The sequence below is a fragment of the Apodemus sylvaticus genome, chromosome 8 (genome assembly GCF_947179515.1).
Source record: "Apodemus sylvaticus chromosome 8, mApoSyl1.1, whole genome shotgun sequence".
Taxonomy (NCBI): Eukaryota; Metazoa; Chordata; class Mammalia; order Rodentia; family Muridae; genus Apodemus; species Apodemus sylvaticus.
Genome location: NC_067479.1, coordinates 97,216,858 through 97,345,240, shown reverse-complemented (window position 1 = coordinate 97,345,240; position 128,383 = coordinate 97,216,858). Strand labels below are relative to the sequence as shown.

Sequence of the window (128,383 nt, the reverse complement as noted above, 5' to 3'; positions counted from 1 at the left end):
ATGCACGCACAGGCATGCATATACACATATATTTTTTCTATAACCAAGACGAAACCTTGAACTTAAAGTAAAGCCCCTGCCTCAGCAGCTCAAATTCTGGGATTTTAAACTTCGAGATACTTTTTCATTAGCTGTCCAAAAATGAATTAAACAAATTTAAAGTGGATGTCTCAATACAAACATTTTAAAAAGACATTATTAAAAATTACTTACAATTTGAAATAAGGCAAAAAGACAGATGGAATGTTCTTTTAGTGTCTTGTGATAACAAACTACTCCAACAACTATTTATGTGGGAAAATTATAACCTGCTTAGATGTTTACTACTAAGCCTTCTAGATTTATTGAACTTGTATAGTAACCTGTACATTTTTGTTTGGTGGTGATACAAATACTTTCTGATAGAAAATAAAGCACCAAAGACCAGAATTTACTTCTGTGGCTATCATTAACCAGTGTTAAGTGTAACTCACACCTACTCTAACCTTAGTTCAAAATTCCAATTAAGAATCCAGATCTTCAAACTTTCTCAGAATGACCTTTGTCATCCTTCTGGTTCCTTCAGGAATTAATAAGCTTAATAAGATCTTAGATGTGATTTCAAATTTTATGAGTTACATTTTTAATTTCTTGGAAAATCTGCTTTTAAACAGAAGAAAGAAGATATCTTTATATAAAGAAGGAAACTAACAGATGGCCTTCCAGCTGATAGTGAGGTAAAGGACTCACGTGTGGAGCACTGAGAAGCACTCCTGGAGGCAGAGCTGAGATGCCGATCTTTGTGCTCAGAACCTCTGATAACGTCCTTCCAACAACATAGTTAAAAATATGTTCAACAGCTCTTTTTAATTAAAGCCAAAATTAATTTCCCTTGGAATTCTGTCTGTTAAGTTTTAAATATTCCTTGGTAAGTAAAGACCTAATTTTTTATTTAACATCAGGGTCTACCTCATACCTGACAGCCCACCAAATAAATGTGTGGAAAAACTCAAATTCAATGATTTGTTCTCCTTACACAAATTAGATTGCTCTAGTTCATGAATAAGTAGGGTAAAATATTTATTAGTTTATACCCAATAGTCAGCAGCTCCAAACTACAAAAGTAAAAAATGCATTCAATGTTTTATGCCTTTCAAAATTAGTTTCTAGCATGGCTAGGAAGTTTTTAAAATAAAATTTTTGTTTCTTTTTCTATATAAAGATAAACAATATTGAATGTGACAATTAAGTTACCATTGATCATTTCATTCAAAAAAGCACACCCACTGAGATGCTTTTGCCAAACTCCAGTGCAGTGAGTCAGAGACAATCCTAGAGAAAAACAAAAGGGAGACTGGATGAATAGACAAAAATTCATACTGAGTTGATGGAACATTTAGTTCTATGTTGAGCTGCAGGACGGGAATAGAACAAGGTCATACAACTCATCACTGTGGAGATCAGGCTGTGCCCTATTCCTACTGTATAAAACAGTCCTTTTTCAGGCTGTGGTATCCCCTGGGAGATTTCATTTTACAAGCAGCTTTGACTTCATGCAGCTAAGTTCATCGAAAGTATTGCACCCTTGAGGGGGAGCTAGAAGGTAAGCTATTTCCAACAGAGGTTACTACAGTCATTTCTGCCGGCTACTGTGTGTGTCTGATTTGAAAGAGTTATTTAGTTTTTTCTCTCCGCCAGGCTTCCAGGCCTCTGCTGACTCAGGCTGCGCAGGCTGCACCTGAGGGGATACTGCTTGCCCATCTTGCTGCTGCTTCTCTTTGCTAGTTGCTATTCTTGTACTTTTGCTTCCCACACGCTTCATAAGCTCACTCATTCAAAACCCCAAATATGGTTATCATAAATCACCCTCCAGACCAAATACAAACGAGGTCTCTCTCTTAGGAGAGATGTGATAATGCAGAAAATTAAAGAATTAGCCCTGCTCAGTCGAGGTGCTAAGACCAACTCTTCAGAATGGATTTTAGCCCGGGTAAAAGATGCTGCATTTACTACTTAGAGTGGCATGCTCAGCACACTGCCCTGGCGTTACTTCCAGGGCTAATGCTGCTTGAAATACTTGTTAAAGTGCTGAAGGGCCCTACTCTCAGAAGCCTACACTAGCCAGGAAAGCAGAGGAAAGAAGCCTCGCGAACTGAAACTGATGAACTCTAGAGCTCTACAGTCACCTGAAGATATGCTCGTCTTCAAAAATAATATTTATTTCCTATACAGATATTCCCAATACAAGTTTTTAAAGCTGTACTATTTGATATGACTCGTGTCTTAAGAACTGTTTTTGCTTTAGTTGGGGTTCTTTTAAAAATAAACGATGTCTCATCTACTTACAAAAGCAGCCAGGGCTAGGGATCAGCTTGGGAGTCAGGGTGCCTGCCCAGCCTGCATAAAGCACTGAGTTCAATCCCTAACACCACATAAGCCAGATGTGTGATGATGGTACACACCTGTATCCTCAGTATTTAGGAAGCTAGAAATAGTATGATTAGAACTTCAAGGTCATCCTATGGCTACATTGTAAGTTGAAGACCCATCTGGATGTAGAAAATCCTGTCACAAACAAACAAAACAGCCAATATTCCCAGTGACAGTAATTCCCCACTGGTAGTCTGCATTCATCGTGTTACTGAGTACTCTGCAGTGTGGGTATGTATGTGCTGAGGGTTACCAGGGAAGCACAGAGAAAGGGCTGACATATCTTCTAAGCATCAACATGTTTGTCTTATACTACGAAGAAAAAAAATGTAAGGAGAGAGAAAACAATTCAGATTAGAAAGGAATTAAGAACATCACATTTATTCACAAGACCAAGATTTTTGTATGTGCTTATATTTCAATAAGGTGATTTTAGTGCAATAAAAATATAATATACTTCTATAAAACTGAGGTCAAATAAGAACAAGCACATAAAAACAACTGTAAGTTACTAATGAAACAGTTTAGAGTCATGACCCAATTACAGATATGAAAGCAAACTGTTATCCTTCTGTGTCATTATGAAGTTTGTTGAGAAGTACTGTGACCATCCTTTTCAACAGCGAACAATGTAAGATTCCAAAAGCATTAGAATCCTAAGTCAGCAATGCTTAGTAAGTTGTCTCAGGAACTAACAGTTGTGAGCCAGACTCTGAGTCCTTTCTGACTAAAAGTTGTCACTCAAAACATCTTTTTGTTGCTCTCCTGTTTTTTTGGTTTGAGGAAGGGAAGGATTAGGGGGCCCTGATTACACAATTCTTAAACTCACGGAGCTCTTCTGCCTCCCAAGTGCTAGGACTCAAAGCATGAGCCACCACACCCGGCCCTTATTGAAATTTGTAACTGATGTTGTTGCCTTAATAGTCCTTTTAAAGCAACTCCACAATCTTGACTCCTCCCAACCTTCGGAACCTCAGGGCCATCTGCCCCGCGCTCTTTTTTAGAAGTACGCCTCTAATTGCATGAGTGCTTTATTTTAAAATACACAGTTCTTTACCTCCAACCACAAATAACTTCTGATTCACAGGGTAGAGATGAACCACTATACCTGAGATTGTGCCAGCCTCACAAACAAACACACAGAACTTACAAGCACAAACAAAAGTTGACACTGTAAACATGAAACTCAACTCTTAGAAAAATATCTGCTTGAGAAACGGAGGGAATGGCTAATCAATATCTGGCCTAGCTTGAGACCCATGCCATGAGAGAGATTTCATCCCCGACAATTAATGATAGTCTGCTATATTTGCACCCAGGTACCTAGCATAACTGTCATCGGAGAGTTGAGTTCCCTCAACAACTGATGGAAACAGATGCACAGACCCACAGCCAAACATTAGGTAGAGCTTGGGGAATCCTATGGAAGAGGGGGAGAAAGGCTTGAGGGAGCCAGAGAGGTCAAGGACACCACAAGAAAACCTATAGAATCAACTAACCAGGCCCATGGCCCACAGGGACTTGAACCATCTAACAGAGCATGCATGGGACTGACCCAGGCCTTCGGTGTATATGTAGCAGTTGTGCAGCTTCATGTGGGATTTCTATCAGCAGGAGCAGGGGCTATCTCTGACTCTGTTGCCTGCCTTTGGATTCCTTTCCCATCTGGGCTGCTTTGCATAGCCATAATAGAAGAAAATGTGCTAGTCCTACTACAACTTACATGCTGAGGCGGATTATTATCCATGGGAGGCCTCCCCTTTCCTGAGGGAGGGAGGGAGGGCTGGAGGATGTGGGAGGAGAGTTGAGATCAGGATGTAAAGTTAATTTGTTAGGTATGTATGTATGTATGTATGTAGGTAGGTAGGTAGGTAGGTAGGTAGGTTAGGTAGATAAGTAGGTAGGTAGGTAGGTAGGTAGTGAATTTGAAAAAATGTCTGCATGAAAGTCTGGCCCTTAGTTGATGTCTTGTCTAGAAAATAACAAAATGTCATTGACATTCTTCTCCCCAAGATAAACTGCCTAAAAGGGTTATTGGGATGGTAAGAGTCAAGCCTAAGAAGTGGTGGGACTAGAGAGCAGCCAGTACCTTCAGCATCTACAGAAGATGGGAAAGTAACAGAAGGTCTGCGGATCCATGAGTCCCTCAGTACTTAATTGCTCAGTGATAGGTGGTGGGAGTGCTTTTGTTCTACACACACAGAAAACATGCGGAGAAAAGGCAAAGCTCTTCTGGTGTATTCATGGGAAGCTTCTGAATGTCTTGGCATTAGACAGTTGTAAGCATCAACAACAGACAACCTGAGGTCAACAGTAGGTGGTGCCTCCTAGTTAGCAACACAACTCTGATGAAAGCCTTGGGCAAGTGCACCCAGGTCCAAGAGTCCACCAAGACTCTTAACCTTATGGTGACAAGTGTGACAGCTTTTGTGTAGGCCTAAGAACTCAACTCTTGACAGTGTCTAGTGCCAAAGTGTAGGGTGCCTTAAGACCTGTGGCCTATGTATTAATCAGGGTTCTCTACAGGAACAGAGCTGAGAGGAGGGAAGGGGGGAGAAAGGAAGAAAGAAAGGGAGGGACAGTGTGTTTGTGTTTGTGCATACATATGTTTATTAGTACAGGCTATGGTCCAAGTAGTCCAGCAATGTCTTCCAACAAAAAGGCCAAGGATCCAGTAGTTCTTCAGTCTATGAAACTGGATGTCTTGGGAGTCCCAGTCTGGCACTGGAGTCTTAGAAAGCTTCTGGGCTTTATGCTATGTTAGAATCCTGAGAAGCAGGTTCTAATACCAGTGAAGAAATGTCTCGGCAACAGAACAGATAAACTGGCTAGTGCTGACAAAGGCAAGCCAGTAAAATGCAAACGCTTCCTGCATCCTTGTCCATTTATATAAGCTGCCATCAGAAGGTGTGGCCAAGATCTGGGGAGGATCTTCCCACCTCAAATGATCCAATCAAGAAAAGTCACAGATGTGCCCAGCTATATGGGTTTCAGTTGATTCCAGATGTAGGTCACAGGCAAGATTAGCCATCATAGCCCTTTAGGCCATGACTACAAGAGCCATCTCTGCAATGCTCCTTCTGCTGCCACTGCTTTGCTATACTGATTTTGTTTTGTTCTGTTTGGCCACTCCTGCAACTCCACTGTTGCTGTAAAGGCCTCCAGCAATTCCCATGGCTCTCTCCTGCAGTTGTTTGAGCTTCAGCCAGTCACACTACCACTTCTGTGTCTCAGTCAGTCTGTCACTCTCCACTCCTTGGCTGCTTCTTCAGTTGTAAAGCCACTGGCCACTCTGATCACGCCACTTTGCAGTTTAGCCTGTCAGCTGTTCAATGTCAGTGCTGAAGCTCCTCAGCTGTTGCCACCGCCTTCTCTTCTTTTTCTGTGGTTGTTGTTGATATGGGATGCTTCGAGATTTATTGTTATGCATATGACCATTTTTCTTGAATATATATACGAGCATTATGTGCATGTCTTCGGCCTGTAATGTGCCAGATCCCCTGGAACTGGAATTACATATGGTTGTAAGCTGCTATACAGATGCTGAGAAGGGAACCTGAAGTCTTCTGCAAGAGCAACAAATGCTCTTAACCACTGAGCCATCTCTTCAACCATTTACCCAGCTGTGGAGCACAATCCAGGCAAGTTTCTGACACTCTTAACAAGGTGTTAAACTTTCTTCAGTGTCAGTTATTGTAATTTTCATTGCTTTAAGATCTCACCCGTGAAGTCCATGTTTCTAATAAAATTCTAATCATGGTGATATATATGTTTTCCAAAACAAATGTGTGTTTTACATGGTTCTCTTGTCTTTTCCAGAATCAAATCTATATTGCTAACCAAGTCTCGTTAAGCTTGTCTAGAGCTTCTTTTTTTTATGTCATGTGCCTCACCACTCTTCCTGTGTCTACCCAAATGGTACCCAGTTCCAAAACCTGTACAGGATATGTGTTAGTTTCCTAGGGCTTCCAAAACAAGTACTATACTACAAACTTGGTGGCCTTTAAAAAAATTAAAATGTAGCCTTCCCTTTTGGGCCTATGCCCTGAGCAGACCTTGGGCGCAAACTACTCAGCCAGTGCCATAACACCCAGTAGAAGCTCCACTCCCAGGCACTCTAACACGCCCAGGATCATAGGATCAGAGAGGTGAGGAGGACTCAGCATCTGCCCCAACACCGGGAGTAACTGGGACAAGCAGAACCCAGACATGTAAAACTCCACCCAACCAGTGACAAGGGTTCCTTCCAGTCTGGGCCAGTGCCCTGAGCAGACCTTGGGTGCAAACTCCACAGCCAGTCCCACAACACCCAGAGGAAGCTCCACTCCCAGGTGCTCTAACGCGCCCAGGATCCCGGGATCCCAAAAGCTTGGTCACACCAGGAGCTTGGTCACACCAGGGCCCCAGAGGCAGCTTGACACCCAGGAGCTCTGACACACCCAGGATCTCAGGATCACAGTTTCTGGAATCATAGGATCACAGAGACAGCTGAACTCTGAGGAGTTCTGAGATCACAGGAAGGACAGGCTCCAGTCAGAGGCAGTAAGGGCAGGTGGCACTACAGATAACCATGGCAGGAGGCAAGCATAAGAACATAAGCAACAAAAACCAAGGTTACTTGGCATCATCAGAATCCAATTCTCCCAATAATCGTAGCTTCATAGAATGAATTGGGTAGTGTTCCTTGTGTTTCTATTTTGTGGAATAGTTTGAAGAGTATTGATATTAGGTCTTCTTCCAAGGTCTGATAGAACTCTGCACTATACCCATCTGGTATTGTGCTTATTTTGGTTGGAAGACTATTGATGACTGTATTTCTTTAGGAGTTATGGGACTGTTTAGATTGTTTATTTGATCCTGATTTAACTTTGGTACCTGGTATCTGTCTGGAAAATTATCCATTCATCCAGATTTTCCAGTTTTGTTGAGTATAGGCTTTTCTAGTAGGATCTGATGATTTTTTGGATTTCCTGTTTCTGTTTTATGTCTCCCTTTTCATTTCTGATTTTGTTGATTTGGATACTGTCTCTGTGCCCTCTGGTTAGTCTGGCTAAGGGTTTACCTATCTTGTTGAATTTTCAAAGAACCAGCTTCTGGTTTTGTTGATTGTTTGTATGGTTCTTTTTGTTTCTACTTGGTTGATTTCAGGCCTGAGTTTGATGATTTCCTACCTTCTATTCCTCTTTGGAGTATATGCTTCTTTTTGTTCTAGAGCTTTCAGATATGCTGTCAAGCTGCTAGTGTGTGCTCTCTCTAGTTTCTTTTTAGAGGCACTCAGAGCTATGAGTTTTCCTCTTACCACTGCTTTCATTGTTTCCCATAAGTTTGCATATGTTGTGGCTTTATTTTCATTAAATTCTAGTGTCTTTTATTCCTTTATTTCTTCCTTGACCAAGTTATCATTGAGTAGAATATTGTTCAGCTTCTACGTGTATGTGGGCTTCCTATTGTTTTTGTTGTTATTGAAGACCAGCCTTAGTCCGTGTTGATCTGATAGGATGCATGGGATTATTTCAGTCTTCTTGTATCTGTTGAGGCCTGTTTATTGACTGATGATATAGTCAGTTTTGGAGACTGTACCATGAGGTGCTGAGAAGAAGGTATATTCTTTTGTTTTAGGATAAAATGTTCTATAGATATCAGTTAAATCTATTTGGTTCATAACTTCTGTCAGTTTCACTGTATTCAATAGCAACAAAAGGCTGGTCTTGAAGACCCAATCACAAAAGAATACATATGGTACGCACTCACTGATAAGTGTATATTAGCCCAGAAGCTTGGAATACCCAAGGCACAATTCACATATCAAATGATGCCCAAGAAGAAGGAAGAAAGAACAAAGTATGGATACTCTGGTCCTTCTTAGAAAGGGGAACAAAATGCCCACAGAAGGAGATACAGAAACAAAGTGTGGAGCAGAGTCTGAGGGAAAGACCATCCAGAGACTACCCTACCTAGTGATCCATCCCATATACAGTTACGAAACCCAGACACTATTATCGATGCCCACAAGTACTTGCTGACTGGAGCCGGATATAGCTGTCACCTGGGAGGCTCTGCTAGTGCATGACAAATACAGAGGGGGATAAACTCAGCCAGCCATTGAACTGAGCACAGGGTCCCCAATGGAGGACCTAGAGAAAGGACCCAAGGAGCTGAAGGGGTTTGCAGCGCCATAGGAGGAACAATGATATGAACCACACAGTACTCTCAGTGCTCCCAGGAAAAAAACATCAACCAGATAGTACACATGGTGTTACCCATGGCTCCAGCTGCATAGGCAGCAGAGGATGGCCTTGTTAGACACCAAAGGGAGGAGAGGCCCTTGGTCCTAGAAAAGCTCGATGCAGCAGTGTAGGGGAATACCAGAGCAGGGAAGCAGGAGAGGGTTTATTGGGGAACAGAGGTAGAAGAGATGCTTATGGGATTTTGGGGGTGGGGGGAGAGCCAGGTAAGGGGAAATCATTTGAAATGTAAATAAAAAATATATAATATATGTGTGTGTGTATATATATATATATGATATGTGTGTATATATATATATATATATATATATAGAGAGAGAGAGAGAGAGAGAGAGAGAGAGAGAGAATCAGGAGTAAGTCACTTCTGGTCGGAAGGAAATATGATGCAGTCACTCTGGCAGACAGTTTTAGCATGTCCTCCATGAGATTCAGTAATCATTCACTGGAGTTTTCAATGTTTGTAGCTATTTTATTCATAATCATCAAAAACTAGAAACAACTAAGATATACTTCAGTATGTGAATGGATACACTGTGATACGTTCTTCAAATGCCTGTTACTGAAGAACAAACAAATGAACGATCCAGCCATAATGAGATATGGAGCTGTGTCACTAAGAGAAAGACACAAATGTGCATAGGCATACTGGCTGACTCCAACAATAACACTGTAGAAAGGGTAAAGTTGGAAAGACAAGACTGGCCAGAGGGTGGCAGGGGCGACAGGCAGGGACTGGGAGAGTAGGTACAGAGGATGGATCAATAGAGCAGCAGGGGGGGGGGTGTTAAAGAAATCGTGGGAGGGGTAACTTGGAAAGGGAATACCATTTGAAATGTAAATAAAGCAAATATCTAATAGAAAGAAAAGAAAAACAAAAGAAAAAGAAAGACTATCTTTTAAAATAGAAGTTCTCAACCCCTGGGTTGTGACCCCTTTGGCCAACCTCCATCTCCAAAAGTATTTACACTAATTCCTAACAGTAACAAAATCAGCTACCAAATAGCAGCAAAAACAATTTTATGGCTGGGAGGTCACGACATGAGGAGCTTCATTAAAGGGTCACAGCATTAGCAATATTGAGAAAAAAATAATGCTGTAACTGAAGAAATAAATATATTTTTTCAAATTCTAGAGAAATATGATAGACAAAGAGTAAACCCTAGTGCCAAGTAGAGACTTTTGTTGGTACGAATGCACAGTGATTACTAAATAACAAATGTATCAAAGTAATAAAAGATAGTAACAGGAGACAGTAACAGTAGAGATGAAGAGGAATGTGAGCTCTTATATTGCTGCTCGGTTTCTCTATGCCTTTAAAAACGCCTTTTAAAAAGTCTATTAGAGTGGGGAGCCAGAAAAGGGGAAATCATTTGAAATGTAAATAAAGAATATACCAAATTACAAAAAAGAAAAAAGTCTATTAAATATTTAAACAAATGAGACAAGAAATTTTTATAACTGTATGGGGCAAAAATAATAATTATACTGTGGAATTTATTACATCTATACAATAAAACATATAACAAGCATAGGCCAAAGTGTGTGTGAGATGGATGCCATGGGAGCACGCTGATATGAAATCATTGCAGTCTATGTTAAATGAGACATTATTAAAAACAGACTGGGCAAGGGTGGCCCATGCCTTTAATCCCCACACTTGGGAGGCAGGGGCAGGTAGATTTCTAAGTTCAAGGTCAGCCTGCTCTACAGAGTGAGTTCCAGGACAGCCAGGGCTACACAGAGAAACCCTGTCTCGAAAAAGTAAAAATAAAAATTAAAAAATTAAAGAATTAAAAAACAGTCTGTGATAACATTGTAAGTCTAAAAACTAAGAAAAAGAGGAAGAGGCAAAAAGTAGGAAATACAGCAGCTAACGTCAAGGAAAAAAAGGATTCTTTAAACCATTCCTATGTAAATAAAAAAGGAATGAGCAAGAATAGGTTAAAGAAACAATAGAGTCGGAGCTGGAGAGATGGCTCAGTGGTTAAGAGCACTGACTGCTCTTGCAGAGGTCCTGAGTTCAAATCCCAGAAACCACATGAGGGCTCACAACCATCTGTAATGATATCTGATGCCCTTTTCTAGTGTATCTGAAGACAGCTACAGTGTACTTATATATAATAAATAAATAAATCTAGAAAAAAAAAGAATCAATAGAGTCAGACAAACAGAAAATGGGCAAAATTTCAGAGAACCATCCCAGCACAGCAATAATCACATCAAATGATCATGATCTCATGGTACAAATCAAGGAGATTGATAAGATTGGAAAAAAAAAACCAAATCCTATCATTTATAATCTACAAGAAGCCCACTTTATTATAAGGTATTGATGTAAGAAAGGAAAAAGCTAACCCATGCAAACCCTAACAAAAGAAAATATAAGCATGGGACTGTTCAAACCCCAGTATTCTAAAGAAGTCCCACAACTTCTTTTAGACAGGCATCGCCTAAGAAAAAACGACAGCCACTCCAGTGTATGCATCTAAAAAACATGGCTCCAAAGGTCACACAAGAGGACTGGAGAGATGCCCAATGGTTAAAAAGGATTGGCTGTTCCTGCAGAGGACCTGGGTTCGGTTCTCAGCACCCACGCGGCAGCTTATAACCTTCTGTAACTCCAGTTCTAGAGGATCCAACTCCCTCTTCTGTCCTCCATGGGTACCAGTCACATGTGTGTGATACACATGCATTACATTCTGGCGATACTCATACGCGTTCAGTTAAAAAGTCATAAAAGAAAAAGGGAAATCCACAAATACCAGTGGAGAAAGGCAGACAGAAAACCCAAGAGTATGCAGAAGCCAGGAGCAGCACTGTGAGCTCATCTGACCTCAATGTCAGACACCTTACCAGTGCAGCAAAAGACTCAACACTGCTCTAAGCAAAGACGAGGCTTCCACCAAGTTAAGTCATATTCTAGTTGAAAAAAAATCATTAAGAATCTTATGCTGAGGAGCTAGAGAGATGGCTTAGTAGTTAAGAGTACTAACTGCTTTTCTAGAGGATTCAGGTTCAGTTCCAGAACCCACATGGTGGTTCAAAACCATTTGTAATTCCAGTTCCAGGGGGTTCAGCACCCTCTTCTGACTTCCATATGTACCAGGCATGCATGTAATGCACACACACACCTGTATCATACACATAAAATAAATCTAATTTTAAAAAAATCTTACATTGAAATACAAGATATGTGTGACTATGAATTTGAAAGAGAAATTGAAACTGAAAGTCCTCAAATTGGGGGTAGTTACACTCATTTCTAAATAACTGTCTCCTCAAATCAGTGACAAAGGAAATAATTATTTTAATTGAATAAATAAAAATAAAACACCAAAAACTTTAGGCACATAACTGGCGTGGTACTTCTGCATGTACAGTATAGATGTCTATATTGCGAAGTCATAATATCAAGTTGAAGACCCATGTTCTGACATAGACATTTTAAAAAGAGATGAAAGCCCAGAACAAACAAAGGAAGAGAATAAAGGACAGAAACTAGTAATGAACCCCACAAATGAAAAGAAATACCAATAAATGTAGAAATAGATCTGAAAAATGAAGAAAAACAACTACTTTCAGACTACACAGCTCAGCAGAGCATTGCATGTGGCAAAAGCATCAGGAAACTGCACGGTCCAAATCGGTGACTACGTTTTGACTACTAAGAACTTAAAATGGGAATCCTGTGACTGAGAAATTCCTTTTTTGTTAATTTCATTTAAACCAACTTACACCACAGTAGCTGTGTGGCTGGTGGTCATCATCAGATAAAATACTGCACTCCCACCACTGAAGGACAGGAATGGGAGGAGAGGGAAGTGGCAGAGGGAGAAGGGGAGAGCAGGAAAGGATGGAAAGGGTGAAGAAGCAAATAACCAAAAGTAGAGAAGAAATGAAAAGGCACTTCCTATAGGCCTCATCAGTGCCATTTAGACAAATCGATGTATCTTATCTCTATACCAGATTTGTCACATGGAGAGCAAGGACTATTTCCAGAGAGACACCGAGTCCTGAAGCTCACTCAAAGGAACTGACACAGGCCTGTGAGGGGTGATGTGTCACCGCACACAACCACCACAGGAAAACAACTGGCCCATGAACTCTCCAGCTGAGCTCTATCGGACCTGGAGAACAGGAACAATTTAAACCAAATGTCCCACAAAGTTTAAGAGGAAATAACCACAATTAACGTTATGAGACTATCATCAACCTTGATATCAAAACCAAAGACATATCTTTACAAACCAGTGTCTATCATGAATAGAGATGTAAAAAATACCCAAAAGAGCACCAAGTAGAATCAATGTTACTCTATTCATTTGGTTTTCCTCAATTTCCTTCATAAATGTTTCAGCTTTGAGAATTCAGATACTGCAGAACTTCATTAAGCAAATCTATATTTTAATGTCATTGTAAATGTGATCATTGTTTGAATTTTTCAATTGTCCACTTCCAGCATAGAAATACAAAACTGACGTTATATCTTGTGTCTTTATTAAAGAGCCATACACTATTTCTAATAGCTTTTTGTAGATTCCTTGGGATTTCCTATATCATCATGACCACAAATACATCTTCATGTCTTTTAAAAATTTACATATTTTTATATCTTTTTCACTCTATTACATGATCAGAATTTTATATTATCAGTATTGGGCCCTTTGTAATTTTCCACTCTTCCTCCCTCCTCAAAACAGCACAAGTCTGTATTGCTCAAAGGTAGTTTTATCATGCCATTTTCAAACAACAGCACTTCATATGAGTTCTTATAAGAATATGTGCAAAATGTATCACTCACTGCATCTACTTTTACCATACCATGCATTTTTAACCATCAAAAAGACTTGATGTTTCATGTAAGGACTTTTTTTTGTCCACTCTGAGGTCCTCCTTACAATGAACAGAAATGGTGAGACATATCATCCTGACGCCACAGCATTGGAATAAGTACAGAACTATACCTAACCATAAAAGAACAAGAAGGTAGAAAGGGGTCACACGGGGTCAAGCAAACTGTGTTGTGGGGGCAAAGGACTGTGGGAACAGGACAATATTTTCAACAAATAATGAGGAAAAAACTGGACATCTGTATGCAAAATCATGGATTTCACCTAATTCTTTCTTATACTGTGTACAAAAATTAATGCAAATTGATCACATACCAAACCTAAGCCCATAAAGCTGCCAGATGAAAACCTAGGGGAAGCTGAGCAGTTTGACACAGTCCTGCAGTCAACCCAGCTCCTGAGAGGCAGAGACAGGAAGACTGCGAATACCTTCAAGATTGATCTGGACTACATGAGACTTCATCTAAAACAAACACCATAACCTAGTGGACAACAAGCCAGTAAAGATGGGAATTAAACCATCACAGACATGCCATGCACAGTAGACAGGTGAGGTGGTCCAGTGTGTGGAGATGCATGCCCACCAAGTCTGGCAATCTGAGTAAAAGGAGGAGACAGCTGACTCCACAAAACTGTCTATCCTCTAGCTTTCATGCATGTGTGTGACATGTGCATACATTAACTCCCCACAATAATAATAAACAAAAGCTTTCTTAGAAGTGCATAGTGAATACCCTCATCGCCTATCTCGCATGCATACAAAATCCCAGTGCCAGGCCACCCTAGAATAACAAAATCAGCATATTTGAGAATCAGATGCCAACACTGGTTGTTTGTAAAGTTCCCTCAGGTGACCCCAGAGTGAGCTCCAATTTGAGAAGCACTGAAGAAATGAATCTAGGCTTAGTAACTGTCAACAACAAGACATAAAAACATATGCAAGTTAATTCACCCTTTCTCAACCTCAGGACTGCCATCTAAATTATGGAAAAATATGCAATCTTTCAGAGTTGGTATAAGACCAAGAATATACATAGAGCTCCTGATAAATGTTAATTCTCTTACCCAGAGTAAACCTCCAAAGGATCAAACCTCCATTGCTAAGTGTGAGAAATGCTATTTCAGTCATCAATTCCTCCCATTTTCAGTTATTTGATTATTAGATTGGCGTTCAGAAATGCTATTTCTCCCCTTCCTAGCACCATGCCACCTAAAGCTATGCCTGTTTTTAAAGTTCCTTCTATGGAAGGAACTATGGCTGATTATGGCAATGATCTTCAAACCTAGAGGCGCAGGACAATCAACCAGAGAGCATCTTAAAAGCACCAATGGCCACACCCTACCCGAGCCCTCCTGGCCAGTTAAATCTGAACCCCCAGGTAGAGCACCAGGATGTCGAATGCGGGTCGCCTGACTGAAAAGTGACTGTGCAGCAGAGTCGAGGCTGATGTCGCCCTCTGCACTGATGAGATCCCAGACAAGAGCTGCATGTTTAAGCCACTTGTGCAATTCCTTAAAAATCGATGGGTCCCAGAACTCACTACGACTTACTGACTGAATCTGAAAATGGAGCGCTCCATCCGCAAACATTCGTACAGTTCTCACTGCAGGCTGGCTGGGCACTGCTTTGAAGTGTGCATTCACTTTCTCTATCACTGTCTATGAGCAAAGATCATTTGGAATTTCCCCAAATTCCAAGCCTGTCCAGTTGCTTTCAATCAGTAAGAAATGCACTCCATTTGTTAACCTCTTTATACAGTATGCAGTATGTGGTACAGTACAATATGCAGTAACCCTCTTACAGATTTGGGTTTCGGGTCTCTTATGTACAGCCAAGTAGCCTACATCATTACAATGCACTGTACCCAGCACTGGCCGTGTACACCTGCTGATCTTTGTAACCAAGTATCTTCAGTGGTCTGCCAGTTTAGGACACCTCCTCTCCACCCCAAAATGGACTCAGACCCCAAGCTTTTCTGTGGTAGGCAATACCAGGACTAATGAAAGGTACCCCATTGATCAGTTTCAGAAGTCCAGAGGAAATGTAAGTTATTTTTTGCACCTATAAGCACTGATAACCATTTATTTTCCTTATAACAGACAATGCAACCAGAAAGGTTTTGGAAAAAGCAAGCCCCAAAGGAGAAGAAATAATACAGTGCCTGAACTGTAAGAAAACACAGGCTAGATGATTTCGTCTATTTGTTTGTTTTTCAAGACAGCGTTGCTCTGTATAGCCCTGGCTGTCCTAGAACTCACTCTGTAGACCAGGCTGGCCTCAGACTCAAAAATCTGCCTGCCTCTGCCTTCCAAGTGCTGGGATTAAAGGCATGCACCACTAATGGAAATAATCAAAAAGTAAAAATACTTCTATGAAGTCATCACATTAACCCCTTTGATCCTTACAATAACCTTATCAGACAACTACTATTGTTTCCATATCATGAAAAAAGAAACACAGTAGCTGAATGATCTACTCACTGTCACATGATAAGGCAGTTTAAGACTTAGCTGATCTGGCTTTGAGGTCAAATATTTTTAAGTATTCCACTGAAGTTGTAGAAGAGTTATGGACAAGCAGTTAGAAAAAAATACAGATAAAGTCTACCACAAAAATATGGAAACTGGAGCTCAGTCAATATCAGCCATGATTATATCGTAATACTGCCCAACTGGTCAGGGAAGAATAGTCTATTAAACTGATATTTTTTTTTGACCTGGTGATATTGGAGCAATAAGTTTTGTAATTGTGGGTAAATTAGATCCAATATGAAATTTAGCAATTAAAATATTTTTCACAAAATCTTAGTAATTGTATTGTAATGAACTCCCAACCCACCCAGGGTGATAGATCCCAACACAAGCAGCCAGAATTGCAAAGCTTCATAAACGCAACGGAACCAGGAGCAGACGCCTAGAGACAGCTGTGAGCTTCAGAAGAATGTGCCAAAGAGGATCCTCTCCATTGGTAAATGTCCCCTCTCTTAGGCACATTCGTAAAAACAGAAAAAGCAAGCAAAATGAGATTATAGTAATGTCAAAGAGAGATTATATTATAATATGCCTGGCAATGACTGATGCTTTTCATGAATCTAATTCATTTAATCTTTGTAAAACCTTCCCAAAATTGAATACATACACAGAAAAAAAAAAACATAAAACCACACTGGCTGGCCTCACAAATCCTTACAAACAAGCACTTAACAGGGGCAGCGATTCAATTCGGCTTCCTGCTTCCTTTCCCGCTCCACAGAAGGACTATGTTACTGAGTTCTCCTCCAGCAACGGCTTTTCCTATCCCACACCAGTCTCCCGCCTGACACACAGGTCTTCCTCTCTTACCAACCCGATCTGGGTCTGTTTCCCTTCTACCTGCTAGTTGGGTAGAACACAGTTGGCCAACTCTCAGTCAGATTTTCAAGGACTCCCTCAGGCTAAGTTCCTCTCTTATCTGTATCCTTTCTCCCTTCCTTTGATCTCAATTACATTAGCATATGGACAAATTCTAGTTTCTCCAATTAAAAATAAAATCAATTTGACCAAAAGGCCTCTCTCTCTCTTGGCTTATACACTAAAGCTGTGTTTAAAATGATTAAAATTTTCCCAGTTGTCAAAAACTTTTGGGGGTGCATTTTGTTTCCATTTGGCCTTGGTTTTCAGTTTGAGGTTGTTTTGAGGCAGGCTAGACCAGGCTGTCCTGAAACTATTTTGTGTCAGCGTGCTTCACATACATCTTACAATGCAGCATTCATTGTGGGTGACTACCAGTTTTCCCCCTTACTGATGCTCTTCTCTTCTTTACGAAACTCTCAAAATCCAATTCAACTCCAAAACGTTAGCCCTAAATCCTAACATCCTCCCTGGCTTTAGAACCAAATTCACACTCGGATGACTTCAAGTTAAATTTGATCTGTTTCAAAATCTACTAGGTGGTTGGTGTCAACGTTTTGTCACAACGAAAGTAAAGCTACTTGGTGACAGATGGATTGGGACAGACGAATATGGAAAAAAAAATAACATGGTAGGTGCGACGTTCACTGTAAAGTCCTTCCCAGGTACGTTCTTCGTGTGCTATACTAACAGATATCTTAAACTCAATATCAAAGCCCACTTCTAACCGGAAAACAGCACCCCTCTCCAGCTGTCCTCGACTTTGATTCAACCTTGACTTGTTACCGCTCTCTTGGAATAGGAAGGCCGGGGAGCTTGCTTATTTCTCTCTTGTACACCTGGCTTCTAGACCATGCGCCGGCGGTACACTTTCCCCAACAGTCACTGCTTGGTTGGTTTTCTCTCTAGACACCCCAACCAACCCTCACTGGCTTGGGTGTTCATGGTGTCCATGGTGGTCCCGGTCTCCAAGCCTCTGGGCCACCAAAGCCTGGTCTTAGAGGCCCCAGAGCAGCTTATTACCAATCCTATCAGAAACATCTCAGCATCTCAGCATAACTCCCAAACCTTCCTCGTCCACACAGGCCCACCCCGGACACCCCGGACACCCCGGACACCCCGGACACCCCGGACACCCCGACACCGGTCACCCCGAGGCTACGCCTAGTCCAGCCCTCCCAGCCCCACGCTCAGGCTCACTCCACAAGCCACGGGGAACCTCCCAGTCCAGCCTGTGCTCGAGGCCTCCGTGCACCAATAGCCCCTTCTCCCTGAGAGGCAGAGGAAGGACACCCTGCCACGCCTCAGCATCCCCTGAACCGGCCTACCTCTCCTCACCTGGGCCTCTCGGCCTCGGGCCCCAACCGCCTCACCGGGAGGTTCGCGCCAGAGCCTCGATGTGTCCAATCCCTGAGACTGCCACGAGCCCACGCACTGCTGTCCTATCCGGAGCCCTTGTAAGCCTCGTCAGAGCGGACGGTGCTTCCCCCTGCTGGTCTTCCGAGGAATTTCAGTGCGCGCCGTGAGTCCTGCAGTTAGCTTTCCTACAGCCTGTGCATTTCCCTCTCAGGCCAGGCTCATAAAGTCAACTGTTGTGAGAGCAGTCTCTAAGCAGCCTACTGAATCCCAAGGGAGGGAGATGGGGAGCCCCTCCTTTTATATTTTAAGTCCAGAGCAATGAAGACGGATTAATGCAAAAGGACTCCCTCTAGCCTGGCAGTAGTGGCGCACGCCTGTAATCCCAGCACTCTGGGAGGCAGAGGCAGGCGGATTTCTGAGTTCGAGGCCAGCCTGGTCTACAGAGTGAGTTCCAGGACAGCCAAGGCTATACAGAGTAACCCTGTCTCGGAGGAAAAAAAAAAAAAAAACAACAACAACAACAAAAGCATTCCCTCGTCTTTGCCAGAATAGGATGTCAATTGATCACATCTGCTGAGACAGTTTCAGCTAGAGTGCTCAGAGTACAAGAACTCATTGCCTGAAAGCGTGAAGCTGGAATAGCTTGTCTTGACAAGAATAACTCTATCCATTTAGTCCAGTTGCCTTGGAATTATGACAAGATGTCTATGCTGCACTGAGACCCGACTTTTCATGTTTTTCCGAGAAGAAAGCCACACATTTGAGCTGCTACCTAGCTTACTAGCAAGCGGTACCCTTTGTCCAGGGATGAAGCGGTGAGTTTCCTATTCAGGGATGGGAGGTACCCTCTCTTCATTGGTAACCTTTCTGAACCTTGTGTTTGACCAACCATAAGTAGCAGGAAGCATCTTACTGATCTGACCATAAGCAAAGTCATCACTTTGCTTCCAGAGAACAGGTCACATCAAGAAACATGGCAACTTTTGTCTCTGTGTTTCAAAGGAGACAGCATTATGGATGTTGATTGATGCAAGGGACAGAAGCATTAAGTCACAGTTCCTCTGGGCTTTCACCCATCTTCCTTTCTGCTTCTAACAACAAACCCACTGCTATCTCCCCCTTGGTTAGCAAGGTCCCTCTTCTCACTGACCCAGAACTTAACCTCACAGGGCTTCCTACCACATCCCCAACCCCTTGCTCCATAGTGCAGGCCTGGTCCTACTCTACAGTCCACCGGCACCAGCTTTGCCTGTCTGGGTCCATTCTTCCACATCCCCATTAAACTTGACAGACAAATGCACCTAGGGGTCCTGGGCCTGCCGTTCCTCAGATCCCACCAGCCTATTATTTTTGATGCTATAAGAAGACACCTGAGGCTGAGTACAGTAGACGCCACCCATGGGAATACTTTTCAAGAGCCCCCGTAGATGCCTGAAATCACAGATGGAACCAAACCCGTATATACTCTTCTTGTTACATGTACATAAACACTGAAAAGCTTAATTTATGAAGAAAATACAGTAAGATATACTTGACAATATCCATAATAAAGTAGAAAATTTTAAATAATTTATTGTAATAAGACTACCTCCCTCCTACTCTTACAGTCTGTAGCCATTATTGAATGAGAGTTTTTAGAACAAGGTACTGAGATATCATGAAAGCCTCTCAGAAAACCAAGAAGGGCACTGATTGACCAATGGGTGGGCAGCATGTGCTGCATGGATACATGATAGAATTATCCATGGTTCAGGTATGTCTTAGTCACGGTTTCTATTCCTGCACAAACATCATGACCAAGAAGCAAGTTGGGGAGGAAAGGGTTTATTGAGCTTACACTTCCACATTGCAGTTCATCACTAAAGGAAGTCAGGACTGGAACTCAAGCAGGTCAGGAAGCAGGAGCTGATGCAGAGGCCATGGAGGGATATTTCTTACTGACTTGCTTCCCCTGACTTGCTCAGCCTGCTCTCTTATAGAACCCAAGAGCACCAGCCCAAAGGTACCACTCACAAGGGGCCCTCCCCACTTGATCACTAATTGAGAAAATGCCCCATAGCTGGATCTCATGGAGGTACTTCCCCAACTGAAGCTCCCCTCTTCATGATAACTCCAGCCTGTGTCAAGTTGACACACAAAACTATCCAGTACAAGGTATATGGATTAGAAGAGGTTGGGTTTTTACCATACTGAGAATTGTAATGTTAAGCCTATAAATTATTTGGAAAGATTTTCCATTAAACATTTTTAGACTACCGTTGATCACAGGTAACTTAAAAAATCAAAACTGTGAATAATGAGGGGGGTTCTCTGTAATTTACAAAGTGCCCTAGTAAGGGTTTTACTGCTGTGAACAGACACCATGACAAGGCAACTCTTATAAGGACAGTATGTGATTGAGATTGGCTTACAGGTTCAGAGGTTCAGTCCATTATCATCAAGGCAGAAGCATGGAGCACTCAGGCGGGCATGGTGCAGGAGATGTTGAGAGTTCTACATCTTGTTCAGAAAGTAAACAGAAGACTGGCTTCCAGGCAGCTAGGATGAGGGTCTTAAAGCCCACGCCCACAGTGACACACTTCCTCTAACAGGACCACGCCTATTCTAACAAGGCTACCTCCAAACAGTGCAACTCCCTGGGCCAAGCATGTCCAAACCACCACATTCTATTCCCTGGCCGCCATAGGCTTGTTCAAACATATGAGTCTCTGGGAGCCATACCTAAACATAACATGATGCAAAATATATTTAGAGCAACTTCCAAAGTTCCCATAATCTATAGCAGTCTCAGCAACGTTAAAATTCCAAAGTTCAAAGTCTCTTCTAAGATTCATCCAATCATTTCCAAAGCAAGACAGAAAACTGGCTGGGCAAACTCTCTATCTCCATGTCTGATTTCAAGGCAGTCTTCAGATCTCCAACCCTTTTTGCATCTTTGTTGACTACAACAAACTTCTTTCTCCTGGTCTGGTTCCACTCCCTGTTGGCAGCTTTCCTTGGAAGGTATCCTAGTGCTCTGGCATCTTTAACATCTTGGGGTCTCTAAGTCATCTTCAATTTACAACTTCTTGTTCCAATGTCTGGGAACCACACATAATCTTCTGGGCTCCTCCAAAGGGCTTAGGTCACATCTCCAGTTCTTCCCCTGTAGAACTCTAAGCTCTGGTTAACTTCACTCCACTGCCGCTGCTATTCTTGGTGATCACCTAATGGTGCTGGCATCTCCAGTACACTGGGATCTTCCATGCAACCAGGTTTCACCAATAGCCTCTCATAGGCTCTCTTCATAGTTCCAAGCGTCAACTTCTTTGCATGACTCTCAGTCCTGGGCCATCAACTGCAACTGATGCTGCACCTTCACCAGTGGCCTTCCCTGGTCTCTCACAGTACCAAGCCTCAGCTGCTCTCCATGACCCATCCTGCCTTCAAAATCAGTACGACCTAGGTGAATTTTACACATTATCAAGTCCAGCTGCAGAATGAGGTACACCCTTGGCTGTCTCTGGAACACAGCTTCTTTGTGTTCTCAGAAAACACTTCCCAGATTTCAGCTCAGTGATAATGGTCTCTTCTTAATCAGGGCTAATTTCTTAGGTCCAGCTAACCAGCATCAATTGTCCCAGCAGTGCCTTCTATTTTTGACTCTAAAGCCAGAGTCCCATGGCCGAAGCTGCTGAGTTCTGCTGCTTGGTGGATCTGGAATATGGCCCCTTGTTCTATTAAATTATCACCAGCTTTCTGTTTGCCAACTCCTTCACTGCCTAAGCTTGGCTGTCCTAGAACTTGTTCTGTAGATTGACCTTGAACTCAGAGACCTGAATGGTTCTGTCTCCTGAATGCTAAAATCAAAGCTGTGGACTTAAGCGTTTCTCTACTTGGAACTTTCTCTATACCAGGATGGCCTTGAACCCTATGCCTGGGCCAAATATTCATAGCTGGCACGGTTATTTCGTCACAGTGTCCAAGTCCCATGCTTAAGCTCCAGGTCAGAGCTTTCCAGAGCTCAGAGCCTGGAAAAGCAGGTAATAAAAAACAACAAATACTGACAGAAACGTAAGCATGATTAATAAACACCTCTAATGCCAGCATTCAGGAATCCCATGCAGGAGCATCAGCCGTGTGTAACCAAGCTGGGGAAGTGATTCAGTGATAAAGTACATGCCATAAAAGTCTGGGGACCTGGGTTCAGATCTCCAGAACCCACATGAAAGGTTGGACACAGTGGTACACGTCTAAAACACTAACACTGGAGTGGGGTGTGGAACTGGTGGGTCCCTACAGCTCATAGTGAAACTCCTGATCTCCAATAAATAAACAATTGAATGAATCAATAAAAATACATGAATGAATTAATACATAAATAAATATGCAAAGTGATCTAACACCTTCCTCTACCTTCTACGCATGTCCACATACATGTTCTAAATAGCCACACACACGTGGGAACACCTACATTAATAATTACATACAACATATACATATACACACCTCTCAACACACACACACACAGTGTGGGAAAGAATGTGTCTTAGTTAGGGTTTTACTGCTGTAAACAGACACCATAACCAAGGCAACTCTTATAAAGGACAATATTTAATTGGGACTGGCTTACAGGTTCAGTCCATTATCATCAAGGTGAGAGCATGGCAGGAAGTCTTCATGTACCAGGAAGACTTGGTACAGGAGGAGCTGAGAGTTCTACATCTTCATCTCAAGGCTACTAGGAGAAGAATAGCTTCCAAGCAGCTAGGATGAGGGTCTTAAAGCCCACACCCACCATCACACACTTCCACCAACAAGGCCACATCTACTAATAGTGCCATTCCCTAGGCCAAGCATATTCAAACCACCACAGTGTCTGTGTGTGTGTGTGTGTCTGTGAGAGAGACAGAGACAGAGACAGAGACAGAGAGACAGAGAAAGAGACAGAGAGACAGAGACAGAGACATAGTGGATCCCAGACCTGTGTGGGAGCCTGTCAAAGAAGAAGAAATGGGAAAAGAGAAACAGTGGGACAGAAACAGATTAATCCCTGGAGTGACATTTACCATCCACAGCACCCCTGATGCAGGCCTCTGCTTGGCTGCTCAGTTTATTTTGGGATGGAATTCTTCACAGCCAGAACTAAATAGGAGTTGATGAGAACCATGAGCTTAAAAGAAGCTGTGTGGCCTCTCTGTGTGCTGCTTTCTTCCTGCCCGGCTTTGAGACACTTGCCATAAAAGACTCTATAAAAATAAATTGAGCGAAGTCTAATCCTAATAAAAGTCCCAGCGGAGACTGAAAGCCATTTTATTTAAAGAACAGAAGGACACGCACTTACCTTGCCATGAATTTCTGGATGCCTAGTCCCTGAGCCTGGCAGATGGCAGATGCACCATGAATATAAAATGATGGTTCCATTAGGTGGCAACTACAGCTTCAATGCACCCATTGCTCTGCAAGTGGCAATCTCAAGGCTTTGCCTGGAGATTGCTGCATGAGGCCTGCCACGAACCCCTGCATATCCACACCCAGTTCTACATATTAACTATAAAACAATGGTACGGCAGAGAGCTAGATGCACGCTGACTGGTTCTGACAGACAAGATGGATGCAGGGCTTTGGTTAGAGCGAAGCCTTGTGCTTTGTAGACAGAATACAGACGTTGTCAATGCATTGTCTCTTACTATTTCAACTTAACAGAGTGCAACCTCTTTGTGTTTTTCCCAGTGTCATTCAAACTTGTCCGAGAGTCTTTTGTTTCTCCCCACTGGGCTCTTGCCTGTAGAATCTCGGGCTGGTCCACGATGTGGAATACACAGAAGAGTCCCAGCTCAGTGTAAGACTCGCTCTGGCTCACTAGTGGCCATTCTGTATTCCTGCCTCTGGAAAGGGAGCTCCACAGTCTTCTCCTTTCTCCCCCAGCTTCACACAATGCCCTACTCAGTAGACTTGGGTTCTGGCCCCTCTGCAGTTGTCCAGCAGGTCTTTGTGCTGAGTAAAAGATTCTCATTGCTTTCTCAGGGATCTCCCTGCAGGAAATCACCACATCCAACTCCACTGCACATGGTCTCCACCCACTGTGGTGATCACTCACCATGAGGTCTCCAGCAGCCACTGCAGGGTAGGACTGCTATCCCAAAGACCCGGGTTCTCTCCATCTTCCTGCTCTGGCCTCCAGGACACTGATTTCATTAGACTGACTCTTAACATTAGTTCCACTCTTCAGATTCCATCTGAAAGCCATCAGAAGCTACCCAGTGGGGTACGTCAATAACTACTTGTAAATTGCTTCTATAGATTCATAGAGTAACATTTCTAAAACACCTACCCCCCCAAAAAAAATACATATATGTGCCCTGAATTAAATACAGTGGTTCATTCTATCACTACCAAGAGGGATTTCTCTGATGCTTATCAGTCAGGCATCCAACGCGATGCTGAAAAGACCATTCACAGTTTATTCTATCCCCAGTCAGAGCGCCCTGGCATTGAAAGTAGATGCAGAGAGAATTTGGAGCCTGTTGATCTTGAACAACTTCTTATTAAAAGGGATGGTCATGGGTCAGTCAGCCACAGATGAGTGGAAAATAAACAGAGAGGATTCACAGCATCCATCATACTGCTCCTGCTCCTCCGATGGCCCTCAGTTGTGTGTACTTATCCTCACATCCATGGTCTCTTATTGTTGCTCTCCAGTTGATCAGTGTGTGCAGCACATTATCTCTAGAGTCCTTTCTGCACAGTCTTTGGTAGATAAAGCCATGGCTCATGTTGCTTTGAGGCCTTAGTAATCACATTCTCTGCAAAAGAATACAACGCAACCTCTCCTCACTAGTAACGTTCCTCTATGATACTCTGCATCTGGGGAAATCTCAAATTCTAAGTGTGCAGAACCAGACTTATCACCAAATAACTTATTCTTCAATAGTCCCTGCATTGGTCAGATTTCTGTTACTGTAACAAAATATCTGAGATTATCTGCTTTAAAAAGAGGAGAGGTTTATTTAAACTCTCGCTTTGGGAAGCGGCAATCCATTGTCATTTGGTCTGTATTTGGACCTGTCTTCCTTAAGCGATTGTTTCTCTATTCCACAAATCAGATTATTCTCTCCAATATGAATTCTCTAACAAACATTAACTGAGAATCCAAACTTCTTCACTCATAATCCACCCTACCCATTGGCTTCTCCTCTGCCTCAACTTGCCACTGCCCCATGTCCATAACTCTCCTTATTCGAGGTTCACCCATCTAATGGGAGTAGACAACGTCTTTTAAGATTAAAACATACCTGTTGTTTATATGATGATTTCTGTACTATCATTCTGACACCAAAACTGTGGTTATAATACTATTTCATGTGTTCATATTTGATCTCCTGCATAGGAAGCAGGATCCCATAGACAATCCATATCCACATTCATCACCATCTCCTTAGCCTGGCAGTGTAGGGAGTGCTCAATAAATATATGTCAAGATGAAGTAGATACTGGTTTTCCAATATTCTGTTGGTTCCTTTTATCTCCATGATTGCATTCTGCAACAGAGCTCATGTAACGAGGAGAGGAAATTGCTTTAGATTACTTTAATTTGTGAAAAACTACACAAGTACCACAGTAGTGTATAGACAGGCTGGTGAGCAGTCACAGGCAACTCAGATGCAGTCGGTCTCTGTGGCTTTGCCCTTGGGCTATAAACCTGTAGCTTTCATCAGGACCCATTCGGACAGTATGTGGGGGCAGCCATGGAGTAGTTCAAGTAGAGTTTGGAATTTCCCCACTTCTTTTAATTAAACCTTTTTGTTTTGAAATGATTGTGTCTTCGCAAGCTATTAAAAGAAACAATACAGAGGATCCTCTCCACCCAGTTTGCCCAAACAGCAACATCTTGCAAAACTGTGATACAATACCACAATGATGGGTGGGTTGTAGCCCATCCATCTTGATCAGATCATCTCTGATTTTTTTTTACTCATGTGTGCTAAATGCCGTATAATTTTCTCATCACTCAGATGCACACACTCAACTGTATTACCACAATCAATATTACAGGGTAGTTCCATCATTATGGGGATGATCCCCTGTTGCCATCTCTTAACACCCCCTTCCACTCTCCTCTTTATCTCCTTCACTTCTATCTCCCTTTCCTAGAATGGTGTCATTTTAAGAATCTTATCTGAATGGTATCAGAACCTGCTGTCTTTTGGACTGCCTTTTGTCTTACTCAGCATTGAGTCTTTGGAGTTCCGTCCACCTGGCTATGTGTGTTAGTGGCCCCATTCATTTTTATATGGGTTATCAATCTTTGTTTGGCCATTTATTTGTTGAAAGACACAGTTTCCTTTTTCTGGTTTGGTGCTGTTACCAATAAAGCTATAATGAATAATTATATAAACATAAACTTTAATTTCTCTGGGATTAAACTCTAGTGTGCAATTTCTGACTTCTGTAGTTATTTCTTGTTTAGTTTTCTAGGATGTTTTCAAGGTGTTTCTGGATTAGGTGCACTAACTTCCAGTGTTAGGAGTGTGGTTTTTCTACATCCTCACTAGCTTTGGATATTGTGTGTCTGACTTTATTTTGCCATGCAGATACATGTGTAAATATATCATAACCTTAGTTTACAATCCCCTGGTGGCTCATGGAATTCAGCATATTTTCACTGTTTATATGAATCTGTCTAGCATCTGCAGAGAAATGTGTACTAATAACATGTGAGTTTTCGATTTGGATTTCTTTTTTACTGTTGAGTTTTGAGAGCTCTTTTTATATCCTAGGCACTAACTCCTTGTTGGGTTTACAGTTCCCTTCTTTCGTGTTAAGGCTCATCTTCAATCCTTTCACCACATTCCTTACAGAAGAAATATTTTAACTTTTTCTTTTATGGATCATCAAATACAAGATCTCTCTGTCAAGCCCTAGGTCTCAAGGAGTTTTTTTTCCTTTTACCCTTTTGGAGTTACATTTAAGTCCATGACTTGTTTTATACAAATGTGGTTTAGAGTACCGTTCATTGCTATCCCCATACTTGTACTAAAAATGATTCTTTCTCTATTGAATTTCTTCTGAATTTCTATCAATAAAATCCCTGGAGAATATGCTTGTGAATCTGTTTGTGGGCTCTGCGTCTGCCTCATGGATCTGTGTGTATCTATGTAGCTATATAGCAAGTCTGAACTTGGGTACAGTGGCTCCTCCTACTTTATTGTCCTTTTAGAAGAGACCATCTACTCCAGAGCCTGTACTTTAATATAAATATCAGAACACAGTTTCCTCATAAAGTTATATTATAGACATATATCAAAATTGATGGCAGAATAAAATTATCATGCCAGGATTATGAGAGGAACTGCAGAAGACATACAAAATAATTTGGGGGAGACTTTGTTATCTATACTACATTGAATGAGTTGACCTACTTCACATTCTACTGAGGGATGAATATGCATATATTTCAGCAATTCCTAGCACATATGAGAGCCTGAAAATTATTTTTGGCAAGGATGAGAGAGGTAAGATAAATCTGGGTCAGTTGTCCCCGAATCTGGCCACATAAGCAATCACCTGCTTGGTTAAAGTCCCTCTGGGCATCATGAAGCTCTAGTGACTCAGGACCTCTCAAGGGTAAGGCAAGCGAGTGGGATTTTGGACCTCAAGCATAGTTAGGCTTATACGTGTTCCATGTAGAGAAAGAAGTATGCAGATGGGTAAAGAGTTCCAGGGCTGACTGTTCTTATACTGCCTCTGACATAAAGCAATCGAAAGCTACAACTAAACGTCAAAGGCAAATTAACAGGTTTTCATGGAAGATGTCTCAGCCCGGACATATGTACCTGAAAAGCAGGGGCCCTATCCCACAGGGAAGAAGACTGTTTATTTGATTGTGTTAACTTCCCGTTTCTTATCCGAATATGGAAGAAACAACCAGAGTTCGGCAGATTGACAAATGTTATTATTTAGTCATTTTATTGCATAATTAATTCTCCAAACCCAAAGCCTATAAAACTATGCAGCAGCATGTAGAGCTGTGACGGTCTGAAACAAGGGCTACTCAGATTGCAGGGAATTTCTTCTCTATCCATAGCAGAACAAGTCTAGACAGCTTATGTCCCCATTTCCCTTGTCCCTTCTATGTGGTCTCCATTATACAGGGTCACACTAATGACTTACCCTATGATCCAACAGGTCTACTTTTTCCAGGTATGTGTTGATTATCCTAGTTTTCATTTTTTTAATGGTGGCAGCTACATATCAACATCAAGTAATGTTAACTCTAGTGCACTTCACTTTCTATATGACGAGAATCGGGCTTTAGGATTAAAGGAGGGAAAATCATTTAAAAAGAACACATGACCATTTGGAGCTAAAGGAAGGACATAGAAAAATCAACACAGAAAGATATTTCCCCTGTGGCCTTTGAGCCAAGCCCTTGCCAGATGTTTTCCAGGACACTGAGACACTTGGATAAGCACAGAGCTCTTTGACCAGTGAGGACTCAACAGTTAAACCAGAATGTGGCATCCATCTTGGAAAATAGTTCACCAGTGTGACAGCCAGGCACTTTCTCTGCTCCAGCTTATCTTACTTAAAGAAATTAGTTCTCAATTTATTTCATGAGGGGAACCCTACCAGATACACACAAAAAAATTTGCTTGACTTTAAAAATTCAGAACTGAAGAGGAAGTTGTGGCTACTAATGATGATTAGCTTCAGACGTAACAGTCACAAACTCTTAGAAGTTAGCACTTAATAACTAGCCCAGGAGCTCCAGCCCAGCCCTTGTCTCCAAGATGCTTCTTTCATGGCAGCAGAGCAAGCAGGAACATTTTCCGGATGACAGTCAGCTCAGGGTGTTACTACCAAAAGGATGCCCATGAAGAAACCCTCGGAGTTCTGTCTCAGGAGACTGTCTCACTGAGCGTGTCCACCTAAAAGAGTAAGCAGTTTTTAGTAGGTAGCTCATTGTTTGGACAGAAACCTCTTTAAACCTCATAATTCAATCCTTTTCTTACAATCCCCCTGGACTGTGGGTTGGTGGTTTTATTGTTACTGTTAGTGGTGGTTTGGGGGGGGGGCAGAGGCAGGGGATTTTGGTTTTGGGGGGATTTGGGGGGGTTGTTGTTTTTTGCTTCACAAAAGAAAAATACTTGCTAAAAATGTTGGGGAGGGTTGAAAAGGTGGGGAAGTGAGGGGGTGGTCAGAGAATTTTAATGTTACTGCTCTCTTAGATGATATTCAGTAAAACAGCTTGTGTGCATACACTTTATTCCGGGTGAGCCAGGGCTATATATGAACCTTAGAGAGTGGGAGAAGGTTTCCCTGTGAATGTAATCACTGGCTGAAACTCAAGTACTGGGAATGCCTCATTTGCATGGAACGCCTTTCAGGGAATCTGAGATACTTGCTGGGCAAGTTCTTATTAGGAAAGAGGAAGTTAAACTTGTAGTTTTGTCAAGGTATGCGTAACTTTCCTCAGGTAGAGGGTGTAGTGGTGGAGTTCCTCAGATAAGAACTGAAAGAGAAGAGGAAGCTGTGAGAAAAGGGAGTCCATTTTGTGCCGAGCTCCTCTGAGCTCTCCTGACATGGCAGACTAGGACCTTGAATAGCGTGGTTCCCCCACACCTCCCACTGAAATGCCCTATTCTCGCCATGCTCTCTCTAGAGGGAGTGGGTGCTGGGAATCCCAGCAGGCATCTCAGAGCATTTCATATGGACTGAAGCATGGCGTCCTTACCTGGGTCCCCATGGGTACCCACGATTGTTCAGCCTTCTTTTACCACTCTGGTCCCACTGAACTCAATCAGATGAGCATTGCCCATACCTAAGCCTCTCCCTGGTGGTTTCACAATTCTGCAAGCTCATAAGTGTCTTCAGTCCATGCCGGGATGTCTGAACCCCTAGAAATATGTGCAAACTGCTTTTCAAAGCCTCAGAATTCTCCTAGTAACAGGCTGTCTATTTCAGTTAAGAATGGGTCTTTTAGCATCATATTCAGTTTTCAAATGCCCATCTCCTTCTCTGCTTGCCTGCTTGTCCTTTGAGGCTCCCAGTTCAGGCCTTTGTGATGGCTAAGCATCCTTTTATTCAGCCACCCAGGCTGGGACACTAGGGGACCAAAGTGAACAGTGTCTCTTTTAACTAGACCGGTTTCTTCCAAAATAAATGCCTGGTAGCATTTGGCACATCTTGGAAATAGGAAGAAACTCTCAAGGAAAGTTTCTTGAATATTCTGCACTTTTTTGTGTGTGCATTGGATCTGTACATATGGTAGGACTTTACGAAGGTATTGATTGATTACACATTATCCTCCTCTTACTCCCAATAAATCTGACAGTTGATGATGTATTTACTCCTCTGTTATCTTTGGTGAAAGTTCTGCCCCCAGCCTTAAACCCTACTCCTGCTTCTGGAAGAGGCCCTTGCATTAGTAGTTTTTGGTTTTTATTTTATTTTATTTTATTTTATTTTATTTTATTTTATTTTACTTTACTTTACTTTACTTTACTTTACTTTACTTTACTTTACTTTACTTTACTTTATTTTCTGTTTTTAGATAGGATCTCATGGAGCCTAGGCTGGCCTCTGACGTTCTATGTAGCTGAGGATGGCCCTGCTTTTCTGATCCCCTGTCTTTGTGCTGGGATTACTGATGTTCTGACGTGTCCACAACCACCATGGCTGTACAAGCAGCATCCAGGAACATGATGCCTGGAGTTTTCTCTGAGGACATGCAGCTCAGGAGCAGGTGGGTGCAGACAAAACTGAAATTAGCCCTTGACGTGCTGATCCCCTAAGAGGTAAGCCTGAGAAAAGAAGGTGTGTCTGCCTGTGTGCTGGAGTCAGCAGAGGGTACATTTAACATGTGGGCCTAGGAGCAGGGGGAGAAAGGCTTGAATTCTACCTCTGTGCTTTAGTCATTGTGGAGCCCTACAGAAGCCTTGGATGTGCCTTATGAAACAGTCCCCAACTGGCAAGGTAGTCATTATGGGAAAGGAATCAGAGTAAGCACTGAGAAGAAATGGTTTCCAGATGATATCCAAGGCCATCCCTCCAGCCCACGGAGCCTGAGGAAGCCTCATCTCACCTGAGCACCTCATCCCTATCCACAGGCTCATCCAGGTCCTCCCAGTCACTCTCGCTCCCTTGGGATCCTTCTGGAAGTGATGACTTTAGGAGAGCACCCGGAGAACAGAACTGAGGCAGAGGAATAGTCTCTGAATCTGCCTCCAGACACTCTTCACAGGGCAGCTGGCCTGCAGATGTGGAGGTGAGGGTCAGGTACTCTTCAGAGTCCACGGTGAGAGACGAGCTTTCAGGTAGGAAGCACAAGGCACCATCAGCATCATCCCTGTCCAACTCAAGACTGGAAAACAGATACAGATACCGTGTATCTTCCAGCCTGCATCACGAGTTCCTTGCCTTTCAGGACCCTCATCCTGGTTCATCTCCTACGACCCAGACAGGTTCAAACAGCTTCTGTCAAAGGATGCCCTTGGTACCAGGATGCAAACAGTGAATATAATATGGTCCCTGAACTGGTGAGACTCCCAAGCTAATGAAAACAAGAACAGCTCAGGAACATTATAGTGTGGGTAGCTGGCAGAGGCAGCTGGGTGTATTATTCCTAGGAGCCCATGGTGGAGCTGCAGGACTGTAGCACAAGACTGCAGGCAAAGGTATGGGCTGGGCTCAGTTCTAGGACCTGCTCTTTACACTGAGATTCTGGGTAGGTTTATTCTTCTCTGTGGTCCTAATTTTCTTTTCTGAAACAGTACAAAGTAGAGAAATCGATAGGATTGTTAGAATGTTTAAATTAAATGATTGCTTTACATCATATGCTTTCCAGAATTCCTGGCACAGGGTAAGGTTTCCATTGGTGAGATGCTGTTTTTATGACTATGATGGTCTGAATTATTTTGGCAGACAGATTAGAGGAAAAGAGCCCAAGTAGAGTAGGAACAACCTTCAAAGCACTTTGTGCAAATAACAGACCCTTTTCTAAGCACTGATAAAACATTTGTGTTTAGAGAGGCAGCCAGCTGGAGTGACATTTATTCCCCATGTCAAAAGAAGGACACGGGAGGCAGAGGACCGGTGAGACTCATTATCTGGCGATGCACACGCAGATGAGAGAGAAAGATTCAGCCTTCCAGGGAGGATCCAAGTTAGCCATGCATGCTTTGGATGAGTAGCCCTGCAGACAGTGGGGTGCTCTGTGCGCCACGGCAGACATGCAGAGAGGCACTCAGAAAGTGTCTGTTGCTAGTCTGGTTAGAGAAGATGAGAAGGAAAATCTAAGAGAAAAGGACAGAGATTTAGTTGTTGTTTTAACCAAATACAAGGGTCCTCATTTCTCCGCCTCTTCCCCTGCATCACATCAATGAATTAGCTCTGTCCCCTGCTCCCATCCCTTTCCCAAAATGGGCCTTTCACTTAAAAAAAATCAACACTAGAATTCCCTAATAGCTACAAACCCACACACAGCAGACAGTATGCAGCCCAGCCTGAGTTTTGCTGTGAAGAGGCTTTATTTTCATTCCTAAAGGATAGCTACAGGATGTGTATAAAAATGCATTTCATGTGAATATATGCATACTTGTATATAAAAATAAATAATTCTACTGTGACTATAAAACAATTTAGAAATTGTCAAGTGTTTGGGAGGGAAATTGGTTTAAAATTTTAATAAACCTGATCAAATTATATATAGATTATGTTTTCTTATAAGCATAGTGAGGAAAACACCAGGCAGTTTACAACACAAAGCAAGAAAAGCCAGGCATAGCACAGGCAGACACAGGAGGCCCTGAGGGGGCAGAACACAGCTGCACCGGAATACCTCTAGCTTTGATGCAAGACTTAGCTGAAGAAAAAGTGATCTACTCCTACAGCAAGAGGACAGATGGTGTTGGACATCCTGCAGTGATACCCAAACATAATGAGACTTCATGTGACTGTCACCTTATGCCGAAACTTTAGCAAGCAGCCTTGTATAGAAATGTATCCTCAGCCGTAGGTAGGCAATCCAACCCTTCCATGACAATGTACTATGAGCCTTATCGTCTCTGGCTAGAGGATATAGATGAGAATGAGGAAGGAAAAGAAATCTAATCTGTGTTTGCTTGGGTGCTGGCAGCCATCTGGTGTTCAGAAGGAGCCACCTGGCAGACAGTAAGTTCTGGCAGCTTCCTGAGAATTTCAATCGATGAGATTGTCCTTTCACAAGAAACTGCCCAAGAAAGAGTAAGAACACATTATAGTGCTGAGTTCCTACTGTGTACCAGGCATTGAACTGCCTGTTTCTTCTGACTTGTGCAGCAGCCTGGTGCTAGTTTATGACTGGGAAGCCCTCACCTGAGGGAAGACAACATTCCTGACCCAAGCACAAGCAATTGGTAATGCTGACTCTAAACTACATGCTCTATAGTTTGTGCCTTTTGCCCTAACTGCAGAGTGTGTGACCCAGAGAAGCCCAAATCGAAGGGCCTGTGTGGCTGGAACATTCACCTCAGACCTGTGGGCACTCCTAAGGAGGCCACCCGGAACCTCAGTACCACTTCTGAACACTGACTGGGACCCTGCTCACAAGTTGGGAACCCTTCCTTTAATGATTCCTGGGTACACACTACACTTTTATTTTTTCAGATACAGTCACCTTGAGTGCATTAAATGAGCTAATGACTGTCCTGTTGAGGAGGGGGCGGCCATGTTTTGTGTCCTTTCAGAGAGGAGAAGCATTCTTGAATGAAAGAAGGAAATGAGGCAAAAGGAAAACCAGGAAGCAGGGGCTTGTGGGGAAGAACATTGTCATCCCCAGGAGCATCATGTAATCAAGTGCAAAGGAGCACGTAGGCCCAGAGGGAACAGCACAACGGATGTGGCTACCCCTGGTCACAAGGGCCATGGGGCTGAAAAAGTGAACCCCCCCCAAAAAAAGTAAAACAAAAAGTGGTAACCACAGCAACTAAAGATCAAAAGCCTCACTAGAATGCTTTGGACAAACCTGAAGGACTCCAAGTGACCCTCAAAAGGGCAACACCCTTCAAGAATGACAGGTTTGGGGCATATGGTGTACCCTTGCAAGTAAAGCAAAACTTAATCTGATTCAGAAAAACAAACAAACACTAAAATAAAATGATTCTCTTGTAAAAATGTTCTATCCCTTGCCAAGAAGCTATCAGCATTTAATTGCTGCTAGGTGACGGACAGTCAGTTTTCTTTAATGGAATGACATTTGGTGTATTGATTACAATCCAGGGCTGGCCATATACCCTGGAGTAGCCAGCCAACACAAATTAGACTCTGTGGTTTTGAGGCTGTTGTTTAAGACGTAAGGGATTAAGTTGTGTGGGTAGGGAAAGCACTGCGGGAGGATTGAGGAGTTGGGGGAAGATAAATACAATCAAAATGTATTACACGAAAACTTCAAAGAACAAATAAAAATAATATTTTCTAAAAATGAACAATAAGATAAAAGGAAATGGGGTTAGAATTTGCAAGTAAAAAATATGAAAAGGTTAATTTCACCATAACATGAGGAAGTATTGTCTGACCAACAGGGGCATGGTGGGAAATGGCTACTCATGCAGGAGCAAATTGTGTGCCCTGGATACAATCAGGCAGCCCTTCCTGCAGGATGTGTGCTCCTGTGTGGAGATTGAGCTTAGAGCTGACCATTTTTATATGAAACCTGCTGTCATGTGATATCATGAATGAAGCACAAATGGCCTATGCTAATTAAATTTTAAAATGTTTTTATTAACTATTGGTGAGTTAAAGCCAATCATGTAAATCTAGATCTAAGTAGACTTGCACAAAACCCAGAAAAATCCCAGTAGTCAAAGTCCCCTTTCAAACTCCCTGCTAACAAAAAATTTAAACATCTAGAGACGCAGAGATGGTTCAGCAGGTGAGAGGGCTTGCTGTCAAATGTGATGGCCTGAGTTTGAGTGCAGGGAAAGAACTAACTCTCCCGAGGGTTCTTGTGACTTCTACATGTTCTCTAGAGTTTTTACATCCAATGTAAAAACTACAGGCATAACAGCATTTGTTTAGATTTCTAAAGGTTTTACACACACACACACACACACACACACACACACACACACATGATTGCTTGGTTGTAATCAGCTGGCAATGCAGTGCACACAGTTTACAAAGTGGCTGCAAGCATGGTACGTCTTACCTTCCCAGTCTCCTGATATCACACACGGAATAGCAGTTTTGTCTCATATCCTTTTCCAAAGACGTGGCCAGTGCTGGTGTCTCTGGTTCTGGGTGGAGTCTGCACACATGAGGGTGGGACTCCATAGGATGACGAATCAAGGACCTGACCCAGGGCCTCTGTTTCTCTCCATCTCCCTTCACCTCTCTGTCAGCCTTGCAGGAAGACTCTGGCCTGGGACCCAGACCTTCTCCTGCATCCAGAGAGGTACTGTCCTTCCAGTTGTCCTCTTGATCCAGGCTGGGGCTCTGCTTTGAATCACCACAGGTTGCCATGGTGAGTCTTTGGTCTCCTGATAGTTCGGGGGTCTATTGAAAAAATGTGAATGGTTACAAGCACTGTCTCACATGGTGAAGAAACTCTAAAAATGGTTTAAGAAATAAAAAGTTTTGGGCTGAAGAGATGGCCCAGTGGGTAACAGCAAACACTACTCTTGCAGAGGACCAGAATTTGCTTCTCAGCATCAGGCAGCTCTCAGTCACCCGTCGCTCCAGATCCAGGGTGTCTGATGCCCTTCGCTGACCTGTGGAGGCACCTACACTCATACACACATACCACAGGCAAACACACGCACATATATGTTTTAAAATTAAAATATTTTTTTTAAAAATCAGATTTTCCAAATGCTTTTAAGTCTGAGCTATAAAGAGATAGACGTGCAATCAGTGTCTCTCCTGTCAGAGTCCCAGATCCTGTCCCTGTTCCCCAGGCAACATACTTAGCCTTACTTTAAAGTACCTTAATTTGAGGGCAGTGACAGCGAGAATGTGAGCTCTGTTTTTTTAATGAAAAAAAAAATACATAGTAGTTTCTCTAGCTCATCAGTTCATTCTTTATGATTTCTCTTACAGGAATTAAATGGAAAGTATTAAATAGAAAATTCAAAAAAATCATGACTCCACCCTTTAAAGCTGAAATGTTGTTCTGAGCAGCATGATGAATTCTCAAGCTGCCCTCTTGCTGCACCCTGCCCAGCGCACGGCTCCCTCCCTGTGCCCGGTGTTTCCATGCTGTATATGCTACTACCTGCACGTTACCACACTAACTCTCTTGGCCTGAGTCATTACTGCTTGTGTTCATTTTAGTTACTAATGGTCCCAAATGCAAAAAAAAAAAAAGTGATGTAAAGAAGAAATATGGGAGCCAGAAGAGTTCTGTGGAGTTAATCTGGCAACGCCACTAGGCATATAGAAAAAAAAATTACACACAGGGTTCAGAATTGCCCAACCTTTCAGGTATCTGCTGAGGGTCATCCTCTGTGAATGAGGGGGAATGGCTGTGTTAGCAAATTAAATAGAATGATAGCAGGAGTAGAAAGGAAAAGAAAAGAAGAGAAGAGAGGCAAGGAGAAGAGAAAAAAGAAAAGAAAAGAAATGAAAAGAAGAAAAGAAAAGAAGAGAAGAAAAGAAAAGAGAGAAAGGAAAAATACTGTTTTAAACAAAATTTCTAGCCTCTTCCCTAGCTCTGCAACAGAATATTAGCTGCAGTTTTCCCTCACTGCTCCTCACAATCCTGTGGATCCCACAGACCACACCCTCCTGGACTTCTCCTGACCTGTTGCTTTGTCTCAGACCCCAACTCCAGCAGGTCCCCCCTGCTAACCAAAGGGCTGCACCTCCCAGGCAAACAAGCAGACTGGGGGACAGATCCGCACTCCTGCTCCTGAGATCCAGTAACCTCCAGTCTCATCCCTGTTGTGGTCTCCCTTTCCTCACAAAGATCTTTTTGTTCCCAATGTTCCTTGCTTGCCCAAACCCATCCCAGTTACCCAGCTTCCTATACTAGCAGGCATTCCCTGTAAATACAGCAGCAGCTAAAAAGGCCAGAAAAACAAGTAACGCGCAGCATTCAGACTCCCTGAAAATCCAGAGAGGAGACGGAAACCAAGGAACAAAACATCCCTCCAACACAGACAATTCCAGAAATCAGCACCTAGATCTTGAATCATCCCATAAACAGATGCCCACATATCAGCATAGAAACACAGTCAGCAACAGTCACGACCGTGGGTCTCCACTACAGCCCAGCTGTCCTATCACATCAGGCCCTGAATATTCCAACACAGTCGAAACACAAGAAAAAGACTTAAACCAATTACGCAAAGATGATAGAGGTCCTTAAACATAAAATGAATAAATCCCTCAGGGAAAATACAATTAAAAACATTGGAGGAAATTAATATATACCTTTAAAAAACCCAGGAAAGCATAACAGCAATAAGAGAAAATAAATAAATTCCTTAAAGAAAGCAAAGCAAAACAAAACAAAAACCCCACAAACAGGTGAAGGAAATGACTAAAAATATTTAAGACATAAAACTAGAAATAAAAGCAAAAAAGAAAAACACAAATTAAGGGAATTCTAGATATATTAAAAAATAGGATTTTGAAACAGAACTACAAAGGCAAGTTTCACCAACAAAATACAAGAGATGGAAGAAAGAATCTCAGGCACTGAAGAAATGATAGAAGAAATAGATAAATTGGTCAAAGGAAATGTTAAATTTGAAACATTCTTGGCACATCCATGAAACTATGAAAAGACCAAGCCTAAGAGTAATAGAGGAAGGAGAAGAAACCCAGATCAAAGACTCAGAAAATGTTTACAACCAAATCATAGAAGAAAATTTCCCTGACCTAAAGGAGATGCCTATAAAAGTACGAGAAGCATACAGAGCACCAAACAGACTGGACCAGAAAATAAGGTGCCCTCACAACATAGTAATCAAAGCACAAAGCATACAGAACAAAGAAAGAATGGTAAAAGCTCCATGGGAAAAACATCAAGTAACATAAACGCAGACCTAGTAGAATTGCACCTGATTCCTAAATGGAGATGCTAAAAGCCAGAAGAACCTGGAGAGGATGTGTTGCAGACTGTAACAGACCAGCCCAGACTACTACAACCAGAAAATATGTTCAAAGACCCTCGATGGAGAAAATAAGATATTCCACAATAAAGTCAAATTTAAATAATATCTATCTACAAATCCAGCCATACAGAAGATGCTAGAAGGAAAACTCTAACCTAAGGATGTTAACTACATCCATGAAAACCCAGGGAATAAATAATTTCACACCAACAAAATGAAAAGAAAGGAAACACATTCACACACACAACAACAACAACAACAACAATAACAACATAATAACAAGAATCAAAAGTCATTGTTCATTGAGATCTCTCAATATCAATGGTCTCAATTCTTTGACAAAAGACACAGACTAACAGAATAGGTGCAATAAAACAGGGCCCATTCTTTTGCTGTATCCAACAAACACACTTCAGGGAGGAGGGTTAGAAAAACTATTCCAAGCAAATGTATCTAAGAAGCAAGCTCGTGTAGCCACTTTAATATCTAACAACATAAATTTCAAACCAAAACTAATTCAAAGAGATAGAGAAGGATGGTATATACCCATCAAAGGCAAAATCTACCAAGAAGACATTACAATTTAACATTCATGCCCCAAACACAAGAGCATACAAGTTTGTAAAAGAAACACCACTACAGCTTAAATCACATATTATCTCTCCCATAATGATAGTGAAAACATCAATATATCACCAACAGACAGGTGTTCTAGACAAAAACTAAACAGAGAGATCCTGAAGCTAACATAGGTTTGGTATCCACACCTACAGAAAATGTGGGACATTTATACAATGGAGTACTACTAGGCTATTAAAAACAATGAATTCATGAAGTTCTTAGGCAAATGGATGGAACTAGAAAATATCATCCTGAGTGAGGTAACCCAGTCACAAAAGAACACACATGGTATGCACTCGCTGATAAGAGCCCCAAAGCTCAGAATACCCGATACAATTCACAGACCACATGAAGCTCAAGAAGAAGGAAGACCAAAGTATGGATACTTCTTAGAAAGGGGATCAAAATACCCATGGCTCACAACCAACCAATGGACTGAGCATAGGGTCCCCCAATGGAGGAGCTAGAGAAAGGACCCAAGGAGCTGAAGAGGTGTTCCACCCTGTAGGAGGAACAATAATATGTACCAACCAGTACCCCCAGAGCTCCCAGGGACTGAACCACCAACCAAACAGTACACATGGAGGGACCCATGGCTCCAGCTACATATGTAGCAGAGGATGGCCTTTTCAGACATCAATGAGAGGAGAGGCCATTGGTCCTGTGAAAGCTCAATTGCTTTATTGTCGGGGAATGCCAGGTCTGGAAAGTGGGAGGGGGCATGGTTAAGCAGGGGAGGGGGATGGGATAGGGGGTTTTCAGAAGAGTAGCCTGGAAGTCAGTATTCTGCTAGCAGCCTTCAGATGGAGATGTAGAACTCTCAGCTTCTCCTGCACCATGCCTGCCTAGATTTTGCCATGTTCCTGCCTTGATGATAATGGACTGAACCTCAGGACCTGTAAACCAGCCCCAATTAAATATTGTCTTTTATAAGACACAGCAATTTCTAGGTGAAAAAAAAGCTGAAGTCCAAGTTTGATGGACAACACCTTTAATCCCAATGCTTAGGAGACAGGCATGCAGATCGCTGAATTCAAAGTCATTCTACAGAGCAAGTTTCAGGACAAGCCAAGCTTAGGCAGTGAATGACTTGGAAAACAGAAAGTTTAATGTAATAGAACAAGGTGGTCATATTCCAGCCCAAGCAAAGAGCAGAACTTGGCAGCTTTGGCCATAGGACTCTGCTTTAGAGTCCAGACTAGAAGGCACTACTGGGACAATTAGTGCTGGTTAGCTGGACCTAAGAAATTAGCTGTGATTAAGAAGAGACCAGTATCACTGAGGTAAAATCTGGGAAGTGTTTTCTGAGAGCACAAAGAAGCTGTGTTCCAGAGATAGCCAAGGTTGTACCTCATGCTGCAGTTGGGCTTGGTAATATGTAAGAATCATCCAGGTGGTACTGGATGAAGGCAAGAAGGGATCATGAAAAGCAGCTGAGGCATGGCACTGTGAGAGCCCATTAGTGAAGGTGCAGCTCCAGTTGCAGTTGAAGGCCCAGGACTGAAGGAGTCATTTAAAAGATTTGAGGCTTAGCACCATGAAGAGAGCCTATGAGAGATTATTGACGAAGCCTAGTTGCATCAGAAGACCCCCTTGTGTTGGATATTCCAGTACCATAGGATGATTACCAAGAACAGCAACAGCAGTGGAGTGGATTAACCTGAGCTTAGAGTGCTACAGAGGGCAGAGCTGGAGAAGTGACCCAAGCCCTTTCCAGGACTCCAGAAGATCATGTGTGGATCCCAGACATTGAAACAAGAAGCTATGATATTGAAGTTGCCTTGGAGACCTCAAGATGTTCGAGATAACAGAGCCATGGGCTATCTGCTGAGGAAAGCTGCTAACAGGCCAGGAGAAAGATGTTTGTTGCCATCAACAAAGATAAAAAAGGAGTTGGAGATCTGAAGACATCCTTGACATCAGACATGGAGATGTAGAGTTTAGAGTTTGCCTAGCTGGTTTCCTGTCTTGCTTTGGAGATTGCAGTTAAGTTATTGTATGAGTCTCAGAAGAGACTTTGAACTTTGGATTTTTAACATTATTGAAACTGCTAGACACTATGAGAACTTTTGAAGTTGGACTAAATGTATTTTACATTATGCTATGTTTAGGTATGGCCTCCATAGACTCATATGTTTGAACAAACCTATGGGGGCCAGGGAGTGGAATGTTATGGTTTATATAAGTTCAGCCCAGGAAGTGGCACTATTAGGGGGTATGGCCCTGTTGGAGTAGGTGTGTACTGGGCTGTTAGACCCTCATCCTAACTGCCCAGAAATCAGTACTCTATTAGCAGCCTTCAGATATTAGCAGTAAAATCCTAGGACAGATATTTACAGAACATTTCACCCAAACATAAAAGAATATACATTCTTCTCTCCACCTCATGGAACTTTCTCAAAAACTTCCATGTAGTTGTACAAAAATACAAGCCCCAACATACATAAGAAAATTAAAATAATTCCCTATATTCTCGCAGATGACCACAGATTAAAGCTTGATGTCAACAACAGAAACAACAGAAAGCTTACAAACTCATGGAAACCAAACAATTCTACTAAGTGAGAAATGGGTCAAGATAGAAAGAAATTAAAGACGTGCGTGCGTGCGTGCGTGCGTGCATGCGGATATAAGGGAACCAGGACAGGCCTGTTAGTGCAGTCTGCCCAGAGCTTAAAGTGGGATAGTAGAAACTATGAGCTACAATGGTGTGAACTCACTTATAAGGGAATATTAGCTGTTAAGTAAATGATAACCAAGATAAGATCCCCTCAACACTTATCTAGACATGACTTGATTCACATCTGCTGCTTGCAGCCCTATGGCCATTTAGCTTCTGGTTTTAATGACCTATTGTGACTTAAAAAAAAAAAAAAAAAAGAAAGAAAGAAAGATGTATTTATTACTATCTGTAAGTACACTGTAGCTGTCTTCAGACACACCAGAAGAGGGCATCTATATACTAACAACTTCCAAACTCACTTTGGTTTTTTGGGGGGTTTGTTTTGGTTTTGGTTGTTTTTGTTCTTCCTAGCCTGGATCTCATACTTGTTCTCCACAAACAACTGCCTAATAGAACTCTCTACTGAATTCTTAAAGCACCTCCATTTTCTGTGGTACTGGAAACTATGGCTTCTTTTCCATGTGCTCTGGAAAAGCAACTGTGGCTTACAGCCTTGCTTCCCCACCACTCAGACACTGCAGTCAGCTCAACGGATGCTTCAATCAAAGTGCGGGTTTGTCCCATGGCCCAGTGCACACTCTAATGTGGGTGTGCTATTCTGGACAGGTTCCAGAGCCCATCTCAGCTCCAGAGCTCCTGTGGGATCAGATGAGGTCTCTGTTACGGCTGTACACTGACCACCTCCTCTGCTGAGGACAGCTCCCTAACCCACACAGGTAATGGTCCTTTGGGCCAGGGGCATAAGCTCTCTGCCAAAGAATCAATTTCCCAGAGTCCCAACAGGGAGCCTCCAACAGATGACAAACAATCTTATGTATCAACTTCATTAGGCAGGGGTACCCAGATATTTTGTTAATCAACACCATTGATACCACTATATGTGTATTATTTAGGTGTGGTTTGCCTTTGAGCAAAGCAAGTACACTCCAGGCTATGGGGAGCCTTTTCTAATCAGCAGAAGTCTTGGAGAGTAAACTAGCTTTCAGTCAGAAAGAGGGAAGTTTACCTCCAGGCTACCACCCCACCTACACCCCACAGAACCTATGTTCATGGCTCCCACTTCTCCAGCTGGTCCATTCCACCTGCTCTCCTCTGGACCACAGTCTGAACTTCTTCCCAGATTTCCTGGAAAGGTGAAACCTGATGATTGGCCTTGTAGAGTTTATACTGGCAAACCCCAGAATTATGTAAGTTAAATTCCTTTAAGTACCCCTTTTGTCTGTCTGTCCCTCCATCCCTCCATCCCTCCATCCATCCACCCATCCATCCATCCATTATCTCTCTCCTTTGCTCTGTTTCTTTGGAGAACCAGACTGATATAAGCATCCAGGTAAAACCCTCACATTTCTGGAAACCCAGTGGCTCTAATCTCTGTGCCAGCCACACCCATCTGTCTGGAGGTAGGGTAATACATTTTATTCTTCAGTGTGGAAACTCCTACTGGAAGTTCTTTGCCTTGGTTTTGTGCTCAGGAGGCCAAAGGACACAGCCTAGGGCTTGTATGACCAGAGTCTAACCACTTTCTACAGATCTACAAGGAGCCCTGATAGTGGTCACAATGGGAATAGGGAGAGAAATGGGTGTGCTAAGATTTGGGGACCAGATATTTTCCTGTCCCTATAATAAGGGCTATTGTTGTGCCCCTAAAAGTAATGATGGGCACTTCAGGGCCATCAGACTGAAAAAGGAATGGCTAGAGGGGCCAGTGAAGAGAAATAAGGATTGATCCACATCTCACCTGCCATCCTGGCTCCATCTCAGGTAGTAACCCTGGAGGGGGTCTGCAGAGGAGGAGCGTCACTTCCTCTGGAGCCCCACGCAATAAATGGAGTACTTCCTACAAGAAAAATAGTCACAGTCATATCTGGGGTTGTCTCTGGGGGCTGCTGCCTTATGCTGTTTACTGTTTCCAGGAAGCCACCTTAACTATTGTTTGTCCCAGGAGTTTGGAACTCCTGGAATTTATAGCCAGGAAGAGCATCTTGAGATTGCACAGCAGGGATGCCACAAAGGCCTTCAGGGATCTCTCCCTAAAGAAGTTGAGGTCCTGGGGATGCTCCCTGTGGGACTGCAGGGACGTCATCTCTACTCCTTGCCTTCTCTCATGATCCTGCCTACTTCCTTCTACATTGCCAGGGGCAATCCCTAACCCCCCACACACACACATTCTTGCTGAGCGACCTGGCTGCTCACCCCAACCACACAGCTCACAGAACCTGTATTTGCCTGTCTCTGCCTTTCACAATTGCTTTCCCCCACCTGCTCATCTTTGCAACCAAAGTGAGTATCCACTATACTGCCCTTGTGCTCAGACCACCCTCTTACTGCCCGAGGGCACCAGGTGACTTTGTATTCCCATTTCCTATCTACACCAGGATCTTTCAACCTCCTGCCTCAGCCACCTTCTGGGTTGGATAATTCTTTGTTGGGACCTATGTGTTGAAGTATGGTCAGCATATCCCTAGTCTAAAATGACAGCTAAAATGTATCAGTTGTGACAACCACAATTGTCTCAAGATTCAGTGAATGTCACGCAGGAGCCTACATCATGCCTCTTTGAGAGCCTCTGACCCAGCAGCTCCACGATGTCCGCTCATCTGCTCGGGTCTGCTATTGATTGTGTCTCCAAGTTCATGTGTAGAGTGTCCTCCAAAGGCTCCTGTGACAAAGGGTCCCCAACTCACGGAGTTGTTAGAGGTGATGAGATCAACAGGAAGTAGAGCCTGTACAGTTGGGTTTCTGAGCTGTACCCTTGAAGGATATATTGTGTCTCCCTGTCTCTGTCTGTCTCTAAGTGTCTCTCTCTCTCCAACCCAGCTGCCATGAGCAGAAAAGTCTCACTTTGCCACACACTTCCCACCATAAAGTCTGTTTCACCACAGCCCCATAGACAGTGGAACCAAATGACCACTGACCAAGACCTCTGATGCTATGAGCCAAAACAAAATGTTCCTTTTTAAAGTCTGTTTTCTCAGACACATTGTCACAGTGGCTGAAAGCTCATAGCCCCTCTTCCTGGCATTTGAAGATGTTAGCCTGGACTTTCCTTCCCATGATTCATCCTCTGCGGTCTCTGTGGTTTTCCTGTCTTTCCCATCCATCATGACCTGTGAGGATGCACATCTCTCTCCTCATTGGCCTCCCTCATTGTCTACAGCCCTCACGGAGCTCCCCAGCAGAGGCTCGAAGAGATCTTCCCTTGCATCGCATAAACATCTATAAGCCCATGCAGTTCTGGGACCTTCACAGCCTCCCTATCCCACACAGAGCTACTCTCCATCTTTGAATAGCCTGCTTTGACATGCCCTATTTGGGCTGCATGCCGTCTCCTTGGACAAGGAAAAGAGGGAGGTTGGTGTTGGCTCCTGGATTCCTCTGCTGGGTCATGATGGGATGATTCTATCCCTCAGTGAAGACCTCAGATCATGCCACTGAATCCTTGTACCTGTTCTGTCTCTAGAACTGAGTAGCTTTTCCTTCATACCCTACTTTGACTTTGGAAAGGTGGGTAGCCATCCTCCACATCAGGATAGTCGCCTCTAACTTCTTAATAACATGCCCACACCATTATTTAAGTCTTTTCAAATGACTCTATTTTCTGGCAATGCCCCAACTAACAAAGACACTTCTTTGGGATTTTGTACTACAAATCAATCTCTTTATGTCTCTGTCTCTACTCTCTCTCTCTCTCTCTCTCTCTCTCTCTCTCTCTCTCTCTCTCTCTCTCTCTCTCTCTCTCTCTCTGGTGTGTGTGTGTGTGTGTGTGTGTGTGTGTGTGTGTTTGTCTCTCCCACCCTCACTCTCATATCTCATTTATTTTTTTATTCTGTGTTTGCCAGTGTCTGTGTGTGAATATGTACATGTGAGTACGTGTGCCTGTAGAGACCAAAAGAAGGATCAGATCCCCTGGAGCTGGAGCTACAGGACATTGTGAGCTATTGGCCACAGGTGCTAAGAACCAAACTCGGGCCCTCTGCAAAGCAGAGCGTGAGCTTACTGACTGAGCCCTCTCTCTGGCCCTGCATATTTTGACCACAGGTGAGACAGTCTGTGTATGCTATATATGCATGCAAAGCAATAATTCAGCACACAAATTGCAAGGAGAGTGGAAGGGGCCTTTTTTAGTCCCTCCAGCTTCATATCCCTTCCCAGAATGTACTCAGAGAAACCATTAGCCAGCATGTAAGTAAGGTTTCATGTTCAGTTCAGCAAGAGGCATGCTGAAAAGCAATACCTACTCAAGGTCAAGTAGAAAATAGATATGGGCACATGCTGTCGTTTGCTTTCTACAGGCTCCAAGCCCAGATCCATCTGTAAATTCCAAAGTATTCTCTGTGAAGCTAGCCTTCAGAGAAACAGGGCTTCTATCTGCAAGCATCAAGTTGTACTTCCCCACCCGCACAGCTCTGAGCACCTGGAAAGCGAGGCCGTCTATGGGCTTTCCGTTCACTGCCAGGATAACGTCACCAGCTGCAATGGCTCCGTGTTCTTCAGCTGGCTGCCCAGGAAAGAGCCTCTTAATCCTTACAAGGTTGCTCTTCATGCGGATGCAGTTTCCTCTCTCCATCTGCACAAAGCTGAATCCCAAACCACTGCTGTTCTTCTTCAGTTTGACTTCAAACTTAGGACCTGTAACATGAGAGTTCACGAAAGCAGACCCTTCAGTGTGTTGCTATTGGCCAGTCTTGACCTGTGAGTCATCGTGGAGATGAGTATTTCATGTGCTAACTTTGATGATGGAGTCCATCACACACATTACAGGTCAGCGCTGCTCACAGATAGAATCTAAGTTGTAAATACAAACCATAAAGGTCCCTTCAAAGCTTTCAAGTAGCCATGTGCTTTAAAATCAAACAAAAATGGGTAAGGTTAAAGTGTGTATCATATTTTACTCAATACAGATGCTCCTCAGTTAACAAGGGGATAACATCCTGATGAATCCCATGTAAAATGGAAAGACTGTGTTGAGAATGCATTGAATGAACCTAACCTTCCCAGCACACTAGCTTAGCAACTCAGCCCTCTGCAGTTTCCCCTGGCAACTGTAGTGCTAAGCCGCATCCCACCACCACTTCCCAGCATCTCAATGAGAGACTCAAGCTCAAAGTATGGTCTCTTTTGAATAATGTGATGTTCACACCCTCATTATGCTATGCTAGACTGTTAGGATATCTGAATTTCTACCACACTGATGTGGAATTAACACAAAAGATGACTGAGGTTGTCTTCATTCTTCTTACAGATTACGTCTTTACCCTCTTGTGCACTCAATCCATTTGGATTGCCACACTTTAAATGTTCAACAGCCAGGCACACGTGACAACTGACTGCCATACTAAATGTTTAAATATAAACAACTAAATTTATAAGTAAGGATGGGGCTTTAGACATACACCATCTGCTTGCAGCATCAAGTAAAACTTTCTACAACTAGATTCCAATGTAGGATCATAATGATATTTTATTACATGCAGCATGAAATTTTACTAAATGGATCCTGGGGACAGTGACTTTCCACTCTGGAGAATGTTCTAGCTGCCGTTTTGCTTAGCCATGTACACTGACCATAGACCAGTCACTTCTGGATGCCAGAGATCAAAACAGTCTTGAGCATCTAGAGCATCTGGTAACCAAAGGGTAACCAAAGGGAGTCTCTGATCTTCTCCTGGCTTATCTTCTTAGAAGGTAGCCAGTGAGCAGAGTGCCAGAGCCTTGGCTTGAACTTGTCATTGGAGAAAGTTAAAACAACTGAAGCCAAGGGCGAGGTCTATGGCACAGGCATGTCCCATCTGCCATGGCCACACTGGCTGACCACTGCTCGGTGTTTAGCTCATTATTCAAATGCCCTGTTTGGAATGCATGGAAGAGGTAAGGGGGAAACAGGCAGAACTGACTTAAGGACAATGGCACCACCACCCAGCCAACCTGCCTCTCACCCCTGTAGCAGGGCCGTAAAACTCCCTGAGGAAAGGGCGGGATGAGGCTAAGCTCCAGCCACGATGTTCTATGGAAACAAGCCTTTCCTAACAGGAAACAAAATGACATAGATGTACAGAGAGGCAACCGGTTGAGAGATGCAGTATGTCCCTGTGGGATAGGCATGGCTTTGCCCTTTGAAATGATGCTACTAACAAGGCTGGGTTCCTGATGGCCTTGTCTCCCTGTCTGCCTAATCAGTCCTAGGATGGCTTTGTTACATGTGCCTGGCTGGAACGTGGAACCAATTGTATCTGAAAATAGCTGACCCTTCATGTCAACTTCATCCCTAAATGTGTATGTGCAATCATTAATATTCAGGCAGGTGATCGGGAAACTGCACGAGGCTTGGGAGCAGAATTCTTGGTGGTAGTCATTTGGGCATTATGTATTTTTGTTTTTCAAAGAACATTTTTCACCAACTTGGATGATGATCATGAGCCACACTGCTGGAATTTATTTTTCACCCAGAGGAAGACTCCCTGCCTTTCCCCTTTGACTTAACAATTCTAAAGCAGTGTTGAATGATATGACAATAGTAACACTCCATTCTCTCACCATCTGTCACTGCAGCACAGCTCACAGGTCTGCCAGGCCTGGCTGTTTCCAAGGAAACAGGCATGTGCACATCTCCCATCCTGTCATCAGCAGAAGGACACTGTGGTGCAGCCCCGGGGCCTCTTCTCTCTAAGACCAGCTGTACCACCTACAAGGATGGTGGACAAACTCAGTTTCATTTCACTCTCAAATCCAAATCCCCAGTATAGCTCTTCCTGGGATACAGAGTGGCAGACCAAATTGTAAACAAGTGTCACTGAAGGTAATGTATGTACCTCTGTGTCAGCGCATTCCGTAGCAAGCCTGCATTCCCCCCTCCCTCACTCGCCCCCTTCCTCATTTTGCTTAAAATGCCCTTCCTCTTGTATATGCTCCTCCAGAACTTGAGATCACACCCCTATCAACCTCTCAGGGGCAATACTTGGGATCATCCATCTCTCTTCCTTCTGCGTCTATGATGGTTTGGTTTAAAGCTTATGAGTTGTCCAGCAAAAGTAACTAACTCTTTCAGAGCTTCTCCACGCCCTCTCCATTGCAAGGGGCAGGGCAGTAGGCTCTAACCTGGCTTGCTGGCCCATTTCCAGGTCTTTGGTCCACTCCCAGCTTAGCTACTAGTGGACTGGACTGACACAAAACTGAACTTGCAATGACTAGTTAAATGCTCCCAATATCTCCAATCACCTGAATCCTAAAAGCATGGAATGGCATCCCAGGCCCAGGCTGACAAACCTTCCTCCATTTTTTTTTCCTTTGCTTTCTTATCCTTCCCCACAGCACCTTATGCTTTTGTTGCCCAAAATGGTTCAAAAGGCAATGACTGGACCTCAGCATGAAGCTTATTAGAAATGTCAGGCTTCCCTTTGGGGAATTTGACCCTGACTCCATCTTTCTGCTGTGATTGTCATTTAGCACCAAGCCCATGATCCCACACTGGCGATTCCTATTTGCCATTGTGACAGTATCCAGGTGTGCTTTCTCTAACCATGTGCACCAGTGATGGCGTAATAAACATACAGTGCCAATTAATTATGAATCTTCAGGATATGAGGAAAGAGCGACTTCACTTGGACCCGACAGTTGGATAGAAGACCCTGGCAACCTTTTCTCTCCCTGTTAACTCCTCTGTCACCAAGAGAAAGCTGTAGCTACATGGCTCAGGATCCTGTAACAATTAAAGAGCTCTCGTGTGAGGCAGAGGACAGAGCCCTGTGGGCATCACATAGATTGGGAGCACAGTGAGTGCCTAGAGGATATGCTCAGTATCCTAAAACTACACCTCGCTACAGTCGACAGAAACCTGGAACAACCCAGCTCAGGTCCCGATGGGTGTAAGCACGGAGTGACAGACAGTAACAAGGGGGCCCTGTGGGCAAAGCGTGGAACAGAAGGGGCCTGAGTGCAGGTGGAGGCCCTGTTCAGTGGGGTTGGCACGGGGAGCAGTAGAGCCAGCGCCAGCCTGCAGGAGCCTCTGTTCTCCCTTAGTTCTGTTCTGCTGTCTGAGGCCTAAATCAAAGCAGACGACTATATGCTTTCCAGAGCTATTTAAAGGGTGTGAGGTTTTCAACTTTAGAAACATCTGTCTGCTACCTCCTGGGTTTCACATTCTCACAGAAAAGCAGCGTTAAGATGAAGAGTGAAAAGGGGGTTGGGAGGAATGTAGACTTAAAAGGTCCCACTGTGTTTTTTGGCTACCTCACTCCTGCCTAGAGGCAACTGTAACTTCTGAAGTTGTTTTAGAAAGCTCTGGAAGTAAGAAAATGTCCCTAGTAACAATGTACTCACCTGCCCAGAACCCTTGAGACACTGCACTGCCTGCTTGTGAGTGAGGCCCCACAGATTCACTCCGTCCACCTGCAGTAGCCGGTCACCTGGGAAAGGAATACAGGCCATGTTCCCTATCCCCGAGATGCAAGAACTCCTCTGTAAGACCCCTGCCTATAGGTCAGGCAGCAGGGCTGCCAGGTGCCCCTGGGCTCAGCAAGAGCCCGCTTGAGTCTGAGCGTCAGTTGCCCCTCTGGTCGCCTGTGCCTGTTCCTGGGGCGCACAACAGAGCAAGGACATGAAAGCCTGTCTATTAATGGCCCACAGGGTGGCCAAGCCAGGCCTCAGCACCCTTATCTTTCCTCCTGTTTTCCTGTGAAGCTATTTTTAAAAAAATTTTTTTCAACTTGCCCAGGGGTAGTATTTATATCTCCAGGATGTTTTCTATTTCAAAAAAGAAAGGGAAAAAAAGAAGTCAGGAAGACAATAGATGATGTTGGATATCCTGGGATTCAAGAGCAAATAAATAACATTTTTTGCTTCAATTAGGGCAGTTTTGGAGGAAAATAAAAGTCTTTGGAGAAGTGAGAAATGATTCAGGAAAGAGAGAAAGCTCATGTGTCCCTGTGCTAAACAGGGGTCACCAGAGCCAAGTCTGTCTCCTAGGGGAGAGTAGATAGAAAGCTCACAATGTCCCCCCAACCAAAATGGAGCGGCCAATGCCAGTGTTGTTCCCTAGGGAAGGGTAAAGAGAAAGTTCACAGCTCATGATGTCCCCCATGCTGAAGTAGGTCGCCAGTAACAGCCCCGTCTTCCTAAGGAATAGTCTTTCCCAGCAGCAAGCTTTTCGTAAAATTTCTATCCAGTTTTTACCAGGAACTTTAGACTAGGGCCAGCTTATAAGGTGGGTAAAGCAGGCGAAATCTTCCTTTTCCCGGGCAAAAAAAACCAAACCAAAACAAAACAAACAAAAAAAAAAAAACCAACCCTGGAGACAGACATTTCTAGGGGTGAAATGAGCAAGACCTGAGCTGATCCTCTCGGCCAGGCTTCTAAACCACAGAGAGCACAACTCCCAGCATGATGCGTCCCTCACCCTGTAGGATCTGTCCTTCCTTGGCAGCTGGGCCTCCGGGAATGATAGATTTCACATAGATTCCTCCATGAGGCACACTCGTATTAATGCCACCCTACAAAATACAAAGCAATACTCACCCCATCTGTGCCCCCTGGGTGCTTCCCACCTCCCTCACAGGGGAACCCATCTCTTCCAACTCTGATCTCTCCCACACCAATGGCCTTCTGCATTTGCCCAGACAAACTCTTCCCCAGTGAACATGAAATTCAAGCTTACACAAGCGGGACAACACGGGCTGAGAGACTAAATCAAGCCAAGCCAAGCCAAGCCCTAGGCGGCACATGGCAAGTGTTCTGTAGCCTGTCCTAAGGACCGAGGACTTGTGTTCCTACATTTGGCACACCTGGTATGTTTGCATGTTTGTTTGTGGATACAAAAGTCAGGAGTAAAAATAAGTTTAAACAACAAATTAGCTTGAAACGTTTTTTTTTAAGAGAAAGCGTCTTTCTATGTAGCCCTAGGTTGCCTCCTCTAGGGTTACAGGCATGTGCACCATGCCTGGTTCTGCAGTTGATTTTACCAACTTGACAACAGAGCACATACCTGCAAGTTAAAAGCTCAAGATACAAGGCTGCCTATTTCTTCCAATTTACTTTACATAGCTAGACGTACACATGGGCAGATAGTTTTATCAATGGCATTTCTCATTCTTGTTCGTGTTTTGCTCCTTCCCTGCCTTTACTTCTCACCCCACTGCTAATGGCACAGCAGCAATGAATGTATGCTCACACACCTCGCTATACTTTCCTCCACATGTGTATGCTCTTATAGAATTCAAAATGGACAGCCAAGCCAGTCAACCAAATGGCTCTGTTTTAGTCTAGATCTTGAAGGCCCCTCGTAGGCCTAGTGCTGAATCTTAGCTCCCGCCTGATGTTATTAGAAGGCAATAGAATCTGTAAGAGGTGGAGCATCATGGGAAGTCTTTGTCACAGGAGTGAGCACTCAAAGAACATTATGAGACCCATTCTTCCTCTTTCTTTCACTTCCCGGTCATGAGAGATTGGCTTTATCTACCTTATCATTCTATCATGATAAGCTACCACAGCCCCAAAGCGGTAGAGCCTGCCAATCACCAATTGATACCTCTAAAAGTGCAGGCCATAATGAACCCCCTCACTTTGTAATTTGGTTAATTTTCCAGTGTTTGTTATAGAGGTAGAAATCTAATTAATGAATAACACTATAGGCTAATGAAAGTCTATGCAAAAGAGTCAAGACTCCTCGGAAACTACGTCTCTAGCAATGCTAACACAAACCTTTAAGTGGCCAACAACCAGGAAAGGGCCTCTGATCCACCCATGGTCTGGTTGCTCCTGTGAACTCAGCTTACCTAGCCTTCCTTGCTGGACTTCAGGCTTTTTGCCCTCTACCTATCTAGGTCCTCAGCTGCCTTAGAAAAGTGTACTGAACTTGCACACGGACAATACAGCTCTCCCTTCACAGAGAAACAGATTTATGCCCATTTCACACTCTTTAGTCATCTTTGTGTCTTATTAACAAACACAGACCAATCAAATTCAGCTAGGTTATGTGCTGCACCAAATAGAGGCTCATGGCCAGTTGTCTGGTTTTCCACGTGGGCGGAGCGAGTGCTGACTCCTCCATCTTAGGGCAATCAGCTTGGTTTCTGTGCATGTGTGCCAGAGTGCATGGGACCTTTTCTCAATCGATCAGTATTCATTCTCTCCAGTGCACTTGCCACTGCTAACAATACAGCATTCAACACCTTCGCACGCACAGCCTTACTTGACGGAATCCGCATTTCTATGTCTGTGGCCTACGGATATGTGCACTTTCTTCATTACAGTAGATACTGCCAGCTTGCCTCCCAATATGAATACGCATGTAATTATCCACATTTCCACCAGCTCAGTGTGACAGTACCCTTTTCTGTATCACAGCTATATTTGGCCAAGCTGACAGTTTTAAATTCTAAAGTTTCCCTTTAACTTGCTTGTATACTCCAGTAGCTTTTCATGGGTTTGAATGTCTCTTATTTGTTCAGCAGCTATTTGGATTTAAGTGAGACATTTCAATAATTATTTTTGAAATGAAAGTTCTCCAAAGAAAATTAGTGTTTTTACTAGTCAAAAGAAACAACCAATCTCCTCTTGGCATATGCATCTGCATATATCTGAATAATCTAAAATTTAGCAAGTTTTTTAGATGAGAAGGTGCTGTGTTTGGTGTCTTGTGATAAGATCATTTTATCAAGCCAAGAATAAACTGACCATACTTAGTCTCAGCCTGTTGAGTCCCTGTGGACTCATGAGCCTTGTGGTGTTAAAAAAATCATCTGCTGGAGGTTCAGCAACTCAAAGCTCCTTGCTGTAGACACTCAAGGGAAACAAAGCACGTCTCCCCTCCCTCCTCTCTTGGGTTACCTGTGAGATTTCTCCATGCCTGTAATACCTCCTTAAGTGCTGGCAATTTCCAATGTTTTATCACTGAACTCCAGGCCTATCCCTCGGTCTTAACTAATGGATCATAGTCCATGCTAATTAATCCAAACAGTGCCTTCCAAACCAGGACCTCTGAATTTGTGTGCATCACTTTTGTGGATGCCATTTCCCATACCCTTGGGTGGCTAATCACACAGGGAATGTCCCTTCCTAGACATCCACCAGGTAGTGCTCAAAAGCCAAATGCAAAGTTTCAGACATGGTGAAGACCTCACAGGTGGAACTTTGCCCTGAGTACCGGAGGATGGAGCACAAGTTTATTCCACCCCTGCTCAGGATGGCACTTACCCTGGCTTTCCATCCATGAAGTTGCCTTACTGTCCAGCTTGAGCCTGGAGATGGACTGATTCACCCAGTTTCTCTCACATTAACCCCTTCTACTGTTGCTTTTCCTTAGAATCTGTACAAAGCACAACCTCAAGTTCCTCTGATTCCCACAGAACTCTTTGAATTCTATTAACTCACAGAAATTTCAATTTAACCCTTGCATACAATGTGCACTTAAGGACAGTGAGCACATGGTCAGAGTGAAATGCCATCCAAGGCTCTACATGGTCACCATTTTATTGTTTTCCCGGTTGCCTAGAACGTCTTACAGTCACGCTGAATCCAAGCGTTCCATCTTCTTTAACCAGTTCCACGGAGTAGATTTTCCCAGCATTGGTTTGTAGAGGGGATGGAGGACGAGAACCAGCACCCTGCCACAAGCAAACAAATGGAAAAAGAGCCATGAGGCACCTGCCCACCTCCACAGATGCTTAACGGCCACACACTAGCAGAAGTGAGCAGCACTGCACCCAGAAACAGCATGCGCCTAGGGAGCCGTCTCCGACTTTATCAGTTCCTTTCCATGTGACCTCGTACAGCTCTCTCAGAATCTCTTCACTCCATTTCCTAATCCACAGAACTGGACTCTGACGGAGCCTCCCAACTGTGACTATTAATGGGCCAGCACATGGCAGGGGATGGATAAATGTGGATTCCTCCTGTCTGCATTTCCTTTGCAAACATTCATGTTAGAACTAAAGCTTCCCAGATCATTCAACACACAATGCCAGCCAAGTACAGCATGCTGGCTACCAGTCCTATAGAACTTCTTGAAGCAAAAGCAAACCTCAAGAGGATCTCTGACTATTCCTAGCAATACTGGTCATGTTGTAGTTGGTTTTTCAATAGTTGAGGATTTTATGAAAAAGATCATACCATGCATCAGGCAATCTCTTTGGTATTTGTGACAATAACTGTGTAAGATTTATTCATCCATTCAACTATGTACAAGACATTTATTGAGCACCTATTATGTCCAGGATGCTGTTGTTTGAGCATCTCCTCCAAAAAATACTTAAATTTAATTATTATTAATACAACATTAGAGATAAAACCTTCACAGTGGTCAGGTCATGAAGGCATAAGCCTTGTGAATCACAATAACCTTTGGATATGGGTCCTTAATCTGGGACTTCCCAGTCACCAAAGCATGATCCAAATAAACCATTGTTCATAATTTATCCATTCTGTTATGGCAACAGAAAGGTGAGTGAAGACATGGCAGTCCTATGCAAGTTGCTGGAGTCTAGGGCTCTTGAGATGTTTAGCAAGGAGATTCCCAATCAATAAATGATGAGTTCTGTGATAATACATTCATGTGGGTGTGATAAAGGGGGTGTCATCATGTGGATGCTCAGAGATGCAGCTAGTATGGAGAAGAACTGAAATGTGAAACCCGGCCTGGCTGAAACGGAAGCCCATGGGCACATCTGGATTCCAACAAGGTATGCGGAGCCAGCTGACAGAAAATGCCCCCTTGCTGTCCACGTTCCATTGTCCCTATGCTCTTTTTGCTTTGAGATTCCTGGTCCATGTTAGAAAATACAACTAACTCATAGGACACTAAATAGGCTGACGTAAAATAAACAGAAGAGCTTCTAAAGAGATCAAGAGCACAGGTCCCAAGACATGGGAGCATCACTGGACTCCACATCCTATTCTTTTTCTTCCAGAGTCTGTAATATAGACCAAGTGGATATGCATCTATTACTGGAAGGGAGGGTAAGGCCCCTGCTTGGGTGGAGAGCTCTGCACCTGAGCCATTTCTGGTCCTCTGGCATTTCTGTCCTGGTCATGTGTGTGTGCTGATTGTCTTCCCTGGCACCTGTTGCTCAGGATGTCTGTATAGAGCGTGCCAGAACTTGCTGTGCCATTCTTTTCTTCACTGGGGATGTTCCCACAAACACCTACAAAAATAAGCCAAGAAATTAACGTTTGGAGAGTCTGGAAGATCGGTAGCATCCTATATGAGACACAGTCTTTTCCTTGAGTGACAGAAAGAATTTTTATAGTTGCAGAGGATGCTATGAATTCAGCATTTCAGGGAGAACATTGCATCTAGAGTAGAGAAAGGGAAGGTTCTAGATGTGATCAGAAATGTAAAAATAAGTCACTTATGTGACCCAGTTATGAAAACACGGGAGCAGGGATATTGAAGAATGTCGGCTCTTCTGTGTGAAGCTACTGTTGTTTGTATGATTAGGATGGGAGAGGAGAAGAAGAGATAAAGGAAAAGAGATGAGAGGGGAGAGGGGGAGAGGGGAAAGAGGGGAAGATGGTGAATTATTTCTATCTTCACAATAGGCTACTAGGAAATTGTCATTTCGATTTAATTAGAATCAGATTAATTAATTAAATTGAAAGGATGAACTAGTCTGTCCCAAATCCCATGTTTAACATGTGGGGCTTCTCTTAACCCTGACCTTTGGCAAAACTATGTGATACCAAGACCAACATGTAGTGTCCTTAGCACCAGGCTCTGAGCTCCTCTAAGTGAAAGCTGGCCATGATTCCCTGCTTTCTGAAATAGAGTAAATCAAAAACCATGAGATGTGGATCAGTAAGTGGACCCTGGAGTGGGGTGATTAACATATCTGGCCTTTGATTTCTTTAGATCTAAAATATGTCAGTAGCATAATATTGCAGGGTTGGTGAAACGGATTATTCGTAGACTAAAGAGTTTATGTGTATATATAAAGATGTGTGTATATTTACATATGTATATTCTCACACACGCATAGATTGGTGCTTACATCAGCAATTGTATTTACTGTTCATGTGCTAATATTAATAGATCAACAGACACTTGTTGGAAAAAGGCGAGCAGAGTGGAGCTTCTTGAGACCTGGCGGTGGGAGCACACATGCAGACTTGCTGCTGCGATAGAGTTAACTAGCACCCAGGGACCTGCACATGCTCACTTATCAGATCAGTTTGATTTAATAAATTTGATCTTGTGCTATGCAAATCTAAGACTCTTAGGTAAAGAGTGAGTGTGGAGGGTTCAGTCCCGTCTCTAAGGCCATGGTCCTGATCATTTTTCTCATAGTTCACTGTCATTATCCTTTGAGCAGTATTGCAAACATCTGTCTACTTTCTTCCATGCCCTCATGAGAGCAGGAGATGGAACTTCAGCCATGAAAAGCCAGACTGCCCAACTGTGCCCTTTGTACCAGAAGTGTACAAGCTAGGAGTCATGGTGGTTAATTGTGATTAGCAGTTTGATGGAATCTATAATCAGCTAAGAGATGTATCAGGTCAGTGAGGGCATTTCCAGGAATGATTAACTGAGAGGTGAGCCTTTCGTCAGAGTGGGCAGCACCTTCTGACTTTGCAAGTAGCACATCTCGCTTGCTGGATCATGTGTTGTTTCTGAATATCTATCCTTAGTCCTGCAGTGTGAACGGAAGACCAGCAGCTTCCCAGGAATCTTCAAGGCTCTCAGTGCCACATGGGACAGCTGAGGCATCCAGCCTTGTGAATGAGGTACTTACTATCCTCAGCCTTTCCAGAGCAGACAGCCACTATTGTGCTGCCCACCCTGCATTGTTTAAGCCAGTATTTCTTTTTAAACCCCTTTCTGTAATATATATTTATTCTATTAATTCCATTCCTCTAGAAAACTCTGACCTTCGGCAGCTGACTACAACTCAGATAACAATAAATGTTCATAGCTGCTCATGCTATAACCTGGCTCCTAATGTCCAGTCTAGAACATCTGCCTTAACAGAAGACCATCACTGGATGTCTTTCCCCGGCAATGAATCAGCTCAGAAGAAACAGCAACTGTGGCAAAGTCACATTCTCCACAAGGAACTGGGCCATCAATGAAGATGGCATATAACTCCTAGACAGAGAATGCACTCATTGTCTGGAACTCTAATGCAAAACTGTGGTCAGAGTGTCTTAGCTTTTAGATACCAATTTCTAACATCTTGATCACTGTGGTAGGCTGTCCTTGGACTACACTGAACTGTGATTTGCCCATCTGGTTTATTTCCTGACAACATAGGAAGAGAACTGAATGCCTTCAAGGTGGAGAATGTGAAGGGAAATGCAAAGATTACTGACCTGCCTCAGAAAGAGGTGTCAGGGCTGTAACATCCTAGAGAGACAGTGATTTAAGACCATCATGATAGGAGTTCTGGCATTGTGCCCTTGGCATTGTGGAAGACCCTAGTGCCACTACCTGCAGTGAGGGCACTTGATGACAGTGTGTGCAAGTGTGAGACTGGATTTCCAAGAGCAGGTATGATGTCTGCATTTAGACATGAGCCTGAGTTTGCCTGCCACCTCACGTAAGTAACACAATCAAAAAGCACCACTGCTCCTTAGTAACCAGGGTAAGGGGAAGACCTCCAATGTGTGGTCCTTAGTAACCAGCCTCCCTCCCTTCTCTCTATCAAGAACCCCACCAAAATACCCCAACCAAACATCGTATTGTTCTTTGGTCATTGTATTTGTTTCTTACCTGTTGGTCTTTAAGTCAACAGATGAAGAAAACAACCTTACCCAACTAAGACTTTAGAAGTAGATCTGTTGCAACACAGTAAGAGTGCTGTGCTTGCAGTACAGAAGCAGCCTGAGGACAGACAGGCTTACTCTCCTTCCCAGATGCCTACATAACTGCTTCACCTGAGCTCAGCTGTAGAATCTTTGACTTGAGTGTCAGTAAGGATTTGCTCTCTGAGGATGGCGGTGAGAGGGAAAACTGGGAGGAGAGGAGGGAGGGAAGGCTATGTGGCTGTGATTGGATGTAAAGTAAATAAATTACTTACTTAAAAAAAAGAATTCCTTCCCTTTCATGCAAGGAGGGTGGGAGGAACATAAACACAATGGGTGGATCCAGTTGTACCTAATAAGGAAGCTGCTGGCTTTCAGGGAGACATGCAATCGTGGGACCGCGCTCTGTCCCTGCCATGGCACAGCATACTGATTTATGCCACTGTGCTGTCTGCTTACGAGCCATGGCCATGCTTACAGAGAGCTATGCAGCAAACCCACATAGAGCTTTGTGTGCTGTGCTCATGGTTATTACAGAGGAAACGGTTCCATCACCAAATGTAAAGTGAAACAAACCCTTTGGCTGAGAAATGATTAATTCTATGTCATCAGGAGAATTCTGGATCATTCTAACAGCCATATTGAATGTAAAGCCCTCCAGGCTGATGTGATTCAAGGCTAGTATCTTTCCTCCTAGAGAAAGAGAGAGAGAGAGAAAAGTCTCAATAGCCCCAGCAAAGATATAAGAAAGATAGCAACTTAAAACATCTCAGGCAATTTAACTTGGGGTGTACCTGGTTTGATCTCTTTAGTTCTTTCTGCTGGTCCACCAGGTATAAGGGAAGATATGAAAATGCCAGGCTTTGATTGGCTTGCATCTTCTCCCTCCTTAATGACAAAACCTGTAATCAAGATGGCATTTAAGGATAAGATGATAATGGCTTTGTAGCTTATACAGCTACCAAGTTCTGATAACTTCACCTTAGTGGGATACCAGGGGAAAGCAGATTGTTCCCTCTAACACACACAGCTAAGGCTCGAAATGCAGCCCACCAACACAAGATGGCTTTGTGACAGGAGTTGGGGTTGCCCACACCCATCCGTGTGTTGTATGTGTTTCACATGTGTGCAGGTTCACATGCATGTGTGTGCATGTGCATGTGGAGCCCAGAGTTTTATGTTGGATGTCTTCCTTGATTCCTCTCTACTTCATTACTTTACACACTCTTTCTTATCCCTTTATGGGTGTTTTATTTGCATGTGTGTCTCTGTACCATATGTGTAATGCCTGTGGAGGCCAGAAGAAGGTACCAGATCCCCTGAGACTGGAGTTATGGTTGTGAGGCGTCACATGGGCTTCAGCCCTTCCACTTTATTTATTGAAGCAATCTCTCAGTGAGTGCAAAGCCCACTGATGCAGCCTGACTGCCAGCTCGCTGGTGGAATCCCTGTCTCAGCTTCCGGAGTGCCAGGATTACAGGCCAACACCACATACATCCAACATTTTTATGTGGGTACTAGGGATCCAGGCTCTGGCTTCACATTTGTATGACAAGTTTTTTATCAATTGAGTCATCTCCCCAGTCCTAGAGAAGATGACTTCTAACCAAATACTGTTTCCATATCTTTTTTATTACATGATTTAAGGATTTTAAATTGTGGTTAATAATAGAAGATGAGAAAGATTGCCTACTTTTCTATATTACCAAGAACCTACTTATACTGGAGAAAAGTTGGTACAAGATTTGTGTGTGTGTGTGTGTGTGCGCGCGCGTGTGTGTGTGTGTGTGTGTGTGTGTGTGATCTTGTGCTTAGATGCACCCTGAAATACATCAGTGCCTACAAAAAATCCTTTGTCCCAAAAGTCTTAGTGGGTTGGTTTTTTTTTTGTTGTTGTTGTTGTTGTTTTTTTTTTTGATGCATTAAAAGAAAGGAAAAAATGGGAAAATTTGCTGAAAACTGCAAGATGGGAGAGAAGTCTGCAGGTTGGGAGAGTGGAAAAATCAGAGAGAAGAATGGTGCCCCTTCTCCCTCGGCTGCACAGAGCAGGGGCCTCGCCCTTAGGAAGCCCTCTTACCAAAGCCATGGAGTGGATCCCGCTTCAGCATCACACACACGATGTCTTGGTTGGGCTCTCCCATAAAGCCCTTCCTCTTGCTATTCTGTGACCCGGAGGCAGGGTCGAAGCAACAGATCTGGGTTCTCCTGCCCAAGCAATTGGAACCTAACAAAAATGCACACGCAGAGGATCAAGAACCTGGGAACAGATCACTGAGCATATATTCCACTGGACCACAACTGGGCCACTGTTAGTCAAGATTTGGCTGTAAGAGCAGAGACCATGGCAGAGTAGTCAGTGATGTCCTTTTTCTGTGTGATTTGCCATAAATGTGCTCCCATCCCACCCCTGTCTCCTGGTGCTAGAGATGGCACCAAGTCCTACTTGGGCATAGCAGGGATAGCCTGACATGGTTTCCACCACTGGCAGAGAGCCAGCAGGGCCTTCAGTGCCAATGGCTGCTGCGAGCATAAAGGCTGTATGTGTGTGTGTGTGTGTGTGTGTGTGTGTGTGTGTGTGTGTACATTACTTTATGTTCCTCCTTCAGAGGAATGTCCTCTCTGTGAAGGTTAATGACTCCATGATAATCAGAGACAGCATGAATCCTGGAGGTAAGACTGTGACTAATGTCTCAGCAAAATGGTAAATACTGAGAGCTCCGGTCAGTCTTTAAGGCTGGGGGAAATAACTCTAAAATCATGAGTTCAAAACCATATCATTTCTCAACTATGCAAAATTTAAGGATGCAATATGAATCGTATAAGGAGCTTCACAGATCCAAAGGAACAGAGGCAGCTGCACTTTGAACCAGCATGTCGGAAAGATAGCATGTCAAAAAGGAAGGAGATAAATAGATTTGAAGAGTGGTAACTTCAGGACAAGATTCCACCCACCTAAGTTTTTGTTTATGCTTACAAAGGCAGGCAGATTCCTGAGTTCAAGGTCAGCTTGGGAGTTTAGGTCCAGGCCCAGGAGTAGTAGGAATAGTAATTTCAGGGCAGCTTATCATCTGTGCTTAACTAAAACAGGCAGATCTCTGAATTCTTTGGCAATGTGTGTTTAAAAAAATGTGTTTGCTGTCTCTCAGAATCAAGGGGCTTGGGTCATAGGATGCTGATTCATGGGGTAATCAAAAGGGAACCTGGAGTAATAACTGAATTGATATGTAAATGAAAGACCAGGCTTTCGATCTGCAAGAGATGAGTTATCCAGAGTTTTTAGAACAGCAAGAGAAAGCTGTCTTGAGAAAAAGCAATCTGAAAAGCTGTCAGGAGCAGAATATAGGTAATCAGCTTGTAACCCATAATTAGACTTCAAGTCATTTGTTTTAGCACTCCCAGACACCCATTCTCTCAGGAACCCCTCTCCAAGCTGAGACTCATCCTTGGAAAAATGGAATCTAGGCAAGTGTTGAACCCCTGAGTTAAACCTCAAGCACTTGTTATGTTTTAGATGTGACCTCTCAATGTTGCTCAGACTGACATCCAACTTACTATGAATCCAACACTGGCTTCAGACTCTTGACACCACCTCTGCATTTAGGGCACATGTGTGACCATGTTCACCTAAGTTCTTTTTTCCTGTTCTGACCTTGATGGAGGGTAAGTGGGGGCTATATTTCCTGCCAGTGACAACTGAAGCTAAAATGCAGAGGTGAGACAAGAATCTCCCCAGTCTGCGTCTTACAATGGCTTGGATTTTGAATGTCTCCAAAAGGACCATGTGTGGAGAGCTTTATTACCACTGTGTGTTGCTACTGGATATAGTGCAACCTTTGGGAGGGGGGCCTTAAAGCTATATTGAAATTGAGTCATTGCCTGTGTGGTCTTGAAGGAGATAGTCAACAGCAGTCTCTTTGTCTCTCTGTTTTTCTGCTTCCGGACTCTCATGAGTGAACAGGCCTTGTCATCATCCATCCTACTTTGAGAAACTCTGCCACCACAAGCCCAAAGCAACAGGGCCCAACAACCAGTATGGATACCTCTGAAATTATGAGTAAAAATAGGCCTTTCCTCTCTCTCTCTTTTTTTGTTTTTTGTTTGTTTATTTGTTTTTGGGTTTTTGGGTTTTTTTTTTTTTAAAGACAGGGTCTTAATATGTAGCCCTGGTCACAACTTGACATGTAAACCAGGCTTGCCTCAAACTCACAAAGATTCTCCTGCCTCTGCCTTCCCATCTTTCCTCTTTTTAAATTGACTCATCTCAGTTTATTTTTTCTAATAAGGAAAAGTTAGCGGGAGTATCTACTAGTCACCAATGTACAGGAGTTGACAGCCCAGCCTGTGGGTCCTGGAGTACTTTCCAAGCTTGTGTCTGGAAGAGACCCAAAGCAGAACCCTAAAGTTGTTTCTAGAAAGCTGGAGTCCTGGGGTAGGACACAATTTCTGCCATAGTTCCAGTGAGAAAATCCCCCACTAGTGACTAACCATCACGATCAATCCACATCTTTCCTCCCCAGGGGCCATGTGGGCAGACAGTCTAATTAGCAGTAGAGGCGTGTGGTACATCTGGCTTCCAGCTCAGCATCGTTTAAGTACTAGTACTTTCCTTAGTTATAGAATCTCTGTCTTTTTTGTGGACTGGGACCTGGTGGAGCAAGCCACACTGCACTCCATGTGCATGTTCTCTGGGGAGCATGAGGAATACTATGGGCCCATGAGAAGCAACAGAACTGCTACTCCTCAGACTGGACCAGAGCTTTGGGACCCACCTCCCCAAAACTATCACCTTCTATATTCAGGAGCCACCCAAGGCCAGATATTGTCTATGAGAGGGCTTCTCAAATCCAAAAAATTGTAAGAATAATTTTTAAAATGGCGTGATTGTGAGCTTTCTTTGGAAAACAATCTAAAGCCATTTGCAAAGAAGCGACATGTGTGTGAGAGTCCCTTCCCTGCACCTGCCAGGGTTCGGTCCCCACCTGCACACACGCTGTGACCAGCTGTCCCGAAGAGAGTATGAGTTGGCTTCCGGTTCAAACCAATGCTGTGCAGCTGTTCTCCGCCAGGGTACAGGCTGAGGAGAAAGATGAAAGGGTAAGACGGGTGCTCCGTGGAGGAATTTCTCAGCCATTTTGTTCCTGTGACCTGGAGAAGGCAGCTTTGTGGCTGGAAATTCAGCAGGTCCCAAGACCAACATTCCCACAGTCTGGTCTAGTGAGAATAACAGAAGCAGTGATGGCCTTAGAGTCTCTGTCTCAGGGGGCTCATTATAGTCACCCAGACTTCACATGAATCTCCATTGTCAACCTTAGTTTGCATATGCAGACCCCCATCTGCTCCAGAACCCCATTTCCTCAACCATAAAAGAAGAATGATTTTCCAATTTCCCAGGCTCCTGAAGGTCTCCCAACCCTAGCTGGACAGAGCTATGCTGGCTCGCTGATGTTTTACTGTTTGCTCTTGCTTTCAACAGCTAAAAGTCTCTAGCAGGGCCAGCCAACCTACATATGGTGCATCCCTTGAGGACTGCATACTCAGCCATCTGTCAGTACAGATGAGTTGGATGTGCCCCCCAACCCCCCCACCCCGCCCCGCTTGACACGCAGGGAGTTTTCGTGCAGGCATTCAGCTGGCTATATGTGCAGTGGCATGGTTTGGATGTATTTTATCCCCCCAAGGGCTCACGTTCAACTGTTGAAAGTTTGGTTCTATGAAGGTGATATCGGGAGGTGGTTGGATTTTTAAGAAGAGTGATTTAGTGGGGTATGATTAGGTCACTAGGAACTCCCTCTTTGGAAGGTATTTATGAGTTCCTATGGGACCCCAGTTAGTTCTCTGAGATAGTTCTGAAAGAGCAAGACTGGCCTGGCCTCCTGGCCTGGCTTTCCACTGAGCCTCTCTAACATACATCTCTATGAAGACATCTGCCATGAGCTAAGCAGCTAGGGCTGAGGGGAGAGTGGAGGGTGCAGCAGACGCAGGACTGTGCTGCTCAGATCCTTGGTTTCCAACAATGTAAGCTATCTAAACTCTTCTCTCCTTTAAGGTTCCCAGCCTTGTTATCATTTATATAACAACAGAAAGCAGACTCCAGTATGATATTCCAGTAAGCAAAGCCTGTTCTAGATAGTACACTGGCAATGAATCAAGTGATGCAGGGCCCCCTCAAAAACACACCTAGAAAGAAGTAGAGTCAGAAGGTAAGAACAGTGTGATGGTTTTTATATGCTCAGTCCAGAGAGTGGCACTTTGGAATAGGTGTGGTCTTGTTGGAATAGGTTTGTCACTGTGGGTGTGGACTTTAGGACCCTCAGTCTAGCTTCCCTGGGAGCCAGTATTCTGCTAGCAGCCTTCAGATGAAGATGTAGAACTCTCAGCTCTGACTGCACCATGCCTACCTAGCCACTGCCATGTTTCTGCCTTGATGATAATAGACTGACGCTCTGAACCTGTAAGCCAGCTCCAATTAAATGGTGTCTTTTATAAGACTTGCCTTGATCATGGTGTCTGTTCACAGCAGTAAAACCCTAAACAGACACCAATATATGGGTACTCGGAACTTGGAAACAGCCAGCACAGCCAACCTCCAAAGCGGTGCTATTTAGCCTGTCCCCAACATCCTTACCACACTGGTCACACACCTGGACAGCAGCAGGGGATACTGGCAGCTGCCCGTGGACGCTCTCGGGGTCCCCAGGTTTGGGAGGCAGAGCTTCTTGTGAGAGCAGAGGCAGACCAAAGCAATTCTTTCCAAGCTGGGAGGAGCCTCATTCTGTATATACTTTCCCTTGCATCTGGCCTTGCAGCAAATGCAACCCAATTTGACTAAAACCCACAAGGGGTCAGCCCTGAACTAGCAAGGAACCAAGGGTGTATGAGTCAGAGATGGGCCAGCCCTTTGGGAGTTTGGGGGAACATCAGCTTTCCAAGACCAAGTGCTCTGGGAGATACATTGGTAGTCGAACAGTCTCAAGAGAAGGAAGAATCCCATTACCCAAGGAAGACCAGAGAGAAGCTTGGGAATGCAGTGTCTTTCTGTGCTGTTTGAAGAACAGTAAGGACTTGCTTTTCTGACCTGGGTTTCTGTGGAATCATGTGATCTGTGCCACCCAAGGGACCTTCTCTCAATTGTTCAAAATCCACCAAAACTTACTATTGGTCTCAGAAGGACAATGGAATGAATCAGTTATTATATGAGGAGTCACCCTCACAGACAGAAGATAGATAGTGGGTGCTAAGGACTGGGTAACTAACCAGTTAGGCTCAGAAGGGAAAGAGTGCTGACCATGGTGGTTCTACATGGGCAGATGAGGAGCCCCAAGAAGGGTGGTGAGGCCCAACAACGATGTAAAATTGTATCCAATAACAGGATCCTCAGGAAGTGTCATGCCCAGTTTTCTGAGGAACTGACAGACTGATTTCCAAAGTGGTTGTACCAGCCTGCAGCGGAGGAATGTTCCTCTTTCTTTATATCCTCGCCAATACCTGCTGTCTCCTGAGTTTTTAATCTTAGCCATTCTGACTGGTGTGAGGTGAATCTCAGGGTTGTTTTGATTTGCATTTCCCTAATGACTAATGATGTTGAACATTTCTTATTCGAAATTCTTCAGGTAAAAATTCTTTATTTAGAATTCTCTGTACCCCAATTTTAATAGGGTTTTTTGGCTCTCTGGAGTCTAACTTCTCCTGGGCATATACCCAGAGCATTCCTCAGCATGCAATAAGGGCACATGCACCACTATGTTCATAGCAGTCCTATTTATAATAGCCAGAATCTGGAAAGAACCGAGATGTCCCTCAGTGGAGCAATGGATACAGAAAATGTGGTATATTTACACAATGGAATACTACTCAGCAATTAAAAACAATGAATTCATGAAATTCTTAGGCAAATGGTTGGAACTGGAAAATATCATCCTAAGTGAGGTAACCCAATTACAAAAGAGCACACATGGAATGCAGTCACTGATAAGTGGATATTAACCCAGAAGCTCTGAATACCCAAGACACAATTAGCATATAAAATGATTCCCAAGAAGAAGGAAGGAGAGGACCCTAGTCCTAGAAAGGCTTGATCCAGTATTGTAGGGGAGTACTAGGACAGAGAAGTGGGAGGGGGTTGATTGGGGAATGGGCAGCAGAAAGAGGGCTTATGGGTCTTATGGGGAGGGGGAAACCACGAAAGGGGAAATAATTTGGAATGTAAACTAAGAATATAGAAAATAAAAAATAATAATAATAAAATAAAACACTATGTGGAAAAATGTATCCAATGCCACTGTCTTAGAAACAACAAAGTAGAAAGCATAAAATGGTTATGATGATACATTTTATGCCTGGTATATTTTACCTCAAGAGTGTTTTTTTTTTTCTCTTAAAATGCCAACCTCTCAAAATCCATTTACTGAAAACTTCCACATTCTGTCTTCAGTGCCGAGGATACAACTGGCGCATTGCTATTCTTGGGAGTCTCTGAGCTTAAGCAGACGGGTGAGAGCATGTTCTTATCGGGCTGGGCACACCCAGGGAGAGGCTGTCCTCAATGGAGCCAGTGCAGCAGCAGAGGAGCCAGCCCTTTGCCAGCGCTCTGGCCTTCTTCTACATTTTCTGTTTTTCTTTACATTTTAAATATATATTTATATATATGACTATATAAATAAATATAAATATGAATATATATATATGAATATGATGGGTAAAAGATGGCCCCAAATCCATTGATACTCGCATATTGAGATGAGGCCCATTTCTATTCCCTTTGAATCAGTATGAACCCAGGAATAAATGGCAGAAGTGAGGACATGCTGTCTCTGGAATATGCGGTATGACCACTGGCAAGCTCTTCCAGGTCCTCAGAGCTCAGAGCAGCAGTGCTGACCCTCACTAGAGCCACAGTGGAAAGGGCCTGAGGCTCCAGAGAAGGCTGAGGGCCCCAGCACTGAGTATCCTAGCCACCTCCACACAGGGGGTGCTCTCTGATGACCATCATGCCCTCAAATGCACACAAAGCAGAGATCTGACTCCATTCCTAACCCAGGAAGCTGTGGAGCAGGATAATCAGATGGCTGCCAGCCTGCACCGCTGTTCTTGGGGCGCCTTGTCATGAAGACTCAGAATACCGTTTGCTTCCTCCATATTAATTGATGTTTGCACTGCGTAGGGAGGTGCATTTGCATCGGCAGAACTGGGCAATAATTCCTAAGCATTACTTTAAGGTGTCTGCCTATATGTGAGTATTTCAGTTCAAATGCATCATCTGTTCCCTCCCGCTGAAACAGATGTATAACTCATCTCCCCCCTCCCCAAAGAGGATCCTGCCACCCCCTTTGCAGTAGGCAGCCTGGAAATCTGTGCTATTTATGTAATTGACTTGTAAGCGTGATCCAAGTTCTAGGCTATTTTTAAATGTATGGATCATTGTTTTACAATGGAACGCCACATTAGGAGCTCTCTGAGTTCACATTCGAATTTGACTGACAAGCTGTGGGTCTGGAGATAGCAGCGGCAGGTCAGGGTGACAAGAACTATCTCTAGGACAGGCTGCTGGGGTCCTAGGCCTTGAGTTTCCCCTTCTGAAAAGTGGGATAAAACAATAAAAACAACTTCACAGTGCTGTGTGCATTAAGTCATCTGAGGAACAGATGCCCAGAGCAGTACCTGGCTTATGATAGCCCATGGCTTATGACAGTCCATGACTTATGACAGCCCATGGCTTATGACAGCCCATGACTTATGACAGCCCATGACTTATGATAGCCCATGACTTATGACAGCCCATGACTTATGATAGCCCAGCGGTGGTTACTGGCATTTGCTAATTTTGCCTTCTTCAGCTTCCTGTCACAGCCTAGTTTTCTCTACCAGAAGATCTGAACAGAAGGATATGGAGTAGCATCTGGCCCTGTGGCAGTCAGCTTAAGCAGAGTGACCCACAGTCCATCTCTGGATCACGCTAATAGCAATCCAATGAACATACATGTTCTTAGGCGTTAAAGCTCACGGACTTTAAAGCTTCAGGTACAGATGGGTCCAAAGCACCACATGCCTGGTGGCCTGGGCTCCGAAGAGAGATGAAGCCTACCTGCTTCTGAGTCTCTCCACCCTGGGCTCCTTGCTCCCTTGTATGTTCTCCAGGGATGGGCCCTGTTGGCTTCCTGTGGCGTTCTGCAACCTGGGTATACACAACTCACTTTCCGAGCAGGACAGCTTCCGACTCCACGTGAGAGGGCTGGTCTGTGTCTGCTGTGAACAATTCAGGCTGGCTATTTGTGCAAACTTATCCTGACCTGAATTGGGGGGGAAAGACAGACATGCACACGAGATTACACTGGCTTCGCTCACTGCACCTGATACAGTAACACACTCTCTCCCAGCTCTTTTTCTGCACAGAGATACTTAAAAACTGCCCCCTTCTCCCCCTAACTTGGGGAGTTCTTGTGCCTAGCCCTGAAAATGCAAATTCTTCTAGTAAGTACTTGCTAATGAAAGATGCTTCAAACACCTGGGAAGAGAGATGAGATGGTCCCTGAGCGCATAGACTGCAAGCCAGGAACCAGTTCTATCTTGTGCTACTCTAAGTTCCAGCAGGGCCTAGACAAAATTAGCTGTCACACCCCATTCTGTATTTACCCTCACAGGCCTGCCTTTGCAAACAGTCCTGTAACAAAGCACCAGGCATCCCAGATCAGCCTCTTCCCTGTGCAATATAATGGTTGATATCAACACAACGTACTCTACCCCAGAAGTAAGAGTCTCCTGCCAGATTTTATAAGCACACATTAGAAGTGCTGGCACTCAGCTCCAAACTTTTCTCCCTTCTCAGAGGGCTTAAGAAATGAAGACACTGAAAATGAAGCTGTGGTCACGAGGGCTCCCACACTTCACTATTTGTGTTACTCATACAAAGCTGAGAGGTCACTAAAAAATCTCTTAGGTTAACAAGGCCTTGCTCAAAGCTGAATCTTTTTTTGTTGCCAAGGATGTCCCAAAGACACTGGCATGCTGAGAGGGCAGTGTCTGTCCACTGACACTGTCCACTGGGCAGTTCACAATATAACTGTGATGTCAGTAATGTAGATGACAAATATCTTGATTTTGTCTGGATGTGGAGGGCTCAAGCCCAGGTTAGTTACAGCATCCCAAACAGAACCCAAGAGACTTCCTGAGCTAAGGGGAAAGTCACTAGGGTGAGACCCTAAAGCATAGGCTCATAGAAGGGCCAAGCACACCCCAAAGCCCAAGACCCACCCACAAAAAGGGCTAATAAAAGACTTTAAGCCCACTCGGTCATGGTGACAGATGCTGCCTGATTCCATCCTGGAACTGTGCACTCATAGGAGCTGGTGGCTTTTATTTCTCCCCAGGGATCCAAATAGAACTGTGAAGTAAAGTGCCTGTTGAGACAATGTGCGGAAGGATGACTAAGAGAGATTTGGAAAATGTTCAACTTTTCACCCATTGAAGAAGCAAAACAGAGCCACAGTGAGAGAGCAGCTTCGCTGTCAAGTGAGCACAGGAAATGCAACAGCATCTACTCCCCAAGAATGAGGAAAAAATAATGAAATCAGAACGGCAGAGGGGTCCAGCATTCCACAATGACACTTAAGAGATACAGTAAGGCCTTAAAAAGCCCCTGGCTGGGTGCCCAAAGTCATACTTCTGAAGTTAAGGAGTGACATGGAAGCCAGGAAAAATATATTTCTAATGATGTTTATCACAGTTGCATTTGCAATATTGAAATAATATATTAAAAGGAAATGGTTAATTTTATTTCCATATAAACTATCCATCCATCCATCCACCCATCCATCAAAGAAACAGGTATTAAAGGCAAACCCCATAGCATATGGCTATAATCTACCTGCAGGGCTGAGGCTGGAAGATCCTGAGTTTAAGGCCACTCTGGCTACACAGCAAGACTGTCTCTAAATTAATTAGCTGATTCGTGAATAAACAAAATAAGAAGCATGCATATACCTCTTCCTATTTGTCACACCTCTGTTCCATACCAGAGCTGGGAAGGCTATGAGATACGGTCCCTACCTTCAAGAAATTCCTCACCTATGACAGATGTATACATAACTGCAGACAGCAGATGTCACAGGTGAAAGGTCAGAGGTCTGCAAAAGGAGGCAGTGATCCCCTCCACCCGGGAAGGGATCAGGTGGGAACAGAGAGCCAGAGAAGGCGTCAAGACGGAGGTTACCTTTAACTTACTTAATTAATCATTTCCTTTTGATATATTATTTCAATATCAAGAAGCAGACTTTCTTGGTAGTCTGATCCCAGAAGAGTTGGGTAAAGCGTCACTGTGGAGGCCACTGTATTAGCTACTTTTCTCTTTGCTGCAATTAAATGCCAGACTGAATCATCTTTTTTTTTCTTTTATTAACCAAGATATAAGTCCATACCCCCACAGACATCTGATTTTTGATAAAGAAACCAGAAATTTCTGAGCTTAATATTTTTTATTTTTATTAGATATATTTTTTATTTACATTTCAAATGATTTCCCCTTTTCTGACCCCCCACTCCCTGAAAGTCCCATAAGCCCTCTTCCCTTCCACCTTTTCTCCCATCCATCCCTTCCCACTTCCCTGTTCTGGTATTGCCCTATACTGCTACACTGAGTCTTTCCAGAACCAGAGGCCACTCCTCCGTTCTTGTACCTCATTTGATGTGTGGATTATGTTTTGGGTATTCCAGTTTTCTAGGCTAATATCCACTTATTAGTGAGTGCATACCATGATTCATCTTTTGAGACTGGGTTACCTCACTTAGTATGATGTTCTCCAGCTCCATCCATTTGTCTAAGAATTTCATGAATTCATTGTTAAGGTAGGAAAGTTTTATTTTGACTTATAGTTCAAGGGAGAGCTCGTCTTAGTAGAGAAGGCACAAGGGCAGAAGCGTGAGGCTGCTAATCACATTGCTTCCACAAGCAAAATGCAGAAAGCAATGAATACTGGAGCGCAGCTTGCCTTTTCCTATTCTATCCAGGACTGCAGCCCACAGAAACTGTGCACCCTAAAGTTCAGGTGGGTCTTTCCACCTCAGTTTACCTTGTCTAGATAAAATCATTCATGACTATGCCTGGAAGTTTATCACCTAGGCACTTCACGATCCTGTTAAGTTGATGGCCAGTATTAACCATCGCAGCCACTGAACCCCAAGACACAGAATTCTGGGACATGGTTTTCAGAGGGCATCAGCATGGCATACAAGACAGCCAGGAAACAAAGAGAGGCATTGGGACAAGAAAGAAGTCAATGTTGGAGCCAGACTGGGAAGAGTCTCCTCAGAACTGGGGGCTTGTCTCTGCTGACAGTGTGGAACTGTGAGCAAGCTACAGCAGGGAGAACAGGACTGGATCAGACCTTTTGAACGGCTCCTCCAATGGCTGAAAGACCAGTCAACAGGGTCTAGCCAGACACCTGTCAGAGAGCACGTGGTGACAGGTGGAGTAGAAAGGGAAGGTATTGGTCTAGATTCCCAGTTTCCTGGAGGGTGTGAGCGATGGTCCTATTTGAACAAGCTGAAGATCGTGTCAAAGGGAAGGAGATGGAAGAGACCTACTGTGGACATGAGGCTGGGGACAGGTAGAGCTTGTCAGCTCTCCACTCCAGGCAGCACTGACTGATGTCTGGTGTCTGGGGAGATTTCTCAGTCTTGCAAGAGCCAGGACCTGAGTTTGAGCCTCAGAATTGACAGAGAAAAGTCAGGCACAGAGATGCATGCTTTTGATCCCAGTGCTGGGGCAGGGGTGGAGAAGACAGACCGATCCCTGGGACTCCCTGTAACATTATCCAATCAGCAACCTCAGCTTGTCTGTTGGAGATCCTATTTCAAAAGGCACAGTAGACAGCTCCCGAGGACAGACACCCGAGCTTGTCCGCTGGCTTCCATATGTGTGTACACACATGTGCATACATGCTCACATGTGCATACACACACACATGCACAGGGGGTAGGGGTGGATATGGTATCTGCAGAAAGTTTCTCACAGAGATTCTTAAAAGGCAAAGGGGAATTGTTTAAGTGGGTCTTTTTAATGTAAATGAAATATTAAAGCCCTGATAACTCCTGAGATAACAGAGTTTGACGTTTGAAAAAAACAGTGTATTAAGAGCAAAGTAGGCCTGAAGGACCAATTTCACAAGTGAGCTCAGACTGTATATGTAAACAAAGAATATATAAAATAAAAATATTTAAAAAAAAGAAAACATTGTACTGTCCCTGAAACCAGGCAATAGGAACAATATTGGTGGTGTTTATACACAGTATCTCAGCAACAGCAGGTACATCAGGTACAATTAATTTGCATTTATCATCTCTCCATCCCTGGAACTCTACTGAGACCAGCAGCTGTGTTTCAGGGACATAATCACAGCTTTATGCTGTTGTAGACCATGAGTTACATTTACTCCCTGTGTTTGGTTCTGATTCTGAAGGCTCTGATCCTGTTCTCCGATCCATTCGGGCCATGGACTGGCCCCTAAACCTTTGTGTATATTGGTTGTCACAGAAACCACTCCCACAGGTGGAAGCCACTGTCACCATTGCCACAGTACACGGAGCACTGGGCAGTGAGCTAGAAACATGGCATGCTGCCCACTGGTGCACAGCACAGACCTGGGAGGCTCAGAGTGACCTAATGATGACACCAAGATTCAGAGCTTCCAAAGCCACACAGCCAGCAAGCGGCACTCAGGTGAATCTAAGGGACACTGGAGTCTTCTTCATTAGCCAGGGCTCTCTGCCTTGTACTCTGGTTGACGTCACTTGGGTTCTTTTGCACACAGATTCTGGTTCAATAGGTGTGGGGGAGGAGTTCGGAGATTCTCATCCTTAGCTGCTCAGGGGTTCTCAGTGCATCATTGTAGCTAACTGTTCCCATTCAGAAACAGAAGAGATACTCTTAGAAGTCAAAAACAAGCAGGAGGAGGTCAGCACTCAGAAGTCTCAGGCATTCAAGGCTCCTCTAGGAAAATGGTGAAGGGCAGACCTGGGAAAGCAGAAGTACTCTGGGCTCTGGAAGGCCCAGCATCAAGCAGCTGATACACAGTTTCATTTCTCCACACCCTGGGCCCCCTCAGAGTAATGCGGTTCTAACCTCATAGGCTGACTCAACTAGTGGAATCTGAAAGAACAATGCCTATGTTGTGGTCATATATGAAATTTTCATGTGTGTGTATGTGTGTGTGTGTGTGTGTGTGTGTGTGTGTGTGTGTGTGTGTGAGAGAGAGAGAGAGAGAGAGAGAGAGAGAGAGAGAGAGAGTGTGAGTGTGAATTTAGGTAGGTGTTTTTCCTGCATGTCTGTCTGTCTGTCTACCACTTGCATATCTGGTGCCCACTGAGTCCAGAAGAGGGCTTGGGATCCCCTGGAACTAGAGTTACAGACTGTTATAGGTGCCAAATGGACACTGGACATCAAATCCACGTCCTTGATGGAGCAGCCAGTGCTCTCCATCACTGAGTTATCTCTCCAGACCCGAATCTCTCCAGGCCTGAAATGAGGTAATTTTTGAAGAGATTACCACGAGGAAAAGGAGGAAGAGAAGTAGCTAGTGGCTCCGTAGAACAGAGTCAATAAACACTAACTAGTGTGTGATTGTATGGTCTCATGTAAGCCATTAACCATTTCTTAATTACATCAGTAATACAAGCTCATTGGTAAAGTTTAATACTGAGAAATATTAAGAAAATAACCATGCTCACATGTGTAATTCCTTAAGGTATTAAGATTTGGGTTTTATTTGTTTCTGTATTTTCTCTAATTTTATAACATGAAAATATTAACTGCATGAATATTCATAAACTATCCATTCAAATTTAAAAATAAATCACCAAAACCTAAATAAAATAAGATTTAATATCTAGGTTGCTCCTGCTACCATTTGGCTGCTCAAGACTGTGCATGGCTGGCACCCTGCCCCTACTGAAGTGAGGAGCTGTTCCCTTGCAGTGAGCACACAGGTCTCTGTCGCCCTTCCTCTATCAGCACTGTGCCATGGACAGCTCCACTTGCCATCAGCTCCCATATTTATTACCTTGGGACAACTATCTGCAGTCAGATTGTGAGATCAAAGGATATAAACCTCCTTACAGCTTCTACAAAGTTAGATGGATGGACAAAGGGAGGGAGGGAATGGAGAGGGGGAATAAAAGGGAGAAAGAGAGAGAGGAAGGGGGGAGGGATTCCCAGTTGCATTCTGAGAAGATCGTATCAGTTTGCCCTAGAGTCATTTGCGGTTTTATACTGACCACTTGTGTGTTGCTAGCACAGTATATACTCACCAGTTAAAAGATGGGAAGGCTGCTCAGAGCCCATCTGTGCATTAAACCAATGCTGGGAGGAGCAGAGGCCCAGCAAGTATTTACAGGTCTTGGCTGAATCGGTGACAAAGGTGTGCTTTTTCCCAGTGGTGCTGCTGGTGATGGTGAGCTTTTTTCTCTGGAGGAAGCAAGCGCAGACTTAGAACCCTGACCATCTTTACCTATCCCTTGAAGTGCACGTGTGTGAGCAGCACTAAAAGACCAGCTCCACAACTGGATAGCAGCACATTTCTGGAAATACAGGGCAAGTGAGGTCTAACAACAAAGGCTCAATTTCTTGTCTTAAGACAATGGCTAAAGAAAATCCTTCTATTTATTCTTCCTAAGTGAGACGTTTGTGAGACAAATGTTTGTCATGCAATTGCTATTATCAAGGAGTGTGCTGGACAGAAAGAATGTGAAATGAGTCAGGGATCACTGGGTCCTCACAAGCACATTGTAAAATGGCGGGCAAGCATTCCCATTGTTTTCATTGTATAAGCTCCAAGCTCCAAGCTTTTTGCTCGGATGGGACAGGGAGTCGGCAGAAAACAGGCAGGCAGCTGCACTGTAACAAGCAGGCAGAGAAACTAAGCTGCATTCAAGACCAGCCACCAGCAAGGCAGCAAGGAAACTGACAGTACTGACCCTCGTCCTTATTGTGCCTCATTATAATACATTAGCATAGTGAGAGCTCCCCCAATGGAGAGACAGAACAAAAATATAGGAGTGTTTTGAGCAGCATGCAAAGTAGCACATGCACACTGGAAGCCTCCTCCCTTATCGGGGAAAAAAAGAAAGAAAAAACAGAAATGCTTCTCCACCAAATGCAACCTGCATCTTTGTTCCTGACTCCTCTGCCTATGGGAGGTCTGCCCTTCTCCTCTGCAAGAAACTTTCACTTGTTTTTATTTCTGCCATAGCAAAGACAAAAGGCCCCACAAATGACACCCAGGTTACAATTATGCGAAGAACTTTGTGAGCATCTTGTCTTTGTGGCTGCAGAGTGAAGTGTCATTATCTTTAAACATGATCTAGAAATCTCAGAATCTAGGAACAGCTCTAGAATTGTCAGAACACACTGTGTGCTGTGTAGAAGCGTGCTCCTTTAGCCCCAGCCCTCAGGAGGTGTCGGCAGGTGAATCTCTACTCCAACCAGGACTGCATAATGAGACCCTGTCTCAATCGATTAATCAGTCAATCAAGTAAAAATAAAATCTGATAACTATATTCATAGGAATTTGAAAAGGGGGAAACATGCACACACTCAGTCTGCATTTGTAGCATAGGAACTTACACAATGGTGAACAAGTCTTTTCTTGTATAAACTGCACACTTGACCTGTCCTACCTCAGCCATACTAAAAGATCTATTAAACTGCACTTCTATCCTCTCTTGATAAATATCATAAAATGCTGTCATGCAAGGGAAAAAAATTAAGAAAAGATTATGTCACCCAAAATCTGAAATGAGAAACCATGCAGACTTTTTGCCAAGGAGTTATTTAATGAAGTGTTTTTTCTGGCATTTACTTTATTTAAAAAGCATATCCTGTGGCTTTTAAAATTTGTATCTTTAGGGGCTTCTTTTCTTATTCTAAACAACATTCCCTTTCATGAGATAGCTTCTATTTGTGACTTGGTATTCTTTTGCTTAAAAAGGACCACATGTAGTCTTTTACAGTCTGTCCTGCTCTCGGCCTTTATCTCTAAAGATTAGAGGTAATGCTGGAAAACACTACAGGTATGAACACCAGCAGGCTCCCTGTTCTAAAAGGGGTGATTTTTGATTGAATAATCAAGAATGCATAGATGTTAAGGTACCCAGGGACTGTACTTTTTGAAAACGGCATCCATATTCCCTTGGCTCCTTCCCTGCAGGGTGAAAAGATGAAAGGGGTGTGTCTCCAGCTATTGCTCCAAGAAGGAGGCTTCCTGAGCTGATCTCTCAGTTCTTAGAGTTCTCAGAGCTCACTACTTGGGGCTTGCAGAAGCACGAAGAGTCCTTTTCTCTGTAAGATGTTTATCTGGCCATGAGCATCTGGTGATAATATGTCACGTGATAACTTTACAGCATAACAGTCCATTCATGCCAAGGAGAAAATTGATCATCAGGGGATGGAAATCCTAATTAATCCTAATTAAATAGTTTCTTTGAGCTTATGAGCTTGATGACTTCCTGGATTTAATTTTTTTAAAAAAAAATGTTGCCCTGGTAATGAGAAACAAATACTTGTAAAATGAAACTTATGCATGTATGTATAAAAATAAACTTAAGGGGACTGTTGAACTTCATGGACTCAAAATTTTCTATGTTTCAAAATTACTACTTAGAGAATCTGAATTTAGATGAATCTCAGTGAAAACTTTGTTTAGTTAAACATGCAATAAAGTGAACAAGAAACAATGTAATAGTGTTGGATTAGAGTCAATAATTTGAATTATTTACATATCTTTCAATTAAGTTAAAAATAACTAATGCTCAAAAATTCATGAATATAAACACTGTTTATATTCAAGTTTGGTGAAAAATATCAATATTCTGACAATACATGCATGGGTCAGTTTAATGACCTCAAATTATGCTAATTATTACATATTTTTATGTAAGCTTTATTTTCCTAAACATACTTGATAATTTATTAGGAAATTGTATTGCATATCAGACACTTACAATATTAACTTCAAAAACCAAGATTTAAAAAATAAATAAATAAAAGAAACATTCAGAAGCAGTTTATCTAGGAAATGTTTACATCAGATAATAAAAATAATGATCTAACTAGGAGAAAAATGGAAACAATAAGAGAAAGGTAAATAGAAGAAAGACTAAATGTGTCAGAGCAAAGAGCTTTGTCTTCAGACAAGTCACTAGTGGACCATAAATACTGACCTGGATGACCCCTGTGACACACTGACCTGGATGACCCCTGTGACACACTGACCTGGATGACCCCTGTGACATGCTGACTTAGATGACCCCTGTGACATACTGACCTGGATGGCCCCTGTGATATACTGACATGGATGACCCCTGTGACAAGCACGGACAGTCAGCTACCAGGGCCCAGTACCAAGTTGATACAAACTTATGTGACTTGAAATGTACAGTGAGTTAGATGTTCAGGGAGTTTTGCATATCTTAAAACTTCAATGAACATCCAATGCTGTCTGCCAGGGTAACTGCAGTACACCTGGGACATACCAGGTGCCTGAGTACTATGTGCAAAGGAGACACAGACCCTCAGGGCAGATGATTCAAAACCTTGTAGACTCCAGTCAACCTCAACTTCATTTTTTCCTTCAGATCCCACTTGTCCCTGCTTTGAGCTCGGGTGGACTCCCCTGGATTTGGGAGAGTGCATGGAGAAAAATGTAGCACTTGAGGCTATAGATCACTTATAGAGACTAAAAGCAAGTTGGCAAGGGGGTAGCATGGGGCAAATAAAGGCTTCCTGGAGACCGCTGAACCCCCATCTGCTTAAGTATTTGGTCCTCCCAAATGTATCTGTGCACCAGAGCACAGGTTGTATGTAAATACATCAAGAGACACTAATGCAGCACTGCCCCTTAAAATGACCACAGATCAGGAGAAAGGGAGGCATGGGTGGCCATCAGCTGAGCGTCACTCACGTGAGTTGAAATCATCCCAGTTTCTTTCCACAGAAACTGGGATGTTGCGATTCTGCGGCTGCCTTTCACTTGGTAGAGGATGATGCCTTTGGTGCAGACCCCCAAGGCCATTTCCCCTTCCGGTCTCTTCTTCTCTGGGGAAACACGGTGAGTCAGGACTCCGTATTCTGGGAGTTGCTGAACAACCTGGAGGGAAGAAAAGGCCGATTTAGGACCTGTGAGGTCACCAGTCCAAATGTGATAAAGGTCCATCGTTGCTAAACAAAGCGAAGAGACATTGAGCTAGGCAATTCTTTCTTACTCTGAAATAGAACTACACCATGCATATGATATCATTTTTGTGTTTATTTTTTCTTTTTTAACCTAAAGAATTCTTTATTTTTGGAATACCTAAAAGAGCATCTGGGACACATTCCTTTAACATAGGCCACTAAGATATAAAGATGGTGAACAGGTCTTTCTTAGGATTCAGACTCTTTGGGGACATCTCAAAGTCAGGGGTCCCTTTCCCCAGCTGTGTCAATCATATGGTTCCATTTTTTTTTTCATGTTCCAGTTGCAAAAAACTGAGGCTCAGACACAAAATGGAGTCTTCAGGTTATCAGCAGGCCATCACAGCAGGCTGAGCCAGGAGCAGCCTGCAGGGGGGACGCCTGTCACTCCAGCACGCCTTTCCACTGCAATGCCTTTGCAGGATCTCCACTGTCCCAGGTCTCACCTCAGGTGACCGAGCTTGGAGACTGAATTTTGCCAGAAGCCAATGGTCAGTCAGAGCTAGTGGCTCTCAAGAGTGTTCCAAGCATGAACACAACACAAATGCTTTATTGTCTGAAGAGTAATCACTGTTCAGAAGCCAGAAAGTCCTCATGGGACGGTTGGTGCGCATAGGCCCGCAGGAAGGGCCTCCTGCTACAGACATCTGAGAGCACCTCAGAAGTGGAAAGATCCGGTACCACATCTCTACCCCCAGCAGACTGCTGTGTCCTCTCTATGCCATCTTCCTCCTCCCCAAGCATAGTCACTGAGAGAGAACAAGTAAAGATTCTGTTAATCTTTCTCAAGTTCATTGCTGACCGCTCTCCTGTTGATGAGTAATCACTGTAGACAAACAACAGCCAGCAGGTGCCATGGCTTTTTGTCAGATTATGATTAAATGTCTGGATGCTGAGCTGCCTGGCCTTAGCTTGAAGAGACACTGTCATTGTTACCATCGTAATCACCATCATCATCACCACCGCCATCATCATCACCATCATCATCACCATCACCATTATCACCGTCACCCAACAAAACACTGAGCACTTGTATTGAAACATCCATGGCTGGATGTTGATTAAAGTATGACAAAGAGAGACTGCCCAAGACAGTGTGCTGCAGTCTGTTAAGGAATCTGATGAATTTGTTGTTTTAAAGCGCTGTAATATCCATGGAGAGAATAAAGATGCCTTTTCTAGACTTGCTTTCCCTCCCCCCAAACCTTTTTAAATGTTTAGCAATTAACTTTTCATTTTGTTTTTTTAATTATTTTGAGGGCCATGATATTGAGTGGCAACAACACCTGCTGCTCAGCCAGATGCTGTCTCCTTATCATTCCTAGCATGCCTGAGGCGAAGGCTATCTCTCCAATGGAGAAAATGGAGGCTCTGAAGGGCTAAGTAATCAGATAGGTTGAATTCGGTAAATTACACTTTTTCGTCTCTACAGGCCAAGTTTCTTCTAATTCTCCAACTGAAAGGAAACTGTTCCCCCTACAAAAATCCAACATTTTAATGAGCACTTATTTCTTCTTCTGTTCTCAGGATCTAAGGAAGTCACAAAGAAAGTAGCTGTTGGGGATGGAAAGACGGTTTGGACCTGAGTTCTATTCCCAGCACCTATGTAAACAGCCATATGTGGTGGTGGGTGTTTGTGATACAGGCACCGGGAGGCAAAGGTAGGAGGATCACTAGCAAGCTAGCCTTGGCTAATTGGCAAGCCCCAGTCCCATCGTGTTCATACATGATGCTGTTACCACACCACACTGTGTCTACATACATGATTGCTGTCATGTAACATATAACCAGTGACCATGACACCTGACAAGGCCTGATGCTCCAGGTCATTACTCCCCAGTTGATACATCCTATTTAGCTATACAACCAAGTGTCTCAGGACCACACTCAGGGAGGGATCCAAGGGTTTGGCAGCATAGACCCTCTGTGTTGAGCAGCTAAAGGTTATTGGACTTTTCAGTGGCTGTCATGCCCAGGCTTTGTCTGTTGTCTGGACACATGTCCACACAGATTCACCAGCTGTGGCTAAGGACACTCAGCCTCTCTTTGCTGAAGTTCATCGGTCAGCCTGGACCCGTATCCACATAGATTCGCCAGCTGTAGCTACACTCAGCCTCCCTTTGTTTCCGATATGCTCAGGTTACCCCTGTGATGTCAACTTCTGTTTCCTGTCCCTTTTGCTACCTGAAATATCAAGCCCTGTTGGGACAAATACAAACAAGGCACAGGGCTATGGGAGCAGTTGTGGCAATACACTGGAGTGGATGCGGACATATTTAAGTGGTTCAATTTAAGAACAATAGCTTCAATTTCTTTTTACTACACGTATCAGAACAATTTACTGTTAGTGGGTATGATGTTCCAGCTTTTGGTTTAGTAAACTTAGAGAAAAATCAGAAATAAATTCTCCTATATCTGAGGCACAAATCATTCAACTCATCGAAGTAATAAGCCTAAATTCCTTGGAGGCAGGAAGGAGATCTGAAGAAGAGTCTGCTTGACTCCAAGAATTCACTCTCAACAACTAAAATTCAGAGCATCCCTAAAGACGGGGAACATAGACAAATATGCATAATGTTTTCTAGGACATCTTCAATCTGCTAAAAGTAAAACAGTGTATCTGTCTCCTGTCTCCCACGGTGCCCTCCCACAACCCTTCCACCAGGGTTTCCTGTTCTCCCAGCCACAGAGAACAAAGTGAGATTGGAACCAAGCCATCCTAACTGTCCCTTGCTGTCCTGCCACCTCCCAAGCAGTGAAGACCAAAACACATGCAGCACCTGGGGACGCAGCCATTAGAATGCTGAATAGAAAAAACACAGGATCTAACGAATGTGATTCCAACAAGCAACCGGAGTTGTTTCTACCTAAGACATCTCAATCCCAATCCCTAGCTAAGCAGGAACAGTTCAAGCACTCAGGACGCCTGGAGAACAGTGGTCTAACCTTGAACAGCTTGTTCAGGGATTCACATGCTCTCACAGCCGTGGACCTGCCAGACTGAGGGTTGTGTTTAGTAGTGCCCGCCCTGGGCTGCTGCCAAATCTGCTGCCAGTGGGAGGAAATGACTTGGCAGAGAACAGCATCCGTGAAGCAAGCTGCAGGCAGCCACCTGGGAATGATTTCCTCCTTTTTATGAAAAAAGAAGAGCCTAGAGGAGCTATAATTAACTATCTAGTGACTATCTGTGGCACAGCAGCCATATGTCAGGCTCTGTGGCTCTGGGGTACTGCTGGCGTTGACATCCTGGTTAGAGGGACAAGAAATACCTAGGAGAGGTACAAGATGCCTCCACAGTATGTAGCATCAGTGGTTGAGCTGAGCACTGCCAACACCTGTGTGACCCCACACATGAGATTCTGCCCCTAATAAATGAAACAGAAACACAGCCAATGACAGATACAGAAAATGCTAATTTCAGCATTGCATATTGAAACTATTTATAAGGCAAGGAATATAGTGCTGAGGGAGAGTGTGTGTTGACTCAAAGTACATTGTCAATTCTTTTGCAATGCAGGGTTATATGAAGACATAGAAGCACTTAAGTAATATATGCCTTTCTTAAATTCATATACATATATACATATAAAAATGCATATAAAAGTGTGGATATATCAAAACGTAAGTGTGTTCACTCTCTGAGGCATTGTGGCAGGGAAATACTTTCTTCATATTTAGGAGAAGGCTGACGAACTCACACTGTGATACAGATGCTTCATATGGGTGCAAAACTCATTCTTTTCAATGCTCTGCATAGAGAACAGGCAGGCTCCGAGTCAGGCACTGTGTCAGGCCACCAGAGGAAACAGTAGGAAAGGAAACAGTATGTCTCAACATGAATGAACATTACATGCAAATGATCGAAATCTGCCCAATGCTTTTTGTGAAGCTAGGAAGAAAAAAAACCCATCAGCCTTAGGCTTGTAAGATGGTAGCTATTTTTATAGCCACTCTTCATGGATCTGTCTACAATGGAGGAAGAATGAAACCGAGCCCAGCCCATGAAGCTCGGTCCTGCACAGGCTGCAAACGCATTCACCCCACGGGAGTGACCTGCAGGGTGACGTCCTTGATCTCAGCTCAGTTCTCTAGTTCATGGCCGTTCATCATCTGAGATCTCCGTGTGCTCCTCACCAAGGGAATGCTCTCGACAGGGAACATGTACGAGGCTAGACTATGGAAATTAGGGAGTGTCTCTGGTGGGATTTAGATCCTGCCCCTGTATTAGGTAGGCATTGGGCTCATCTTCCTGGGTGATTGGGCAAAAAGAAAAGGCAAAACCTTACTTTTTCAGTGTTTCTCTCAAGCACTTACCTTCTTAAAGGCAAAAACAAGCAAAGGCATGGAGACAATACTTTGACTTAAATTAGAAGGCTTAGCTACAGAGACATGTACACACCCCAGCATGTCCTTTTGAAAGACTGTCCCCAAGTCTGAAGGTCTAGCCACATGAAGACTTTTTAGATGATCCTCCCCACCCACTTGCTCACTGCTCATGTACCTGCAAAATGGCTACTCCTGCCTCATCCCATCACTCGCTGGCACTGGTCCCAGTCTCTCTGAGCATCTATCACAGTGTGCCTACCTCTAGATACACAGTCGCCATCCCAAGACCTGGGGCCCACCAATGATAGGAACACATGCCTTGTCTCCATTCCCCACAGCACCTGGCCAGCAGTGATGAGAGGCAGTGGAGGGAGCAAAGCCTTCCTTCATGGCCCTGGTGTTCTCCAGTGTGTGAGACTGAAGTGCTGTTTAGGTGAGGAGAGAGGAGAGAGGAGAGAATAAAAGCAAGATGCAGCCAATAAGTCTGTGCTGACAGAGGCCCAGAAGGTTGCACAGAAGAACCTCTCCATAGCTCCACCCAGCTCGGTGCCTAGTTCTCTACCTCAGCTGTCCTCTGTGCCACAGGAAAGTGACATGGGTGCCTCTCTAAGGTCAAAGCTAGGCCCCCAAACACCCAGGTTACATCAATAGATCCTATCCCTTTGAGGGGTCATTTTTAATGCCATCTATTACCAAAAGCCTCTCCATGTTGCTCAGGATGATAAAAGACTCTTTCTTTTGTGGGTTGAACCTTTGACTATAACTCCTTGCAAATTTGATCCCTCTGGTCCCTAGAGATGGCTGCGGAGAGAATCACTGCCTACATTTCCTGATACCAATACTTCTGTCAAGACCCCAGAGGCCTCACCTCTAAGAACTCCAGCTCAGCATCCTCTCCCCATGGTCCAGAACTGAGCCGGTGCATTTCTGAGACTTCCACTTGGGCCCGGATTGCTGTCATGCGCTCAGTAAGCCTTGCCGGGAGGTAATCTTGAATTCGGAAGTACGCTTTACCCTCCGCCTGCATGGGAAGAACATGCAGAGGAAAGATTAGCCAGGAGGCCTTTCAGACGGGTCAGAATGGAAGGGAAATGTGTGTGAAACCACAGTCCCAATGGCCAGGGACAAGGACACCCCTTGAGGGGCCTCTGGGACACAGTGTCGGGTTCTATATTAGAAGTGGGGCCAAACAACAAGGAGGTCTCGGCTATGGCATTATCTCTATATGGAACCACTTCTGGGGAGACCAGGTCCCTCTTCCCCATCCCCGCCCTAACCTCAACCTCCCCCAGATCTGGAGCTTAGGAAACTGAGGCTCCAGCCCCTCAGGAGAGGCTAGATGAGCCGTGTTGTTTAGTGCCTAGTACTGGGTTCCCTCAGCCCAGACCTGGTGACAGAGTATAGTGCAGTTCATGAAGGTCAAATAAAATGAGTAAGACCGGAGTGGGTAGTGGGGAGTTCACTCTACTTCCATATTTCTGATTTGATCTACCCTGACCTGGAGGCACCCCTTGCCAGCCACTGTCCCCCAAGCTTTGGTCATAGTTATCCTGAAGAAGGAACCTGGGAGCTGGGTGAATCTGACCTCTATTTAGGGGATGCCTTGGTCAGTCTGACAGGATTCAGAAGGGCATAACACCATGTCCACTGCACTCCACATTCATGCTGTGGCACAGGACTATCTACATGTGGTCATAGACTGAGAATTCCAGAATTATCCAGGTGACCCAGACTGAGTCAGGGTGCAGATCAAAGACAGACAGGCAGGCAGGCAGGCAGGCAGGCAGGTATGCACGCGCGCACGCGCGCGCACGTGCACACACACACACGCACACGCACACGCACACGCGCACGCGCACGCGCACGCGCACACACACACACACACACTGAAGAATGAAAGGAAAGAAACCTTTCAGTGGTCTAGTACATTTAAAATTAGATTGGCCAAAATTTAGAACCAAGTGCTTCTGGGAACAGAAGCAATGGGAATCACATTCATTATGTGTGGGAGTGGAAAGTGGTAGAGCCACTTTGGAAGACAGTCGATCAGCTTCTCACAGTACTAAGCAGACTCTAACTGAAGTCCTGGCAATCAACCCCAAAGACCTGAAGACCTACATCCACAGAAAAACCTTCCATGGAGCCAAGAATGTAGCTCAGGAGAATAGTGCTCACCTAACACGTCATAGGAGACCCTGGGTTAGGTGCTCAGCATGGGACATAACTGAATAACAGCATGTGGTTGTTAATGGCAGCTTTATCCATAATTTTCAGACCTTGGGAGCAAAAGCTGTCCAGGGAGCAAACAAAAACACCACAGTCCGTCTGGGAAATGGCATACTATTCAGCCCTGAAAAAGATGTGCTAACAAGAAAAAGACTTGAAGGCACTTAAATGCATGTTGCTAAATGGCATAAACCCATTTGAAAGGTTGCATACTGTCTCCAAATACAGGATCTTCTGCTACAGACACAATAAAGAGGTGAGTGGTCATCAGGGGAAAGACAGGCAGAGCTCCAATAAGGGAGTGCTAAGGTTTCTAGAGCAATGAGACTATTTCGTATGACATGAGGATGGTGACACTTGCCATTATGTATTTGTCAAAACCTCTATAGTACATGGTGCCAGGAGCAGACAACCATCTGTTGGCACTGGTTCATCAGTTGTAACAAGATTACATTGTTCCCAAGGAGACACTGTGAGATAAGGGGGGCTGTTGACACAGCAAAGCTCTACACTCCTTCCTGCCATTCAACTTTGCTGCCAACCTAACGGCTCCATTACAGCTTGGATCCTAAGTCTCCCAGAGGTCCACAGGCTAAAGGCTGTCACCAGCAAATGTCACTGTTGGGAGATGCTTAGGAAATTGGATCTGGTGGGAGGGAGGGAGATCCTTCCATTTTTACCTTAAGGTTACTGCTGGAACCCAGCTCCTTACCTTCTTTCTCTCATTTGGTTTCTGGCTACCCTGGGTTTTGCTCTGTTCTACCCTCCCCCACTCCCCCACCCCCAGCATTTGCTGCCTCGCTGAGGCCAACCTAAAGTGAGGCAGCCTGCAAACATGAGGCCACGCCCGTGAAGCCAAAATAAAGCTTCCTTCCCTTAATGGGTTACCTCAGGTATTCAGCCACAGTGACAGAAAACTAACATGTGTCCTGAAAATTATGTTTATAAATGTTTATTGAGGGAGGGGGAAAGTCATATAGGATCCTTGTCACTGCATTTCTTGCTAAGAACATACTTAAGAGAAGACATCAACATGGACCCAGAAAGTTCTAGGCACAAGTACGTCTCCGTGGCCTCTATAAAAGAGAGCATTCAGGTGCAAGTTGTGTGATAATAATCATAATTGTCATGGAGCTTTAAGGGAATACCCAACAGGGGACTGGATACGCAAGGAGGTCCCAGCCCTGTGGAGCTCCAGTTCCACAGCACGCTCAGTAGGTTACAAATCACAGGAGGACAGGGTGCAGCTATAGTGTATAGCAATGCCTACGACTATATAAAATCCCCACGTGTGATCAGGCGGGAGGATTCTGTGCCCATGGAATGCAATTCTGCAGTGATGGTGTGATTAAGGAGATTTATTTTTATACTAAATTGCCTTTGTCTCTCTCTTTAAAATGCAAATGTAATCATGTTACTTCTCTGCTTAAAATTCTGCAGGGGCTCCCATCCTCCTCAACAGCAGCTTCCCATTCTCCTCACCACTAGAAGCAGTTACCAAACAAAATGTAAGCCCCTTTAGTAAGACAAAGTCTCCCCAAGTGTGACAGGTGACACCTAGCCAGCCCCATTGTTGTGAAATGCTGAAAGCCTCTTCCTCCTTCCCAGTAACAACACAGAGAAAGGCTGCCCCTTTTGAAACCTCCTTGCTGTAATTAGATGTGAAATGTTCCCTGGAGGCCAGGCAGTTGCAAAGCCCTTGGTACTATTAAAGGACTATTAAAAGGCTGAGGAAGCTTAAAACAGTAGTTCTCAACTGAGTGTGGGTCTCCACTCCTTTGGGGTCGAATGACCCTTTCACAGGGGTCACATATCAGATATCCTGCATGTCAGATATTTGTATTATGATTCATAACCAGCAAAACTACATTTATGAAGTGGCAACAAAAATAATTTATGGTTGGGCTCACTGAAAACATGAATTAAAGGGAAGCAGCATTAGGAAGGCTGAGAACCGCTGCTATAGGAGCTTGCTATGAGAGAGGAGTTGGCTCCCTAAAGACTAATGTCTCCCTTGAGTTACTGAGACCCCAGACTCCTCCCTATCCTTCCTGCTTGCCTTGAGCTGAACAGCCTTTAGTATTCACTTCTATCATGATTTCCTATGTCACTACATCCCAAAGTGACAGAATCAATGACTGTGGATTAAAACTTCTGAAACCATGAGCCAAATACATCTTTCCTCCTTCTAAGCTGATGGCCACAAATATTTTGTTACAGTGATGGAAATCTAGCATTCTCCCATAATGCTGTTTGGAGTTCCCACACACAGAAAATAAAACATGACTGTGTATTCTAGGTGATAACAATGTGCCAGAACAGGTTGATTGATTGTAACAAATACAGCAGGATAGTTATATTGTTTGATTGGGAAGACTATACAAGAAATCTCTGCACATCCAACTTGATCTTACTATAAAGCTAAAACTGTTCTAAAACATAAAGCTTATTGGCATATAATCATTGAAGATAGAGTTTTCCATACAGCATATTCTGATTACAGTTCCCACCAACTCCTCTAGATCCTCCCCACTTCCACACCTGCCGAGATCCATACCCTGACTTATATATGATTCTGATGCTATGGCAAGAAGCTATTATAGCCAACAAGAGCCACTGTTTGAGAGGATATGCCTCTCAGTAAAACTGCCCCTGACTGACACACACTCAGATTCAAATTTAGAGTTTAACTATTAGTAGCCACATATGCTACAGAAGGTCCATATAGAATATGCAGTATCAACTTTGCAATATTCATGTGAGTTAGATACTTAGGCCAATGGCAGATATAGTGATTTCTTAATAAAGATTGGCTATTAGCATTGATGATGGTGGTAGAAACTCAGAAAGAGCGTACATTGCTGTGGTGTGGCTTTGCTCTGGGTGATCCCCAAGGTCTACTGTGGATAGTCTTGATCTCCAGGGAGATGCTATCAGGAAATGATGGGGCTTTCCAGGAAAAAGAACAAGTAGGGGCCTTAGAAGATCACTGGAGGTTTCTCTTCAGAAGGGACCATGGGACTTCAGCCTCTCTCCCTCTGATCTTCTATTTTGCATTGTGAGTTCCTCCTGACAAGTACTCTTATTATGAGATACCCAACATGCTCATCAAGGCCAAACCAATGGGGTAGCCCAATCTTGGACTTGAAGCTTCTAAACCTTTGTGCTAAATAAACCTTTCCTCTTTATAACTGTTGGGGGCATTTCATTATAGTAGCATCGTTGACTGTTAGAAAGAGGGATGCACTAGACTAGAACTCCATTACGATGTATAAACTTGATGTGTTTATTCTTATGTAGCAAGGACACTTGCTTAGTGTTCAGTGAAAGCTTGTTTGATAACTGAATGGGTGGTGAATGGATATAGTTTACCCGAGGCTCAGTTGTAGATGCTAACAACTCTTCTCAAAAAGCAAAGCCTCTATATTCTTTACAGCCTCTGTTTCCTATAGTCACCTTTCTAGAGATTCCACCCGAGGGCCCCAGGTACCGCCCCTACCTCCTTAGGATAACTGCCGAACTCAGCCTGCAGGGCAAGGACCCCCAGGTGCAGCAATGTCTCATCGTCGCAATACAGTCTCTCTTCTAAAATGTCTTTCCGAAGCTGCAGGTAAAACTGATGCCTTGTCAGGCTGTGCCTAGCAAAGGAACACAGGGAGAAAGACAGCCTGGATGCTGAAAGCCAGGAAAGTGCCACACAGTCTGAGAGAATGGATACAACCCAGCAGAACCCAGAGAACATAGCCAGAGAGATTAGTGTCTGTTCGTCCACCCACACCCTGACTCCTCCTCCTGAAGAGGGCTTCTCAATACCAGACATCCATGAGGGTGTACTTCAAGCTGGTATAAAACTGATGTGCAGTTAGGTAGTGTCTCTAGTAAGCAACGGAACACAGAGATGGTGAGCTCACGCCAATGCCCTGCCCTGGAACCCCCACCGGAGCTGTGGAGCGTGCACAGCAGGGACTTGCTGAAAAGAGAACACTGATGTTGGGTGGGTTGTGCTTGAAATACAGAGAGCAATTTCTCATTCCAATTAAGGTCTGCCTCTAAAAGACTCGTTTCACTCTTAATTTTGTTACATCCGAAGCCCACAGATGGAAATGGACCTTTATATTTAATATGTAATCTATCACCCCCTCAGCCCTACCTCTGCCCATCCACTACCTGCAATGCCAGCCTAGACAGGCACAAACCTTTAAATGGTCTCAGGAATGGCCTGTGGCACTCACCGGAGCAGCCCATAGTGACTGACAAAGAACTTTATCCGCAGAAAGAGTGTTAAAGTGTCCACGGAACCTTTTGGGCGCGGCTCTCTCCAGCCTTCTGGGGCGACTTTGCACAATCTAGTGTCCATGTCCAGAAAAAAGAACTCTTCACCTGAGAGAGAAATAGTTAGGAGGAAGAATCATAGGGAGTGGCCCACCCTCAGGCTCATCCCTTCAGCTCTGCTGAGAGAGGTAGGGTGCAAGCCGCATTGGTGCAAGGTGTCACCTGCACTAGCTGGTGACAGGAGACTCTTCGAGAGAAGACGGCAGGGGAAAACCTTCAAACAGACACAATTAAAGCCCGCCCACCATATGCACAGCCTTTGAGCCTGCAGATTCAACTAACTGCATATTGAAATATTTGTATTACATGTACCGAATACATACCGAGCTTTTGTGTCGTTGTCCCCTATTCTATACAGTATGGCACACCTTGAATGAGGTGCTCTGAGTGCTCTAGAGACACAGGGGAGTGCACTCAAGGCATGCACACACCACCTCACTTGATTTATGAACTTCTGTGGATTTGGGGGTCAGCTGGAGTTCTGAGCTCCATTTCCTGTGGATGCTGAGTGGTGACTGTATTTATGAAGAAGCGCTGCCACGTAGCATTGGGTTCCCAGATGTCATCTTATGACAAATAAATGTATCATGAAGCCCCTGCCACCGGCCTTTCTGGCAGGTTGATGAACCTTGTACCTTCAGGGAACAGACATATTACCTACTAGATGTTGCATACTCCTCCCTCTCCCCTCCTCCTTCTCTTGTGTGTGTGTGTGTGTGTGTGTGTGTGTGTGTGTGTGTGTGTATGTCTCCTTCCCTCCCTTTATCATTTTCTCTCTCTCTCTCTCTCTCTCTCTCTCTCTCTCTCTCTCTCTCTGACATGTAAGGATTCAATGAGAAGGAATTCCTTTGGGAAACAGAAAGCAGATCCCTACGAAACAATGAAGTCAGCTGGCACTTTGACCTTAGACCTCAAGATCCCAACTTCCAGGGGGAAAGGTTCCTGTCTAAGCTGCCGAGACATAGCACTTTGCTGTAACAGTCCAAGACGACCAAGGCGGAGAAAGAGCAATCTCATAAGCAAGCTTAGGTCCTGCAAAGTTAATCCTCCACCCTGTCTAGACTGAAGCCTAGATCAGCCCGAACCACTGAATACTGTCTTCATCCTTCTGCTCCTTTAAAAGCTGCTCTCAACCAAACTGGGCAGCATAGCCCACTCCCAGGATTCCTGCAAGTCTACCCTTGTCTGACCCTCCATAGATCCCAAGTTGTGTGTTCCTGTGCCCCACCCTCCACCCCCACTGGCTTATAGCACAGTGGCTTGTCTAGGACTCCCACCACAGTAAGAAGGTGGGGCTTTTAAATTAGCTGCCAGCCTTTTCTTCCTGAGGAAGTATGTGTGGAGATGTAGGTAGATGTCCAGGTGGCTCTAACGGCCCTCACCCCAGCCCTCTGCCCTCTCTGTTGATGGCTATCACCCTGCAACCCCTGCCCTCCACCCTTGCTGCAGAATTTGATTCTCCACACCAAGCTCTCTTTCCTTTAGGTTGGATTTTCTCCAAGGGTAATTGAGTTCCCAGTACAGTCTTTTGGCAAACCTTCCCAAGATGGTCTCTATGCAGACCTGTGATCTCCCCCAGGAGGCCCCTCCCTAAACAGCTCCAGAAACCCAGGAATCATCCCCAAAAGAAGGATTTATAATCACACCTCCCCCCCCCCCGGAGGGTAAAGAGTTTATTCACTAGATTTTACTTATCTGCTCATTCAGTATCTTGAGCATGCGTGTGTGTGTTTATGTATATATGGGAGAACATGAATGCATGTGCCTGTGAAGGCCAGAGGACGATCTTTAATGTCATTACTTGGATACTATCCAGCATTTTTATTGAGGTAGGAACTCTACATGGCCTGGAACTCCCCAGGTAGGTTTGATTGGCAGGCCAGCAAGCCCCAGGGATCTGCCTATCTCTGCTTCCCTAGCACTGGGACTACAGTGACAAACCATCACACTTAGATTTTTGTTACATAAGTCCTGACAACCAAACTCAAGCCAGGCGCATTACTAGCCACCTGAGCCACCTCTCACACCCTGGTTTCCACTTACATTATACATTTCAAATCAATAAAACACAGTATTTTCTGTAGACTGTCCAGTCAATGTAGCTCTCACTCCGTATCACCAAAGCATCTTTCACAGAAGACAGAGCCCATTACAGAAAGCCACTACTGACCAAATGCAGAGAACACCTGTCTATGGGCACATAACTCCTGTTGCTATGACTACAACCTAACCCCTATACTCAAAGTTCTGGAAACAAAGTAGGAGGTAGGGGTGTGGAAAGATTGTAAAAGTCAAAATACCAGGAAGTCTGCTGCAAAATTATGGTTTTCAGATATGACAAGAAAGCTATACCCATGAAATTTCAACAACATAGCTGCCTAAAAGGTCTGAATGGTAACAGTGCCAACTGGTATCAGTGTGTATGGGGGCCATTTCAAGCTACAAGAAACTAGTGACTCTTGAAGGAAAGGAAGAATTAGTTTTCCCCAGAGATGAGCTCTCTGACTCAATATCAAGCATCATCCCTGAAAATGTATATACACAAGCATCACTAAACACTACACAGACTCAACAGGCTGCACTCACATATGGTCACACATTGCAAGCACACATAACAATAATAATGCTTACGAGGCTGTGAATTTGAAAGTGTGGCTGGGGTTGGAGGGGGAGTAGGAAGGGAGAAGTAACTTTGTAACTAGATTTTAATTAAAATGTTTTTTAGAAATAAAGTTACTATTCAGATCTTTGAATAGTTCCTGGTGTATAGCAGGCACTTAAGAATACAATGCTTCCTAAAATCTCTTTCCTTTGTTCATCGCAAAGTTTAAACTTCATTGGTCATGACCTACATAACAGCACAAAATGGCCGTCCTATGTGTTTGAAAGTGGGGTTCTCCCCACGGCCATATCACTGCCTGCCGGGGCAGAAAAGCATCACTAGGTACTGTATTACCCCAAGCTTAAGATCTCTGGGGGTGCAAACCACCAGGGGTCTGCATGATCCCAGGACCTGAGTACATAGACAGTTCGTCTGCCAGCCCACCAGTCGTGGGGCCTGTGTCCTTCGTGGAGAGCAGCAGAGGGAGAGACCCCCCCCCATGGCCATATTCACTGCCTGCCAGGGCAGAAAAGCATCACTAAGTACTGTATTACTCCAAGCTTAAGATCTCTGGGGGTGCAAACCGCCAGGGGTCTGCCTGCGCCCAGGACCTGAGAACATTGTTAGTTCATCTGCCAGACAGTCATGGGACCTGTGTCCTACGTGAGAATCAACAGAGGGAGTGACCACCAACACCACCACCATCTTCGCTCCATGATAGAGCAGTCCAGGAGCACCTGGTTCACCTTGACAACCCAAGTATAACATTGCTTGAGGCAAGACTGAGCAGGGCTCCAAAGGCACAAAAGAGGAAGGCAGCATATCAGCAATCTGTGCCAGAGGAAATCCAGTCATCCAGTGTCGCAAAAATAGCCTTAAAGGTCCACAGTAGGTTGAAGCAACAGTCAGTGACAATAAGACCATCTAACACCTGGGAGAACTAGATGGCTAAAGGCAAACATAGGAGCGTTACTAACAGAAAACAAGGCATTATGGCAGCATCTGAACCCAATTCTCCAACAACAGCAAGTCCTGGATACCCCAACACACCAGAAAAACAAGAGTTGGATTTAAAATCACTGGTAAGGATGCCGTTAGAGGAACACATGAAGGACATAAATAAATCTCTTAAAGAAATTCAGGAGAAAAACGATCAAAAGCTAGAAGCCCTTACAAGGGAAACACAAAAATTACTTAAAGAAATTCAGGAGAAAATGGGTCAGAAGTTAGTAGCCAATAAGGAGGAAATGCAAAAATCACTTAAAGAAATACAGGAGAACTTTAATCAACAGGCAGAAGTCATGAAAGAGGAAACACAAAAATCTCTCAAAGAATTACAGGAAAACATAAACAAGCAAGTGAAGGAACTGAGCAAAAACTTCCAGGATCTAAAAACAGAAGTAGAAACAACTAAGAAAGCACAAAGGGGGACAACTTTGGAGATAGAAAACCTTGGGAAGAAACCAGGGGCCATAGATGCAAATATCAACAACAGAATACAAGAGATAGAAGAAAGAATCTCAAATGCCGAAAATACCATAGAAACCATGGACTCAACAGTCAAAGAAAATGCAAAATGAAAAAAGCTTATAACCCAAAACATTTAGGAAATCCAGGACACAATGAGAAAGCCAAACCTAAGGATTATAGGCATTGATGAGAGTGAAGATTTACAGCTTAAAGGGCCAGCAAATATCTTCAACAAAATTATGGAAGAAAATTTCCCTAACCTAAAGAGAGAGACACCCATGAATATACAAGAAGCCTACAGAACTCCAAACAGACTAGACCAGAACAGAAATACCTCCTGTCACATAATAATCAAAACCCCAAATGTACTAAACAAAGAAAGAATACTTAAGGCAGTAAGAGAAAAATGGCAAGTAACATATAAAGGAAAACCTATCAGAATTACACCAGACTTCTTACCAGAGACCATGAAAGCTAGAAGATCCTGGGCAGAGCTCATACAGACTCTAAGAGAACACAAATGCCAGCCAAGACTACTATACCCAGTGAAACTCTCAATCACTATAGATGGAGAAACCAAGATATTCCATGACAAAACCAAATTTACACATTATCTTTCCACAAACCCAGCCCTACAAAGGATAATAGGGGAAAAACACCATTACAACGAGGGCAACTATACCCTGGAAAAAGCAGGATATTAAACATCTTTCATCAAACCCAAAAGAAGATAACCACACAAGTAGAAAATTAACATCAAAAATGGTAAGAAGCAATAACCACTACTCCTTAATATCTCTTAACATCAATGAACTCAATTCCTCAATAAAAAGACATAGACTAGCAGACTGGTTACATAAACAGGACCCTACATTTTGCTGCATACAGGAAACACACCTCAGTGTCAAAGACAAACACTACCTTAGAGTAAAAGGCTAGAAGACAATTCTACAAGCAAATGGTCTCAGGAAACAAGCTGGAGTTGCCATTCTAATATCAGATAAAATTGGCTTTCAACCTAATGTCATCAAAAGAGACATGGAAGGACACTTCTTGCTGGTCAAAGGAAAAATCCAACAAGATGAACTCTCAATCCTGAACATCTATGCTCCAAATACAAGGGTGCCCTCATTCATAAAAGAAACTTTACTAACGCTCAAAGCACACATTGCACCTAACACAATAATTGTGGGTGACTTCAACACTCCACTCTCATGAATGGACTGATCAGGAAAACAGAAACTAAACAGGGAGACAGTGAAACTAATTGAAGCTTTGGACCAATTGGATTTAACAGATATATATAGAATTTTCATCCCAAAGCAAAAGAATATACCTTTTTCTCAGCAACTCATGGTACCTTCTCCAAAATAGATCATATAATTGGTCACAAGACCGACCTCAGCAAATATAAGAAGATTGAAATAATCCCATGCCTCCTATCAGGTCACTATGGAGTAAAAGTGGTCTTTAATAACAATAAAACCAACAGAAAGCCCACATACACATGGAAACTGAACGATACTCTACTCAATGATACCTTGGTCAAGGAAGAAATAAAGAAAGAAATCAAAGATTTTTTTAGAATTTAACAAAAATGAAGGCACTTCATACCCAAATCTATGGGACACAATGAAAGCAGTGCTAAGAGGAAAACTCAAAGCTTTGAGTGCCTCCAAAAAGAAATTCGAGAGAGGATACACTAGAAGATTAACGTAAGAACTGAAAGCCCTGGAACAAGAAGAAGCTAATTCACCCAGGAGGAGAAGAAGACAGTAAATCATCAAACTCAGGACTGAAATCAATCAAGTAGAAACTAGGAGAACCATACAAAGAATCAACAAAACCAGGAGCTGGTTCTTTGAAAAAAAATCAACAAGATACATAAACCCTTAGACAGACTAACCAAAGGGCACAGAGACATTATCCAAATTAACAAAATTAGAAATTAAAAAGGAGATATTACAACAGAAACTGAGGAAATTCAAAAAATCATCAGATCCTACTACAAAAGCCTGTACTCAACACAACTGGAGAATCTGGAGGAAATGGACAATTTCTAAGACAGATACCAAATACCAAAATTAAATCAGGATCAAATAGATCATCTAAACAGACCCATAACTGCTAAAGAAATAGAAGGGGTCATAGATAGCCTTCCGACCAAAAAAAAAAAACACAGGACCAGATGGTTTTAGTGAGGAATTCTATCAGACCTTCAAAGAAGACTTAACACCAATACTCTTCAAATTATTCCACCAAATAGAAACAGAAGGAACACTACCCAATTCCTTCTACGAAGCCACAATTACGCTGATACCAAAACCATACAAAGATCCAACTAAGAAAGAGAATTTCAGGCCAATTTCCCTTATGAATATCAATGCAAAAATACTCAATAAAATTCTTGCCCACCAAATCCAAGAACACACCAAAACGATCATCCACCATGATCAAGTAGGCTTCATCCCAGGGATGCAGGGATGGTTCAATATATGGAAATCCATCAATGCTATCCACTACATAAACAAACGCAAAGAAAAATCCTCATGATCATTTCATTAGATGCTGAAAAAGCATTTGACAAAATTCAGCATCCTTTCATGCTAAAAGTCTTGGAAAGGATAGGAATTCAAGGCCCATATCTAAACATAGTAAAAGCAATATACAGCAAACCAGTAGCCAACATCAAACTAAATGGAGAGAAAGAGAAACTTGAAGTAATCCCACTAAAATCAGGGACTAGACAAGGCTGCCCCCTCTCTCCATATCTTTTCAATATAGTTCTTGAAGTCCTAGCTAGAGCAATTAGACAACATAAGGAGGTCAAAGGGATGCAAATTGGAAAGGAAGAAGTCAAACTATCACTATTTGCAGATGATATGATAGTATACTTAAGTGACCCAAAAAACTCTACTAGAGAACTCCTACAACTTCAGCAAAGTGGCTGGCTACAAAATCAACTCAAGCAAATCAGTAGCCTTTATATACTCAAAGGATAAGCAGACTGAGAAAGAAATTAGGGAAATGACACCCTTCACAATAGCCACAAACAGCATAAAGTATCTTGGTGTGACTCTAACCAAACAAGTGAAAGACCTATATGACAAGAACTTCAGGTCTCTGAAGAAGGAAATGGAGGAAGACCTCAGAAAATGGAAAAATCTTCCATGCTCATGGATTGGCAGGATTAATATAGTTAAAATGGCCATCTTGCCAAAGGCAATCTACAGTTTCAATGCAATCCCCATCAAAAATCAACTCAGTTCTTCATAGAGCTAGAAATAGCAATTCTCAAATTCATCTGGAATAACAAAAAATCCAGGATAGCTAAAACTATTCTCAACAGTAAAAGAACTTCTGGGGGATTCAGTATCCCAGACCTCAAACTTTTCTACTGAGCAATAGTGATAAAAAAAAAAAAAAAAAAAAAACAAAACTGCATGGTATTTGTACAATGTCAGGCAAGTGGATCAATGGAATAGGATTGAAGACCCAGAAATGAACCCACACACCTATGGTCACTTGATCTTCGACAAAGGAGCTGAAAGCATCCAGTAGAAAAAAGATAGCCTTTTCAACAAATGGTGCTGGTTCAATTGGAGGTCAGCATGCAGAAGATTGCGAATTGATCCATTCTTGTACTAAGCTCAACTCCAAATGCATCAAGGACCTCCACATAAAACCTGACACACTGAAACTAATAGAAAAGAAACTGGGGAAGACCCTCGAGGATATGGGCACAGGGGAAAAGTTCCTGAATAGAACACCAATAGCTTATGCTCTAAGATCAAGAATTGACAAATGGGACCTCATAAAACTACAGAGTTTCTGTAAGGCAAAGGACACTGTCAAAAGGACAAAACGTCAACCAACAGATTGGGAAAGGATCTTCACCAACCCTAAATCCGACAGAGGGCTAATATCTAATATATACAAAGAACTCAAGAAGGTAGAACCAAGAAAACCAAATAACCCCATTAAAAAGTGGGGTACAAAAAAGTGGGGTACGGAGCTAAACAAAGAAGTTTCACATGAAGAACTTCAGAAGGCTGAGAAGCACCTTAAGAAATGTTCAACATCATTAATCATTAGGGAAATGCAAATCAAAACAACCCTGAGATTTCACCTCACACCAGTCAGAATGGCTAAGGTCAAAAACTCAGGAGACAGCAGGTGTTGGCGAGGATGTGGAGAAAGAGAAACACTCCTCCACTTGCTGGTGGGATTGTAAGATGGTGCAACCACTTTGGAAATCAGTCTGGCGGTTCCTCAGAAATCTGGGCATGACACTTCCAGAGGACCCTGCTATACCACTCCTGGGCATATACCCAGAGGATTCCCTGGCATGCAATAAGGACACATGCTTCACTATGTTCTTAGCAGCCCTATTTGTAGTAGTCAGAAGCTGGAAAGAACCCAGGTGTCCCTCAATGGAGGAATGGATACAAAAAATGTGGTATATTTATACAATGGAGTACTATTCAGCCATTAGAAACAATGAATTCATGAAATTCTTAGACAAATGGATGAAGCTGGAGAACATCATACTAAGTGAGGTAACCCAGTCTCAAAAGATCAGTCATGGTATGCACTCACTGGTAAGTGGATATTAGCCTAGAAACTTTGAATACTCAAGACATAATCCACATATTAAATGATGTCCAAGAAGAAAGGAGGAGTGGCCCCTGGTTCTGGAAAGACACAGTGCAGCAGTATAGGGGAATACCAGAACAGGGAAGTGGGATGGAGTAGATGGGGAAACAGGGGGAGGGAAGAGGGCTTCTGGGACTTTCAGGGAGTGGGGAGCCAGAAAAGGAGAAATCATTTGAAATGTAAATAAAGAATATACCAAATTAAAAAAAAAAAGAAAAAAGTGGGGTTCTTGTGGGAAGGGTCTGATGAAAGCCCTACGGAGACAAGGATGCTGCCACCAGCCACACTGTGCCACACTAAGAGCCCACAAGCAAATAGACCACTCGTAAGAAGAAGGACTTCGGAAAGAAATATGCAAACTGTTCTCTCAAGAAAGATTAACTTGGGATGTTTGGGACCAGCACGCAAAACTCCAGCAGCACCCTAGGTAGTTTAGAAATGTTTTCAACGTTTGCTTGTCTGTTTTCAGAGCATGGTGTCTCACCAGTCCAGACCAGTCACCACCCTCTATGTCCCCTAGGCTAACCTATGTCAAGGTAAGCCAAGTAAGGTGTCTCAGAATCAAGTAGCCTTTCAGAAGGAACTGAAGTACCTGGCTTCCCAGAAGCTCAGGTCACTAGTGTGACCAGAAACCACCTACCTTTCACATAAGCCAAGCCAAAGTAGGTGGTCTCCCTAAGGTTGGAAAAGGCCATGACAGCACAGAAGACAGCTCCTGCTGTGGATTCCACGTCACACTTCACCTCCAGACACTGTCCGTTCAGCAGGACCACACAGAGGTCTCTGAGAGCCAAGTAGGATTTCCCTTTTTTGGTCTGAAAACAATAACCGTGTCAATGCTCACAGTTAAGATGAGGTCTTTAGTTTGGGCAGTCACCAGGCTGTGCATGTTCCGCGTGATGCCTCATTTAACTGTCTAACCGCCCATGAGATGAGTATAGTTTTTCTCCCTATGAACAGATGAAAACCTGAGACTTAGAGACAAGAAGGAACTTTTCTAGGGTTGCAGTTGGTTATAGCAGATGTGACCCGAGTCTAGGCTCTCTGAGGGATCTCTGAGGTCGGCAATGTGGGACAAGACTGATCCATATCTTTCCCTAGTTTTTCTTCAGACTCATCTATGAGTCATGCACCCTCTGACTGAGCCAGGAGAGGCTGTCCTGGTGTTCATCTGCACTGCTCTGAGCTACAGAGAAAATATATCAGCATGGGGGTGACATAGGAATCTGGAAAAAGAAAGACACCATCCCAGCCTTCCCTCAGCCCTGCCTCCAGAAGGCCTAAGAGCCAAAAGGCAGCACTGCCAGACAGGCCTGGCCAGACAGGCATCTTGGCTCTAGGAGGATGGAAAATGGGAAGGTCATCAACCCAAATGCTCGACATTAGCTGAAAACCTCATGGCCCCAGGCTGGACATGAGCCATGAGGGCATGCACTGGGCCAAGCTGGGTAGCACACCCTGATGATGCTCCCTGTCTGTCAGTCCCTTTCCCTACAATCTCCCACGCCTCTCTCCTTCCATTCTTATCATCCCAGAGCCACTTCCCTGGGTGACAGAACATTTTTTCCTCCTCCTTACCTATCATCTTCTACCCTCTCCCACAGGTATGTGTCTTCTTGTTTGTTTATTTAAAGCACAATCTCTACCCAGCATGCCTTTCTGTTATGCATTTGTCTCCCTTTTCCTTCTCCTGGACCGTAGGCTTCACATGGAAAGGACTTTGTTTGCCACAGCATACAGGGCGGGGCCTCGGAAGGGTAGCCGCTTGTGGAGTTGCTCCACAGCCTCTGCGCTGAAGGAGATGAAGGCTGAACTGGGGGTGAGGGTGAGAAGCCCAGGAAGCCACAGGAGCGTCTCTCCTGGAGGAGAGTGAAAGGCAGGAGTAGGGTGGCCATGTCTGGCAGGTGTCTGGAGGGACAGGACAGATGCAGGAACATGGAACATGGCGTGGACGGAAAGGAGACACTATTCTTTACACAGCTTCGGGGAGGCAGCATGAGCAGAGATGGAGGGAAGAGAAACAGAGAGACCAGGAGGTTCATGGAGGTGGCACAGACACCACCAAGGTGTCCTCAGAAGAGACCCCATGTAAGACACAGAGAGCCTTGAGTTTGTTCAGCTTGCGGATTCTTTCTCATCCCACCCAGTCTAACCGGTAGTTACCACAATGGATCCAGGCAAATGTAGGGTCACTGGGGCCTCTCCAGCCAACAGGATGAACTCCGGTCTGGAGAACTAAGAAAAAAAAAATCCAGAATAATCAAAGGTGGATGAAGATGGCTCCAGGCTTGGAGTTCATCTCTCTCTCTCTCTCTGCCTTCTACAGCCCTCTGCCTCCCAGTGACACCCACCCCCAAGGAAACAGGTCCCAGCAAGACAGAGGCAACATGGGCAGAGACCACCACTGTCCATCTCAACAGGCCTAAGAGTGAGGTGGAGGAGACTGAGAGCTTGCTGACTCTCCCGGGGCTTCATTAGGGGCTACTATACAGTCTGTGAGGCAGAGAGGGGGCTCTGAATGATCCCTAGCATCGAGTGGCCAGGTTCAGGTTTCTGTCGGTTCAGGTTTGTGAACCCCATCCCAAGGGTCCTGAGGCCCCTGTGTCCGTCCTCTGTCGCAGGGCCCAGCTAGGACCATTCTTGACAGTGTCCTCCAGCTCCACCTCCTTTTCTCACCTTTCCCTTTCTTTCCAGGAAATTCCTTGGAGAAGATGTTGCTGGCTGCGAGCTTTCGGCTTCTGCCAAGAGCACAGGCCCTGAGCCACACTGTAGACCCTCCTCACAGTCACAGGGACCCGCACCTGCAAACGCGCTGGCCAGGGGTGAGGACGGGTGACACACTTGGTGATGCATCCTTCCTGTGACAGGCTCAGCTGCCACCTCGTGTTATCTCCCGTATCGTGACACAACTTCTTCAAGCTGAGGCCCTCAGAAGGTAAGGCTACACATCCATAGGGCAGGGAAATACAACCACATCCATTTGTCCCCTACCCCAGGATTCTGCCTCTGTGCCCACCATGACCCCAAGGTCCCAATAATCCCTAAATAGATCATGGCTATGACATTGATTTGAAAACTTTAGACATTTAAACTGTTTTGATGATAAACAGTCATGTGCCACCGTCTGATGCTTTGGTCAACAGCAGACCAACGGAGCTTGGTAGTGAGAGACTCACCTGTTAACAAAGCTGTTGCGACTGTGCGCTGTGGTACTCCAGCATCGCTCCAAGGAACTCTGTGTCTCTGTGCTTCTCTCTGAAACTAACCACACAGCACAGTGGGCAGGGGTGATGCAAGCAAACAGGCCAGAGTGTGGATACTAGCACAACTGATCAGCTGTGTGCCCTTGGAGAAACTACTGAATGGCTCTGAGTCTGTGTCCTCAGACCGCTAATGGAAATGCTAAAGGAAGTCAAGGGTCAAGGGCTGAGAAGAGTTGTTTGAGGGGAGCGGAAGCCTAAGGACAAAAGGCAAGAGAAGAAGGATGAACGCTAGCTTTAAATAAAAATAAACAAAATTAGTTTTGGTGGCACACACCAGTAGTTTCCATACTCAGAGGCTGAGGCAGGAGGATCATGAATCCAAGGCTCACTTAAGAGATCCTGTTTCAAAATAATAAATAAATAAATAGAGTGTGGTGGTTAATACTGATTAGCTTGACAAAATCTGGAATCCAACCTCTCTGGGAGTGCCTTGAAAAACTTCTTAGATTGGTTTAAATGAGATGGGAAGAGCCACCCTAAGTAGGAGTCTAGACTGGTTTAATTGAGATGGGACTATCTACCCTAACTAGGGGTCTAGCGTGGTTTAATTGAGATGGGAAGAGCCACCCTAAGTAGGAGTCTAGACTGGTTTAATTGAGATGGGACTATCTACCCTAACTAGGGGTCTAGACTGGTTTAATTGAGATGGGACTATCTACGCTAGCTAGGAATCTAGCCTGGTTTAATTGAGATGGACAGAGCCACCCTCACTAAGAATCTCACAATGCTATGGGATGGGTTCCCAGGCTGAATGCAAAGAAGCAATCGAGCTGAGTGCCCGCCTTCATTTCTCTCTGCTTCCTGATGGCAGATGTAGTGTGACCAGCAGCTGCCTGTCACTCCTGCCACAGGACCTCCTACACTGTGGACTTGACCCTCATACTGTGAGCCAAACCAAAGCCCGGTCCCTTCAGATGCTTGTGTCTGTTAGCATCTCACAGCAACAGGAAAAGCAATTCCCATATAACTCAGGTTCAGACAGCTGGAAAGTAGGGAAAGGCGTGTGTAAAGGGTGTTGTAACAAGCGGCTCTTCCAGCCTACCCAAAGGAATGACAGCAACAACCAAAACTTTAATGAGCTATGTGCTTGTCAGTCCCCTAGAAGGACATTTCTAAACCCCTTTTCTGTTGGAGGGCTGGAGCGATGGCTCAGTGGTTAAGAGCATTGGCTGCTCTTCTGGAGGTCCTGGATTCAATTCCCAGCACCCACGTGGTGATTCATAACTGTCTGTAACTCCAGTTACAGGAGATCTGATGCCATCTTGTGGCCTCCACAGGCATCCGACAGGCACATGATACACAGACATAGATGCAGACACAACACTTGTACATAAAATAAAACCTTTTTCTTGCTTTTCTAACTCGTCATCAATTTGAATAATTTGAACAATTAGGCTTCAGTTTAAAGAGCTAATATTTCATGTAACTAACTTCATTCAACTATTAAAACTTAATTAGGTACAGTGATTCTAAACCCAGGCCTGGGGCATTTCCTGGGGGCTCTCTGTGTAGATAGCAGGGATGTCCACACACTCAGGGCAGGAGATAACAGAATGGTCACCTTGAGTTCCCTCTGTCCAAACCGGAACCCTGGGGGTCTTTACACACCTCTCCGAGGCCGCAGAACATCAGAGGCCGGAGCCCCGGGGCTCTCGCTGCCAGCCTGGTGCAGCCTGCTCCTGAGAAAGCAGCTTCTGTTCTGCTGCTCACAGGTGTGTTCCTCTACAACTCTCCTCTCCACCTGAGGAGAGGGAACCGGAAATCAGCAAGAAGTTAGAAGGCTGCAACCTTCTAACTTTACACCAACACATGCAAGTTCCCTGACAGGTTAACTAACTCCTTACGGAGTCTGCTAGACAAGTGCTCTAAGGCTGAGATCCTGAATTCTTTTATTTAGTTTTCTTTTAGTTACATTTTGGCTGATTTAAATTCCAATAGTCACACACAGCTAGTGGCTGCCCAGTGGGAAAGATGGGCTCCTCAACTGACCTCGGAGATGGTGCCCAGCACCAAGCCCACCAGCCGACTGATATGGAGACTGGCAGGGGCTGGGTACACAGCCACCTCTTCCTGATGAATCCGGCAGGCTTCCAGAACCGCCTGCAGGGGCCGCCGTCTCCGTGGCTGGTCTTCACACATGGCCAGCAGGAGGGAGTGGACGGGCTCTTGAAGCTGCAGGGGCTGCAGAGAATACACTGGTGAGAAGTGTGGCCATTGGCCGTGGCCGTGAGAAGGGGTTGCTGCAGGGTACCAAAGCCGACATGCTCAGGAGACTCCAGAAAACACATTCATCACAACTAGAACAAGTTCGCTTCTTCTGGAACCGACATCTGATTTGTCACTGAGTCTGAGCAATGGTTTCTACATCGGGAGCGCACAGTGCCGCTCTCTAATCTGAGCTCTTTTGCTCAAATACAAGCCTGGCAGACAGACGGAAAGCCTGTGCTGGACACCACAGACCTTGACCAAAGCCAAATGCTTGCCATACCAGTAGTCAGACACACACACACACACTATTGACCTGGTAGCCTGCTGCTTCCTACCGTTATTTAGTTCTCTCATGACAACTTCCCCTGGAACATGCGTACCCAGGAATCAGACCTTCAAGTTAAGGTGACTTGCACGAAGTCAGCAGCAGCAAAGGGCTCAGTCACAATCACCATTGCTAGAACTCTATGCCACACACACATTGGGCCAAAGAACAAGCAGTCTGGTGCAAGTACTCCCTGCGTGCTCTCAGGGAGCCTTGTGCAGTACCTGTTTTCACGGCAGGCAGGCTACTGTGTCAAGATTTTACACAGCTTGTTAGAGTCCTCTGTGCCCAGCACAGTTGCTTGAGGAAGCACAGAATGCCACAAGTATACAGGCGCAAGCCTGACCCAGGCAGACCTTAAGCAGTAGCAGGGGTGGCGTATTTACAAAGGCAGAGGGGTGCAGGTGAGCTGGTGCAAAAGAGCTGTGTGTGTGTGTGTGTGTGTGTGTGTGTGTGTGTGTGTGTGTGTAAGGAAAAGGCTACAGTAGGGCCTATGATGGAAGCACCGTGTGGGGCCCCAAAGAACTGGGTCCAAGATGGGGCTGGCAGAGCAGTAAAGCCAAGTATAGGTTTGAAAATCATACATCCTTAAGACAAGTCCTGGGGATGTCAGAAAACCAGCGGGTGGGGCAGAAGCCAACTTCTGGAATCCATGTTGCCTGGTAGATGCTGAAATATATAATCATGGAGTAGCAGGTAGCCAGTGGGTGTCTCAACTCAAGCAGGCTGAGTTGTAAATGGTTTTCTGCTTAAGAGATGGGAGGTGAGGAAGAGAGGGAGGGAGGAGAAAGAGGGGTAGATTGGTGAGAGTGGAGGGAGGGTCCTGTGGCCAGGTTCAATGATGCTTTTGTAGTTTTAGTGTTTAAAGGACTCTTATGATGTCAAATGAAAAGATGCATTCACACATGCATGCAGGTATGGATACACATGCACATACACATATCAATGTATGAATGCACGCGGTGCATGTATTCATCTGTTGAATTGTGCAACATGTGTTACCCTGTAAAGCTTCTGTTGGGGGGCTTTCCATAGTCAATAACAAGCTAGTCTGAGACCTCTTTCAGAGGAGACATTGTGGAGTGCATTTTACCTCAGTTATTGAGCCCAGAACACTTTTCCCAGCTCACTTTAGGAAGAGCTGACTCTAAAAGCATTTGAGAGAACATGTAAGTAACTGTCTTTGTTATCTGTGAAATCCTCTAGCTTGCTACCTCCTTTGGGCAAATCAGACATGCGAATCTCAGGTTTGAGCCCCAGCCGCAGTTTGGGTCTGCTTGGAATGTTGGAGAAGATGCTGAGGCTGTTTATGGACTCAGGGGGATGAGTCGTGCAATTGACTGGTAATGCCTACGTATGGCTTTGGCGTATGGTGGTAAGATCTACATTCAATGCCTACGTATGGCTATGGCTTATGGTGGTAAGATCTACATTCGATGCCCGTGGTCCAGCACAGGGGAGAGCTACTAAGCTAATCCAGAGAGATGGCCTGGTAAGAGGTGTTGCATTCTTGTTTACAGACCTGGTTTGGTGGAACACGAAATCCTGCTGACCAGTAGAGAGTCATCCCTAAGGAATAGACATGCATCTGCCCGAGAGAAAAAGCACATGGTTAGCCGTCATCAGGCACGTGACTTCACAGTGCAGCAGGCCAAGTGCTGCAGTTCCCACAGCAAGGGTGGGAATCTGGCTCACCCAGCACCATCTGCACCTCCTTAACCTTTGCTTCCTCCCACGCTGCAGCCTGGAAGTTTGTTTTCTAGCAGTAACTATGACTCCCAGATTGGTGAAAAATAAGAGAGAACATCTGTTAGGGTACTTCTGGATGGGGGAGCTTGCTTTATTGGGGGAAAGAAAAGCATGTGACTGGTCCCACACATGCCCTGTTATTTCTATCTGTAATACCACATGATATACGGGGCCGCAGTGGCCATTTTGCACCATGTAGAAGTAAGCACAAGGACCAGAATAGAAATTCGCATCCTGAATCCTTGTTGAGATCACTGAGCTGCTACCCATACCTACATTTCTACTTAAGTAACTAGATGAACTAACTCTGGATGTTGTACTTGGGGCTTTCTGATTCTTGTAACCAAAGCAGCTGCGCACTACACGATAGGGTCAGTCTTACAACAAAGCTCTGTACCTTGTCAGAGAACAACACAGTGTAACAGGTCAGACTTCTCTGAAGCTCCTTGTTTTTAAAGTGAGCGTTTTGCCTAAACCCTCTAACAACGGAGTACAAAAGAACATGGAAGTGATGACTGTCAGGTTGGAAGTCTTTTGCTTATTAAACTGTTTTGTCTTCACGACAACCCGTTGAGGCAAGTTTTTAACTGTCACCATTTTAGATAAGAGGAGACTAAAGCAAAGGGTTATTCAGAGTTGGCCTGAATAAGACCCAAGCACGGGATTGAATCCAAGCCGAGAGCCGATGTCCTCAGTCCCAGGGCTGTGGGCTCCAGATGAATGGATGTCCTTTGGTTGATGCCCATTGTCTTGAAGACCCTTTTTCTCAGGAAGAGATTTCGAAGGGTCAAACATGTGTTCCTAACATGGGTGAAACTCTGAAAGAGAAGCACCTCAAGTAGCGAACCATGTGCAAAAGCCATAGTTCCCGGAACAGACGGGTCTAATGCAAGTGGCTTTGGGGTCCAACGTGATAGGAATGAGGAGTGAATCAAGTGTCACCTGTGCCAGCAAACTATTGTCTTATCTGAAATCAAATCCCTAAGACTCAGACCCACCCCCAGACCCGGTGTGGGAAAATTCCCAAGCTCTATCTTCACAACAATGACCCTGATTGGAAGTGGGATAGCATCTGGGCACAGCAGAGGTACCATTCACACCCAGGACTGTCTGCATTCCAAAGCTCTGTCTGAAAACGTCCTGGGGGCACAGCTGAGCCCAGTAGGCTCCATCCCAAATCCTAAATGCAGCCTCTGGAGTGACAGGGGAGAAGGCTGGGGAGGTTTTTGAGGGCAGACCTGGCTCTGTGGACAGAACATGCTCAAAAGATGAGGAGAGGGAAGGAATCTTACGGGTTCCCAGCTAGAGACTTGGCCACGTCTGCCACCTGTGCCTGGTCCAGACTCAGGAATGGTGAAATGTCAGTCTCAGATGCAGTCAAGACTTGGGGAGGGTCCTACACACAGCCCCTGCTGCGAGCTCTACACTCCTGACTTCCCAGATACCCCTCACAACCCTATGCCAAGTTGGATGAAGGGAGAATTGATGTGGTGAACGGAAGGGAGCCGTGGTCGTCAGAACTGCTTGGGTATAGTCGACCAAGAGATCGGATGTCTCTGCCTGCTTCTTCTTCCTAAGGAGGCAGAGGATAGTGCCTTCAGCCTCTCCTGGAGGCACTCCAGGGGCCAGTCAGAACAGAGGGGTAAGCAGCCAATAGGAACACATTCAAGCTCCCTTAGAGCCCAGCCCCACCCCACATTGGCTCTCCCTGACTCAGACTCACGTTTCCTTCCTTTCCTAGCTAACATCTTCTAAGCATCCCTGCCCAGTTCTGGCCTCAGCCTCTTCTGACCTTAGAATTCCCAGGGCCTGGCCCTTCTGCATGGAGGAGGAAACAAGGGGAGCTGGATTCTCTCTAGCTCTGCTCTGCTAGGGCACAGGAGTGGCCAGACCTTCCTCAGGCCAAACTGCCACCGGGGTTCGTAAAGCCTTCCTTCAGCCAGCAAGTGCTGAAGGACCCAGGGAAGTCCCCAGCAGCACTTCAAAGCTAGTTCAGCTCAGCTACTCTAAAGGGCAGAGTCTAGGCAAGGATCGAGTGCCAATATTTCATTTAGAAGCTATAAGCCCAGAGCAATCAGAATGAGGAGGGAAAGAAAACAAGGGCAGATGAGGCACACAGAGTCACCGTGCTGTCACAGGGCCTGAGGATGGACAGCAGAGATGGCTCCCTGGCTCTCAGAAGCGATCTCCAGAAGGTGTGAAAAGATCAAGAGAGAGGATTGGCCCTCTCAGTCAGCCCTCTCGCCCACCACTGGCTAGGGCATGTCCATGTCAGTACTACCCCTTTGCCACTGCCCCTACACTGGCATATCACATTGGTGTGTCTTTGGAGAAAGCCAGAGCTCAGAGTCCGCGTGACATGTTCGCTGAGCTCAGAACGTGACCAGTGACTTAGCCCAGGTGGGGCACCAAGCCACCAAGAGGGAGATGCAGGCAGGAGCCTGAGAAACAGCTGGAGCCATCTTACCAGAGGCCCAGTGACTCACCCGGAGATCTCACAGCAGGGGAGGTATAGGGCCTGGAGGGAGGAAGCCTGTGCAATGGGCGCTCTGTGTTTCCATCGTTGCCGCATTACTGGAGCTGCACGGAACCTGACAAACCAAACCTGGAAGGCCCCGTCTCTTTTCAGAGCACAAAAAGGAAAGCAGCAGAGTTCCAGGGTAGTCCTGGGAGGAGCACTACCCCAGATCCACAGGTTCCCCACGAAAGGCCAAGGAAGAAGGGCTGTGCTCACCTAGCACTGTGCGACTGCCCCGAGCATTCTGAAACTCGAGTTATTTATTATTATTATTATTATTATTATTATTATTATTATTATTAGCTGAACATATTGGAACTTGTGACTGTTCAGAGGAAACCATTTTTTCACTGAGTAAATCCAGAAGTCTTCGGTGATGCCACCATCAGTATAAGTCACTTGATGAGGCTTTATTATTATTATTATTATTATTACTATTACTATTACTATTATTGACTTTTGATTGTTTTGTTTTGTTGGTTTATCACGACATGGTTTCTCTGTGTGACCGTGACTGTCTTGAAACTCAATTTGAAGGCCAGGCTGGCTTTGAACACCTGCCTCTGCCTCCTTAGTGCTGGAATTAAAGGCGAGTGCCATCACTGCCCAGCTTTGGCATATTTTAGTCTCTCTCTCTCTCAGCATGAAATAAATCTCTGCATCTCACATGAATGCTGTCCATTCCTCACTGACATGCATCTTGTTTCTAGTTTGTGAATGACAAAGTGCTGCTGCAGCTAAGGCCATTTGAACCCTACCTAGAGATAACACCACTCACTTAGATGAAGCTCTTGCTTCATGTTACCAGTGGGCACATTATGAAGACCATTTGCCCAAGCGGTCCCCAACATTTCTTTTTATATTCCTCTGTGTGTATGTGTGTGTGTGTGTGTGTGTGTGTGTGTGTGTGATGTATATACACATACGGGAATGGTGCTTATGCCCACGTGCACACACGTGGAAGCCAGCGACTAACAATGGGGTACCTTCCTTTAGCACTTCCTCTTTATTTTTTGCGATCTCTTACTGAAGCTGGAGCTTAACAGTTGATTGAACTAGTTGGCCGACTAGGCCCTTGGATTCCTGCAGTCTCCATCTTTTAGCACTGGGATTATGGGTAAGCACCACCACGCCTGGCTTTCTGCATGCTTACATGCAAGCACGATAACCAGGAAAGCACCTCCCCAGTCCCAACACTGTGTTTAATGCTGACAAGACTGGATCAGCAGAGTTGCATCTAGATCACTTCACTGACTGAGAAACGTGGGTTCCGTGAGGGTGAACTGCCTTGTCCGAAAGCCAGTGAGTTGCTGGAAAGAAAGCCTGGAAACAACCAGCTTTAAACCTGCTCTTTCTCAGAACTGGTGTGGGCAGAGAGTCTGGGTGTCTCCCCAGGAGAGGCGGCATACCACACCTACCTGGGATGCATCTGGCTGCTCCTCCTCATTGGGTCCCTGGAGCAGTTCAGGAGCCTTGAATGGTGCAGCCTCTACGTGAGACACATGGTCTTGGAAAGAAAGACTTCCGGCTGCAGAAAGCAGGAGTGACCAGGGGCAGACCACATAGTCTGAGGAATCTGAAAAGGAGGCAACACAGGGTATAGGAACTGGGCCAGTGTGCCCGACAGCACTTGCTCCTAAGACGGATTATGAACTTTATAGACACAGAACAGAATGGACTCCCAGAATATAGAAAAGTGCTTTGCAAAAGGTAGCTGTAACAGGGTAAGAATTTAGCACCTACATCTGAATCTATCAAAGACCTGAAAATTTTAAAGAGCAACTGGAAATTGCTGCAGACTTGAGATCCTTGCAGCTGGTCCAGGGCCTGAAGCAACTGGTCACAGCACAGAGCTACAGCAGTTCATCAGATCCCTCAGGACCGGAGACAGGAGTGAGCTCAGGAAGAAGAAAAGCTAAGGCATGGGTGTGCAGCCTCCCTCCACAGGCTGGCGCTGGGACCCAGCACCCAGCGGAGGCTGCGTGCCCTCGCACGCCCTGATGCTGATGCTGCGGCTGCTACATCAGGGACTTCCAAGTCGATACCTAAGTGTTGGTTCTCTGTATTTACTTCATCTGCCAACTGAACACCCCATTCCTCCAAATCGCCTTTCCATCCTCTCCTTTAACCATTTCTATGAACAATTCTTCCCAGAGAAGGCTCTGCAGAGACCTCCCAGGAAGCAGGGGCTCACTTACTGTGTCCAGGAGACCTTGATATGAATATGAAATGACCAGGCAGGGGCACCTCTGTCCTGAACTTAGCTTTGAGACATGAAAGCCCTCTGTACCTCAAGGCCTGGCCTCACCCTGTGGCCATTTTCTCATGGACCTGACCACATAGATGCTCAGGTCTTCCTGTCCAACACCATCAGCCTGTTCACCTGAGCATGCTTACATTCCAAAGGGTCCCTCCTAATTTCCATATCCTCTGTGAGTCATCACCTGACAAGTGCCTCTGCCCTACCTGGACCATGACTGAAGACTATCACTGGCCAGATAATCCAGGGAGCTTAATCATCATGCCCTATGAGGACAGCTCCTTCATCAGGACAACACCCAACCTGAGGAGGAAGATGAGCCCTCGGCTCCAAGGATCTGTGTAGAATGTCCTGACACCTTCGTTTTCTCCACATCACAGCTTGGTGACTGTTTCTGTTAGCCTCCCTTGTTCAGAACATGGGTTTTGCCTTCTGATGGGACAAAGTCTGACAGAGTGTGAGCATGCCCCAGGTGTCAGAAGAAGCCAATGTTGCTGCCTCTGGTCTCTATAAGCACCACACAAGCCCACAGCAGAGGCATGGCCCTTGGTTCTTGGTGCTTTGGTTGTGTGGCACAAGCCTTGGAGACAGGCCACCTCTCACTGCAGCTGCCTGGTGGGTACCATTTGTGGTCTTGTTCTGAAAGCTTAGGGTTGATCACAGATCAAGAAGTTTGTTTAGGAGGCTTTACTTTCATTGTCTGGTGACTCAGTTGCCCCAAACGCTCTCTTACCATTACGTAGATCTTCCAGGAGCCGCTCAGCAGCCAGTGACAAGAGGGACCAGATTTCCTCCTCAGACAGGGCTTCACCTCTGACCTGCAGGGCACTGGCAAGTGTCACAGAGGCCACACTCATGCCTGTGAAGACACACGGGACAGAGCACTGTAATTCGGGAAATGTTCTATCCCTCCAGCTACTGGGTGGTGTGCGGACACCCTGCCTCCATTCCCTGCACCTCTGAGGCACAGGGCAAGCAGACTGGAGACGTAAAGGTGTTCAGACAGGTCTCTGGCTTCTTGGTGAATGAGCAATAAATTGATTAATTAATTCTCAGATGAAAGGTTGAAGAGGTGACAAGAAACATGTAGCAAGTTCCCCCTCCTTTAGGAGAGTGCCTTATACCCGGGAGTGTTTATTACCTACTCTTCATCTCTGCCTGGGAAACAAGACCGACAAACATTTTAGCCTGAGACACATGAGTACACCCTTAGTTGTTAGCTGCCACCATTGATATGGCCTCAGTGCCAGCACAGGCCCTTCGGCCAGAGCTTGCCTGCAGACAGAAAATCCCCCAAAGGGAAGAAGAGCCTAAATTCCAAGAAGCTGGAGGAAGCACCCGTGCCAGGAGAGCTGCTTTGTTTCCTTCTAGAAGGATCCTTTAAACCAAAGCTGACATTTCAACTTGCCCGGCACCCCCAAGACCTGCTCACTAATCTCCAAAGCCCTGCAGGAGGCAGCTGTGAGGGCTAAAGCTTTTCCTCATCTGTTTATGGTGGCAGAGCTTTTCCTGCAGCCAGAGCCCTGCAGGCAGGTATACCTTGTTGGGCTGGGTAGGGAATCCATAGGCAGCCCAGGCCTCCAGGTGCTGAGCACAGCTGAGTACTCACCCAGGATGCAGCACCCTGGCTCTCCAAGCTGCACCTGGACACCAACACCGGAGGGGGCTCTGGGAGCTGTGATTTGTCACAAGGACTCTGTGAGGGCACCTATGGTCTCCAGGCACTGAGGAGGCTCTAGCCAGTCCAAGCGTGGCAAGCATGGCTCTGGCAGGCCTTGTTCTTCTTCCTGATTTCCTCTGCCTTGCTCAAGTCCATTGGATTACATTCCTAAAGGAGCCACCAAGGTCCACCCCCTTATTTGGCCACTTCCTCCTCCTAGGCTGACTATCGGGGTCCAGCTAGCAAAGTACTGAAGTCCAGCAAACAAAAGCTTCCGTTTGGCTCACCTAATTACCATGCCTAATTCCATTTAAACACCTCATCCAAACATGGGATTTCCCTGTTTACCTTTATAAACTGCCATTTGCCTATGGGCAGCATCTGTCTGCTCCCTATCCAGAGGCAGTTCTTTGTCCTCACAGGACAAATGCCCATCCTCCCTCTCCCTTGCTCTCTTCCCCTTCCTCATCCTCTTTCTCCTGTCTTTGTCTCTTATTCCCTGCCCTATGCCCATCTGGGGCAAACAAACCTCCTTTGAGCAGACTGACTCTGGGGATCCTTCACCTCCAGAGGCAGACAGGAAACAGTCCCAGCAGCCAGGTGAATGTCTGGGGTGTTGTGTGTTCTGGCTACACCGCGTGGATAGTGACACGGTGCCTGTGTTCGCCAGAACCACACCACAGCCATATTTCTACAATCACGCATGCCCGCTCAGCTCTTCTGGAGAGGAATTAGGGCTCAGCCCAGGGCTCTTCGTCCTTTTTCTCCTTTTCTCTCTGCTCCGTTCTTTTCACTTTCTCTCTTTGCCTTTTCTCCCTTTAAAAACTGTTAAAGAACTATGAGCTGAACATTCCCATTTATCTGCAGCTTTCTAACTGCGATCACAGTGAATGGCTTTTATCAAAGATAAGGGAGAAAGGCTTTGATTCTCAGACAAAACTCTCAAAATTCCAAGGGAGCCAAGACTAGAAAAACGACAACAACAACAATAACACAAAACAAAACACAAAACAACTACAATGTAAATCTGTTAGGCAGACTGGCTTGTTGAGAAGTCACTTCGATTTAGCAATGCCAAGGAGGAAGGGTGGCCTTGTCAGCCAACAGCCGTGGGTTCTTCACAGAGCCCCTGAGCACGGGCCTAAACCTCACAACTTTCAAGCATTAGCTCAAAGCAGGCTAGAGATTTAACATAGTTCACAAACTATACCCTTTCAGGGAGGCAAAGGAGAAAACATGGGGACTAAGACTGGTAAAGGGTTTTGTGAACTTAATACCAAGAAAATAATCTATAAAAGCATGTTTAAGTAGTAAATAGGACATCAGTAAAATTGAATTTTTTGCTCTGAGAAAAATCCCATAAAGAGTATGAAAAGCAAATTTTACTAAGATAAAATATTTTAAAACCCCGTATCAGAAAAGACACACATATTTAGACTGTATGTTTTTAAATTCTCACAAACCATCAAAATCTCTCAGTGCCTAAGCGTGAGGACCTGAGTTCGAATCTCAGAGCACCTGTAAAAGCTGGCTGGACGTAAGAGCCTATAGTCACTTCTACCACGCAGGAGGAGCAGACAGGTTAATACCAGGAAGTTCAACTGCCAGCTAGCCTGGCAGGCAGATAAGCAGCACTGTTGGGGGTGTGGGGAGCCTTCCTCTAACTCGGCTGAAGGTGAGGGCCAACCACAGCACCATTTTCTGACTTGTATGCCCTTGCCATGGAAAGTGCACATCCACACTCACCTACATGAACACTTGCTCAGTTGTACAAACACACATACAATAAACAGTGTAACTAGAAAATGACACGGCCATGTCCCCAAAGATATTTGTACAGATACCAAATTAAACCCATAAAAACATATTAAACATCATTAGATATGAAAGAAATGCAAATTAAGGCCATAAGGACATGATACTGCAAACCTTTGGAATTACTAAGATAAACACTTGTTTTAACCCAAACGCCAGTGGGTACACATAGAAACCCAATCTCTCACACAGCCAGCGAGACTGGGAAGCCAATGGGTATGCCAGGAAACAACTTGTTAGTCTTTTATAAAATTAAGCATGCAACTACTATTTGACCCAGCATAAACAAGTAAATGTGAACATGCATGTAAACACACATGCTCACATATACTCAGGTCTCCTCTAAGTGTGGAAGCTCTGCTCAAGCTCACTGGAGTCAGTGACCCCAGACTTGTGATAGGCGTGTGCATGCAGACACACAAATAGACTGAGACAGTCTCAAAATCCAAATGCCGACCTCCTGTACAAAGGCCACACTGCGCCCAAGAGGCATGTTGGACTTTGTCAGAAACGCAACTGCAAAATCCAAATGGCAAATGTGTATGTCAATGGGAATCCTCAAGGAAGACATTATTTAAAGAAAGGAAAGGAAGAGAGAAGAGGGAGGGAAGAAGGGAGGGAGGGAGGGAGAGAGGGAGGAAGGGAGGGAGGGAGCCACAGAATGTTAAAGTCTTTCTTGGAAAAGCCTTTCCAAGTCTTTGTCCACAGAAGCAGTTGAGGACGTGGGCAGCTCCCTCAACACCACAGGGTTAGGCTGCAGCCATGGCTCTTTTAAACCCATTCGCTTGTTACTACCTGAACTATTAGCATGACTCCTGGAAATCTCTCAAAAAGAATTATTTGTACTGGAGCTGGAAAGATGGCTCAGCAGTTAAGAATACATACTGCTCTTAAAGAGAACACATGATTTTTAGAAAGAAAAAGTAAGATCTTGAAGCTAGCTAGCTTCCAACAATGCTCTAAAAAGAAAAGAACAGTCTGCATTGACCCAGTTCAGAGTTCCTCCAGTGCCAATGAAAGTTTCCATAGAGGCATTTAAAAAAATAATCAGTGTCAATTATTTAACATTGCAGCTATCCATGATCACAACAGGATTTGCACAGACAGCAAGTGAGTCAAGAATCCATAAAGTAGCTGTCCAGTAAGAAGACATCAGCCAATTAGAAAAGTCTTCAAACACCTCCAAGAACCTAGAGAGTCACTTTTACTTGTCATGCTGTGTCCCTGTTCAGGGTGGAACGTGTGCTCTGGACTACTTACAAAGGCTCTAAACGTTCACCTCCAGGCCACCATTAGAAACCAAACCAGTTGGAAGCAGAGGCCAAGCCAGATTTGCAGGCTGCTCAGCAGATGGATGCAGGAATGTCCTTGCATCGCTCAAAGACCTGTTGGGAGTACAGAGGTCCTTGTGCTTGAAGATAGCACCAAGGCACTCAGCAATGCTAGCCAGAGCACTGCCTCTTCTGTGAGAGAGAGCTCTAACCTGTTTTTCCACACAGAGGGCAGGAATGGAGGTAGTTAATAGACTGGTGATATGCGCTATCTGTAGGTCCAGGCCATACCAACCTCCAACAACCAGGACCAGAGGTAACTAATAACCCAAATGACCTCTATCTGTGTGACCTATGACCTAGACCATACCAGTTCATACCCTAGGCCCTTAAGGTAATATGTGTAGCCTATCTTTAGAAACCAGCTTCATGAAAGAAGTGAAATATACCTTGAGTTTTGATGGAATATGGATACTTGTGCCCTGGGGATTGTGTTACACCAGGAAACTTGTTTTTCAAATTATATTGTACTTAAATATGCCTACAGTAAACTGCCCAGTGTCTGGATTTAGAAGTTTGAACCAACACCAGCTACTGAGTCGTGTTAGACTCATTTCCTTCTTGCCTCACACAGATGAACACTCTGCTGGCCTTGGTGTTTGCAGAGACGCCCTCAAAGGCTAAGAAGACTTGGTGGATCCAGGCAATTACTGGCATTCCTCACCAACCTTAAGTGGCTACTAAATTAACTAAGTGGAGACCCTAATACAACACACACACACACACACACACACACACACACACATCAGAGAGAGAGTGCAGGGCTTGGAGAGTAATTAAAGGTGTGAACAACAATCAGAACAGCCACAGCATTCCTAGAAAAGAGCACGAGGGAGATTTTTCCAGAAGTGCCTTCTCTATCACTTAAAATCATATTTTTAATCCACTCTAGAAAAATATGATACATGCAAAGAAACAAGAAAAGTTTCTCATAGGAGCTGGAAAGACATCTCAGGGGCTGCGAGCATCTGCTGCTCCTGACCAGAGTTCAGCTCCCAGAGTCCACGGGGTGCCTCACAACTGTCTGCAACTCTAGTTCCAAGGAATATTCTGGACTCTACTTGGACTCTACTGGCACCACACTTATGTGGTACATGAACATACATGCAGATAAAACATGTATACACATAAAATACAAAGAAATAAATCTTTTATTAAGCATCCCATAAATAGAACAAAAACCAGACAAGTCATTATTCTTAAGGAGACCCAAATATTGGACTCACTAGACAAAGACTTCATATTAGCTGCTTCAAAAGTGTTTGTTTCACATTACCAACAAAAATGGTGTCTAAAGAACTGAAGGAGAGTTGGGCTTTATTCCAGCACTTGGTGGGGGTGGGAAGGGGGGCAGAGGCAGGTAGATCTCTTGAGTTCAAGGCCAGCCTGGCCTACATGGTGAGTTCCAGGAGAGCCAAGGCTTTGTAGAGAGACCTTGTAAAAGAGGGAGGAGGAGAAAGAAGAGGAGGAGAATCAGGAGAACGAGGATGAGGACTAGAACAACGAGAAGGAGAAGGAGGAAGAGAAGGAGGAGGAGGAGGAAGAAGAGAAGGAGGAGGAAAAGGAGGAGGAGGAGGAGGAGGAGGAGGAGGAGGAGGAGGAGGAGGAGGAGGAGGAGGAGGAGGAGGAGGAGAAGGAGAAGAAGAAGAAGAAGAAGAAGAAGAAGAAGAAGAAGAAGAAGAAGAAGAAGAAGAAGAAGAAGAAGAAGAAGAAGAAGAAGAAGAAGAAGAAGAACTACTGAGGGAAAGCAGAATTCCTCACTAAGCAGAGAACAGCAGTAACAGGTTAGAAAATCTAAGCAAAGACAAAAGTGTGATGGCTAAAGTGACTCATCAGGGGACTTCAGAAGCTGACATCATCAAAGACTGGTAAGCTCCAAAGCAAGGCAATGAAGATTATCAGCCTAGGAAAAAGGAAGAAAAAAATAATGAAGAAAAACGAGCAACTGCTCAGTTCTCTGTAGGACACCATCAGCCTCACTAACTTCCTGGGGGCCAGAGTCTCTGGCTGCACACAAGAGGATAAGCTCAGAGACCCACGCCAGAAGGAACTGAAGAACACCGAGAGGAGCAAAGAGGGAAGAAGGAGCAGACAGCAAATCCTCAGTAAGACACGCACAGCTGATTTGTCCTCTAAACCCAAGCTGGTGCGGGGACATAAAGGAGTGGTGTATTCAACGTGCCAGGAAGGAAAAGGCTGTCAAGAATTCTATCCCTAATAAAGCAGTCCTTCAGCTTAAAGGGGTGGGGCTGGAGATTTCTGGAAAAATCTCTCTCCCCCTCCCCCACCCCTCCACCCCCATGCTCTCCTCCAGGAATGCTGTGGCTGTTCTGATTGTTGCTCACACCTTTAACTACTCTCCAAGCCCTGCACTCTCTGCTATGTGTGTGTACTAGGGTCTCCATCAGTTAATTTAGTAGTCACTTAAGGCTGGTGAGGAATGACATTAAATGCCTGGATCCAACAAGTCTTCCTAGCCTTTGGGGGGGGGGGGTGCTCTCTACAAAGACCAATATTTGGTTTTCATGACCCACGTGACAGCTCACATCTACATGTAACTGCCAGTTCCAGGAGATCTGGCACCTGCTGCTGCCCTCCGTGGGCTCTGGACACAAGTGGCACATGTAAACTCAGGCAAGCAAATATGTACACACACATACACACACACACATACACACAAACACAAACACACACAAACACACAAATACACACACACACAAACACACAAATACACATACACACACACACACAAAACAAACAAGCTTAAAAGGAAACTGAAAGCCATATCAATGAATTTCCCACATAAACACAAACACAAATTTGTTGCTGGTAGGTCTGCCCCACCCCCAAGAACTAAAGGGAACCCTCAGCCTGAGGTTAACACACACTGGGCAGTGATTCAGATTCGCATGAGAAGAGCTCCAGGAGAGGTGACAGAAAAGAGGTCAGCTGCCACCCTTGATTTAAAAGGAAGAACAACATCCAGCAGGAACCGCACACATGCTCACGAGGACCAACCTCTCTCTGTAGCCAAGGCTGAGAGGTCCTGCAGACCTGAAGGTGTGGTTCCTATTGTGGAACGTGGTATTATCACAGCATCCACAGCCCTGTTCCCATCCTCATACCTGTTCCAACGAATAACCATGATGGCTCTGCAGGAAGGAATGTGCACATCCCACTTTCTGTGCAAACTCTCTACCCGACAGGCTCCAGACCTGCAGCAGTGTGGTATGACCTGCCCTGGGGTAGCTGGGAGACAGAGGAGAGCTCAAGTGCCTAGAACCTTCCAGAGTCCGGGTCTTCCCTTAGCTACAACCTTCCACACCAGCCACCCATGGAAGCCACCCCAATGGACAGTAGTAGCCCCTGTGGGTCTACTTTACAGACTCTACTCCAGGCCAGTCTTCAAGACCAAGCTGAAGTCTCAGTAAATGTATATGCTCTTCAGATATGGTTCTGGAGCCAATTCACACTTCCTCCAATGAAAACATGAGCCTGCTTCCCTAGTGCTTGACGGATGTCAAGCCAAATTCAGAGTGTTGAGGGGGTCAGTCATTTCAGTCTTGTTATAGGATGTAAATGGTAATACACTGTTGTTATATCCACTTTACAGATGTGAAAACTGAGGGGCAAAGATAGAACAGCCTGGCCAGCACCATGTCGCTTTGGGTGTAGGCCTGTGTTCCCGACTTCCAAGGCAATGCACTTTTCCTCCGTATTCTGCTGACTGTGGGGACGGCATGGAACACCTTACCGAGCAGCAGTCTGGAGAGTCTGCAGCTGGGAAGTCTTTCATCACACCACGATGCCTCTGGGCTTCTCTCCAAGTTTCTCTAAATGGTCTGGTGGGCAAGGTACTGCTTGCTGTGCAGCGAACTAAAACGGGCACTATTAACTATTAAAAGAATACAGGATCGCATTTCACAGATCAATCCGGGCAGCCGGCTAGTGTGGAGTCTCTGAAAAAGCACCAAGCCACGGCACTGCTCTGGCCAACACACACAACCCCATCTCATCTCTCACGAGCCTTCCTTTATCTCGCTTCCATGGACCTCATTATCTGAGGACTTTTGGAGTCATCTCAAGGCCTAAGAGTTCCCTGGCCTTCCCAGGCTAGGGTATGCGTTCACAGACCCAACCCTGTGCTTTTCCGGGCTTTTGTGCATCCTGCCTGCCGAGACACATTCTGGTTAACCTTCAGCCTGCAGCAGCCCTCAACCTGGTTTGGTGCAAGCTACACTCTACTACCCGTGGTCTTTAGAGTGTCTCACTTGGACCATGGAGGCAGAAGCTAGAATTTCATCTATGGGCAAAGCTCTGTGAGACATGCTTTATTTGACCTGTGTTTATTAAGGATATAGTATACTTCAAGTTCTCAGAATAGGTAAGCGGCCAGTAAAACCCCCTACCTTTGTGAGGGCTGGGGACAGGCATGGGGAAACAAGCAATGCACAGGTAAGCAAATAAAATGCGTCCATCTCAGACTGACAGGCTGCAGAGAGAGATGAGGTGAGCTATGTATGGCAGCAGGCAGTTACAGGGAAGGAGAGGGCCCTTTAACAGAATATCAGCAAAGGAATCTTGGGAGGTGGCATCTGAGCTGAGACTCAGAGGTTGAGAAAGCAGTCTGTGGGGGGTGGGGCGGGTTCCAGCAAAGAACAGACCCAAATATCCTTAGGCTTAACAGAGTTCAAGAACACAAGAGCCCTGCATGGTAGAGAAGGTGCTGAGAAGGCAGAGGACAGAGGTGGGAGACTGAGGCACAGAGGTTAGCAGGGGCAACAGGGAGCGTGGCCGGCTGCAGGCTCTGCTGCTGTGCAGAATGAGCGCGGTGCACTTGGAGCAAAGGCAGGCTGGAGCCCCAGTGCCCAGGCCTGCAGCTGAGCAACTGTGTGTGTGTGTGTGTGTGTGTGAGAGAGAGAGAGAGAGAGAGAGAGAGAGAGAGAGAGAGAGAGCTCACCTCATCTGTGCCTCACCCGTCGTGTGAACACATGGCCTTCATCACTGACAAAGCTTACACTACCCCACTCGCAGGAAGAACCCTGCATCCACATGCCCTAGACAACTGCTGATTGATGATACCTGGGTGGCCGCTTGTGACAAGGCCACCTACCCCAGCGGATTCCATGTGCTTGATGTCAAGCTATTGAGCGGTATTGACCAGGTCCTGGCTTCCAAAGAGGTAAGCGTCTCTGCTGGCCCGAAGTGTCTTTTGACTGCGTATTGGCCTTGAGCAGTGTAACTCCCTGGACTTCCCAGGCCCCTTCCAGCTTCCATCAAGGAACCACTGAGGAGCTCTAGACCCAGCCCATGGCTTCTAGAGAGACATGCAGCCCTCTGGAATGCCCCGGGAGGGAAGTTAGGCCCGGGTCTCTAGGCCCCATTCTTATCTCTGGGGTTCAGGGTACAGATGCCCACAAAGCAAAGGCATAAATGCACAGTCACGGGAGGCAGACTGGTCCCACGGCAGCTGGCAGACAGGCACTGCCCCTTCCTCGGTGGGTTTCTATCATTTATTACTGCCTCTCCTTCTAACAGTATTGGCATTTGCACTGCCTTCTATATCCTCTGAAGTATTGGCTTCCAGGTTTTGATCTCAGGTCCTGCATTACATTCTAGTGGCTGTTGTAACGAAGTATTCATTTTCATATAGTTTCAGAGGCTATAAGGCTGACATCAGAGTGCTTGGCAGGGGCAGCAGCCAGGGGCATATTCTTTGCCTCTTTCAGTTTCAGATGGTTGTCAGAATTCCTGGGTTTATGACCACATCATTTGCGCATTGGCTCTGGAGGCATGCTGTCTTCTCTGTCCCCATCTTGTGAACACAGAGATGTGTGAGATCCACCTAGATAATCTAGAATACTCTCCTATCTCAGATGCTTTAACTTGGATGCATCTACAATTTCTTCTGCATAGAAGGTAGCCATCATAGATTCCCCAAATGAGGGTGTGGTTCTCGCTATGGTTAGTTTGTGGAAGGGTATTATTCAAGCCTTCCCAGGCCCGTATTCACTCCATACTCTCTCTGAAAAAGACACGATGTGAGCTTTAGACACTGAATCCCCGGCTTTCTGACCTTGTGGCTGTGTGACCTTGTGCCCTGGGATATGCTTAACCTCTCTGAGCCTCGTTTTTGTCATCTGAGGACTAGGGTCGGCAGCTGCCGCATCCCAGAACTGTTGACATTATATCGAAGCACTCAGAATGGAAAAGGAGCTGCGCTCGCCCTGACGCCCGTCTCTTTCCATCTCTGCTGCGACCATCCAGACCAGGCTTTCGAGCATCAGGACTCTGAGCAGCTTCCAAGACATGACTTTGAAGATATGGTGTTAATTGTTTCCATCTGTTTGCTGGGACTGAGGGACAGAAATCATCCCATTTTCACCCTCACTGAAATGCTTCAACTCTCTCAAGGTCCCAAAAATAGACACCCCAGAAGGAACCAGGGAGGGTTTGGGAATTCTAAGGAGTCACAACTTGTGGAAAGATCTTGTCCACACTGTTCTGTAACCCCACCACCCTGCTTCTTACACCTATGGAATGTCATTGAAAACTATCCATCCACAGTGAACTCAAGATCCAAGAGGAGTTTGCTACGAGACAAGCTGCATCTCCCCTCCTTTCCCCACAAAGGAAAAGAGCCTTCTGTTCCATTCAAGCCTTTGTTCAAACCCAAGACTCCAGGGCTCTGCCCTTCCAGAGCTCTCTGCAGTGACCTCTGCATCACTGTGACCAAACACCTGAGAGAAACGACGTTTGAGGGCTGGACTGCTTTCATCTTGCTTTCAAAGGCACTCTCCACCACAGAGAAGATCTCAGTGAAGTTCTGGATGGCAGCTCTTTCCATGATGGCTGCAGTGGTTTGAGCAGGCATGGTCCTCATAAGCTCACATATGTGAATGCTTTGTCATTCTCTTTGAGAGGAATTAGGAGGCATGGTCTTGTTGAAGGAAGTGTGCCACTGCGGGTGTTCTTTGGGTTTTCAGAAGTCCAAGTCAGGCTGCCTTAGTTAGGGTTTCTATTGCTGCAAAGAGACAACATGACCACAGCAACTCTTTTTTTTTTAATTCGATATAATTTATTTACATTTCAAATGATTTCCCTTTTCTAGTCCCCCCACTCCCCGAAAGTCCCGTAAGCCCCCTTCTCTTCCCCTGTCCTCCCACCCACCCCTTCCCACTTCCCCGTTCTGGTTTTGCTGAATACTGTTTCACTGAGTCTTTCCAGAACCAGGGGCCACTCCTCCTTTCTTCTTGTACCTCATTTGATGTGTGGATTATGTTTTGGGTATTCCAGTTTTCTAGGTTAATATCCACTTATTAGTGAGTGCATACCATGATTCACCTTTTGAGTCTGGGTTACCTCACTTAGTATGATGTTCTCTAGCTCCATCCATTTGCCTAAGAATTTCATGAATTCATTGTTTCTAATGGCTGAATAGTACTCCATTGTGTAGATATACCACATTTTTTGCATCCACTCTTCTGTTGAGGGATACCTGGGTTCTTTCCAGCATCTGGCAATTATAAATAGGGCTGCTATGAACATAGTAGAACATGTATCCTTATTACATGGTGGGGAGTTTTCTGGGTATATGCCCAGGAGTGGTATAGCAGGATCTTCTGGAAGTGAGGTGCCCAGTTTTCGGAGGAACCGCCAGACTGATTTCCAGAGTGGTTGTACCAATTTGCAACCCCACCAGCAGTGGAGGAGTGTTCCTCTTTCTCCACACCCTCTCCAACACCTGCTGTCTCCTGAATTTTTAATCTTAGCCATTCTGACTGGTGTAAGGTGAAATCTCAGGGTTGTTTTGATTTGCATTTCCCTAATGACTAATGAAGTTGAGCATTTTTTAAGATGCTTCTCTGCCATCCGAAGTTCTTCAGGTGAGAATTCTTTGTTTAACTCTGTACCCCATTTTTAATAGGGTTGTTCGGTTTTCTGGAGTCTAACTTCTTGAGTTCTTTATATATATTGGATATTAGCCCTCTATCTGATGTAGGATTGGTGAAGATCTTTTCCCAATTTGTTGGTTGCCGATTTGTCCTCTTGATGGTGTCCTTTGCCTTACAGAAACTTTGTAATTTTATGAGGTCCCATTTGTCAATTCTTGCTCTTAGAGCATACGCTATTGGTGTTCTGTTCAGAAACTTTCTCCCTGTACCGATGTCCTCAAGGGTCTTCCCCAGTTTCTTTTCTATTAGCTTCAGAGTGTCGACCACAGCAACTCTTATAAAGGGAAACATTTAACTGGGGCTAGCTTATAATGCAAAGGTTTAGTCTACTATCATCATGGTGGGAAGGAAGCATGGCAGCACCTAGGCAGACATGGTGCTAGGGGGTAGCTGAGAGTCCTACATAGGATAAGCAGGCAGTAGGAAGAGAAAAATACTTGGCCTGTCTTGAGCATTTGAAACCTCAAATCGTGCTACTCCCTGGTAACCAAGTATCCACATCTATGAGCTTATGGGGCCATTCCTATTCAAACCACCACACCAACCCAGTGGCTCCCTCTTCCTGATGTCTGCAGATCTGGATGCAGGACTCTCAACTCCTCCAGCACCACTTTTGCTTACATGCTACCATGCTCCCTGGCATGATGATAATGGATTAAACCTCTGAAACTGTAAGCAAGCCTCAATTAAATGCTTTCTTTTTTAAAAGTTGCTGTGGTCAAGGTGTCTCCTTAGAGCAATAAAACATTGACTAAGACAATGGTCAAATAGAAAGCAGAGTGAGAGGCCTGCTACTGGTGACCTAGTTAGGTAAGGCAAATCCATCATAATGAATGAGACTTCAAGACATGAGCATCTGGGGAACATTCCAGATTCTTACCATAGCAAGCATGTAGTGCCTGGAATTGTCCCAGTACTGCTTCTCCACATATATCTTTTGTTCTTGCCCCCCCCAAGTCCCATGGCCAACCCACATCGTGGAGACAGCACTGTTGGCACATGACATTGAGCAAGGACACTCTTGGACTCGCAGTTCCTCGTTTGTAAGGCTGAGGTGCCAGTTCCTCTGTAACAGGTTAGTTCTGCCCACTCTCTGTGGTACTCCAAGATGGAAGGCCCTCTTGCCTGTATCTTAGGCACTGGCATCCATCCAGAGGTACAATGTCCAGCCATTGTGGTAGTTTGTCTCCTATCCCCGAGTCTTTTTACATTGTATCTCTTGCATTTGCTATAGTCTTATTCACTTAAGAAATAAATCCCCCAATGTAAATCCATTTATTTACAAATTAAACCATTTGTTATTGTAGCAATGGGAAATTCGCATCATTAGATGCAACTAGAAAGTAATTATAACCGTTTCTTTTCAATGTATTGAATTCATAGCAGGTAATATTGCTCTGGAGGCCTGGTCTTTTCTTTTGAAAGAAGCAATTAGTTTGAGAAATGGGAAAAGTCTGTGGTTCTAAACATACTATCTTCCTGACATTATCTGAAAAGTTTAAAGTAAAATGTCAAAAACATAACTCAAGGTTATTGATGCAGCTTCTGTTCGGCCCATGCACAAGGGGTCCTACCTGCACTCCTGGAAGCGCCACTTCAGCCTTTCTGAAGCCTTGTGGGGTTCCTTCTATATCCTCAGCATGAGTTGGTTGTATCCTCAGCTGTCATATTTTATGGTGATGAGCTGAAGGAAATACAGTGCTTGACCTCATTCAGGATTTTCTTAAACTTTTGTCGTTTCCATAAAAATGCTTTAAACCAAACAAGGCCAAAAAAAGAAAAGAAAAAAGAAAAAAAGAAAAGTTCCTTCTCCAGATGAAGAAAGTTAAATTTAACTGCTGTATGATTTAAAAAGTCACATGGCTATCTCAGGGAAGCATGGCCCCTATGAGCTACAACACTAGCTAGAGCTACCTGCGGTTAAGTTGACATCCTTTTTTTTTTTTTTTGAGGTTGTGAGTTTTAAAAGCATCTGTGTGTTGAGCCTTTGAGTTAAGCTTCAAAGTACTGTGCTCTACCAATTTAGTGATTTATATATGAAAAGAACCATTTCATCTGGTATTGGGTTAAAGTTCAGGTAACTCATGTCTGTCAAGACCCTGTTCTCTGAAAAGCAAGGCTCAGATTCCACTTAAGTCAGGATTTCTAACCGGGTCGGTGGTGCACGCCTTCAGTCCCAGCACTCAGAAGGCAGAGGCAGGCAGAGCTAACTATCAAGGCCAGTCTGGTCTACAGGGTGAGTTCTAGGAAAGCCAGGGCTGCACAGAGAAACCCTGTCTTAAAAGAGAGAGAGAGACAGATATACAGACAGACAGGCAGACAGAGGCAAAGAGAGAATATTTCTAGAGAAACTTAAACACAGTGGGAGAGAGAAAAACAAGAACAGTGGAGGGAACTGATTCCTCAAATATTATCTGGGGTCAGAGAAAATCAGAAGGGAAAAGGTGTGTGTGGGTGTGAGGGGGTGTGAGGGGGTGTGAGGTGTGAGTGTGGGGGTGTAAGGTATAAGTGTGTGTGAGTGTGTGGGGTGTGAGGTGTAAGTGTGTGTGAGTGGGGGAGTGGAGATGTGAGTAGGTGTGAGTGTATGTGGGGGGATATGAGGGTTGGGGTTATGAGGGGGTGTGGGGATGGAGATATGAGTGGGTGTGAGTGGGGGTGGGGGTATGAGGGTAGGGGTGTGAGGTGTGAGTGGGGGGGTGTAAGTGTGAAGGTGTGGAGGTATGAGGGTATGGGGTGTGGTGTGAGGAAGTGTGAGGATGTAGGGTGTAGGGGGTGAGGATCTGACAGTACCCATGGGTCTCTGTTTATCTGTATATGAAACTGATTTGTTACATGGAATGGGTCCACGCCGTTTTGAAGGTTGAGAAGTCACATGATCTGCCATCTACAAACTGGAAACCTGGTGCCGTATAATACAGTCCAAGTTCAAGGGCTGTCCAAGGCCTGAGGGCCAAGAGAACAAGTCATCTAGTTCCCACTGTGAAGCAAAAGGTGAGGCCTTCCAGCTCAAGCAGCTGAGTGAGCAAAGAGGAGATGAATCCTCCCTCCTTCCCCTCCTTTTCTTTCAATCCAGGTCCTCATCTAGCTAGATGAGGCCCATTCATATTGGGAGGGGACATCTGCCTTGCTGAGCCCTCCAAATCAAATGGAGACATCCCAACAGACAGTCCAACTGGTCTTTAATATTAGTGGTCCAGTCTACTTGATACATAGCATTAACTGTTGTATCTATGACTACAGCAAACAAACAATAAATTGCATAACTTATAGCTAAACAAACATAATGCTCACTAAAGGCCTATTCATCTTTTCATATTACCAAATATATCATGCAGGGTTATTGATAAAATGTACAAGTTATACACACACACACATACACACACACACATTATATATGAGAAAATACAATCTAAAGAGGCAAAACAAGTAAATGGGCTCTGGAAAACATCTTGGAATTATCATACTAGAGATAAAAAATAATTGGCTAATACATTAAGAACTCTAGTTTTAAAAGTAGATATTATGCCTAAATAATATAAACAGAAAGATAGAAATTCTAAAAAATAAAATTTAAAAAATGCTTGCAATTAGTCTGGGCTTCATAGAAAGTTCTAGAACAACTTAGGATATAAGGAAAACTCAGTCTCAAAAACAAATAAGAAAAAATCAGCCTCATTGTGAGAGAAATGAAGATTAGCTTCAGTGGGCTGACCAGGTTCTGAAGAAAGAGTCAATGAAGACTTCCTGTACTGACTGGTTTTGTGTGTCAACTTGACACAGGTTGGAGTTATCACAGAGAAAGGAGCTTCAGTTGGGAAAGTGCTTCCATGAGATCCAGCTGTGGGGCATTTTCTCAATTAGTGATCAAGTGGGGAGGGCTCCTTGTGGGTGGTACCACCTTTGGGCTGGTGTTCTTGGGTTCTATAAGAGAGCAGGCTGAGCAAGCCAGGGGAAGCAAGCCAGTAAGAAGTATCCCTCCATGGTCTCTGCATCAGCTCCTGCTTCCTGACCTGCTTGAGTTCCAGTCCTGACTTCCTTTAGTGATGAACTGCAATGTGGAAGTGTAAGCTCAATTAAACCCTTTCCTCCCCAACTTGCTTCTTGGTCATGATGTTTGTGCAGGAATAGAAACCCTGATTAAGACACTTCCCTAAACTGAAACTCGGGGACAAGGGGAAAAATCAAATGTGGGGCAGATTATCCAAGACCTGTGCGCAACACAAAGCCTCTGTCTGTCCTCATAGGAAGGGGACAGTGGCACAGCAAAGACACTGACAGGTGACAGCTGAGCAGTTTCCAAATTAGTAGCAGATACAGACACAGGAATCTCAAAGAACATTAATCAGGACAAAACGATTAACTCATGGACACACCATACAGAAAATACTGGAAACCAAACGCAAGAAAACCCTGGAAGACCCCAGAGAAAAATCACAGCTTACCTAAAATAAAAAGGATAAGAAGTATACTAGAGAGTTCCCTTCGAAAGAAAGAAAGAAAATCAAATTCCCAAGCAAAAAGATAGTGAATCAAAATATCTAAACCCCTGAAATAAGACCACTCACCTACAACTCTGTATTCAGCAAAAAATGTTTTTCAAAAGTTAGGATATAAATTTCTCAGATAAGCAAACACAGAAAATTAGTCCCCAGTAGATATGGCTTGAAAGAAATATTTTTTTAAGTTCTTCAAAAAAACAAGAAAATTATAAATGCCACAAATTCAGATCTTTGACCTTTTTATTTCCCTTATTCTTAGTAGATCTCTGAAACTAACTGTTCAAATGATGGTAGTGACAAAGCATTGTTCCAGTACACATTCCAAATTAACGTCGTGAGTGACAGCCAGTCGGTCATACAGGATGGGAGGCCAAGATTACTGGCTGTCAGCTCCCAACCATACTTTTAATTGTTTAAAAGTAGATCCAGGTGCACTGTAAACTTTTACTGAAAACTCTAGCATAACCACTAGACACATTTGTAAAAAGAAATGTAACTGACATGGGAATAGAACCTTATCAATAAAATCCTATAAAATGATCAAGTATGATTAGCAATGGTACAAAACTGAGACATTTACAAAGATAAACATGAGACAGAGAGAGCA

General features: G+C 44.5%; 2 protein-coding genes across 2 annotated transcripts; both read right to left on the bottom strand.

Moving 5' to 3' along the window:
- Positions 1-32,480: 32,480 nt before the first annotated feature.
- Positions 32,481-50,059, bottom strand: LOC127691151 (putative protein FRMPD2-like). The gene is made up of 6 exons (XM_052190716.1): positions 49,952-50,059; positions 48,170-48,317; positions 46,050-46,264; positions 43,374-43,472; positions 35,421-35,767; positions 32,481-32,529 (listed from the first exon to the last, which is right to left on the bottom strand). The coding sequence occupies exons 1-6, from the start codon at positions 50,057-50,059 to the stop codon at positions 32,481-32,483; spliced, it is 966 nt and encodes a 321-aa protein (XP_052046676.1).
- Positions 50,060-50,982: 923 nt separating this feature from the next.
- On the bottom strand, positions 50,983-118,467 carry LOC127690813 (FERM and PDZ domain-containing protein 2-like). Its single transcript, XM_052190318.1, has 18 exons — positions 118,341-118,467; positions 111,250-111,375; positions 109,675-109,832; positions 103,446-103,637; positions 103,065-103,197; positions 99,922-100,052; positions 98,834-99,008; positions 89,366-89,513; positions 88,633-88,771; positions 83,776-83,928; positions 78,310-78,495; positions 74,660-74,816; positions 68,445-68,649; positions 63,322-63,437; positions 60,441-60,587; positions 55,616-55,767; positions 54,130-54,231; positions 50,983-51,120 (listed from the first exon to the last, which is right to left on the bottom strand). Exons 1-18 carry the CDS (start codon positions 118,465-118,467, stop codon positions 50,983-50,985), a joined length of 2,685 nt encoding a protein of 894 aa, XP_052046278.1.
- Between the last annotated feature and the right edge of the window lie 9,916 nt (positions 118,468-128,383).

Coding starts and splice junctions, on each gene's coding strand:
- LOC127691151 (XM_052190716.1), bottom strand. CDS start 50,059: ATGGCCTGTATTCCTTTCCCAGGTGACCGGCTACTGCAGGTGGACGGA. Junction 48,318..49,951: donor GTCTCAAGGGTTCTGGGCAG/GTGAGTACATTG, acceptor CCATCCTTGTAG/GTGGTACAGCTGGTCTTAGA. Junction 43,473..46,049: donor TAGACGGCCTCGCTTTCCAG/GTGCTCAGAGCT, acceptor TTTTTCTTGTAG/GAAGTACTCCATTTATTGCG.
- LOC127690813 (XM_052190318.1), bottom strand. CDS start 118,467: ATGGTTATTCGTTGGAACAGGTATGAGGATGGGAACAGGGCTGTGGAT. Junction 83,929..88,632: donor TCGGCAGTTATCCTAAGGAG/GTAGGGGCGGTA, acceptor CTTCCCATGCAG/GCGGAGGGTAAAGCGTACTT. Junction 60,588..63,321: donor TGGGGACCGAACCCTGGCAG/GTGCAGGGAAGG, acceptor CATTTTTGTTAG/GTTCCAATTGCTTGGGCAGG.